This window comes from Cylas formicarius, unplaced genomic scaffold, assembly GCF_029955315.1.
Source record: "Cylas formicarius isolate icCylForm1 unplaced genomic scaffold, icCylForm1.1 PGA_scaffold_8__14_contigs__length_24414737, whole genome shotgun sequence".
Classification (NCBI taxonomy): domain Eukaryota; kingdom Metazoa; phylum Arthropoda; class Insecta; order Coleoptera; family Brentidae; genus Cylas; species Cylas formicarius.
The window spans coordinates 14555068-14672321 of NW_026844361.1; the positions used below are offsets into that span (position 1 = coordinate 14555068).

At 33.6% G+C, this 117254-nt stretch overlaps 8 protein-coding genes across 11 annotated transcripts; 6 read left to right on the forward strand and 2 right to left on the reverse strand.

Moving 5' to 3' along the window:
• The first annotated feature begins 6689 nt into the window (after nucleotides 1–6689).
• LOC132706168 (liver carboxylesterase-like) lies at nucleotides 6690–19749 on the forward strand. The gene is made up of 9 exons (XM_060677338.1): nucleotides 6690–6735; nucleotides 7970–8104; nucleotides 9481–9624; nucleotides 9697–10236; nucleotides 12051–12198; nucleotides 13016–13191; nucleotides 15583–15712; nucleotides 15767–15893; nucleotides 19540–19749. The coding sequence occupies exons 1-9, from the start codon at nucleotides 6697–6699 to the stop codon at nucleotides 19724–19726; spliced, it is 1626 nt and encodes a 541-aa protein (XP_060533321.1). The 5' UTR covers nucleotides 6690–6696; the 3' UTR covers nucleotides 19727–19749.
• Nucleotides 19750–21540: 1791 nt separating this feature from the next.
• Nucleotides 21541–31913, forward strand: LOC132706702 (acylcarnitine hydrolase-like). Its single transcript, XM_060678183.1, has 9 exons — nucleotides 21541–21700; nucleotides 22981–23115; nucleotides 25620–25766; nucleotides 25845–26384; nucleotides 28850–28997; nucleotides 30127–30302; nucleotides 30979–31108; nucleotides 31157–31283; nucleotides 31700–31913. Exons 1-9 carry the CDS (start codon nucleotides 21662–21664, stop codon nucleotides 31884–31886), a joined length of 1629 nt encoding a protein of 542 aa, XP_060534166.1. The 5' UTR covers nucleotides 21541–21661; the 3' UTR covers nucleotides 31887–31913.
• Nucleotides 31914–33563: 1650 nt separating this feature from the next.
• LOC132706231 (pyrethroid hydrolase Ces2e-like) lies at nucleotides 33564–37288 on the reverse strand. 2 transcript variants are annotated; one of them, XM_060677442.1, is made up of 5 exons: nucleotides 37198–37288; nucleotides 36315–36490; nucleotides 35077–35206; nucleotides 34902–35028; nucleotides 33564–33807 (listed from the first exon to the last, which is right to left on the reverse strand). In XM_060677442.1, the coding sequence occupies exons 3-5, from the start codon at nucleotides 35189–35191 to the stop codon at nucleotides 33621–33623; spliced, it is 429 nt and encodes a 142-aa protein (XP_060533425.1). In that variant the 5' UTR covers nucleotides 35192–35206; nucleotides 36315–36490; nucleotides 37198–37288; the 3' UTR covers nucleotides 33564–33620. The 2 variants fall into 2 exon arrangements, with proteins under 2 accessions (XP_060533425.1, XP_060533424.1); XM_060677441.1 differs by lacking the exon at nucleotides 37198–37288 and having other exon boundaries at nucleotides 36315–36707.
• Nucleotides 37289–46675: 9387 nt separating this feature from the next.
• On the forward strand, nucleotides 46676–50867 carry LOC132706230 (carboxylesterase 4A-like). The gene is made up of 3 exons (XM_060677439.1): nucleotides 46676–46834; nucleotides 46889–47015; nucleotides 50663–50867. The coding sequence occupies exons 1-3, from the start codon at nucleotides 46720–46722 to the stop codon at nucleotides 50847–50849; spliced, it is 429 nt and encodes a 142-aa protein (XP_060533422.1). The 5' UTR covers nucleotides 46676–46719; the 3' UTR covers nucleotides 50850–50867.
• Nucleotides 50868–52429: 1562 nt separating this feature from the next.
• LOC132706116 (pyrethroid hydrolase Ces2e-like) lies at nucleotides 52430–62774 on the forward strand. 2 transcript variants are annotated; one of them, XM_060677235.1, is made up of 9 exons: nucleotides 52430–52613; nucleotides 53894–54028; nucleotides 56529–56675; nucleotides 56754–57293; nucleotides 59753–59900; nucleotides 61030–61205; nucleotides 61882–62011; nucleotides 62060–62186; nucleotides 62561–62774. In XM_060677235.1, the coding sequence occupies exons 4-9, from the start codon at nucleotides 56775–56777 to the stop codon at nucleotides 62745–62747; spliced, it is 1287 nt and encodes a 428-aa protein (XP_060533218.1). In that variant the 5' UTR covers nucleotides 52430–52613; nucleotides 53894–54028; nucleotides 56529–56675; nucleotides 56754–56774; the 3' UTR covers nucleotides 62748–62774. The 2 variants fall into 2 exon arrangements, with proteins under 2 accessions (XP_060533218.1, XP_060533219.1); XM_060677236.1 differs by lacking the exon at nucleotides 52430–52613 and adding an exon at nucleotides 53746–53840.
• Nucleotides 62775–64434: 1660 nt separating this feature from the next.
• Nucleotides 64435–69288, reverse strand: LOC132706229 (cocaine esterase-like). Of its 2 annotated transcripts, XM_060677438.1 has the most exons (6): nucleotides 69212–69288; nucleotides 68038–68620; nucleotides 66959–67134; nucleotides 65685–65814; nucleotides 65510–65636; nucleotides 64435–64669 (listed from the first exon to the last, which is right to left on the reverse strand). In XM_060677438.1, the coding sequence occupies exons 2-6, from the start codon at nucleotides 68060–68062 to the stop codon at nucleotides 64483–64485; spliced, it is 645 nt and encodes a 214-aa protein (XP_060533421.1). In that variant the 5' UTR covers nucleotides 68063–68620; nucleotides 69212–69288; the 3' UTR covers nucleotides 64435–64482. The 2 variants fall into 2 exon arrangements, with proteins under 2 accessions (XP_060533421.1, XP_060533420.1); XM_060677437.1 differs by lacking the exons at nucleotides 68038–68620; nucleotides 69212–69288 and adding an exon at nucleotides 67842–67981.
• A 6359-nt stretch (nucleotides 69289–75647) lies between these two features.
• LOC132706295 (uncharacterized) lies at nucleotides 75648–86888 on the forward strand. The gene is made up of 5 exons (XM_060677552.1): nucleotides 75648–75837; nucleotides 78732–78824; nucleotides 78881–79031; nucleotides 81663–81802; nucleotides 86556–86888. Exons 1-5 carry the CDS (start codon nucleotides 75774–75776, stop codon nucleotides 86855–86857), a joined length of 750 nt encoding a protein of 249 aa, XP_060533535.1. The 5' UTR covers nucleotides 75648–75773; the 3' UTR covers nucleotides 86858–86888.
• Nucleotides 86889–90840: 3952 nt separating this feature from the next.
• LOC132706688 (pyrethroid hydrolase Ces2e-like) lies at nucleotides 90841–110330 on the forward strand. The gene is made up of 9 exons (XM_060678167.1): nucleotides 90841–90946; nucleotides 91543–91677; nucleotides 92344–92490; nucleotides 98620–99159; nucleotides 101452–101599; nucleotides 103677–103852; nucleotides 107803–107932; nucleotides 107989–108115; nucleotides 110126–110330. The coding sequence occupies exons 1-9, from the start codon at nucleotides 90908–90910 to the stop codon at nucleotides 110310–110312; spliced, it is 1629 nt and encodes a 542-aa protein (XP_060534150.1). The 5' UTR covers nucleotides 90841–90907; the 3' UTR covers nucleotides 110313–110330.
• The last annotated feature ends 6924 nt before the right edge of the window (nucleotides 110331–117254 follow it).

Here is a 117254-nt window from a genome sequence, read left to right on the forward strand (position 1 = left end):
TAGTTGTCAATCAGCTGTTGAATCAACGAGGTTTGCTTTTTTAGTTGGATGTTAGATGAATGTTTACTACGCACAAGTTCTGTGATAATTTTATCGTATTTTTGTCCATCCTCTGAATCGAGAGTGCCAAAAAGCCATTTCGATAATTTACCTACAACATTTATTAAACCTCTTTTTGTACGGTTATTAGGTTTTATGTTACCAAGTTTAAATTTTACTTGAGTAATTAAATATCGAACATTATTAAGTAAATTATTTCCATTAATATAGTGTACATTCTGATAATTATGTTTATTTGTATAGTTTAATGATTTTGAGATTACAGCGTAAGCGTATTCTAAATTACGTAATTGATTAAAAAGTTGAGATGTTTCTACAAAATGCAAAAATGTATGTTGATGTTGAATTATTCGAGCATTTCCTAAGCGGAAGGGGAGAAGTGGTGTTTTAATTGGGATAACTTCAATATCATTATTCGCTATCACTAATAACAGCCTAGCTGCAAGAAGGAACAGCGTTGTCCGGTTCATTAACCTGCGAAGAAGAAAAAGCTTTAGGTTTTTGGATCTGAGATTTATGAATTATTTTTTTATTTTTTGTAATAATTTTATTCCCAATATCTTGATCTATAATAACAGGTTTTCTTCGGGGTTTGTCCTTACTACGTTTTGCTGTTTTGTCAGTAACGTAAACCTTTGTATTTTGTTTCATTTCAGGTGGATTTTCTCGTTTTTCGTTTTGTTTTTCATTTAAACGTATTTTTGTTTCTAACGATGTTTCGTAAATTTGTTGATAGATAGTTTTTAGTCTTTCACGTCTATCTGTGATATAATTATTTACAATGATTTCATCCGTTAAATCAAAGGGATCTAAACCGTTTACTTTTCCATTAATAACGTCAAAAGGTTTTTGTTTTGTTACGCTATGCATTGATGAATTGTAACCTATAATTGCGTATTTTATTAAATTTTTAGGGGCTTCTTTAGGTTCTTTAAATTTTAGTACCCTATATAATTCAACAAGAGTAGAGTGAAATCTCTCTATTGGACTATTACTATTAGAATTGCCGGGAGTTGTAAAATGAATTGCAATTTTATGCAATTTACAGAAATCTAAAAGCAAAGACGTTTTAAATTCCGTACCATTATCACACGTTATTTGTTGAGGTAGGCCGTGATGACTTATAAAGGTCGCTAAACCGTCTAAGATAGCAATTGCTGTGCAAGCGGGTTCTAACGGATAAGCTTGGGCGTACCGTGAAAATACGTCTATAATTGTAAGAAATTTTACGTTACATATTTGAAAAGTATCCATATGGATGGATTCTAATGGTTCAGAAGGGGTCGGTGTCAACATAAACTTTAATTTTGGTGGATGTCGATCATATTTTGTTTGTTAGCACATGTCACAATTATTAATATATTCAGTTAGATCAGTTTTCATATTTGGCCAATAATAGAGCCTTTTTAATGCTATTAGGCTTTCATTAATTCCTCGATGACAGGTTTTTTCATGATGATATGCAATTAGGTCTTTTTGTTTTGTCCTGTCAGTGACGTCAGTTAAAAGAGTTTTCGATATTACCAATTTGTAAGCACGGTTTTTAAATGTATTTGGTAACAAAACAGATAGTTCTCGATTTAAATCTATTTCGGTGTTTTGTACATAAAGGCAGTACATTTTTGTTGGATCCAAATAATCTAAAAAGAATTTAATTATTTCATTTTGATAGTTTTGACTTAAATAAACAGAAAATCTAGATTTATTTTGGAATGGGTAACTCCTAATCACATGATAACGACCGTTTGTTTTTTGGTTAAATATTATTTGATTAGAGTAAGTATTTAAAATATTTTCGGTAATTGGTATATTTAATATTGGATCTTCAGCTGCTGAGTGTACTGTCTTACCAGTATTAGGAATATTTGGCGGTTTAATTTGAATGTCCGAGATGATATTAATTTTTGGAGTGTTTACATTTTCTAGAGGGTTAAACACGTCTTCAATTTGTTCCAATTGTTCAAGGCTTATATTTTGATCTTCTTCATGTATGTATTTATCGATATCTTCATTAATATCTCCAGGATTTCCGAAAAGTGACTCTTTATCTATCATATTTAGTTCGATGCGTGATAGGGCATCAGCGTTAGTGTTCAGTTTGCCCTTCCTATAATGAACTGTGTAATCATACTCTTCCAGTTTTAGTCGCCATCTTAGCAATCTGGAATTTGGTTCTTTCATATTAAACAGGTATTGTAGAGGTTTGTGATCGGTAACTATCACAAATTTTCGGCCAAATAAATATGGTCGGAAATATTTTGTTGACCACACGATTGCTAATAATTCTTTCTCTATGGTTGAGTAATTGCTTTCAGCCGGGTTCAATGTCCTAGAGGCAAAGGCTATGGGAAGATCACTACCAATTTTTCCTTGGCTGAGAACCGCTCCTATAGAAACATTAGAGGCGTCCGTTGTCAATATAAAAGGTTTTTCGAAATCTGGATATTGTAGTATTGGATCATTGCACAAGATATTTTTACAAAGATCGAATGCTTCTAGAAATTCTGGCGTGTGTTTGATGGTCGCTCCTTTCTTTAGGCAATTTGTGAATGGCTTGGTGAGTTTTGCAAATCCGTTAATAAATCTTCTATGGTATCCTAGAAGGCCTAGAAAAGATTTTATGTCTTTTGCTGTTTTCGGTACAGGAAATTTCTGGATTGCAATAATTTTCTTGGGATTCGGTTTAATTCCGTTTTTTGTTATTATGTGACCCAAAAATTCTACTTCGGTTCGTAGGAATTCCGTTTTATCTAGTTGAATTTTTAGTCTAGCTTGTCGCAGTTTTTGGAAAACAAGTTTAAGATGTTTGATGTGTTCTTCTAGGGATGACGAAAATACTATGATATCGTCCATGTATACTAGACAAACCTTTCCCTGTACATCACGCAAAACATTATCCATGACGCGCTGGAATGTCGCGGGGGCGTTTTTCAATCCAAAAGGCATTCTAACAAACTCAAAATGACCATTCTCGACACTAAAAGCTGTTTTTTCAATTGATTCCGGATCCATTTGATGATGAAAACCAGATGAAAGATCGATAGTTGAAAAATAATTACACCTTCCCAATTTATCGAGTATATCATTTATATTAGGCAATGGATAGCGGTCGTCTATCGTTTTCTCATTTACCTTACGAAAGTCACAAACAATCCTCCATTTTTGCTTGCCGCTGGCGTCAGGTTTCTTCGAGACTACCCAAATGGGGCTGCTCCAAGGGCTTTGGCTATGTCTAATGATGCCGTCGTCTAACATTTTATTAATTTGCCGTTGAACTTCCTCTTTATGGATAAAGGGGTATCTATATGATTTAGTGTATACAGGCAATTCATCCGTTGTTCTTATACAATGTTTGATTTTATTGGTGAATGTTAACTTTTTGTTTTCATGATGGAAAATATCGTTATATTCTTTACAAAGCCTTATTATAGCAGATTTTTCTTCTAAATTTAAATGTTCGCAACGAATTATTTTGGAAATGTCGCATTTACTAAATTGTTCTTTATGTTTTGGTAAGATGTGTTCTAAATTAAAAAGTTCAAAATTTTCTTTATGAAAGTCCGGAAAAGATAAAACTTTTAGAGGTTGTGGGAAATTTAACGTTATATTTTTCTCAGTGTAATTAAAAACTTCTGTTTGCGCAAAACCTTTTTTGCAGTAGTAAGTGTTTCTGGAAAATAGAGACCTTCAATGACTTGCTCGGGAATAATAACATCATTGTTTTGTGTTACTGGAATTCTTACGTTAACAATTTCGTGTGCATTCACAGTAATACAATATACTTCGTTTTGTGGTTGTCTAAATAAAATTGGTATATTAGTTGTATTATTCCTTAATTGTTTATTAACAAGATCGATAGAAAAATTAAAACGTTTTAGGTCGTTTAATCCTATTATACCGTCAAAGAATTTATGAAAGTCAAAAAGGATAAAAGATAGGTTGGTATTAGCCTTTAATTCTGGGAAAGCCGGAATATCTGCTTTAAACAGAGTTTCCTTTTCACCAGTTCCTGTTTTAATAATAGTTGGGGAATGATATATTTTTTCATAATAAAATTTTTCTGCAATGGAAGGTCGAAGAATCGAGTGAAAACAACCAGTATCAATTAAAAGTTTAATTGCGGGTTCTTTAATCTGGATGTACGGTAAACTATTATTAATTTCGGTATACATTTCTAATGTCATTTCGTTGAGTCGCATTGGCTCGTTATTGTAAAATTTTGAGAGATTTGATTTTCAATTTCAGGGTGTTCGTCAAAATTTTGAGTGTCATTAAAGTATTCAGTTTGATTTGAAAATTCAATTTCAGAGTATTCGTCTTGGTGAATATTTTCATTTTGAAATACCGCAGATGTTTCATCTGTTTGTACCGCGTTACTTTCGTCGATTTGGTATAATTCTTGCGAAATAAAATTTCTAGGGCCAGTAGGTTTGAAATGGTTAATTTGATTATTTTGACGTGGTATAGTATAGTTTGTTCTTGTTGACATAGGTTCGGGTTTATTGTTAGGTATCTGACCTGTCGGTTTAAATACGTTTTTAGGTGGGCCAAAAACTTGCCTATTTGTAGGAAAATTTCTTGGAACTTCGCGTGGTTGAGGCATATTAATTGGACCTCTGGGAAAACTATTAGTCTGGGGAGTAAACTGATTTTGATCATGCCTAATTCTAAAATTTTGATTATGGTGATTATTGTTTTGAAAATAATTTGTAGGGCGAATCGGTTGTACATAATTAAAATTTTGGTTACTAAAATAATTTGGATTTTGTGAAAATTGTTTAACGGGTTCGATAGAAGTATTAGGTAAAACTTTTGATTGAATTGGAGTTCTGAAGATATTTTGTGTATATTGAAAATTTTCCTCTTCAATAATTTGGGTCATAGCTAATTCTATACAGCTCGGATTTTTAAGTCTTATAATACTTTGTAATTGTCCTGGTAATCCTCTAATAAACGTCCTTAAACAAATTTGATCGTATTGACGTAAATGAATTACTTTGCTTGCATTATCCATAGTATCGGCAGGAAATGCATTAATTTTTTGAGCAAGGATACTTCTTAAAACTTGTAATCTTTTCCCAAAATCTAAAGGATGTTCATTTTTAAAGGGGGTGGCCATAAACAAATCCTGTTCTAAACATTCTAAGTTTCGTCTATCGCCAAAACAATTTAACAAAGCTACTTTAATATTGTCCCACGTTACTAACTCCATTCTACAGCCTACTAGAATTTGTGCGCGATCAACAAGTTTCATTCTTATAGTTCTTAACAAATATTGTTTTAAAATTTCGTCGTTTCCTTGACCATATGTATCAAAAAGGAAATCTCCAGCTGATAGAAAACTATTTAAAGTGTTGGAATCACCATTATATGGCAGAATACTATCTATAAACATTTTTAACAAAGTGTAATTTACACCTGAATTCGACGATTGATTAGAATTCATTTTCAAATTGATTTGACTATTCTCTACTTTCTTTTCCACTAAATTTAACGAAGTAAAAAACGCACTTAAATTGTCGACGTCTTTATCTTCATTCATAAATTTAATTGATTTTGAAATTTCTTAAAATTGAACTTAAAACTAAGAATCCTTAAAATTATTTCCACCGTCCTAACCAGGGAAGATGAAAGGAGAACAATAGGAATTTTGGGCACTAACCTTGATTTCTCTTAGTCGTCAGCCTATTCTTCCTATTGGAATTTTCCTTGCGTAGCACTGCTTGCGGGGGTGATTTCTTGCCTTCCTTGCCCTCAGTCGAACTCAATCACGTTGGGTTTGTCAGACAGTCTATCACAGGTTCGTTTTGGAGTTTAAGGGTTGAAACCCACGTTTCGCAATCAAATCGTCCCGATGACGTGGCTTTGACCGAAAACTACCCCAAATCCGTCACGACTGCGCCAGTTAAGGTTTTCTAACGAAGGATCTCGTTTTTAAAAAACACTTTTTTATTTTGCAAACAGAACTACGAGGTTTTCTTTAACCCGCTACAAGGAGAACTGAACGCAAAGCACAGAGTTTTTATATATATAAAGTTTTTATGCAAGCGTCGCGTCGCAGATACCGGATATACTGAAGCTAGCATTTCATCAGCATTTTCTATCACATAATTTGTTGCATACTACACTTTTTCTACGTCCGTTAGTTTTTGGGTACATTTTCGCAAAACAACAAGAAACATTCACTGACATGACCGTCAGAATTGACAAATGTCAAAATTCAAGTCGTGCAGTAAAATCTCCGAAAACATTCGATTGCTCCCAAACCCGTGCGGTAATATCCGGGAATTTTTCGAAGAGGTTGGGATCCGTGATCACGTGACGCTTCTCGCATGCTAGATCGGTATATTATTAGATATTTTAGAGAAGGGAATAGGAAAAACTTTTATTGGGATTTGTTTTTTGTTTCATAGTATTGGTTGAACAGTTACAGCGCAATTAATTTCCCAAATTTTAATATAACGCTAATGAGTATTCGCAGATCCGGAAAAGTAGAAAAATTATATATATTTGGCTAACGCGATACGAAAGACGAAAATGTTTACTGATAAACCGAAATATGTCATCTAATCAGTGTCCTTATAAAATATATAAAATCGGAAACTGCTTTTACTATCCGCAATAGCGAGAACAATTATGCATCGACTTCTCAGCTTGATATTTGTTTCTGCCGCGGTAAGTCACATAATAGAATGCATTTTAAGCTTAACAGTTAAGCTTAATATACATAATATAAAAATAAATAAAACTGGTATTCGCTAAAGATTCAAACATGGGACTGACTTGATTTTGGGGTAATTAGGAATGTTAGTTACTGTAAATCTGAATCTCGCGATACGTGGAATTTCTTATAATATAACTTAGAATACGTAGAAATAGAAAAATATAAGACGATGGATGATATATTCAAAAATTTTATTAAAAAAAATGTAATGTAATTTATTTTGGCATTCGGTTCTGCTTTTGATACTTATAGGGCTACAATACTTGTTTATTTTTTAGGTCTATATATTTAAAACTAACAATTGGTATTGATATAAAATAGCTTTGGTTAGTTTGGGATTACCATTAAGTTTTGGCTGATGGGCAGTATTGTTATGTTAATTTGTGCTTTGCTTATCCTGATTATGTATATTATAATTATGTAAGTGTTATTGCAAAAAATGATCGGAATTTTGATTGCCCTTATATTTAATGACTATATGAAAGTTGGGTTAATAAATAATTACAAACCTGTAGTTATTTATTTAAAAAAACAAGCTCATTGCAGTGGTAGTTAATGGAAATTGGTCGTAATTTAACTAGTATTTAGTTGTAATTTCTACAAATCCTAATTTAGTGTACGCAGTAATATTTTGACGATAGAATTTACTTTTTGAGAACGTTTTAATTACTTAAAATGTTGCCCTATTGAAAACCATGGATTTTAACACAAAATCTATGGGTTTTTCTTACCATGTTGCTGTTTTAACTGGCAATCTACCTAAAGAAAATTTAATTACTTTATTTTTTTAAAAATCATTAAAAAAAATTCAATCAATCAAATCATCATCAAAAATTTACTTTCGTTAGTTAGTGCAAATGATGATATGCGTGGAATTGTAGCCTAAACTAGCTTCTTAATATCCCTATGTTTGTTTGGATTTTTTCAAATTGAACCGCGTTAGATATAATTTAAAATTAAAAATGTTTTCGCTTTCACTAATGTGAAATTATCCCACCTTTATGGAAGGCAATGTATATAGTTGCTTCCATTGACAGATACGTTTTTGTTTTATATTATACGTTCGATGAAAACGTGTCTTTTTTGACAAGCCAATGTTATCTGCGTTGGTAGTTTTGTTGTTGCTTTCACCGTAAAAACGCATACTAGGATGTTAATTTTTTTAAAACTAATTTTCGTTTTAAGTTGGGGGCCGATTTAATCGTCGACCTTCCCGATGGTACAATCAGGGGATCCGAAATCACCTACGATAACAAGAGTTACTACGCTTACCGAGGAATTCCCTTCGCTGCCCCTCCGCTGGGAAAATTAAGATTCCAGGTAAAATAGATATCTATAATCTACTAATATAATTATTATTATTACGAAATATCTGACCGGAACAATGTAAACGGGGCTACTAATTAAAATCACACCTGCTTAATGGGACTACTATGTTTATAGAATCAACAACGTATACGAGGTGTGTTCAAAAAGTAAGGCGATTTTTAAGTTTTATCAAAACCCCCTTCAAAGCAATCCCTCAGATATACCACACTTGTGCCAACGTTTTTTCCAATACTTTATCTCCTCAGTCGTCCAAACCAAAGTCGCAGAGCGCCATATCCGGTGCATATGGTGGTTTTGTTTTTGGCCAAAAAGTTAGACACAAGCAATCAAGATTGAGCAGGTGTAATGTCGTGATATGAAACACTTTTCGAAACATGTGTACCAACAGAACAAAAAAAAATATCGAAGAGACGAATGTAGCTTGTCCAAATACAAAAAGTTACCTTACTTTTGAACACACCTCATATATATGCTATAAGACAAAAAAGAATGGTAAGTCTAAAATCTAACACTAAAAGTAATCAATAAGAATGTCGCGCGATTAAAATAAAAGTAAAATGGGTATATGAAACATGAACAAACAAAATTATGTAAATAAACCAAGTCATAACCAAAGCAAATCAATTCAAAAATCAGAAAACAAAGTATTCCAAAATAACTTTGACCAAAAGGAAGTGTATAAAATAACGTGAACAAGCACACAAAAACTATTAATAAGACAAAGTAGAGAAACATTAAAATCGAACAAAAAAGATTGACAGGTATAAAACTGCAGAATTAAAACCATTTAAAATTAAAACATGAATTACTTCGTATTTATCAATGTTCATAAAAACTTTAACGTCTTTGAGTGTGTAGAATGTATCACTAAAAAGTAAAAGGTTAAATAAGTATCTACCCAAATTCTTGTATGATGCTTATTTAGTAGTATGTTGTGGTAGTGAAACTAATTTAATTTTATTTTTAAAAGACATAATTTTAATATAAAACTGAAGCATACATTAAAAATCACTGTGTCTTTAAAAATTCCCCTAGATGATTGTCTGTAAGGGATAATACAAAGCAATCTTAGTATTCGCTTCTGAAACCCAAAAACTCTCCTCCTCCTCCAGAAGATTAGCAAAATCCGACGTTTCAAGAGAATGTCCCTCAAAATCAAACAAAACAGTTGGGACTCCTGTACCTATTACATACCTCAACTACCTCAGTGATTCAACATTCATTTATAAGCTATATAATATGTTCATTCAAACACTGTAATACATTAATTTTGCCGGTTCTGATAGTACTGTGGTATTATCGCAATAAACCGGACGTTGTTAACTCACTCAAAGTGATCGTTAGTAAGCGCAATTTTGCGTTCGCAGGCTCCAGTATCTCCTCAGCCGTGGGATGGTATCTTAGAGGCCAACCAAACAAGCAGTTGTTGCATATCCATGTCTCCGAGCATAGAGGAAGACCGGCAGGATGAAGATTGTTTGTACCTCAACGTGTACACACCTCCCAGAAAGGCGAGTATTAGTGATTCTAATCAATTAAACCCTATGCTGACTTTCTACATAGTTTTTTCAACCCCTTTTTAGATCACAGAGAAGTTGCCGGTAATGGTAATGATATACGGAGGTGGTTGCAGCACCGGATGCACCTCCGATGTTTCCTCTGGGCCTTACTACTTAATAGACCAAGACCTAATCATCGTATATTTCAACTACAGGGTGGGATTGTACGGGTTCCTGTCCACCCAAGACGACGTTGTTTTGGGCAACGCTGGCCTGAAAGACCAGCTGCTGGCCATGAAATGGACCAAGAATAATATCGCCCTTTTCGGAGGAGACCCGGAACAAATAACCCTTTTTGGGCTAAGTGCAGGTGCCATTTCGGTGGGCGCGCATATCGTCAACACAAAATCGGCTGGGCTGTACAGGGCCGCCATTTGCCAGAGCGGCTGTTCCCTGACTTACATAGACATCACTAATCAGAACGACTCTAAGAAAGCTGCTTACGACTACGCGAAATACGTCGATCCGACGATTTCCGAGAAAAATACGACTAAGGAAATTCGCGACTTTCTGCAAAGTGTGCCAGCTGACGTGTTGACTCCTGCGTTTAACGCAAATAAGGAGGTAAGTAGAGAAAAGTAAGCCGCCTTTAAGCAAGCGTAGTGGTCAGCTTTTTAAATAATTTTAATCAGTGGAGTCTAAGCTAGAATAAAAAAGGAAATTTTGCAATAGAAAATGGCGGCTAGTAATGGCGTATGGCCTTTGTTAAATTACTTTATTTTTCGATTCTTATGCATAGGATAGTCACTGAAACACAACATTTTTTCTCTTTTTTTTATTTTTCCTGGTAACTCTATCCAGCTAAACTGTCCAAATAGTTCCCATCGTTTTTCTCTGCATTGACGCAAATATTTGTTCTCCGAGTGTAGTTTTCAGATGAAGTAACAAAAAGAAGAAGAAGAAATATTCACACATCAATCGCTTCTTCTGGCGTGAAAAATCGTTGCTCAGAAAAGAAATCATTAGGTGTTAAATCAGGACTGGTGGATGGCTCATCAAATCAACGTTTTTAATGCTCAAAAAATTCTTTGTTTGCACTGGTCGGTGGGAGCTAGCATTGTCGTTTTGGAGAGTAATTCGTCTTGGGCAGTTGGTTTCTCTAATTTCTTCGAAGACTTTCGGCAAACAAATGGTTGTGCACCATTCAGAATTGACGGCTCTACCTTTCACCAAAGAAACAGTTGCAATGTGGCCAGTTTGCCTGAAAAAACAGGCTGCCATTTTGCACACGAACAACTTTTGTGGGCTTTGTCTCATTCTGAAAGACTCACACAGTTGACTGGTGCTTACTTACAGGTTCACCTGTCACGATATCATAGACGTGCTTGGAAGCGTTTCCTTTGACCAATCAACACCAGCCTTTTTTTGAGCTGATGTCAAATTGTCTGGAATCCAATACGAACAAATTTGTATGTATGCGGGTCCCACCAGTACCCATAGATACCTCAATCTCATGGATCCTGCAAAATCAGTTTCCGCACTGAATCAATGATTTCTTGGACTACCACCGATTTTCGGCAACCTTCGCGAAATTCATCCCCAAGGAAACTACGACCACGACTGAAGTCAAAAAACCAGCCTAAACAGTAGTCCTAGATGGTGCTTTAACTCCAAAAGTCGAATTAAGTTCATCGATGCATTGTGCTTGACTAACTCAACGTCCACTTTTAACCGTCACATTTTTTTTAATTTATCACAAAAAACACACGTAGTCTTTCGCCAAAAACTGAGTCAACCTAACCTCAAAACGTAAAACTTCCCGATAAAAACGTTAGTCGCCAGATGGCAGCACCATGGAAAAGTAAATTTTATAATGAAAAAAGGCGACTATTAATAGGGTCCGGTCTTTGTTCAATTACTTTATTTATCGATCCATACGAGGGCCACTTGAAAAGTTTTCGACCCAAGTCTCTTCCTGGAAAACCACGGAATATGGCGTGAACTTTTATTCCTGCAGCAAGAAATAGAAGGTCTTTTTGTGATACCTATTTCCAGGATTACTGGCACACATAAAATAAATTGAAATACTCCGATGGGGCTGCGTCACCTTGAAGATCATGCTCGGGTCTATATACTTCAAGAAATTCGGTCGTATTTGCGCTACTATCGTACTGTGTGTGTGTGTCCGACATTTTCAAATCAAAATTATTATCAATCGCTAGAGCAGCGCGCACTAGGAGGGTTAAACATAACAACTAACATAATCTGTGTTTCAATTGGATTATAGAAATATACGAATACATCGCCACTGCTTTTGCCGAAATCATTTTCATTTTAAATCAATTTCCTAAAAAATAGATCTCCATTTTACTCGAAACTTTAATTACCTTGCCGCTTGCGTTTCTTCGTAACTATTTAATAATAAGTTAAACATTTAGACAGGTCTTGTCATTGAGGTCGAACACGAAGATGCTTACGTCACAAACCGCAGTTTTCCGTTATTAGAGTCTGGAAATTTCGTTCAGGTGCCTCTAATACTTGGAACTGCGTCAGCGGAAGCGCTCACGTTCTTTGCATTTACGGGTGGTAAGTTATTAATCTGGATTGATTATTAAAATACAATAGCATTTTCAATAAACATCTAACGAAAAACTGGAAATCAAAATTGTAATATCACTTTTCAAATGAATCTGAAATTTTAAGAAAAATCTGTAACAATCTTTATTATCAATTTTAATTTGATACCTTTTGTTCACATAATTGTTTAGATTTTATTTCACTAACAAAATATCTTCTTGCTTTTTTTAAAAACATCCAGTTATATAGTTTTTAGCAGCATCCCAGTGGAATCAAACAAAATTCCAAGTTCAAAAAAAGCAACCAATTAGTGTTTAATTAAAAATTAAATCTGATTAAATTAAATTAAAATTATTTTTAAATATATCCAACCCGTTATTTTCACTTCTCCACTGTGCACTGTGGCCTTTCCTTTTAGAGTTTTCACAGAGACGTTTAATTTATAAGAGTTTCTCTTCTTTCTCTACTTTGGTGACCGGATTGCTGCATTTATTCTCGTGTACAAGTCGGTATACTATATTTTCGCAACTCTGGTGAAGAAGAACACATTTAGGATAAAAATATTCTCATTTTTTAAATGCGCAGATTGACAAATTTTGAAATTCAAGTTTTAAACAGTGAGGCACAGATCTGAGACACACCTGTTGGTCTACCTGCCACTCTAGGGACTTGTGACAATCGTCATAGGTACAATCTAACACAGCAAGGATCACTAATATTTACAGTTTATTCAATGATGATTTATAACTCTTTCGCATTAGTGTATTGACTGAGAGAAAGCAAATATACTGGGAAAAACGAATAAATGCTTTTTTTTATATTATAGGAATTCCGATAATCGTTGCCAGAGGATTAAACTTCGATCTGAATCCGAGCAGCCTCTTGCCTTGGGATCTAGAGCTGTTGCCTGGTGTCGACGTTAACGAAGTGGCATCGATAATCAAAGAGGCATACGTCGTTCCGAATGGCTCTTTCGTTGGAAATTTGGCTGCCGTTGTAGAAGTGAGTTCGTTAAAACGCGAAGTGTCTATTATTATTTATGTAGTTTTTAGGTATTTAATTAAAAATGAGACTAGCAAAGCATTAAATATCACTATAAGTTTTTTCTTGGGATCTTGGGATGCAGGTCTGGTTATTTGACTGGCAAAGACCAAATAATATATTTATTGACATTCCTTATAATAAAACATTCTATAAATTACATTCAATAATGACCAATACAATATAATGTTAGATACATTATACATCAGTTTGAAAAAAATTGTTGGAAGTCCCGTTTTTATCAGTTTTTTTTTATTAAGAAAACTCTTATCATGAAGTAGCTCGCAGTATATACGTGGTGTGTTCAAAAAGTAAGGTAACTGTTGGTTCACGTGTCCCAAACGTATGTCCACAGTTTCAGTCAGTTTGCAAGTCTGCTTTTTTTTGTGAGACGGAAAAGTTAGATCTGTTTTGTGTCGTCTGCGATTTTCTGCTGTCACAAAAATGGAACACACGATTTGGAATTTTTTTTTTGTTAAAAATGACACTTGAAATGTTGACAACGGCATATGGTGAATCAACTTTGAGCAAAGTCGTACGGTCAATAAAGAGTATTATCCAAAAATATTGTGCATTTATTGCTTTTACGTTTTAAGTATTTTACAATACCTTAACCACAGACCTGCGCATGACCGTGGCAAAAGCCATCCCAACTGATTTATTCTGTATTAAGTCTTCCCTGAGATGCACCGTAATGAATATTTGTAGAACCTTGTAATTTTCATTTGAAACGTAAATGGAGCGTATAAAATTTGATTAAACATTGCCGCTGCAGGATATTCCCGAATAAGTAGAAGCGTTTATTTTAATATCAGGTGGTCCATCTGTGAAAAACGAGTAATGCAAGAGAACAATTAGTGACGGAGGTGATCATTGAACTAGGTGAAGATAGTAGCGATAGTGACGATTTTTTAAGTGATTTGTTGAGTGAGTGAGTGATTATTATTATTGTATTTAATATTTTATATATTAATAATGATACCATGTAGAAATGTAATGAAATAGAACGTAATAAATAGATAAAAAATAAATATATTCCTAGGACGGTCCTGGAATGGTTGCGGTCAAGGGTCTGCTCTTCAGGGTATTCTATAAGGGGCTGCTGTTTTGGAGTAATAAACAGTAGCCAAAGTTAATCACGAGGTCGGTTCTAAAAACACAATATTTCTGGTCATGATATACCTTGAAGTTATGAGCCATTTGCGAGAAGCGATACGAAGAAAACACAACAGAAGTGCTCCGAGGATTGGAAAAAACGTTGGAATTTGAATGGCACAGCATTAATTTCGATAATTTGATAAAACTTAAAAGTCACCTTACTTTTTGAACACACCACGTATACATATGTAAGACGATTCACACGCATAGAAGCAGGGTTTAACAAAACATGAAAGAAGGGCGGAAACACATTGAATTAAAATAACTAAGCACTAAACGATACGAAATGGTGTGATACGTCAAAATATTTGGTTGTACTGGATATTAATACTTTTAATTTATAACGTTTTTCTTTTTTTGAATTTCTTGGATTTCCCGTATCTTGCATTGTTTTCGGATTTTAAAATTTAATCAAAAATCAAAGGAAGGAGTGTTTCGTTACAGCACAATGGCTTTTCGAGAGAGTTTTTCTTTTTTCTTTTCATATTTGTGACTATTTGATCCATTCTGTAGTGACTTGTCTGACTATTGCACAGTCAATGATAAAGAGTAAAGGTCATTGGTTATGAGAAAATAGTAACTACAAACGTTTTCAAGATTTTTAGGATGCACCAATTTTTAAGTACACAGGCTCAAAAAAGCGTGACAAATAAAACGTATATTGTTGTAAAAGAAAATTTGTTTTGAATTCGTTTTGAAATTCTTCAACATATTTTTTGTGAATAATACTTGAACCTAATAGTTAAAAATATCACCTCTCTTGAAATAATTTTAAATTGCGTATCCCAACAATTTTTAAAACTTTTGTATTATTTTGAGATAATGAACTTTACTCTACCTTTGACTCACCCTGTACTGTGGTTAATATTTCGGCCAGTAGAGTTATGTTTTATGTAGTCCTGAATAATAATTCGCTGGTACTTTATTCTTGAAGAAATGCCTAATAGACATTCTGGATATTTGGTATTAACAAACAATCTCAGTTGGCCATTAGTTCAGATTGAATCAATAAGTAAAATAAAGTGCATTTTTAAGGGATCTATCCAACAAATCAAAATCTAACCACAAACAAAAATTTTACAAGCTTACCCAGTTCATAAGTGGGACACACTGTATATAATTTTCCTCTTTTAATTATTGGGTACTAAATTTGACAGCAGTCAATGCATTTAATATTTCAACGTGTATTTTCAGTTAGTCAGCGACCAAATGTTCGTGAAATCAACTTTGAAGCAGGCCGAACTCCAATCGAACTTTACCCCCGTATATCTCTATCAATTTTCCTTCGAAGGTTACTTAACGTCGTTTCTTCCCTATATCGAAGGTAACTAACAGGTTGGACTTTTGGAGAATTAGTGATTCTAAAAAATTGCTTTAGGAACGGGAAGGGCTGGTCACGGAGAAGAAGATCCGTACATTTTTGCATCGATGCCGCTGCTGACGGATCGAGAAGTGTTGGTCAGCCAGCAGATGGTCAAACTATGGGCCAACTTCGCGAAAACCTTGTAAGTGTAATTTCCACAACTATCAACTGAAACAAACATTACAGTTGAAAAGGATAAGCAGACAATATTCTATTATAATAACAAAACGAAATTCTGTTCTTAAAATCGTTGGTGCTTCACATGTTTATGCGCGACTACCATTGGAATTTTCAATTGCCTTTTAAACCGATACCTTTTACTAGCTTTATATTTTAAGAAATACAAAAATGCACAAGCCATATCAAAATAGTGCCAATGGCTTTATCCGGCACCATGCATGAATAGTAAGGTTTCTTTGAAACTCCGGGATACCATGGATATGCCACCAGTAATACACGAAAGATTATTGACATTTTTGTTTGTTTTTAAACGATTTATTTCTTATAAATAATATCACAGAGCTATTAGCTACTACTAACCTACACTTTGCACTATTTTCCCTCTAAACAAAGATTTTCACAAACGATTTCATCGATTTTTCGAAAGTATACGCACTCCTCACTAAACTCGAGATTTCGGTAACGGTAGGTCCTACGGGGCCCCCATTGGTACGCAAATGATCAGCGTCGAAAAAAAATTATTTTGTCTGTCCGTTCTCCGTTTTCCATTCTCCGTTCGCTGTTCCAGAGTTTTTCGACGATAAGATCCGAACGGTTTGAGCTACATGCTTCAAATTTTGCTCATTTTTTACTCTCCACGGGATGCATAATATATGTAAAAATTGCTGCGTTCAAACTTCAGCGTCCATCTTTTTTTTGTCGATTTTCGACTGTTTTTTGGACGTTGCTATGAAACATGATAAGTGTCCGAAAATTGAAGCTCTCAACTTCAAGTTTGGCAGGCGAATTACGCTTGGTCCCCTAACGGAACCTATTGAAATGGGGGTGGGGGGCGAAAGTATTAAAAAAAAAATAAAAATCGCGTTTGTAACGGTCTAACAAAAAAATCATTTCCCGAAAACTGTTTATGCAACAGAAAAAATCTTGAACGAGAAGACGCACAAGATTTGGCTCCGAAAAATTTTATTCCAAAACTGTACAGGGTGGGCCGCATTTTCAAAACAACTAAAAAATGTGAAAATAGTGAAAATTGGCTATGACTAAAAGACAGTATTTTAGATATTAGTTTCTTTTACATGACAGATAAAACTTTTTTGTTTAAGGTTTTGTTCTATTGTAAAGGGTGTTCCCGATATTCCGTGTTATATAAGAAATGTCCTAAATTTGCAGATGTCGACTTTAAATTTAGCAAAGAAGTAAAAGTCCATGCCCACATTTAAACAGTGGAAATTTTGCGCAATCAAACTTCACCAAGTATTTTTTAAAAATTTATGTTTTTTTTTTGGTTATTTTGGGTTCCAGAAGAACATGCTCTTCTGCATAACCATTGACCGGATCGTCAAAATTCTTTAACCAGCAGACGTGGAAAATCCAGTGTTATAACATTTATTTTATGCATTTTTTCTATTATATGCAAGGTTTTCCAATTATAGACAAAAATCTAAAAGACCCAGAAAATTGTTCTTTTCCAGAATAAATTATTAATGGGAATCAAAAATCGTAAAAAATATAGCCAATCGGTTCAAACAGTGTCAAAGGCCACATCAAGGGCTACATTTTTTGTATTGACATTTTTCGTCACGCTGCTCTAGATACTTGAAAAAATCCGTACGAAAATCACTACACCTCGGGTTCAGTCAAGACGCGATGACGTCATTGATTATTACGGCGCACTGCATGGTTTCAGAAAAAAACAGGAAATGTGGGAGATCCAGGGCTATAACCTATATATCCAAAACTTTTTCAATTATGTACAGGGTGTGTCGATTATGGGCAAAAATTCAAAATGTCTCCGATATATAATTGCCGTTTTCGTTGGTTGAATTATTAGCCACAAATGAAAAACTATTAAACATAAGATAATTTGGTTGAAGCAGTATCGTGAATTATGTCGACAGAGAGTGTCGGGTCTCGTCTATTCTACAGGGTACGCGAGATACTTGAAAAAATATCATTGGAAATCATTTGAACAAATTTTTATATTTATCATAGTTTGCCGTGTATTTGAAGTTTAGCGATAAGTGAAATACTCTTTGCACTGGGTGTATGCACAATTTAATTATATCAATTTTGCGAAAGTTCTATTGTGGTCCGCAGGAGCGGGTTCTTTTTGAAATCTACTTCGCGCTACGAATTTGGCCCGCCCAGCGACGATTTTTCGAAAGCAATCTTGTTTTTCTAGGTTGGTGGTTAAATTCCGCAAAGTCATTGGTTATAAACGAGACTTTAAATCCCTCGCATGCCAAGCTGAGCACAGTTGCTTCATAAGTTCTTTTATTATCGGCATAGGCATGGTCAGTATACAGAGTCATTAAATTGAACGCCACTGATTTCTTTTAAAATAAAAATTGTACTTACAATCTCCAATAATTTCTAAAGAAATTTAATTTCTTGATTTTTTTCACTTAAAATTAAAAAAAATTCTCTGTATGGTTCTGTAGCTGCAGAATTTAATAAATTATTTGATTGGATCCTTTTTACTGAAAGAAAGGCTTAAACGTCATAAAAAACCTAGATATATTATGGCGACCTAATTAACCAAAATATTATTTCTCCATAGACAATTAGTGGCACGCCACTGATTTCCGTTAATAAAATAATGACACGCATTCATTTATGAGCAAATTTTTTTTTAGCCTGTGGCACGATTTCCTTTTTTAAAAAAATGCCAAAACCGTACATCGTATTGAAAAAATCAAGAAATAAAATTTCTGGTGCCACTGGTGCATTAAAAAAAAAGTGGTACACTAAGTAATGCCCCTTGATATATAATACATGTGCGCCAAGCTTCATTAAAATATCTAAAGTGGTTTTACAGATGTTAAAAAAATATATTCTATTTTTGAAAAAATTATCACCCTGTATATCGAAAGTTGAAAGGTTTGGGACATATTTTCATTTGAAGTTTTTTTTTAAACGGACACAAACATTATTGACATTTAATTTAATACATTTTTCCTCTGTCCAAATTTAAAAACACTTTAATCAACCTAACCTTATTTAGGTATGTGTTTTTTACGTAATAAAAAAAGTTTTTCGTTTTATGCCTAGGATTTCCTCTTACATTTAGCTGCTTTGGCAAACGAGTGATTGATATTTTATTATTGGAAAATAAATGCTTTCTCCTTCTAGTTGACATTTAGCTAATACCTAATTATAATTAGAACTATTAGATACAAACCTCTTGACCAGAGACTGCATGGCAATAAAAGCTTTCCTTGCATACCTAGTAATGCTAAAATATTCAATAATTTTGTCTATAAATACTCTAGATAACTATAATTAACCTGAAATGTTCTATACTTAGTTTACAGGATATATATGGGTGCTAAAAAAATATTAATGGCGACTTTTGACAATCCAAATGTGTCTTCGAAAATTACAATAGTGCCAACTGTCAATCGCGAAAATACCAACGTTATTTTAAAGGCAAAATATAGAGAAAAATACCGTTTATGGAAAATTCCATACGTCTCCGACAAACTCCATTCTTCTTTACCAGATCAAAATAATTTATTTTATACTAGCATAATATATTTTATTTTAATGGTCCTTATGGAGCAACTTAATTTTGATACTTTTCGAAATACGCGCATTGGTATTTTCAGGAATCCCACTCCTGATGCATCGGACCCGCTGTTCAACCTCACGTGGCCGCAAGTGACCCCCACCAACATTCAATATTTGGACTTTGACGATCAGATCGCGTTGAAACCCAACAGAAAGGAAAAAGAAATGGCAATGTGGAATTACGTCTATTACACTTACGGTCAGCAGCCTTTCAAGGGATTTTAAGTTGTGCTGAAAGTAAATTACAAATTAGCTATTACATGTGTTTTATTCTTCTTCGAATGCCATTCATCATTCTTCAATGATGAATGGCATTTGCAATAATCTCAGCGAACCTCTATCCTGGGCAGTTCGAATTTACTACAAAAATGGCGGGAAATTCAAATCTTGTGTTAATTTTGGCTTACAATGGTAGCAGTAATCAACCATTATCATCATCTTTGCATATATAATTTGCCAGACGGTGATTCATGTAAAGAAAATAATACCCACAAAATAAATTCAAGAGTGCAGAATTACGATCCTTTTTTGAATAAATATAATCAATAAAAAATAACAAAAACACCATCTTGTGTTTGGTGATGGCTACTGCATCGACTGTTTCGTGGTTATTATCACATCCTGTATCATTCCAACACAAAAACTCCCTGGTTCCATATTCAGCAATTCCTTTACCATTCATTCTTGTTTTTCAAAACGCCTCTTCAGTTTTCTCTAACATGTTAAAATATTCATTTTTTTACTATTCTGTTCCGAGAATTTGTACAGCTTGTACTGTTCCTATTCCAAAAATGACATTTTTTTCTCGTCTTTATCGGTCCTTTCCTAAAATTCTCCGTCTTTTCAAATTTGTTACCAAGTGTTTTTGCAAATGAACTCCACAATGAAAGCAAATATTATTGGGAATGCATGGTGGCCTTTCTGATTGACGTACCATTTTTAAAGTTTAGTTCTCGTTATCAGTAAAGATCCATCAATACTGAGTGCCTGATAAATAGCCGAGCACGCCTTTGTCACTGATACTTCAAACTGATGATTCATTAGTTGTTTTGTGAAATATTAAGCGTTATATTTGAATATTGCATAACCCAATTCTTATTATCGAAGTAGAGGTGACCCTGTATATTTTTTAATGTTCTTTGAGCCTAGTTGACATTTTTGGACAGGCAATAAATCTGGTTTTGATATTATATTTCTTGCGTTCTCATTGTATTTGGAAAGTTGTGCTGAAGGTATTTTATGAATGTGGAAATGATTAGAGAGAAGAGCAGATGTAAAGTGTTTTAGTTCTTGTGGCAGTGATTCGAGTTGAGGTAGTTTTAGGGATCTGTAAGCCCGAGAGTTGATAACGGATGATTTTTGAGCCTCATGGTGATGCCTGTGTGCGTAGGTTTTCTCTAAACAAAAATTTTCCTATTGATAATTCTAATTCAATGAGAAAACTTTTGTTAGGGTGCATAGAATTTAAATCTTGGAAAAATTCTTACCGTGAGGCTAAATAATAAAAGTATCATCAAGGTAGCTTGTCCATAATTTTGATTTTAGATGGGGTCTACGTCGAAACTGGCAAAAGTATCGTTTGGATTTAAATTAGTGGCTTTTAGTTGTTCCATGAAATAATGAAACGAATTGAATTAAGTACGAATGAATGAAATGAATCAGTTGGAATATATTCGAGAACCAGTGATGTTGGCAGTAGGTCGAAGGGTAATCCTGATTTGTGAATCTTCACTAGTCCATAGAGAGAGGAATTTGAGAGTCATGAGGGGTGACAGACATTTTCACGGATTCTAATAGATAAGAAGCCTTAATAACAGATTTAGGGTTGCGATCCAAAGATGACGTAGGATCTTTTTTAATTAAGATCCGCCTGAAAGAATATCTTTACTTTTTTCCTGATATTCACTTGGGTTCATGACCACCGTATCTAGTTAAAGAATTCCGATGTCGGTATTTATTTTAGAGATTTTAAAGCAATTCGTTAGGCTTTTTGATATTAGACTTGGGAATTTACGATTTTATCAAACGATTGTGAACGGTTATGATGATACGAAATGCAAAAATGTTCGCTGATAAAGAGAAAGATGACATCTAATCAGTGTCCTTATAAATAATATAAAATCAGAAACTGTCAGTACCATCCCACTAGTGAAAACGAAAATGCGTCGACTTCTGAGTTTGATATTTGTTTCAGTCGCGGTAAGTCATATAAAACAATGGCATTTTATGCTTAAAATTCATCTCAATATATTTTGTTTTAATTATATAAGTTTGTACCTATCCCGGAAATTTAAAATAGCTTAGACTCAATATACATAATGTAAAATACGTGGTATTAAAAAATCCAAAAGGAAATTAATAATGAAATGTGATTTTGAAATACAGCAATTTTGCGAAATATTTATATTGCTTGTTGGTATGTTTGGTATTTAAATTAGATCTCTAAAACTGTTGTTTCAATATATCCTGATAATGTTCCAGAATTGACAACATTTTCTATTTTTTTTAAAAGTCATATTGCAAAAAAGGAATGGTTGGAGTTTTGATTGCCGTTCGAGTTGGTGGTGACATTTCAAAGTTCTCCACTTACACAATTTCAATTAAACTTTATTTTAACGTTTGTTTTTAAAATTTGGATTTTCCTATTATCAGATTTTTGAAATATTTTTGTTTTGGATCTGACTCAGAGAGCGATACTCATGTTTTTGGGCACGCTCGCCTAGCATCTCCTCAGCAGAATAAACATTGCATGGTGCTGAATTAAAACTAAAGTTACCTCATATTGAGTGAACAGAAAAAGAAAATTCGCGTGCCTTTATATATTGAGTGTGCTTAAAGTATGATGATTTTAAATTAAATAGAATTTCTAAAATGTTTTTACTAACAATTTTTATAACTTATGTATTTAACATTTTCCCATAACTTTTGAAATCAATATATAATATATACTTTTCAAAAAAGTTCAGTTTTAATTAATTAAAATTTTCCCTTATTGAACAATGGGGTTTAATACAAAAGGTTGCAAATTTTTGCTTACACTTTTCCCTTTTACACGTATGTCTTAGGCTCAAAGCAATTTATTTTGTTAATTAATAGAATTGTGTCGTATAGCAACGTATTAATATTTGTAACCATATAATATTTGAGGCATTAGATAAAATTTAATTCGTTCAACTGGCATTCAGTGTAGTTGGTATTTAATTCGGATCCAAATTTAAAATATTTTCGGTTTCAATAATTGTTTACCTTTTTGTTGTTAGTTGGCCTTCACTTTAATATTAAATTATCTCACCTTTCCGGATGGCTATGACATCATTACCTCCAATGGCAGACGCGCTTTTGTTCTATATTAACCGTTCGATGAAAATGTGTTTTTTTAAACAAGCCATAGTTATCTACGTCGGAAGTTTTGTTGTTGCTTTAACAGTAAAAACGCACATTAGGATGTTGATCTATTAAAAACTAATTTTCGTTTCAAGTTGGCAGCCGATTTAATCGTCGACCTCCCCGATGGTACAATCAGGGGATCCGAAATCACCTACGATAACAAGAGTTACTACGCTTACCGAGGAATTCCCTTCGCTGCCCCTCCGCTGGGAAAACTAAGATTTCAGGTAAAATATATCTAATATACTAATACTTTTATAATTCTGGATACTTGATTCGTAGTTTTACAACATGTTTGAGTCATTTTTTAAATAAACTTGACTTGGTTTTCTATTTAATTTGGAATAATTTCCCAACTCACCATTTATTAAACTGAGGCGAATTTTACTTGGTCAATTATTATTTAAAAGGCTTCTAGATTCCTTCTGCTAGAGAAATTACCGTAATTAAAATGAGTAATGGAGCTTACTGGCATTTCGGAAAAAAATTACTAAGAAAATATAAGTATGCATAGCTTCCCAAAGAACCGCTAGAAAATGAACTACACATCAAATCTAATAAAGAGACTCTACATATAACTGTAAAGATACATTGCTTTATTTTACTTGTAGTACAGATTCTTACAAATCTATATAGTAATTGTGTCCTCAACACAGTCTTGATTGTTTTAAACTACACAGTCGTTCACAAAATAATACTGACAACAGCTACAAACGTAGTAAATACCTTGATGGGATGATAACCTTAACCTTAACAAGTACGTTATAACAAATGTGTCATTTGAAGTAATCGAATTAAGTTTTATTACCGCTTTATTAATAAAATAAAAACATTAGATGTTCGATTGTGCTGCCACCATATGGAAAATTTGAATCTTAACGTGTCCTGGAGATGCGGCGTTGCCGAGGTTTACTAATTTCTGGTGGATTGATTGTAGCAGTGAGAGGACGGCACAATATCGATGCTGCTGATGATGATAACTTAGTTAACATTATACGAAGTTTAAGTGGGGTGTAAAACTACTAAGTTTTACGGTTTTAGCAAATTACATCCACCGTGAATGCGTAAAGCGAAGTCTGTGGATATCGGTAAAAAAAAAACAGCATATCCAAAATAACAAAACATCGATGAATAACTTTGATTTAAGTCGCCCAGTCATAGAACTAAATTTGGGATAATAGCTGACAATAAGTAACAATAATTACGATTATAAACTCTATAGAGTACATCATAGTCAAAATTTCTCAAAACAAAAAGCAATAATTTCCATGCAAAATATAATTTGTGATTCTAGATCATTAAAAAGTATTTGACGTTTCGACGACATTGTAGCTGCTGAAATGGTTGTGTAAATAGAGAAACAAATTTGTTCTCGCGACGAATTTTATATAGCTATTATATAGTTATATAATATTATATTTTTTTATATAACTAATTTCAAACGCAGTTTAATTTTGTCGGTATGTCGTAAGGAACAAAACTGATTAATTCAAATCGCCATGTTTTTTATTGTTGATATGGAAATGAACCATCTTATCATAAATAGGCAAAATCACATTAATATCGATGAAGTTTCAATTGTACCTTCGGATTTGGAATTCAGAATGTAACAGAACGATACACTGTTTTTTTAATTTTATTAGGAACAAAAAATGTTTAAACGTAATTTCCGTTTGTTTTTAAATTTTGGTAAGGGTATTTTTTTTAGTCATAAAATTGTATATAAAGTGATTAGATACCTATTCAATTTAAGTGAAAAATTTGTGAATTTCATTAAGGCACTAGCAACCAAATAATCTTGGAAAGCATCATAAGAGCATTTAACAAATCATTTTTGTCGGTATTGGTATCCTATAAAAATAAAAATATTTTTTTTCGTGATTCTTAAAAAAATGAAAATTTTATATTGATATTTTATAAGTATTCTGTAGTGGTGGTGTACCGCTAATTATCTTTTGAAACGATCCTTATAAAATAATTTTATGGTGTTGTCAAAGAACACAGAAATGTTATTTAAAATAATCGATGGCACCTCACTTTCAGCTCTATTTAAGATTTAAACCAGACAATCTTAATTTTAACATTAAGTTATTAAAAATTAAATTAATGTATCTGTAAGCCTCCAAGCAAAAAATTATAAATGCAACAAGAACAAAAAAAATATGAAAAAAAAAATATACAAGAATAAATGACAAAAGACGGGAAAATGTCTAAAATAAAAAGACTAAGGATTACATGTTAGATTTGCTCGTTTTCAATATCAAATTTAAAGTATCATTTGTGTTTAAAATTTTTGTATTATGTATTAAACATTTGTTAACATCAATATGCAGCAGTGTAAATTTATGATATGTGATCCCGCACAACTTAAGGGTTTCAGGGAGCATTTTCATTTGTTTATTTAATTTATATTTGTCGTTGTCGTAGAATATTATTATTATTATTATTTTTATTAATTTTACTATTGTTATTATTATATTATTATAATAAGGTATACTACAATTTTTAGGGCGTTTGTGCAACTTGGGTAAAAAACAAAATAATTCTTAAAAGCTAACTTATCTCACTGACAATTTTAATGAAACAAAATTGCAAGCAATTCTAAAGCAATTACAAAACAGAATAACACGGATAGTTTAAAATTATAAAAAGTGTTTCCTAGTTAGATTGCTAACTGATTTTTCCAAATTAGCATAAGTGTTGGATAATAAACGCAGTTTTCGGTTCCTAGGCTCCAGTACCTCCTCAACCATGGGATGGTGTGCTAGATACCAACGCAACAAGAAGCTGTTGTATATCCATGACGCCGAGCATAGAAGAAGCCGGCCTGGAAGATGAAGATTGCTTGTATCTTAACGTATACACACCTCCACGAAAGGCGAGTATGATTTTAAACAGCAAATTTATAGCACCACAAGAAAATCGAGAGAAAATGGTTATTTTTCACTACTTCTAGATTACCGAGAAGTTGCCGGTAATGGTCTGGATATACGGAGGTGGTTTCAGCACCGGATGCATCTCCGATGTTACTTCTGGCCCCTTTTTCCTATTAGACCAAGACCTGGTCATCGTTTATATCAACTATAGGGTGGGATTGTACGGGTTCCTGTCCACCCAAGACGACGTCGTTTTGGGCAACGCTGGCCTGAAGGACCAGCTGCTGGCGATGAAATGGACCAAGAATAATATCGCCCTTTTCGGGGGAGACCCGGAAAAAATAACCCTTTTTGGGGGAAGCGCTGGTGGCATTTCGGTGGGAGCTCATGTCGTCAACAAGAAATCGGCAGGGTTATACAGGGCCGCCATTTGCCAGAGCGGCTGCTCGCTGACTTACATGGATATCACCAATCCGAAAGACCCTAAGCAAGCGGCTTACGACTACGCGAAATATATCGATCCCACGATTTCCGAGAAAAATACGACCACGGAAATTCGCGACTTTCTGCAAAGTGTGCCAGCTGACGTGCTGACACCTGCTTATAACGTAAATAGTCAAGTAAGTACTAAAAGAAAAACCTTTAGACGCACGTAGCTGGGATGGAAAAATGAGACGAATATTGCGATTGAACAAGTCCGCCAGTAATACTCTTTCTTTTGCTCATATACCGAGTGACAACCAAGCTACTATTCAAGATGGCTTGCGATAGGGTTGAAGCTTCTGAACATTTGTACAGGGTGTTCGGAAATTGATTTCGGAAACTTGAAGGAAAAAATCAACGTGGTAAATTGATGGTAGTGCCATGTGACGAAAATTCGAAATCGGAATATTTTCCGAGTTATAGCTCGCCAAAAATCATTTTTTAAAATTTTATTTTTAACGCAGTGGGATTAGTTTTCTTAAGCTGGTATTTTACACACAGTCCTGATTTAGCAAAAGTCATCGTTACAAAATTAAATTGTTTCAGAAATCTGCCACCATGAAAAAATTAATAAATTTAACAAAAAAAGACTACTATGAGAGAAAAAATTTAGAGTCAGATAATCAAAATAAAACTGCTTAATCGGCCAAAGAATTTTGAGATTAAGAATAATGTTAATATGTAGCATTAGCCAATTTTATGAGCAACTTTTTTATAGAAGCTCCTAATAAAATAGTAGACAAAATTAAGGAGTCATCAAAAATGCACAAAAATTGGAAGCTTCCCTGAAAGTAGAAAGAAGAAATATCGAACTTAATAAAAAATAAAATAAAAAACAAAAATTCTTATGGCCCTGATAGTGTGCCGTTTGTAACATTCAAAAAGTGTGCCGGCTACCTGAGTCCATTGACTTCCCTGATCAATCTACATATTGGGCTTGCGATTTTTTAATTTGACACAAGTTGCTCCTCTCCTGCCTTATTTCAACATACTGCCTACGACTTGTTAAGAACGATCTGAACCAGTTCAGAGCTATTCAACGAATTCCGTATTGTTCCATCCTCTTCAAAAGAATTTCGCGGTTCATACAGTCAAACCGTCCTGCTAAGATCAGAAAATATCCCAACAGCGTGCTCTCCAGACTCAATGTAGTTGATAACATGCTTCAAAAATTAATGGATCGCTGTTTTTTTTTTGTTTTTACTTAAATAATCGATCAAGCCGTCAAGCATGGCGTATTCAAATATTTTAGCAAAACATGATGTGGTTGCTATTGGACTATAATTTTCTGCAGAATGCCTGGCGCCCTTTTTAAAGATGGGGGCCACACGCGGAACTTTCAGGGCTGTAGGAAAAACTACATCTTTTAATGATGCATTTAACAGGGAAGTCAATAGACTCAGGATATAGTCGACACACTTTTTGAATATTACAAAAGGCCCATAAGAATTTTTGTTTTTTTATTAAGTTCGTTATTACCTCTTGAGGGAAAGTTCTAATGTACATACTTTCAGGAAAGTTTCCAATTACATCTAGAAATGAATTTTTGTGCATGTTAGATGACTTCTTAATGTTGTCAACTATTTTATTGGGAGCTTCTATAAAAAAGTTGTTCATATTAACATTAATCTTAATCTCAAAATTCTTTGGCCGTTTATTCCTTCCACTTATGTCAGACACAATAGACCAACAGTTTGATTTTGATTATCTGACTTTAAAATTGTTCGTGCCTTTTTGTGTTAAATAGATTAATTTTTGATGCAGATTTATAAAAGACTTTTATTTTGCAACTATGACTTTTACTAAATCAAATATTTCGATTTCGAATTTTTCTTGCATGACTTCCTACCATTATTTTACCAATTTGAATGTTTCCTCAAAAGTTTCCCAACTCAATTTCCGAATACACAGTAGAAGAAAAACGATTGAATTGCGTTTCCTTCAACTTTGTGATTTCAAATCCAATACTAATTTTTTTATGCAAAAACGAAGTGTGCCAGATTACGAAATTTTACGGTTACTTACTTCTCATTCAAAGCACAATGGAGTAAAACATTAAAAACAAAATTTGTACCCATTAAAAAAAAAACACAGTTATCACGAAAACTTTGATTGTATGAAATCGATTTAACTTTTTTATTCTACATACAGTTAAATTCCATAAGCATTTGCAAAATTAATAATAAGACAATGTTATTTCAACAAGTTTTGAAATAACTGAAAGAAAAAACAAGATTGCTTTCGAATGATGAGTGCGTCGCTTTAACAGCTATGATTTTTTTTTTCAATAGAGTAAATGGTTTTCGAGAAAATACTTGTTTTCTGAAACCATGCAGTTTTTGGCTGAAGATAGGTATAGGAAAGTATTATTTAAAAACAATCATAAAGTATTAGCGGACCTGAAAGTATACGTGGTGTAGCATTAAGAATTGCAACATTCATGTTACTTTTTCGAAGAAGCGGCAACGTCGCACCGCTCTTTATGGAACTAACAAAACTCTGACCAATATAGCGATATAGGCCGCGAAGCGTTTGCCGAAATAAAAATTTAAATTTCTGTTTAAATTGTAATTTCAAGTGTTTCAATAAAATTAACGTTTAGACAGGTATAGTCATAGAAACTGAACACGAAGATGCTTACGTCACAAACCGCAGTTTTCCCTTACTGGAGTCTGGAAATTTCATTCAAGTTCCACTAATACTGGGCACATCTTCGGCGGAGGCGCTCACATTTTTCGCTTTTATGGGCGGTAAGTTACAAATATTCATTAATTACAAAAATTCAATAGCAGTTTCTCGACGACATTGCAACATCGCGTTTCCATTGACTCTGAAATTAAAAAAAGTGCTGTAAAATGTTGCAATACCGATTTTAATTTGAGTACTTCTGTTTGGGCGATTGAGCTTAACTCAAACTGACTCGCATACTACTCGGTACCAGCTTATATATTGTTTGAGGGGGGCGGAGCATCAACATGTCTTCCCATGGTGATAGGATGGTTTGGTGATGGATTGATGGATGTATGGAATAAGATTTGATTTCCGGTTTCCTGATGGTGGTCGGCAACTGCTGATGAGTTGATTTATCATAGTCTTCAGGTTCTTTCATGTTCTGTGAGCCTAGATGATATTTTTGTCCTGGCTCTTTACTCTAATGTATTCTTTTCCACATATACATGGAAAGCTCCAAACTGCTGGTATCTCAAACAGAATTCCTTTCATTTCATTAAACAACTAAAGTACCTGTTCTTGAAACTCTCAACATTATTTCAAATATTTTAAAATCTGAGTATCTGCAACCAAGCCACCTCATCATTATTGAAAAATGTTTGTCATTTTTCCTGTAACTGTCAAACTCATGAATAGACGTCGGGAACAGCTATGGGTTCTGCATTATCACCAGCTATCGTGAATATATTTATGGAAGTGTATGCAACCTAACATAAGAAACTAATAATAATCTAATATTCTTAGATATCCTTATCAATAGAAAATAGGACCTAACCTGGCATTGTCACATCACCAGCAATCCTAAAAATTATCGGTTTGTCACTGAACTCACAAAATACAATTCATCACAATCTTCCAAAGAAGATGAGTCCGATAGCAACCCGGACTTGTCACATTTGTCCTTCCTTACATTCAAAACATCACTGACCACATATCAAAAGTTCTTAAGAAATATAACGTCAAAACCAGATTCGTCAAAGACAAAATTCCATTTGAGATACCAAGAGCTATGTCACGCCCCACCTTTAGCTCCGCCCCCTCCTGTAACCATAGATTTGTGTTAGCTACTTTAGGTCTTACGTGTAGGGGGCGCTACCTAGATGTCATGTACTATATTTTTTGTTTTAATTGTGCTTTGGAATTGTTTAGGAGTACCTCTAATCACCGCCATAGGATTAACTTATGATCTAAATCCGAGTGGTCTCTTGCCTTGGGATCTAGAGCTCTTGCCCGGTGCCAACGTTACCGAGGTGGGATCTATAATTAAAGAGGCATACGTTGGTCCTAACGGCTCGTTCACTGAAAACTTGGCTGCCGTTGTAGAAGTAAGTCCGTTAAAACGCTAAGTGTATAATTGTTTTTTTAATTTTTAAGTATTTAATTAAAGAAACTGCGATATCCTAATTGGTAGCGTAATTGAAGAAAATACTAGGCAAATCAATTCAAAAAACATTTTTTTTTATCTAGTTATTTTTCTCGCACCTGAAGCAATAGATTAGATTAAATTTTTAAAACGTAATAATACCAAATATTCTCAAAACTAATTACCCACAAGTATTTTGTTATTACAACAAAGGTCATTAATACCAGTTGCTTGAAATTGAGGTACAAAAAAGTTACTTACCTGAATAAGACCTAACACATACGCTCTTTGATAAAGTTTCAATAAATATTCTTCACAAATTCTTTGAAAGAAACTCTGGAAGATTAGGAATATTCGATGTTGGTCTCTAAAAGATAAAAGTAAAAGTCATAACAAATTATCTATCCAATTTTATTTTGGTATTAAAGCAGTTGAACAATTCCATTTGTATAACAAAATTATTACCTGCAGGTGATTTCTGCAACACCCTGTATACATAAAAATATATCTTGCAAATAGCTTACAATTTTTTGAATAAATTTTGCATTTGACGTTTTTTTTCCCAAACTGTAAATAAGAAAGTTAAAGGTAGGGACATTATAAATGATCATGCAATCTGAATCGAAATGCATTTTCAGTTAGTCAGCGACCAAATGTTCCTGAAATCAACTTTGAAGCAGGCCGAAATACAATCAAACTTTACCCCCGTATATCTCTATCAATTTTCTTTCGAGGGTTTCTTAACCCTGTTTCTTCCCAACATCGAAGGTAAGGCTGAAATTTCGGAAAATTAGCGTCTCTAAATAATTGCTTTAGGCACGGGCAGGGCCGGCCACGGAGAGGAATCCCCTTATCTTTTTGCCACGATGCCGTTGCTCACCGATCGAGAAGTATTGATCAGTAAGCAGATGGTCAAACTCTGGGCCAACTTCGCCAAAACCTTGTAAGTGAAGTTTTCTCAATTATAAGGAATTTAAATAACTTATAGTCTCGCTAAGTGAAGTCTTTATATATATATATATATATATATATATATATATATATATATATATATATATATATATATATATATATATATATATATATATATATATATATATATATATATATATATATATATATATATATATATATATATATATATATATATATTTGCACGTTATTCATTGGAAAAGCAAATAAGGTTTTTTAAATATTTGAAAAAAAAATAAAATCATCAATATCCAAAAGGCGCCAAAAAATACAGCTTGTACATGGACATTTAAATTGTCTTATAAACCGTTTATCTTTATTTTTAATATTTTGGCCCCAATCTTCTCCGAAATCTGCGAATTAAAAATATAGAGTTGCTATTTTCAGGAATCCCACTCCTGATGCATCGGACCCGCTGTTCAACCTCACGTGGCCGCAAGTTACCCCCACCAACATTCAGTATTTGGACTTCGACGATCAGATCGCGGTGAAACCCAACAGAAAGGCAAAGGAAATGGCAATGTGGAATTACGTTTATTACACTTATGGTCAGCAGCCCTTCAAAGGATTCTAAATACGTTGAAATATATATTAATTTGTATATTATGTAGTTTTTATTTTTGTGGGAGAAGGAAATGATTTTTAATTAACGGTGCTCACAAATGCCCCGTTAAATAAAAATTGTGTTTTTGGGACTTGATATAGTTAGTTTGCATAAAATGTTGCAAAACCAACGCTAGATATATCACTGTCTTGTGCTTTAAAGAAAATAGCGGTGATCTGATAAAAGAGGCCTGGCTGGACAACTCGTATGATCAAGATAAGCGTCAATATATAATTGAGAGCTGTGCAAAAATTGCAAAGCAGGATGTAATAAGCTCTGCAGCTACAAGAAGTCTAACATACCGTGCTCCAGTCTTTGTGCCAACTGCAATGGTATATCATGTACCAACTCAGGAATTGATTCGGGCGACCCGGATTTAAATTAATTCATTCATGTTTTTTTTCTATGGAAATAGGGGCTTGTTATTTTAGTTTAAGTATTTTCCAAAGATTTTTGACATGTCAGTTATAATATTTCTCATTTGTGTATGGTATTTTGTATTTATTGATAGATGTTGTAGTTTTCTGATATCACAACACAACTGTTGCAAATTTTTACAATTAAAAAAAAATTGTAGCTATTATATCTTCAATACGATTATATTAGTAAAATGCTGGAAATACATATTTCCTAAGTATTTTTTTATACTCTCTTGAAATATTTTTTCATATATGTAATAGATATAACAAAATTTTGTCCGATTTTTAGGGTGGCGGACCTTTTTTGAGGCCCTTTTAGTATGTTAAAAAGGGAGTAGAGTAACACCTCTTCTAGGCAGTCCCAGCTGTATAGAAATTTGTTCCACCTAAACATTTATTTGTATTTTACTATTCGGGAAAATCGAACAAATAAAATAAATTCAATATGTGCGTCACGCCAGGCACTCGGCAACTCGTGATACACGGACAATGAGGTTATGTCTTAAGTAATTCTTTATACCAGAAAGCCTTTTATTTGTTCATTTGTTATTTCTCTTTGATAAAGGCCGACGATGTGAGTGAGTGAGTGAGAATTCTCATTGCACAAAAAGACACTCCTGACTGGCTGACTGACTTGCTTTGTAATGTATGGAAAGTTTTAAAAGACCAATCGCCAATCTTTGCTGCTCTTGCAGAGCAGTTAGAATTATAAAATTGGAGAAAACCTAATAATTTTATCTAGCAATACAATTTACGTTATGTCATTAAATTTTAAAGAAAAAGAAAATGCAAAATCATGATTCAAATAGAAAGCCTAAAAAAACTGTTCAAAATTGTCACCATTAGGTTTGTCACTCATAACTGTTTGTGCGACTTTTATCTGAAAAGAAAAAAAAAAGGAACATAAAACTTATTTTATTAACAAATTGTACGATTTACTGGGTTCTCTAAGTGTATGGTAAGAGTTTCGGCTTCTTCTTCGTATTAAATACAGTTTTCGCTTAAATACCTTTATTTATCGATTAACATATATATTTCTTTTTGAATTTGCAAGAAAATATTATTTGAGAAATTTACTTTTTATATAAAGTCCTGTCTCAGCTTAAAGGAAACCCGCATTGCATGATTACCATTCTTGTGTTCTTTTTTAACACTTATTCCATTTTTTTGTATTTTTCGGAACTTTATAAATATCTATTACCAATAAATACGAAAGGCTTTTGTTTTTTGCAATTGCCGTTGAATAAAACACATCTTTAATTTGTAACTAAACGTTTAATACATCTTAAAATCCATTAAATGGCTGTTGACTGTAAGTGTAATAAACGCGATTCCACATTGCGATTTCTTTTTCCTTTCTGTTGGGTTTCACCGCGATCTGATCGTCGAAGTCCAAATACTGAATGTTGGTGGGGGTAACTTGCGGCCACGTGAGGTTGAACAGCGGGTCCGATGCATCAGGAGTGGGTTTCCTGAAAATAGCAACTCTATATTTTTAATTCGCAGATTTCGGAGAAGATTGGGGCCAAAATATTAAAAATGAAAAAAAAATCATTTTGATTTGCATTGCCTAAAGATAAACGGTTTATAAGACAATTTAAATGTCCATGTACAAGCTGTATTTTTTGGCGCCTTTTGGATATTGATGATTTTATTTTTTTTTTCAAATATTTAAAAAACCTTATTTGCTTTTCCATTGAATAACGTGCATATATATATATATATATATATATATATATATATATATATATATATATATATATATATATTCGGAAAATTAGCGTCTCTAAATAATTGCTTTAGGCACGGGCAGGGCCGGCCACGGAGAGGAATCCCCTTATCTTTTTGCCACGATGCCGTTGCTCACCGATCGAGAAGTATTGATCAGTAAGCAGATGGTCAAACTCTGGGCCAACTTCGCCAAAACCTTGTAAGTGAAGTTTCCTCAATTATAAGGAATTTAAATAACTTATAGTCTCGCTAAGTGAAGTCTTATATATATATATATATATATATATATATATATATATATATATATATATATATATATATATATATATATATATATATATATATGACGACACTATATTCCGGGATATCATCCGTTCGCTCGTTGAACTCCGACTGGAATCCTGCAGACGTTTCGCCAAAATCTCACTTGGCATCTTCAATGCTCGCGCTCCGAAAACACTTCGAACACTATATATATATATATATATATATATATATATATATATATATATATATATATATATATATATATATATATATATATATATATATATATATATATATATATATATATATATATATAGACTGACAAATACTGAATGTTGGTGGGGGTAACTTGCGGCCACGTTAAGTTGAAAAGAGGGTCTGAAGCGTCAGGAGTGGGATTCCTGGAAATACCGACTTGGTGTATTTATTCGGAGGTTGAGGAGCAAAGGCTAACAAAATGAGGAAAATATTAAAACTAAGTTGCTTCTAACTAAGCCAAGCCATTTTAGTACAAAATCAAATATAAGCTATAAGTTATTTAGATTCCTTATCAGGAGTTTGTACTTACAAGGTTTTCGCGAAGTTGGCCCAGAGTTTGACCATCTGCTTGCTGATCAATACTTCTCGATCGGTGAGCAACGGCATCGTCGCAAAAAGATAAGGGGATTCCTCTCCGTGGCCCGCCCTGCCCGTGCCTAAAGCAATTATTTAGAGACGCTAATTTTCAGAAATTACAACTTTACCTTCGATGTTGGGAAGAAACGAGGTTAAGAAACCCTCGAAAGAAAATTGATAGAGATATGCGGGGGTAAAGTTCGATTGTATTTCGGCCTGCTTCAAAGTTGATCTCACGAACATTTGGTCGCTGACTAACTGAAAATACATTTCGATTCAGATTACATGCACCGGCTGATCATTTATAATGTCCCCACCTTTAACTTTTTTATTTACAGTTTGGGAAAAAAACGTGTAATGCAAAACTTGATCAAAAAACAGAAAGCTATTTGCAAAAAATATATTTTTATGTATACAGGTTGCCGCAGAAATCACCCACAGATTAAAATTATATATTTTTTAATAGAGCATCCTGTATATTATATGCTTAATAACATTCCCTAAAAATTGTGCCGATTTCTTGTAAAATATGTCACAAATGAAATAGTTCCTGAAATATATGCGCTTTTAACTTAAAATTAGCAAAAATTAAAAATTATTCTAGAATTAGTAATTAATATGTTAGGTGGCTGTGAAGTAGGTCGTCACCAAACAAAATGCTTGTTTACAACTGAGGGTGACAGTTACCGTTCGTATATTAAGCAAAACTCATGTTATCTTCATTATGAAAGAGAAAAACTATTAAGTGTGAATTGCTGAGTTGCCAATTGTCAATAACCGTATTTGTTTTTAGTATTAAAAAAAAGTTAATCTGACTGGTGCAGTTATTTTACTATGCTTAACCTAAAAAGCATATTAAATTGTCTTTCAATCAGCATTAGTAGTATCTAAAAAAAAATTAAATTGAAGTCAAACGTTCACAATGGGCCGATTTCTAAGCACGCAAGTTTATTTGTTAGCATAGAACCTATAACTTAGGTACGTATAAAATAATACGTATGTAATTAATGGTACAAATGGAATTTGTAAATCTGGTGTAGGTTTTCTAACTAAAAGTTATCAAACGGAAAAATCGGTTTTCATTTACTGCACCTAATTTTGTTTTAATTTTAACTTTCATTTTTTCTTTCTTTTAAATTAATAGAAATAAACTAGCACAGAATTTGTGAGAAATATTTATTAAAACTTATTATTATTATAGATAAAAAAGTGGCGAAAACATGGGCGTTCGACATTTGCTTCAATTACACTACTAATTAGGTCATCACAGTTTCTTTTATGGCGATAATGCTTTGTGGTATTATTTTTAATTAAATACTTAAAAACTATAAAAACAGTTAGACACTTAGCGTTTTAACAAGCTTACTTCTACTACGGCAGCCAAATTTTCAGCGAATGACGCATTGGGACCAACGTATGCCTCTTTGACTATAGATTCCACCTCGGTAACGTTGGTGTCTGGCAAGACCTCTAGATCCCAAGGCGAGAGACCGCTAGGATTCAGATCAAACAATGATCCTATGGCGGTGATTAGAGGTACTCCTAAACAATTCCAAAGCAAAATTACAGTATAGTGTAGATTCTTTTTTCAAGTGAACATATTCTCCATTAAATCACTGTTTTCTACAATTGGTTATGGGGGTTTCACGCCAGAAACCCCAAAATTCAACCAGCTAACAAGTCAGCGAGAGTCAGTCGTTTGTAAATCAAACTGCTTGGCTAAACTGAAAGCACCTGCTTATATATTGTTCAGAATGGAATTTTAGGTTGAGTTCTGAAAGAGAAAGAATGATATTGACAAGACGTCAGCAAGTTTGTTCACTGTCACTGTCACTAGTCATCGAGAATATATTTATGGAAGCCTTTGAGAAGAAAGCTCTCTACACCTTTTAACTAAAACCAAAATTATGGAAACGCTACGTCGATAATGCATTTGTTATTTCGCTTCATGCTCAGGAATCCCTGGTATATTTTCTTAGTCATTTAAACTATATACACCCTGACATACGTTCTACCATTAAAATGAAAACAAGCAACAACCTTCCATTCTTAGATATTCTTATCAATAGAAAATCAGTCCTAACATTTTGTCATTGTGTTTACAGAAAACCTACGCACACAGACCGATACCTTAACGCCTTGTCACATCACCATCCGTCCCAAAAATCATCGGTTATCAACTCTCTTGTTTACAGAACCGTGAAACTATCTCAGCCAGAGTCATTGAACTCAAAATTGGAACACCTTACCTCTGCTCTTCTCTCTAATGATTTCCGTTAAAGATATTTAGCGTTTTATCACAAAATACACTTCACCATAACCTTCCAATATCAATGAAACCGAAAGCAATCCCACACTTGCCACTGTTGTCATTCCTTATATTCAAAACATCAGTGACCACATATCGAAAGTTCTAAAGAAATAAAACCTCAAAACCAGCACTCCATGTGGAGGAGAAAGGTGTCCTTGCTCCACCACCATTTAACGGGTTGATTTGTTAGGGGTGTGGACCGTATTCTTGCGGGGCCGGTTTATTTTAAATGATAGCCGTTTAACACAACACAAACTATATTCAGTCACAACGCGACGACGATACAAAGCTAAGGCGTTTAACAAATCACTTTATTCGAGTTAATCACAAACACACAATTTTTGTTAAAATAGAGATTAAATTTCCTCGAAAGAAATCGTTTGAGAGGCTAGTCCAAAGAGGACACCGACTTATAAAGAAATATAGTAATAGCGAAAACGGCTTAAAGGGGGGTTTAGCGATAGGGCGATTTTCACATGCTTATTGTCAAGGGCGGCCGCGGTCAACTAGCTGCTTCGCGCAACGCATGTCTGGAAAACAGGCGCCGTCGCACTGTGGGCCCCATGCATAAACAAGGTTGCAATAAATCATTATTAAAAATGCAAAATTTGTCAATGTTTTTAAATTAAGAACATACTGAGGAATGAAAAAACAGTATTGCTTTCTAAAAATACTTTACCAAGAATTTTTTATGAAGGCACAATATCAGATGTTTAAAAGAAAGTCTATTGTTATTGCAATCGCTTCAATAAAAATAACGAAGTTTTCGTACTTTTTAAATGGCTTAGTAGGCCTTGAAAACAAATGCCGCTTTAAGTATTTATATTAGTTTAGACCTGTACATGCAATGTAGAATGTTTGTGTTTTTTCTGCGATTTGACAAAAAGTGACTGGATAAGTACCATTGATATTTAATTTTTCAAATTCTATAGAGTAAAAAAATATGAAGGCCAACGAGTGCCAAGCAAAAATATACATTTTTTATTAGGCAAGGGTGTAAACTACTAATAACTGTTAGCCAAAAATGTCGCAAATGGTCGCAAAGCTTATGCCAGTTAAAAATGTCAACCTCTGAGTGATAAAAATATTAACAATTAATATGCTCTTAAAGTTGTTTATCGCATGTACTGCTTGCGCAATGAGCAAATTATAATGCATTATTTTTATACATATTGTTTTCATTTTATACACACGTTTAAACTCAAAATTGCAAGACTACTTTTGTTTTTTCGATTTTAGAAATGTACGAGATATCGAAAAAAACGTTGTATCAATTTTGGAGTGTCTCTATTAAGAAAAACCGTTGTAGAAGAAATATTTAAAATATTTAAGTCTTTACTCATGGTATTATATGCCCATAACCGTCCAGAAACTGCTATAACATTCCACAGATATTATTAAACATTGTGTTGTGCCTATTGGGCAGCTCTCTGAGGAGGCCCAAGAGGCACGTCACAAAGATTGTCGGCGATATCGGGAGCATCATTCCCAAAAAAAATCGCGCATTGCCACGAATAAAGACTTGATGCAAATGTTATGTGTGTCCTTTGACCCCATTATAGCCAGTTACCAACAAAAAACTGTAAGACCAAAAAACCACTATCACCTGATATATTGGCTCTACTTAGCCCAGAGCATCTATACCTTACAAAAAATGACTATTTTTCTGAGACCTCCGAATATGACTGTGAGTGTATGGGTAGTGAGTCTGACATGTCATGACAGCGAGAATGACTAAAATTATAATTTACCTAGTGGGTTTCAGGGTTAAAAAAAGGATGTTAAGTAGAAAACATCTCTGCAAAAAGGTTATTTATAAGCCAATTCTGAGGCTTTTTCTTATCCTTTAAGTTTTTTGTGTTTTGTATGATCTCTTGCTTGCTGTGATGTTTTAATAAAATAGTTATATTTTCAATAAGTTAATTTAATTTAGGTAAATAGTTCATATATTTGGCATTTGTTAACCAGTGTGTTGTCTGTTTCCTTAAATACAGTTAAATTATTTTACATGACTGCAGAAGCTTTTTGAATAAAACTGTGCAGTAATTGCAAAATGTTTCCAATTTTTTTTATTCTAGTTTTGATATATCTTTCAAATATACTCCGAAAAATACTGATGTGGCAACGCTGGAAAATTGAAAAAAAAGTATTATTATTTACCGGTAATGTATAATAATAATATATAATAAACAATTTTAAGGTCCTTAAGTAACTAGAAAATAATCGAATTAATGCAACCTAGTTTGGGCAATGGACCCGCAGTGCGTCAGTGACGTCTATGCAGCGTGATCAAAGCAGGCGAGAGACGTTACCACGTCTAACGCAATATCAACGTTTCGAGGGCATTGGGTTGTTTTATCAACACCAGACCTGACGAACAATTTCAAATAGGCTCAAAGAATATAAAAGAGACTTAAGAATAAGAAAAATAAACTCATCAGCAGTTGCCGAACACAATCACGAAACAGGTCATAAAATTTTATTAGATAAAACTAAAATTCTTGCATGTTATCGGTTCTTCTACCCAAAAAAATCCGAGAGTCTATAGAACTCTATGAACAACTTAACAATCTTAACCGCTACTCAGGTCAAAATAAATAAGAACTAAAAATTCGGATTTTCAAAAAATTAAGTACAACAGGATGATTGGCGAAGTGTTAGCTACTTCAACTCAACAAAAACCATTAGGAATCCAGAATTTTCATAAAAAGCATTACAGTAGCTTGTACAAGTTTATAGTAGCATCATTTAATTTGTAAAATCATAAAAAAATATTTTGAAGTAGTAATCTTCAATGCAAATTAAAACACCCAAACAAAAGTGGTCAGATTAAAATTGATTGTACCCACGACATTTCACAGAACTTTTTTTATTTCAGAGTCAATTGAAACGCTTTTCCTATCAACTTACCACCCATGAAAGCAAGAAAGGTGAGCGCCTCCGCCGAAGATGTGCCCAGTATTAGAGGAACTTGAACGAAATTTCCAGACTCCAATAAGGGAAAACTGCGGTTTGTGACGTTAGCATCGTCGTGTTCAATTTCAATGACTATACCTGTCTAAACGTTAATTTTATTGGTAGCGAGATACAAAGAAACGCAAGCAGCGAGATACATAAATTTAATTTTTGAAAATTTATTTTAAAAAGAAAATGATTTATGATTTCTGAACAAACAGAAATGTCGCCCTCAAAGAGGCGGCCTAGATTGTTATTGTACGACCAAAAATATAGTGCATTTATTACTTTGGAGTTTTAAGTATTTTACAGTACCTTAACCTTGCCTGAGATGAACCGTAACGAATATTTGTAGAAACTTGAAATTTTTATTTGAAACGTAAATGGGCCGTTTTAAATTTGATTAAGCATTGATGCTGCGGAGTATTTTCGAATAAGTAGAAGCGTATTTTTTTAACATCAGGTGATAGGTATCGTTCTTAAGAGTTTAATCTAAATTGCAATATGTTAGTATGAGGGCTGCCTTTTATATTCCTAAACTAGTCGTGCCATCTGGCGACTAACGCTTTTATAGGGAAGTTTGACATTTTGAGGTTAGGTTTACTCAGTAAGGTTTTGGCGAAAGAGTATTGTTTGTGCTTTTTGTGATAAATTGTGACTGTTAAAAATGGAACTCAATGAGGAGCATTTTCGTGAAATAATTTTTTACAACTTTAGACGTGGAGTAACTCAACAACAATGCATCGATTAACTTAGTTCGACTTTTGGAGTTAAAGCACCATCTAGAACTACTGTTTGTAGCTATTTTTTCGACTTTAGTCTTGGTCGCACTTTTCTTAGGGATGAATTTCGTGAAGGTCCTCCAAAATCGGCGGTTCTCCAAGAAAACATTGATCCAGTGCGGAAACTAATTTTGCAGGATCGTCATGTGACTTACCATTAGATTGAAGTATTTTTGGGCATTAGTGGGACCAGCATATATACGATTTTGCATAAAAATTTGACATCAGCTCGAAAAGAGACTCGTGTTGATTGGTCGAAGGAGATGCTAAAAAAATACGATTGCGGTGAAGGCACGTGAACCTGAAAAGAAGCAGCAGCCGACTGTGTGAGTCTATCAGAATGAGATTCAGAATGAGATCGTGGAATAAAGCAGATATTCACCTGTTATTAGAAAACATGCAAACTAATGCAGAATTTGAAGACATAATAACATTTGTCTTCAGATGCTAAACAAATTGTTTTGAATGTTTACAATTTTATAAGAAATTCAAAAGGGAAAGTAGGATTAGCAATAAAAACAAGTGACATGACCAAAGTTCCAAAGTCAACTGCAAGAAAAATTGTTGCAAATGGGTTAGGCAAGAAAAAATAGAGAGAAGATACTGGTACTTCGCGCGAAATACTTGAGGACTGGTTGGAAAGACTGGTGCCAGAACTATCGCAAAATACCGTTATTATGTTGGATAATACCTCGTATCATTCAGCTCAAATTAAAAAAAAATCCAAATACTTCTTCAAATAATGAAGAAAATAAAGAATTTGATATTTTGAAGAGAGCTACACGAAAAACGACTTCTTTAATTATTCAAATTAAAACATTTTAATAAGGACTATTCAAGCGATAATTAGAAGACATTATCGATAGTGACGATTTTTTAAATGACTGATATTTTATTAATATTATATTTAATATTTTGTATATTAATAAAACATATTTATATCCTGCTTGTTAGTGTACGTAGATAAATTCCTAGGACGGTCCTGGCATGGTTACGGGTAAGGGTCTGTTCAATAGGGTGTCCTATAAGGGGCTGCGGTTTTGGAGTAATAAACAGTAGGCAAAGTTAATCACGGGGTCGGTTGTAAAAGCACTATAATTCTGGTCGAAGTATACTTTCGACATCATGAACCGCCATGTCAGTAGTAGTAGTTCCATAAGCAGTGCCGCTCTATGGATATAAAATATTGTTAACGCTGCGACATTGCCATCTTCCGGTCCGTTAATAATAATGGTAATAACGTTTATTATTATGCATAAGTGTAAGTAAACTAGGAAAACATGCAGCAAAAGGCTTCAAATAAATCGTAGCCACTCAGGCAAATCCCAGATACTCTTAAAGCCTCATTTAAAAAGAAAAATCATTGTTTCAGGTGACAACAATAGGCCTTATATATAAATGGAAATCGTTATGATTTGCACAAATTTTTGTATTTACCAGGCAGAAGTGAAAGTCACCTTATACAGGGTGAAATGCACAATAAAATTACGACGATTTTGCGAAAGGTGAAATACAAATATTATTTCTTCTTTCAATTATTTCAAAACTTGTTACAATAAAAAAATATTTACTGCCGATTATCCTCGCCAAGAATTTTTTTAAACATAACTGCTTTTTTTCACTATTATATTTCAGCACCATATGTTTGACTTCTTAAACGCTTTTATCATTTGCTTGTACACTTATTAATATTTTTTTTGCTCAAAGTATTTTTTTATGCAAATTTTTTGTTTCATTTTTTTTTGACGGCAGAAAATCGCCGATCACATGAAACACGTCTCACAAAAAAAAGCAAACTGGCTGACACTGTACACGTTAGGGACAAGTGTACCAACATAACAAATAAAATATCGAAGATCGAATGTACGTCGGCCGTCCAAGTACAAAAGTCACCTTACTTTTTGAACACACCTCGTAAACATTTACAATGGGAGAAGTAGCGTTTACCGAGTTTTAAACACCGCGAGAGTTTTCTATCAATATAGCCAATCGTTAGCCAAAGGTTAAAGCGTCCGGATTCGAAGAAAACACTATTTATTATGTTTTGTCTTTATTTGATTCTAGGTGCTTGAAGTTTTTGATACTACAAACTAAAGAGGTATTACATGCATAAGAATGACTGTAATAAATACAATACTGCATATCATGCAATATTTGGTAATTTTCTATCGTTGTGCTTATTAACCTAATCTAATTAAGCAATTATAAACAATGTAAAAATGCTCTAATTCAACAACTGACGCAAATTGTAATAAGTGACGAATGAGGCTATCAATCGATCAAGTATCATATCATATAAACATCATATGAGGCAGTATGGGGACATTATATGATAATTCTGGGAGTATGGTATTGGTGTGCCATATAAGTGGAATTTTGCTACGAACCTAAGAATTTTCTAGCTTAAGATTGCCACATAAGTGGAATTTTGTTACGAACTCAGGTTTCTAGGCCAATATCCAACTCTTGGTCAGTAGAGTTTTCCATTTAACCTAAGAGTTTTCTAGCTTAAGATTGCCAGATAAGTTTATTTTTGTTACAAACTCAGGTTCCTAGGCCATTATCCAACTTATCGTCAGTAGAGTTTTCCATTCAACCTAGGAATTTTCTAGCTTAAGATTGCCACATAAGTGGAATTTTGTTACGAACTCAGGTTCCTAGGCGAATATCCAACTCTTGGTCAGTAGAGTTTTCCATTTAACCTAAGAATTTTCTAGCTTAAGATTGCCACATAAGTTTAATTTTGTTACAAACTCAGGTTCCTAGGCCAATATCCAACTTTTGGTCAGTAGAGTTTTCCATTCAACCTAGGAATTTTCTAGCCAAAAAATTAAAACAAGTGTAGCAATCCCAAGGGGAAAATAAGGTTAATTTTTAAGCCACATATGTGGAATTTTGCTACGAACTCAGGTTCCTAGGCCTTGGTCAGTAGAGTTTTCCATTCAACCTAGGAATTTTCTATCTTAAGATTGCCACATAAGTGGAATTTTGCAAAGAACTCTGGTGCCTAGGCCTTGGTCAGTAGCGTTTTCTATTCAACCTAGGAATTTTCTAGCTTAAGATTGCCACATAAATGGAATTTTTCTACGAACTCAGGTTCCTAGGCGAATATCCAACTCTTGGTCAATTTTCCATTGGTTAGTTGGTTGGTTCCATTTAACCTAAGAATTTTCTAGCTTAAGATTGCCACATAAGTTTAATTTTGTTACAAACTCAGGTTCCTAGGCCAATATTCAACTCTTGGTCAGTAGGGTTTTCCAATTAACTTAGGAATGTTCTAGCTCAAGCTTGAGTGGAATTTTGCTACGTACTTACGTTCCTAGGCCAATATCCAATTCTTGGTCAGTAAAGTTTTTCAATTAACCTAGGAATTTTCTAGCTTAAGATTGCCACATAAGTGGAATTTTGCTACGAACCCAAGTTCCTAGGCCAATATCCAACTCTTGAGCAGTAGAGTTTTCCATTCAACATAGGAATTTTCTAGCTTTCAAAAATATGCGGTTGTATAAATTTATTTCAAAAACTTATTAAAGACAAGAATTAAATTCAACATCAGAAATGGTAGGAATCAAATACTGAACGAGGTTAATAAATATACTAAAGTTGTTACTTAATGTATGCGATAGACGTGCAAGGTTATAAATAATTTTACTGTGTGTGCAATTCACGTCGGAGAAATTTATCGTTTTCCAGAAGAAATCCAAGAGAGTTTTGATTTTGAATCGGTATATTTATTGATATATAAATTAAAAACATAAATTAAATAATTAAACTAAAACGAGAGAAAATGAAAAAATTCTTACTAGCAACAAATCAATCTATGTAATTACAGGGATTATTAAAAATGGTGGACAACCTATACCGTAAAGTGCACATAAATATAATCAATATTACATATTATTTATTCAGATGAAATATAGATATAGAGGCAAGGATAGTATGAAAAAAGACAAATTGTGATAAAAGTTATTGTACAACTTCTATTATATTAGTCACTTTTCGATAAGTCAGACTAGAAAAATAATAGGAGGCTCTACAGTGTTTTCTAGATGTTATCAGCTTCCCACATTCTTGCTTCTACTCTTTTTCTTCAATCACATGTTCAACACATTTCGTTTTTCACAATTCACTGTTTTTATTTCGCCTTACAAGATGGTTGCGGCGTTTTTCATTTCAAAAATAGAGTTATGTCTTAATTTTTCAAAGACACTTCCACAGGCTACTGTAATACTTTTTACAAAACTTCTGGATTCCTCCGGCGTCGGTTTTTGCTTGGTCGAAGTTGCTGACGTTTCGCCAATCATCCTATTGGCTTCTTCAGTTTCAGTTTCAGTCAAGCTCTTATATTTCTTAAAGGGATTGAGTTCTTAATTAAGAGATGTAATAAGTGTATACTTTGTTTCTTTAATATTCAGGTCGGGAAATTTTGGCACTGCCCTTGTATATTATCGGATTTTTTTATGATTCATCATACGACTTGGTCCTTAGAACTGAAACTAGTTGTTTTTTTGTATTTTCAAAATAAAGATCATGTTGACTAAGGAACTCTTGCAATACCGCTTTTTTGCGTTATTATTGCGCTATGATAGCACTATCACAAACTATTACGCGGAATATTTGGAAGAAAAGAATTTTTTCCCCAATTTACTAAAAGTGTGCTTGTCACGTGGTGAAGGTAGTTTGGCCACCCAATTTCGAGCCACAGTGAAAAATAGATTTTCCTTTTTCCTGTAGATGCAGGTACCTCCAAAATGCAGTTAGATAAAGACTTCTGCAACCCTTTTCTTTCAGACAAATTTCCTCAGAAATTCTGCAGACATCTTTACATGTTACACATAGCTGTAATTCCAAATCAGTATGACCTCGGAATTATATCTTAGGACATTAACAAACATTTACACATTCAAATGTACATAGTTATACTAACCATACGTACATTACATTACCTACATAAATTTTTCATGTTTTGTCTCTACAATATTTTAATATATTTTTTAAAATCTGTGATTATTACCGCCTTTTGATATGTTATGAATGAACGAGTTGAATTTTTTAATACTTTTATTCATAGAATTATTCAGTCCTACATTATCTGTGATTCTGTTTGTTATTTAAAATTTCATAAATAAGTTTACTCTGTTCTTGTTTGTGGTTGTGTGTTTTCATATACTAAACCCGCTGGTGTTTTATAATCGAGAAAAAATAAAATTTTTACCAGTTACGTATTTTTTGTGAATAATACTTGAACATAATAGTTAAAAATATCACCTCCCTTGAAATAATTTTAAATTGCTTATCCCAACAATTTTTAAAACTTTTGTATTTATTTTGAGATAATGAACTTTACTCTACCTTTGACTCACCCTGTACTGTGGTTAATATTTCGGCCAGTAGAGTTATGTTTTATGTAGTCCTGAATAATAATTCGCTGATACTTTATTCTTGAAGAAATGCCTAATAGACATTCTGGATATTTGGTATTAACAAACAATCTCAGTTGGCCATTAGTTCAGATTGAATCAATAAGTAAAATAAAGTGCATTTTTAAGGGATCTATCCAACAAATCAAAATCTAACCACAAACAAAAATTTTACAAGCTTACCCAGTTCATAAGTGGGACACACTGTATATAATTTTCCTCTTTTAATTATTGGGTACTAAATTTGACAGCAGTCAATGCATTTAATATTTCAACGTGTATTTTCAGTTAGTCAGCGACCAAATGTTCGTGAAATCAACTTTGAAGCAGGCCGAACTCCAATCGAACTTTACCCCCGTATATCTCTATCAATTTTCCTTCGAAGGTTACTTAACGTCGTTTCTTCCCTATATCGAAGGTAACTAACAGGTTGGACTTTTGGAGAATTAGTGATTCTAAAAAATTGCTTTAGGAACGGGAAGGGCTGGTCACGGAGAAGAAGATCCGTACATTTTTGCATCGATGCCGCTGCTGACGGATCGAGAAGTGTTGGTCAGCCAGCAGATGGTCAAACTATGGGCCAACTTCGCGAAAACCTTGTAAGTGTAATTTCCACAACTATCAACTGAAACAAACATTACAGTTGAAAAGGATAAGCAGACAATATTCTATTATAATAACAAAACGAAATTCTGTTCTTAAAATCGTTGGTGCTTCACATGTTTATGCGCGACTACCATTGGAATTTTCAATTGCCTTTTAAACCGATACCTTTTACTAGCTTTATATTTTAAGAAATACAAAAATGCACAAGCCATATCAAAATAGTGCCAATGGCTTTATCCGGCACCATGCATGAATAGTAAGGTTTCTTTGAAACTCCGGGATACCATGGATATGCCACCAGTAATACACGAAAGATTATTGACATTTTTGTTTGTTTTTAAACGATTTATTTCTTATAAATAATATCACAGAGCTATTAGCTACTACTAACCTACACTTTGCACTATTTTCCCTCTAAACAAAGATTTTCACAAACGATTTCATCGATTTTTCGAAAGTATACGCACTCCTCACTAAACTCGAGATTTCGGTAACGGTAGGTCCTACGGGGCCCCCATTGGTACGCAAATGATCAGCGTCGAAAAAAAATTATTTTGTCTGTCCGTTCTCCGTTCTCCATTCTCCGTTCGCTGTTCCAGAGTTTTTCGACGATAAGATCCGAACGGTTTGAGCTACATGCTTCAAATTTTGCTCATTTTTTACTCTCCACGGGATGCATAATATATGTAAAAATTGCTGCGTTCAAACTTCAGCGTCCATCTTTTTTTTGTCGATTTTCGACTGTTTTTTGGACGTTGCTATGAAACATGATAAGTGTCCGAAAATTGAAGCTTCTTAACTTCAAGTTTGGCAGGCGAATTACGCTTGGTCCCCTAACGGAACCTATTGAAATGGGGGTGGGGGGCGAAAGTATTAAAAAAAAAATAAAAATCGCGTTTGTAACGGTCTAACAAAAAAATCATTTCCCGAAAACTGTTTATGCAACAGAAAAAATCTTGAACGAGAAGACGCACAAGATTTGGCTCCGAAAAATTTTATTCCAAAACTGTACAGGGTGGGCCGCATTTTCAAAACAACTAAAAAATGTGAAAATAGTGAAAATTGGCTATGACTAAAAGACAGTATTTTAGATATTAGTTTCTTTTACATGACAGATAAAACTTTTTTGTTTAAGGTTTTGTTCTATTGTAAAGGGTGTTCCCGATATTCCGTGTTATATAAGAAATGTCCTAAATTTGCAGATGTCGACTTTAAATTTAGCAAAGAAGTAAAAGTCCATGCCCACATTTAAACAGTGGAAATTTTGCGCAATCAAACTTCACCAAGTATTTTTTAAAAATTTATGTTTTTTTTTTGGTTATTTTGGGTTCCAGAAGAACATGCTCTTCTGCATAACCATTGACCGGATCGTCAAAATTCTTTAACCAGCAGACGTGGAAAATCCAGTGTTATAACATTTATTTTATGCATTTTTTCTATTATATGCAAGGTTTTCCAATTATAGACAAAAATCTAAAAGACCCAGAAAATTGTTCTTTTCCAGAATAAATTATTAATGGGAATCAAAAATCGTAAAAAATATAGCCAATCGGTTCAAACAGTGTCAAAGGCCACATCAAGGGCTACATTTTTTGTATTGACATTTTTCGTCACGCTGCTCTAGATACTTGAAAAAATCCGTATGAAAATCACTACACCTCGGGTTCAGTCAAGACGCGATGACGTCATTGATTATTACGGCGCACTGCATGGTTTCAGAAAAAAACAGGAAATGTGGGAGATCCAGGGCTATAACCTATATATCCAAAACTTTTTCAATTATGTACAGGGTGTGTCGATTATGGGCAAAAATTCAAAATGTCTCGGATATATAATTGCCGTTTTCGTTGGTTGAATTATTAGCCACAAATGAAAAACTATTAAACATAAGATAATTTGGTTGAAGCAGTATCGTGAATTATGTCGACAGAGAGTGTCGGGTCTCGTCTATTCTACAGGGTACGCGAGATACTTGAAAAAATATCATTGGAAATCATTTGAACAAATTTTTATATTTATCATAGTTTGCAGTGTATTTGAAGTTTAGCGATAAGTGAAATACTCTTTGTACTGGGTGTATGCACAATTTAATTATATCAATTTTGCGAAAGTTCTATTGTGGTCCGCAGGAGCGGGTTCTTTTTGAAATCTACTTCGCGCTACGAATTTGGCCCGCCCAGCGACGATTTTTCGAAAGCAATCTTGTTTTTCTAGGTTGGTGGTTAAATTCCGCAAAGTCATTGGTTATAAACGAGACTTTAAATCCCTCGCATGCCAAGCTGAGCACAGTTGCTTCATAAGTTCTTTTATTATCGGCATAGGCATGGTCAGTATACAGAGTCATCAAATTGAACGCCACTGATTTCTTTTAAAATAAAAATTGTACTTACAATCTCCAATAATTTCTAAAGAAATTTAATTTCTTGATTTTTTTCACTTAAAATTAAAAAAAATTCTCTGTATGGTTCTGTAGCTGCAGAATTTAATAAATTATTTGATTGGATCCTTTTTAATGAAAGAAAGGCTTAAACGTCATAAAAAACCTAGATATATTATGGCGACCTAATTAACCAAAATATTATTTCTCCATAGACAATTAGTGGCACGCCACTGATTTCCGTTAATAAAATAATGACACGCATTCATTTATGAGCAAATTTTTTTTTAGCCTGTGGCACGATTTCCTTTTTTAAAAAAATGCCAAAACCGTACATCGTATTGAAAAAATCAAGAAATAAAATTTCTGGTGCCACTGGTGCATTAAAAAAAAAGTGGTACACTAAGTAATGCCCCTTGATATATAATACATGTGCGCCAAGCTTCATTAAAATATCTAAAGTGGTTTTACAGATGTTAAAAAAATATATTCTATTTTTGAAAAAATTATCACCCTGTATATCGAAAGTTGAAAGGTTTGGGACATATTTTCATTTGAAGTTTTTTTTTAAACGGACACAAACATTATTGACATTTAATTTAATACATTTTTCCTCTGTCCAAATTTAAAAACACTTTAATCAACCTAACCTTATTTAGGTATGTGTTTTTTACGTAATAAAAAAAGTTTTTCGTTTTATGCCTAGGATTTCCTCTTACATTTAGCTGCTTTGGCAAACGAGTGATTGATATTTTATTATTGGAAAATAAATGCCTTCTCCTTCTAGTTGACATTTAGCTAATACCTAATTATAATTAGAACTATTAGATACAAACCTCTTGACCAGAGACTGCATGGCAATAAAAGCTTTCCTTGCATACCTAGTAATGCTAAAATATTCAATAATTTTGTCTATAAATAATCTAGATAACTATAATTAACCTGAAATGTTCTATACTTAGTTTACAGGATATATATTGGTGCTAAAAAAATATTAATGGCGACTTTTGACAATCCAAATGTGTCTTCGAAAATTACAATAGTGCCAACTGTCAATCGCGAAAATACCAACGTTATTTTAAAGGTAAAATATAGAGAAAAATACCGTTTATGGAAAATTCCATACGTCTCCGACAAACTCCATTCTTCTTTACCAGATCAAAATAATTTATTTTATACTAGCATAATATATTTTATTTTAATGGTCCTTATGGAGCAACTTAATTTTGATACTTTTCGAAATACGCGCATTGGTATTTTCAGGAATCCCACTCCTGATGCATCGGACCCGCTGTTCAACCTCACGTGGCCGCAAGTGACCCCCACCAACATTCAATATTTGGACTTTGACGATCAGATCGCGTTGAAACCCAACAGAAAGGAAAAAGAAATGGCAATGTGGAATTACGTCTATTACACTTACGGTCAGCAGCCTTTCAAGGGATTTTAAGTTGTGCTGAAAGTAAATTACAAATTATGTGTTTTATTCTTCTTCGAATGCCATTCATCATTCTTCAATGATGAATGGCATTTGCAATAATCTCAGCGAACCTCTATCCTGGGCAGTTCGAATTTACTACAAAAATGGCGGGAAATTCAAATCTTGTGTTAATTTGGCTTACAATGGTAGCAGTAATCAACCATTATCATCATCTTTGCATATATAATTTGCGAGACGGTGATTCATGTAAAGAAAATAATACCCACAAAATAAATTCAAGAGTGCAGAATTACGATCCTTTTTTGAATAAATATAATCAATAAAAAATAACAAAAACACCATCTTGTGTTTGGTGATGGCTTTTCAACTACTGCATCGACTGTTTCGTTTTTATTATCACATCCTGTATCATTCCAACACAAAAACTCCCTGGTTCCATATTCAGCAATTCCTTTACCATTCATTCTTGTTTTTCAAAACGCCTCTTCAGTTTTCTCTAACATGTTAAAATATTCATTTTTTTACTATTCTGTTCCGAGAATTTGTACAGCTTGTACTGTTCCTATTCCAAAAATGACATTTTTTTCTCGTCTTTATCGGTCCTTTCCTAAAATTCTCCGTCTTTTCAAATTTGTTACCAAGTGTTTTTGCAAATGAACTCCACAATGAAAGCAAATATTATTGGGAATGCATGGTGGCCTTTCTGATTGACGTACCATTTTTAAATTTTAGTTCTCGTTATCAGTAAAGATCCATCAATACTGAGTGCCTGATAAATAGCCGAGCACGCCTTTGTCACTGATACTTCAAACTGATGATGTGGAAATGATTAGAGAGAAGAGCAGATGTAAAGTGTTTTAGTTCTTGTGGCAGTTATTCGAGTTGAGGTAGTTTTAGGGATCTGTAAGCCCGAGAGTTGATAACGGATGATTTTTGAGCCTCATGGTGATGCCTGTGTGCGTAGGTTTTCTCTAAACAAAAATTTTCCTATTGATAATTCTAATTCAATGAGAAAACTTTTGTTAGGGTGCATAGAATTTAAATCTTGGAAAAATTCTTACCGTGAGGCTAAATAATAAAAGTATCATCAAGGTAGCTTGTCCATAATTTTGGTTTTAGATGGGGTCTACGTCGAAACTGGCAAAAGTATCGTTTGGATTTAAATTAGTGGCTTTTAGTTGTTCCATGAAATAATGAAACGAATTGAATTAAGTACGAATGAATGAAATGAATCAGTTGGAATATATTCGAGAACCAGTGATGTTGGCAGTAGGTCGAAGGGTAATCCTGATTTGTGAATCTTCACTAGTCCATAGAGAGAGGAATTTGAGAGTCATGAGGGGTGACAGACATTTTCACGGATTCTAATAGATAAGAAGCCTTAATAACAGATTTAGGGTTGCGATCCAAAGATGACGTAGGATCTTTTTTAATTAAGATCCGCCTGAAAGAATATCTTTACTTTTTTCCTGATATTCACTTGGGTTCATGACCACCGTATCTAGTTAAAGAATTCCGATGTCGGTATTTATTTTAGAGATTTTAAAGCAATTCGTTAGGCTTTTTGATATTAGACTTGGGAATTTACGATTTTATCAAACGATTGTGAACGGTTATGATGATACGAAATGCAAAAATGTTCGCTGATAAAGAGAAAGATGACATCTAATCAGTGTCCTTATAAATAATATAAAATCAGAAACTGTCAGTACCATCCCACTAGTGAAAACGAAAATGCGTCGACTTCTGAGTTTGATATTTGTTTCAGTCGCGGTAAGTCATATAAAACAATGGCATTTTATGCTTAAAATTCATCTCAATATATTTTGTTTTAATTATATAAGTTTGTACCTATCCCGGAAATTTAAAATAGCTTAGACTCAATATACATAATGTAAAATACGTGGTATTAAAAAATCCAAAAGGAAATTAATAATGAAATGTGATTTTGAAATACAGCAATTTTGCGAAATATTTATATTGCTTGTTGGTATGTTTGGTATTTAAATTAGATCTCTAAAACTGTTGTTTCAATATATCCTGATAATGTTCCAGAATTGACAACATTTTCTATTTTTTTTAAAAGTCATATTGCAAAAAAGGAATGGTTGGAGTTTTGATTGCCGTTCGAGTTGGTGGTGACATTTCAAAGTTCTCCACTTACACAATTTCAATTAAACTTTATTTTAACGTTTGTTTTTAAAATTTGGATTTTCCTATTATCAGATTTTTGAAATATTTTTGTTTTGGATCTGACTCAGAGAGCGATACTCATTTTTTTGGGCACGCTCGCCTAGCATCTCCTCAGCAGAATAAACATTGCATGGTGCTGAATTAAAACTAAAGTTACCTCATATTGAGTGAACAGAAAAAGAAAATTCGCGTGCCTTTATATATTGAGTGTGCTTAAAGTATGATGATTTTAAATTAAATAGAATTTCTAAAATGTTTTTACTAACAATTTTTATAACTTATGTATTTAACATTTTCCCATAACTTTTGAAATCAATATATAATATATACTTTTCAAAAAAGTTCAGTTTTAATTAATTAAAATTTTCCCTTATTGAACAATGGGGTTTAATACAAAAGGTTGCAAATTTTTGCTTACACTTTTCCCTTTTACACGTATGTCTTAGGCTCAAAGCAATTTATTTTGTTAATTAATAGAATTGTGTCGTATAGCAACGTATTAATATTTGTAACCATATAATATTTGAGGCATTAGATAAAATTTAATTCGTTCAACTGGCATTCAGTGTAGTTGGTATTTAATTCGGATCCAAATTTAAAATATTTTCGGTTTCAATAATTGTTTACCTTTTTGTTGTTAGTTGGCCTTCACTTTAATATTAAATTATCTCACCTTTCCGGATGGCTATGACATCATTACCTCCAATGGCAGACGCGCTTTTGTTCTATATTAACCGTTCGATGAAAATGTGTTTTTTTAAACAAGCCATAGTTATCTACGTCGGAAGTTTTGTTGTTGCTTTAACAGTAAAAACGCACATTAGGATGTTGATCTATTAAAAACTAATTTTCGTTTCAAGTTGGCAGCCGATTTAATCGTCGACCTCCCCGATGGTACAATCAGGGGATCCGAAATCACCTACGATAACAAGAGTTACTACGCTTACCGAGGAATTCCCTTCGCTGCCCCTCCGCTGGGAAAACTAAGATTTCAGGTAAAATATATCTAATATACTAATACTTTTATAATTCTGGATACTTGATTCGTAGTTTTACAACATGTTTGAGTCATTTTTTAAATAAACTTGACTTGGTTTTCTATTTAATTTGGAATAATTTCCCAACTCACCATTTATTAAACTGAGGTGAATTTTACTTGGTCAATTATTATTTAAAAGGCTTCTAGATTCCTTCTGCTAGAGAAATTACCGTAATTAAAATGAGTAATGGAGCTTACTGGCATTTCGGAAAAAAATTACTAAGAAAATATAAGTATGCATAGCTTCCCAAAGAACCGCTAGAAAATGAACTACACATCAAATCTAATAAAGAGACTCTACATATAACTGTAAAGATACATTGCTTTATTTTACTTGTAGTACAGATTCTTACAAATCTATATAGTAATTGTGTCCTCAACACAGTCTTGATTGTTTTAAACTACACAGTCGTTCACAAAATAATACTGACAACAGCTACAAACGTAGTAAATACCTTGATGGGATGATAACCTTAACCTTAACAAGTACGTTATAACAAATGTGTCATTTGAAGTAATCGAATTAAGTTTTATTACCGCTTTATTAATAAAATAAAAACATTAGATGTTCGATTGTGCTGCCACCATATGGAAAATTTGAATCTTAACGTGTCCTGGAGATGCGGCGTTGCCGAGGTTTACTAATTTCTGGTGGATTGATTGTAGCAGTGAGAGGACGGCACAATATCGATGCTGCTGATGATGATAACTTAGTTAACATTATACGAAGTTTAAGTGGGGTGTAAAACTACTAAGTTTTACGGTTTTAGCAAATTACATCCACCGTGAATGCGTAAAGCGAAGTCTGTGGATATCGGTAAAAAAAAACAGCATATCCAAAATAACAAAACATCGATGAATAACTTTGATTTAAGTCGCCCAGTCATAGAACTAAATTTGGGATAATAGCTGACAATAAGTAACAATAATTACGATTATAAACTCTATAGAGTACATCATAGTCAAAATTTCTCAAAACAAAAAGCAATAATTTCCATGCAAAATATAATTTGTGATTCTAGATCATTAAAAAGTATTTGACGTTTCGACGACATTGTAGCTGCTGAAATGGTTGTGTAAATAGAGAAACAAATTTGTTCTCGCGACGAATTTTATATAGCTATTATAGAGTTATATAATATTATATTTTTTTATATAACTAATTTCAAACGCAGTTTAATTTTGTCGGTATGTCGTAAGGAACAAAACTGATTAATTCAAATCGCCATGTTTTTTATTGTTGATATGGAAATGAACCATCTTATCATAAATAGGCAAAATCACATTAATATCGATGAAGTTTCAATTGTACCTTCGGATTTGGAATTCAGAATGTAACAGAACGATACACTGTTTTTTTAATTTTATTAGGAACAAAAAATGTTTAAACGTAATTTCCGTTTGTTTTTAAATTTTGGTAAGGGTATTTTTTTTAGTCATAAAATTGTATATAAAGTGATTAGATACCTATTCAATTTAAGTGAAAAATTTGTGAATTTCATTAAGGCACTAGCAACCAAATAATCTTGGAAAGCATCATAAGAGCATTTAACAAATCATTTTTGTCGGTATTGGTATCCTATAAAAATAAAAATATTTTTTTTCGTGATTCTTAAAAAAATGAAAATTTTATATTGATATTTTATAAGTATTCTGTAGTGGTGGTGTACCGCTAATTATCTTTTGAAACGATCCTTATAAAATAATTTTATGGTGTTGTCAAAGAACACAGAAATGTTATTTAAAATAATCGATGGCACCTCACTTTCAGCTCTATTTAAGATTTAAATCTTAATTTTAACATTAAGTTATTAAAAATTAAATTAATGTATCTGTAAGCCTCCAAGCAAAAAATTATAAATGCAACAAGAACAAAAAAAATATGAAAAAAAAAAAAAATACAAGAATAAATGACAAAAGACGGGAAAATGTCTAAAATAAAAAGACTAAGGATTACATGTTAGATTTGCTCGTTTTCAATATCAAATTTAAAGTATCATTTGTGTTTAAAATTTTTGTATTATGTATTAAACATTTGTTAACATCAATATGCAGCAGTGTAAATTTATGATATGTGATCCCGCACAACTTAAGGGTTTCAGGGAGCATTTTCATTTGTTTATTTAATTTATATTTGTCGTTGTCGTAGAATGTTATTATTATTATTATTATTTTTATTATTATTACTATTGTTATTATTATATTAATATAATAAGGTATACTACAATTTTTAGGGCGTTTGTGCAACTTGGGTAAAAAACAAAATAATTCTCAAAAGCTAACTTATCTCACTGACAATTTTAATGAAACAAAATTGCAAGCAATTCTAAAGAAATTACAAAACAGAATAACATGGATAGTTTAAAATTATAAAAAGTGTTTCCTAGTTAGATTGCTAACTGATTTTTCCAAATTACCATAAGTGTTGGATAATAAACGCAGTTTTCGGTTCCTAGGCTCCAGTACCTCCTCAACCATGGGATGGTGTGCTAGATACCAACGCAACAAGAAGCTGTTGTATATCCATGACGCCGAGCATAGAATAAGCCGGCCTGGAAGATGAAGATTGCTTGTATCTTAACGTATACACACCTCCACGAAAGGCGAGTATGATTTTAAACAGCAAATTTATAGCACCACAAGAAAATCGAGAGAAAATGGTTATTTTTCACTACTTCTAGATTACCGAGAAGTTGCCGGTAATGGTCTGGATATACGGAGGTGGTTTCAGCACCGGATGCATCTCCGATGTTACTTCTGGCCCCTTTTTCCTATTAGACCAAGACCTGGTCATCGTTTATATCAACTATAGGGTGGGATTGTACGGGTTCCTGTCCACCCAAGACGACGTCGTTTTGGGCAACGCTGGCCTGAAGGACCAGCTGCTGGCGATGAAATGGACCAAGAATAATATCGCCCTTTTCGGGGGAGACCCGGAAAAAATAACCCTTTTTGGGGAAAGCGCTGGTGGCATTTCGGTGGGAGCTCATGTCGTCAACAAGAAATCGGCAGGGTTATACAGGGCCGCCATTTGCCAGAGCGGCTGCTCGCTGACTTACATGGATATCACCAATCCGAAAGACCCTAAGCAAGCGGCTTACGACTACGCGAAATATATCGATCCCACGATTTCCGAGAAAAATACGACCACGGAAATTCGCGACTTTCTGCAAAGTGTGCCAGCTGACGTGCTGACACCTGCTTATAACGTAAATAGTCAAGTAAGTACTAAAAGAAAAACCTTTAGACGCGCGTAGCTGGGATGGAAAAATGAGACGAATATTGCGATTGAACAAGTCCGCCAGTAATACTCTTTCTTTTGCTCATATACCGAGTGACAACCAAGCTACTATTCAAGATAGCTTGCGATAGGGTTGAAGCTTCTGAACATTTGTACAGGGTGTTCGGAAATTGATTTCGGAAACTTGAAGGAAAAAATCAACGTGGTAAATTGATGGTAGTGCCATGTGACGAAAATTCGAAATCGGAATATTTTCCGAGTTATAGCTCGCCAAAAATCATTTTTTAAAATTTTATTTTTAACGCAGTGGGATTAGTTTTCTTAAGCTGGTATTTTACACACAGTCCTGATTTAGCAAAAGTCATCGTTACAAAATTAAATTGTTTCAGAAATCTGCCACCATGAAAAAATTAATAAATTTAACAAAAAAAGACTACTATGAGAGAAAAAATTTAGAGTCAGATAATCAAAATAAAACTGCTTAATCGGCCAAAGAATTTTGAGATTAAGAATAATGTTAATATGTAGCATTAGCCAATTTTATGAGCAACTTTTTTATAGAAGCTCCTAATAAAATAGTAGACAAAATTAAGGAGTCATCAAACATGCACAAAAATTGGAAGCTTCCCTGAAAGTAGAAAGAAGAAATATCGAACTTAATAAAAAATAAAATAAAAAACAAAAATTCTTATGGCCCTGATAGTGTGCCGTTTGTAACATTCAAAAAGTGTGCCGGCTACCTGAGTCCATTGACTTCCCTGATCAATCTACATATTGGGCTTGCGATTTTTTAATTTGACACAAGTTGCTCCTCTCCTGCCTTATTTCAACATACTGCCTACGACTTGTTAAGAACGATCTGAACCAGTTCAGAGCTATTCAACGAATTCCGTATTGTTCCATCCTCTTCAAAAGAATTTCGCGGTTCATACAGTCAAACCGTCCTGCTAAGATCAGAAAATATCCCAACAGCGTGCTCTCCAGACTCAATGTAGTTGATAACATGCTTCAAAAATGAATGGATCGCTGTTTTTTTTTTTGTTTTTACTTAAATAATCGATCAAGCCGTCAAGCATGGCGTATTCAAATATTTTAGCAAAACATGATGTGGTTGCTATTGGACTATAATTTTCTGCAGAATGCCTGGCGCCCTTTTTAAAGATGGGGGCCACACGCGGAACTTTCAGGGCTGTAGGAAAAACTACATCTTTTAATGATGCATTTATCAGGGAAGTCAATAGACTCAGGATATAGTCGACACACTTTTTGAATATTACAAAAGGCCCATAAGAATTATTGTTTTTTTATTAAGTTCGTTATTACCTCTTGAGGGAAAGTTCTAATGTACATACTTTCAGGAAAGCTTCCAATTACATCTAGAAATGAATTTTTGTGCATGTTAGATGACTTCTTAATGTTGTCAACTATTTTATTGGGAGCTTCTATAAAAAAGTTGTTCATATTAACATTAATCTTAATCTCAAAATTCTTTGGCCGTTTATTCCTTCCACTTATGTCAGACACAATAGACCAACAGTTTGATTTTGATTATCTGACTTTAAAATTGTTCGTGCCTTTTTGTGTTAAATAGATTAATTTTTGATGCAGATTTATAAAAGACTTTTATTTTGCAACTATGACTTTTACTAAATCAAATATTTCGATTTCGAATTTTTCTTGCATGACTTCCTACCATTATTTTACCAATTTGAATGTTTCCTCAAAAGTTTCCCAACTCAATTTCCGAATACACAGTAGAAGAAAAACGATTGAATTGCGTTTCCTTCAACTTTGTGATTTCAAATCCAATACTAATTTTTTTATGCAAAAACGAAGTGTGCCAGATTACGAAATTTTACGGTTACTTACTTCTCATTCAAAGCAAAGTAAAACATTAAAAACAAAATTTGTACCCATTAAAAAAAAACACAGTTATCACGAAAACTTTGATTGTATGAAAACGATTTAACTTTTTTATTCTACATACAGTTAAATTCCATAAGCATTTGCAAAATTAATAATAAGACAATGTTATTTCAACAAGTTTTGAAATAACTGAAAGAAAAAACAAGATTGCTTTCGAATGATGAGTGCGTCGCTTTAACAGCTATGATTTTTTTTTCAATAGAGTAAATGGTTTTCGAGAAAATACTTGTTTTCTGAAACCATGCAGTTTTTGGCTGAAGATAGGTATAGGAAAGTATTATTTAAAAACAATCATAAAGTATTAGCGGACCTGAAAGTATACGTGGTGTAGCATTAAGAATTGCAACATTCATGTTACTTTTTCGAAGAAGCGGCAACGTCGCACCGCTCTTTATGGAACTAACAAAACTCTGACCAATATAGCGATATAGGCCGCGAAGCGTTTGCCGAAATAAAAATTTAAATTTCTGTTTAAATTGTAATTTCAAGTGTTTCAATAAAATTAACGTTTAGACAGGTATAGTCATAGAAACTGAACACGAAGATGCTTACGTCACAAACCGCAGTTTTCCCTTACTGGAGTCTGGAAATTTCATTCAAGTTCCACTAATACTGGGCACATCTTCGGCGGAGGCGCTCACATTTTTCGCTTTTATGGGCGGTAAGTTACAAATATTCATTAATTACAAAAATTCAATAGCAGTTTCTCGACGACATTGCAACATCGCGTTTCCATTGACTCTGAAATTAAAAAAAGTGCTGTAAAATGTTGCAATACCGATTTTAATTTGAGGACTTCTGTTTGGGCGATTGAGCTTAACTCAAACTGACTCGCATACTACTCGGTACCAGCTTATATATTGTTTGAGGGGGGCGGAGCATCAACATGTCTTCCCATGGTGATAGGATGGTTTGGTGATGGATTGATGGATGTATGGAATAAGATTTGATTTCCGGTTTCCTGATGGTGGTCGGCAACTGCTGATGAGTTGATTTATCATAGTCTTCAGGTTCTTTCATGTTCTGTGAGCCTAGATGATATTTTTGTCCTGGCTCTTTACTCTAATGTATTCTTTTCCACATATACATGGAAAGCTCCAAACTGCTGGTATCTCAAACAGAATTCCTTTCATTTCATTAAACAACTAAAGTACCTGTTCTTGAAACTCTCAACATTATTTCAAATATTTTAAAATCTGAGTATCTGCAACCAAGCCACCTCATCATTATTGAAAAATGTTTGTCATTTTTCCTGTAACTGTCAAACTCATGAATAGACGTCGGGAACAGCTATGGGTTCTGCATTATCACCAGCTATCGTGAATATATTTATGGAAGTGTATGCAACCTAACATAAGAAACTAATAATAATCTAATATTCTTAGATATCCTAATCAATAGAAAATAGGACCTAACCTGGCATTGTCACATCACCAGCAATCCTAAAAATTATCGGTTTGTCACTGAACTCACAAAATACAATTCATCACAATCTTCCAAAGAAGATGAGTCCGATAGCAACCCGGACTTGTCACATTTGTCCTTCCTTACATTCAAAACATCACTGACCACATATCAAAAGTTCTTAAGAAATATAACGTCAAAACCAGATTCGTCAAAGACAAAATTCCATTTGAGATACCAAGAGCTATGTCACGCCCCACCTTTAGCTCCGCCCCCTCCTGTAACCATAGATTTGTGTTAGCTACTTTAGGTCTTACGTGTAGGGGGCGCTACCTAGATGTCATGTACTATATTTTTTGTTTTAATTGTGCTTTGGAATTGTTTAGGAGTACCTCTAATCACCGCCATAGGATTAACTTATGATCTAAATCCGAGTGGTCTCTTGCCTTGGGATCTAGAGCTCTTGCCCGGTGCCAACGTTACCGAGGTGGGATCTATAATTAAAGAGGCATACGTTGGTCCTAACGGCTCGTTCACTGAAAACTTGGCTGCCGTTGTAGAAGTAAGTCCGTTAAAACGCTAAGTGTATAATTGTTTTTTTAATTTTTAAGTATTTAATTAAAGAAACTGCGATATCCTAATTGGTAGCGTAATTGAAGAAAATACTAGGCAAATCAATTCAAAAAACATTTTTTTTTATCTAGTTATTTTTCTCGCACCTGAAGCAATAGATTAGATTAAATTTTTAAAACGTAATAATACCAAATATTCTCAAAACTAATTACCCACAAGTATTTTGTTATTACAACAAAGGTCATTAATACCAGTTGCTTGAAATTGAGGTACAAAAAAGTTACTTACCTGAATAAAACCTAACACATACGCTCTTTGATAAAGTTTCAATAAATATTCTTCACAAATTCTTTGAAAGAAACTCTGGAAGATTAGGAATATTCGATGTTGGTCTCTAAAAGATAAAAGTAAAAGTCATAACAAATTATCTATCCAATTTTATTTTGGTATTAAAGCAGTTGAACAATTCCATTTGTATAACAAAATTATTACCTGCAGGTGATTTCTGCAACACCCTGTATACATAAAAATATATCTTGCAAATAGCTTACAATTTTTTGAATAAATTTTGCATTTGACGTTTTTTTTCCCAAACTGTAAATAAGAAAGTTAAAGGTAGGGACATTATAAATGATCATGCAATCTGAATCGAAATGTATTTTCAGTTAGTCAGCGACCAAATGTTCCTGAAATCAACTTTGAAGCAGGCCGAAATACAATCAAACTTTACCCCCGTATATCTCTATCAATTTTCTTTCGAGGGTTTCTTAACCCTGTTTCTTCCCAACATCGAAGGTAAGGCTGAAATTTCGGAAAATTAGCGTCTCTAAATAATTGCTTTAGGCACGGGCAGGGCCGGCCACGGAGAGGAAATGCCTTATCTTTTTGCCACGATGCCGTTGCTCACCGATCGAGAAGTATTGATCAGTAAGCAGATGGTCAAACTCTGGGCCAACTTCGCCAAAACCTTGTAAGTGAAGTTTCCTCAATTATAAGGAATTTAAATAACTTATAGTCTCGCTAAGTGAAGTCTTTATATATATATATATATATATATATATATATATATATATATATATATATATATATATATATATATATATATTTGCACGTTATTCAATGGAAAAGAAAATAAGGTTTTTTAAATATTTGAAAAAAAAAATAAAATCATCAATATCCAAAAGGCGCCAAAAAATACAGCTTGTACATGGACATTTAAATTGTCTTATAAACCGTTTATCTTTAGGCAATGCAAATCAAAATGATTTTTTTTTAATTTTTAATATTTTGGCCCCAATCTTCTCCGAAATCTGCGAATTAAAAATATAGAGTTGCTATTTTCAGGAATCCCACTCCTGATGCATCGGACCCGCTGTTCAACCTCACGTGGCCGCAAGTTACCCCCACCAACATTCAGTATTTGGACTTCGACGATCAGATCGCGGTGAAACCCAACAGAAAGGCAAAGGAAATGGCAATGTGGAATTACGTTTATTACACTTATGGTCAGCAGCCCTTCAAAGGATTCTAAATACGTTGAAATATATATTAATTTGTATATTATGTAGTTTTTATTTTTGTGGGAGAAGGAAATGATTTTTAATTAACGGTGCTCACAAATGCCCCGTTAGATAAAAATTGTGTTTTTGGGACTTGATATAGTTAGTTTGCATAAAATGTTGCAAAACCAACGCTAGATATATCACTGTCTTGTGCTTTAAAGAAAATAGCGGTGATCTGATAAAAGAGGCCTGGCTGGACAACTCGTATGATCAAGATAAGCGTCAATATATAATTGAGAGCTGTGCAAAAATTGCAAAGCAGGATGTAATAAGCTCTGCAGCTACAAGAAGTCTAACATACCGTGCTCCAGTCTTTGTGCCAACTGCAATGGTATATCATGTACCAACTCAGGAATTGATTCGGGCGACCCGGATTTAAATTAATTCATTCATGTTTTTTTTCTATGGAAATAGGGGCTTGTTATTTTAGTTTAAGTATTTTCCAAAGATTTTTGACATGTCAGTTATAATATTTCTCATTTGTGTATGGTATTTTGTATTTATTGATAGATGTTGTAGTTTTCTGATATCACAACACAACTGTTGCAAATTTTTACAATTAAAAAAAAATTCTAGCTATTATATCTTCAATACGATTATATTAGTAAAATGCTGGAAATACATATTTCCTAAGTATTTTTTTATACTCTCTTGAAATATTTTTTCATATATGTAATAGATATAACAAAATTTTGTCCGATTTTTAGGGTGGCGGACCTTTTTTGAGGCCCTTTTAGTATGTTAAAAAGGGAGTAGAGTAACACCTCTTCTAGGCAGTCCCAGCTGTATAGAAATTTGTTCCACCTAAACATTTATTTGTATTTTACTATTCGGGAAAATCGAACAAATAAAATAAATTCAATATGTGCGTCACGCCAGGCACTCGGCAACTCGTGATACACGGACAATGAGGTTATGTCTTAAGTAATTCTTTATACCAGAAAGCCTTTTATTTGTTCATTTGTTATTTCTCTTTGATAAAGGCCGACGATGTGAGTGAGTGAGTGAGAGTTCTCATTGCACAAAAAGACACTCCTGACTGGCTGACTGACTTGCTTTGTAATGTATGGAAAGTTTTAAAAGACCAATCGCCAATCTTTGCTGCTCTTGCAGAGCAGTTAGAATTATAAAATTGGAGAAAACCTAATAATTTTATCTAGCAATACAATTTACGTTATGTCATTAAATTTTAAAGAAAAAGAAAATGCAAAATCATGATTCAAATAGAAAGCCTAAAAAAACTGTTCAAAATTGTCACCATTAGGTTTGTCACTCATAACTGTTTGTGCGACTTTTATCTGAAAAGAAAAAAAAAAAGGAACATAAAACTTATTTTATTAACAAATTGTACGATTTACTGGGTTCTCTAAGTGTATGGTAAGAGTTTCGGCTTCTTCTTCGTATTAAATACAGTTTTCGCTTAAATACCTTTATTTATCGATTAACATATATATTTCTTTTTGAATTTGCAAGAAAATATTATTTGAGAAATTTACTTTTTATATAAAGTCCTGTCTCAGCTTAAAGGAAACCCGCATTGCATGATTACCATTCTTGTGTTCTTTTTTAACACTTATTCCATTTTTTTGTATTTTTCGGAACTTTATAAATATCTATTACCAATAAATACGAAAGGCTTTTGTTTTTTGCAATTGCCGTTGAATAAAACACATCTTTAATTTGTAACTAAACGTTTAATACATCTTAAAATCCATTAAATGGCTGTTGACTGTAAGTGTAATAAACGCGATTCCACATTGCGATTTCTTTTTCCTTTCTGTTGGGTTTCACCGCGATCTGATCGTCGAAGTCCAAATACTGAATGTTGGTGGGGGTAACTTGCGGCCACGTGAGGTTGAACAGCGGGTCCGATGCATCAGGAGTGGGTTTCCTGAAAATAGCAACTCTATATTTTTAATTCGCAGATTTCGGAGAAGATTGGGGCCAAAATATTAAAAATGAAAAAAAAATCATTTTGATTTGCATTGCCTAAAGATAAACGGTTTATAAGACAATTTAAATGTCCATGTACAAGCTGTATTTTTTGGCGCCTTTTGGATATTGATGATTTTATTTTTTTTTTCAAATATTTAAAAAACCTTATTTGCTTTTCCATTGAATAACGTGCAAATATATATATATATATATATATATATATATATATATATATATATATATATATATATATATATATATATATATTCGGAAAATTAGCGTCTCTAAATAATTGCTTTAGGCACGGGCAGGGCCGGCCACGGAGAGGAATCCCCTTATCTTTTTGCCACGATGCCGTTGCTCACCGATCGAGAAGTATTGATCAGTAAGCAGATGGTCAAACTCTGGGCCAACTTCGCCAAAACCTTGTTCGCTCGTTGAACTCCGACTGGAATCCTGCAGACGTTTCGCCAAAATCTCACTTGGCATCTTCAATGCTCGCGCTCCGAAAACACTTCGAACACTATATATATATATATATATATATATATATATATATATATATATATATATATATATATATATATATATATATATATATATATATATATATATATATATATATATATATATATATATATATATATATATATATATATATATATATAACTAACAAACTAACAAAATGAGGAAAATATTAAAACTAAGTTGCTTTTAACTAAGCCAAGCGAATCTAGTACAAAATCAAATATAAGCTATAAGTTATTTAGATTCCTTATGAGGAGTTTACACTTACAAGCTTTTCGCGAAGTTAGCCCAGAGTTTGACCATCTGCTTGCTGATCAATACTTCTCGATCGGTGAGCAACGGCATCGTCGCAAAAAGATAAGGGGATTCCTCTCCGTGGCCGGCCCTGCCCGTGCCTAAAGCAATTATTTAGAGACGCTAATTTTCAGAAATTACAGCCTTACCTTCGATGTTGGGAAGAAACGAGGTTAAGAAACCCTCGAAAGAAAATTGATAGAGATATGCGGGGGTAAAGTTCGATTGTATTTCGGCCTGCTTCAAAGTTGATCTCACGAACATTTGGTCGCTGACTAACTGAAAATACATTTCGATTCAGATTACAAGCACCGGCTGATCATTTATAATGTCCCCACCTTTAACTTTTTTATTTACAGTTTGGGAAAAAAACGTCTAATGCAAAACTTGATCAAAAAACAGTAAGCTATTTGCAAGATATATTTTTATGTATACAGGGTGCCGCAGAAATCACCCACAGATTAAAATTATATATTTTTTAATAGAGCATCCTGTATATTATATGCTTAATAACATTCCCTAAAAATTCTGCCGATTTCTTGTATAATATGTCCTATGCACAAATGAAATGGTTCCTGCGCTTTTAATTTAAAATCAGCAAAAATTAAAAAATATTCTAGAATTAGTAATTTATATGTTAGGTGGCTGTGAAGTAGGTCGTCACCAACACACCAAAATGCTTGTTTACAACTGAGGGTGACAGTTACCGGTCGTATATTAAGCAAAACTCATGTTATCTTCATTATGAAAGAGAAAACTATTAAGTGTGAATTGCTGAGTTGCCAATTGTCAATAACCGTATTTGTTTTTAGTATTAAAAAAAGTTAATTTGACTGGTGCAGTTATTTTACTATGCTTAACCTAAAAAGCATATTAAATTGTCTTTCAATCAGCATCAGTATCTAAAAAAAATTAAATTGAAGTCAAACGTTCACAATGGGCCGATTTTTAAGCACGCAAGTTTATTTGTTAGCTTAAACGCAACATTACAAAATATTCTAGAACCTATAACTTAGGTACGTATAAAATAATACGTAGGTAATTAGTGGTACAAATGGAATTTGTAAATCTGGTGTAGGTTTTCTAACTAAAAGTTATCAAACGGAAAAATCGGTTTTCATTTACTGCACCTAATTTTGTTTTAATTTTAACTTTCATTTTTTCTTTCTTTTAAATTAATAGAAATAAACTAGCACAGAATTTGTGAGAAATATTTATTAAAACTTACTATTCAATTAAGTAACTATTATATTATAGATAAAAAAAGTGGCGAAAACATGGGCGTTCGACATTTCCTTCAATTACACTACTAATTAGGTCATCACAGTTTCTTTTATGGCGATAATGCTTTGTGGTATTATTTTTAATTAAATACTTAAAAACTATAAAAACAGTTAGACACTTAGCGTTTTAACAAGCTTACTTCTACTACGGCAGCCAAATTTTCAGCGAATGACCCATTGGGACCAACGTATGCCTCTTTGACTATAGATCCCACCTCGGTAACGTTGGTGTCTGACAAGAGCTCTAGATCCCAAGGCGAGAGGCCGCTAGGATTCAGATCAAACAATGATCCTATGGCGGTGATTAGAGGTACTCCTAAACAATTCCAAAGCAAAATTACAGTATAGTATAGTTTCTTTTTTCAAGTGAACATATTCTCCATTAAATCACTGTTTTCTACAATTGGTTATGGGGGTTTCACGCCAGAAACCCCAAAATTCAACCAGCTAACAAGTCAGCGAGAGTCAGTCGTTTGTAAATCAAACTGCCTGGCTAAACTGAAAGCACCTGCTTATATATTGTTCAGAATGGAATTTTAGGTTAAGTTCTGAAAGAGAAAGAATGATATTGGCAAGACGTCAGCAAGTTTGTTCACTGTCACTGTCACTAGTCATCGAGAATATATTTATGGAAGCCTTTGAGAAGAAAGCTCTCTACACCTTTTAACTAAAACCAAAATTATGGAAACGCTACGTCGATAATGCATTTGTTATTTCGCTTCATGCTCAGGAATCCCTGGTATATTTTCTTAGTCATTTAAACTATATACACCCTGACATACGTTCTACCATTAAAATGAAAACAAGCAACAACCTTCCATTCTTAGATATTCTTATCAATAGAAAATCAGTCCTAACATTGGGTCATTGTGTTTACAGAAAACCTACGCACACAGACCGATACCTTAATGCCTTGTCACATCACCATCCGTCCCAAAAATCATCGGTTATCAACTCTCTTGTTTACAGAACCGTGAAACTATCTCAGCCAGAGTCATTGAACTCAAAATTGGAACACCTTACCTGTGCTCTTCTCTCTAATGATATCCGTTAAAGATATTAAGCGTTTTATCACAAAATACACTTCACCATAACCTTCCAATATCAATGAAACCGAAAGCAATCCCACACTTGCCACTGTTGTCATTCCTTATATTCAAAACATCACTGACCACATATCAAAAGTTCTAAAGAAATATAACCTCAAAACCAGATTTACCATTTGTCCGAAAATTTCTCAACATCTTCGGTCCGTCAAAAACAAAATTCCATTTGAGATGCCAGGAGTTTACAGCACTCCATGTGGGTTAGAAACGTATCCTTGCTTCACCACCATCTAACGGGTTGATTTGTTGGGGGTGTGGACTGTATTCTTGCGGGGCTGGTTTATTTTAAATGATAGCCGTTTAACGCAACACAAACTATACATAGTTAAGGCGTTTAACAAATCACTTTATTCAAAATAATCACAAACATACAAATTGCGTTAAAACAGAGATTAAATTTCCTCTAAAGAAATCGTTTGAGAGGCTAGTCCAAAGAGGACACCGACTTATAAAGAACTATAGTAATAGTGAAAGGGGTTTAAAGGGGGGTTTAGCGATAGGGCGATTTTCACATGCCTATTATCAAGGGCGGTCGCCGCCAACTAGCTGCTTAGTGCAACGCATGTTTGGAAAACAGGCGCCGTCGGGGCGGTCAGTGACGTCTATGCAGCGTGATCAAAGAAGGCGATAGACGTTGCCACGTCTAACGCAATATCAACGTTTCGAGGGCATTGGGTTGTTTTATCAACACCAGACCTGACGAAAAATTTCAAATAGGCTCAAAGAATATAAAAGAGACTTAAGAATAAGAAAAATAAACTCATCAGCAGTTGCCGAACACAATCACGAAACAGGTCATAAAATTTTATTAGATAAAACTAAAATTCTTGCATGTTATCGGTTCTTCTACCCACGAAAAATCCGAGAGTCTATAGAAATCTATGAACAGCTTAACAATCTTAACCGCTACTCAGGTCAAAACAAATAAGAACTAAAAGTTCGGATTTTCAAAAAATTACGTACAACAGGATGATTGGCGAAGCGTTAGCTAGTTCAACTCAACAAAAACCGACCCATTAGGAATCCAGAATTTTCATAAAAAGTATTACAGTAGCTTGTGCAAGTTTAAAGTAGCATCATTTAATTTGTAAAATCATAAAAAAATATTTTGAAGTAGTAATCTTCAATGCAAATTAAAACACCCAAACAAAAGTGGTCAGATTAAAATTGATTGTACCCACGACATTTCACAGAACTTTTTTTATTTCAGAGTCAATTGAAACGCAATGTTACAATTATGATTTCCAATTTTTTGTTCGTGTTATTCAACTTTTCCTATCAACTTACCGCCCATGAAAGCAAGAAAGGTGAGCGCCTCCGCCGAAGATGTGCCCAGTATTAGAGGAACTTGAACGAAATTTTCAGACTCCAATAAGGGAAAACTGCGGTTTGTGACGTAAGCATCTTCGTGTTCAATTTCAATGACTATACCTGTCTAAACGTTAATTTTATTGGTAGCGAGATACGAAGAAACGCAAGCAGCGAGATACATTAATTTAATTTTTGAAAATTTATTTTAAAAAGAAAATGATTTATGATTTCTGAACAAACAGAAATGTCGCCCTCAAAGAGGCGGCCTAGATTGTTATTGTACGACCAAAAATATAGTGCATTTATTACTTTGGAGTTTTAAGTATTTTACAGTACCTTAACCGCAGATCTTCGCAGGACCTTGCTAAAACCCATCCCAACGGATGTTTATTCTGCATTAACTAGGTCTTGCCTGAGATGGACCGTAACGAATATTTGTAGAAACTTGACATTTTTATTTGAAACGTAAATGGGCCGTTTTAAATTGGATTAAGCATTGATGCTGCGGCGTATTTTCGAATAAGTAGAAGCGTATTTTTTTAACATCAGGTGATACGTATCGTTCGTATGAGGACTGCCTTTTATATTCCTAAACTAGTCGTGCCATCTGGCGACTAACGCTTTTATAGGGAAGTTTGACATTTTGAGGTTAGGTTTACTCAGTAAGGTTTTGGCGAAAGACTATTGTTTGTGCTTTTTGTGATAAATTGTGACTGTTAAAAATGGAACTCAATGAGGAGCATTTTCGTGAAATAATTTTTTACAACTTTAGACGTGGAGTAACTCAACAACAATGCATCGATGAACTTAGTTCGACTTTTGGAGTTAAAGCACCATCTAGGACTACTGTTTGTAGCTATTTTTTCGACTTTAGTCTTGGTCGCACTTTTCTTAGGGATGAATTTCGTGAAGGTCGTCCAAAATCGGCGGTTGTCCAAGAAAACATTGATCCAGTGCGGAAACTAATTTTGCAGGACCGTTATGTGACTTACCATTTGACATCAGCTCAAAAAGAGACTCGTGTTGATTGGTCGAAGAAGATGCTAAACAAATGCGGTGAAGGCATGTGAACCTGAAAAGAAGCAGCAGCCGACTGTGAGAGTCTATCAGAATGAGATTCAGAATGAGATCGTGGAATAAAGCAGATATCCACATGTTAGAAGAAAACATGCAAACTAACGCAGAATTTGAAGACATAATGACATTTGTCTTCAGATGCTAAACAAATTGTTTTGAATGTTTACAATTTTATAAGAAATTCAAAAGGGAAAGTAGGATTAGCAATAAAAACAAGTGACATGACCAAAGTTTCAAAGTCAACGCAAGAAAAATTGTTGCAAATGGGTTAGCCAAGAGAAAATAGAGACAAGATACTGGTACTTCGCGCGAAATATTCGAGGACTGGTTGGAAAGACTGCTGCCAAAACTATCGCCAAATACCGTTATTATGTTTTATAATGCCTCGTATCATTCAGCTCAAATTTAAAAAAAATCCAAATACTTCTTCAAATAATGAAGAAAATAAACAATTTGATATTTTGAAGAGAGCTACACGAAAAACGACTTCTTTAATTATTCAAACTAAAACATTTTAATAAAGACTATTCAAGCGATTATTAGAAGACATTATCGATAGTGACGATTTTTTAAATGACTGATATTTTATTATTATTATATTTAATATTTTCTATATTAATAAAACATATTTATATCCTACTTGATAGTGTACGTAGATAAATTCCTAGGACGGTCCTGGCATGGTTACGGGTAAGGGTCTGTTCAATAGGGTGTCCTACAAGGGGCTGCGGTTTTGGAGTAATAAAGAGTAGGCAAAGTTAATCACGGGGTCGGTTGTAAAAGCACTATAATTCTGGTCGAAGTATATTTTCGACATCATGAACCGCCATGTCAGTAGTAGTAGTTCCATAAGCAGTGCCGCTCTATGGATATAAAATATTGTTAACGCTGCGACATTGCCATCTTCCGGTCCGTTAATAATAATAGTAATAACGTTTATTATTATGCATAAGTGTACGTAAACTAGGAAAACATGCAGCAAAAGGCTTGAAATAAATCGTAGCCACTCAGGCAAATCCCAGATACTCTTAAAGCCTCATTTAAAAAGAAAAATCATTGTTTCAGGTGACAAATAATAGGCCTTATATATAATTGGAAATCGTTATGATTTGCACAAATTTTTGAATTTACCAGGCAGAAGTGAAAGTCACCTTATACAGGGTGAAATGCACAATAAAATTACGACGATTTTGCGAAAGGTGAAATACAAATATTATTTCTTCTTTCAATTATTTCAAAACTTGTTACAATAAAAAAATATTTACTGCCGATTATCCTCGCCAAGAAATTTTTTAAACACATAAGTGGAATTTTGCTACGAACCTAAGAATTTTCTAGCTTAAGATTGCCACATAAGTGGAATTTTGTTACGAACTCAGGTTTCTAGGCCAATATCCAACTCTTGGTCAGTAGAGTTTTCCATTTAACCTAAGAGTTTTCTGGCTTAAGATTGCCAGATAAGTTTAATTTTGTTACAAACTCAGGTTCCTAGGCCAATATTCAACTCTTGGTCAGTAGGGTTTTCCAATTAACTTAGGAATGTTCTAGCTCAAGCTTGAGTGGAATTTTGCTACGTACTTACGTTCCTAGGCCATTATCCAACTCTTGGTCAATAGAGTTTTCCATTTAACCTAAGAATTTTCTAGCTTAAGATTGCCACATAAGTGGAATTTTGCTACGAACCCAAGTTCCTAGGCCAATATCCAACTCTTGAGCAGTAGAGTTTTCCATTCAACATAGGAATTTTCTAGCTTTCAAAAATATGCGGTTGTATAAATTTATTTCAAAAACTTATTAAAGACAAGAATTAAAATCAACATCAGAAATGGTAGGAATCTAATACTGAACGAGGTTAATAAATAGACTAAAGTTGTTACTTAATGTATGCGATAGACATGCAAGGTTATAAATAATTTTACTGTGTGTGTAATTCACGTCGGAGAAATTTATCGTTTTCCAAAAGAAATCCAACAGAGTTTTGATTTTGAATCTTTATATTTATTGATATATAAATTAAAAACATAAATTAAATCATTAAACTAAAACGAGAGAAAATGAAAAATTTCTTACTAGCAACAAATCAATCTATGTAATTACAGGGATTATTAAAAATGGTGGACAACCTATACCGTAAAGTGCACATAAATATAATCAATATTACATATTATTTATTCAGATGAAATATAGATATAGAGGTAAGGATATTATGAAAAAAGACAAATTGTAATAAAAATTATTGTACAACTTCTATTATACTAGTCACTTTTCGGTAAGTCAGACTAGAGAAATAATAGGAGGCTCTACAGTGTTTTCTAGATGTTATCAGCTTCCCACATTCTTGCTTCTACTCTTTTTCTTCAATCACATATTCAACACATTTCGTTTTTCACTTTTCACTGTTTTTATTTCGCCTTACAAGATGGTTGCGGCGTTTTTCATTTCAAAAGTAGAGTTATGTCTTAATTTTTCAAAGAAACTTCCCCAGGCTACTGTAATACTTTTTACAAAACTTCTGGATTCCTCCGGCGTCGGTTTTTGCTTGGTCTAAGTTGCTGACGTTTCGCCAATCATCCTGTTGGCTTCTTCAGTTTCAGTTTCAGTCAAGCTCTGAAAAAGCCAACAGGATGATTGGCGAAACGTCAGCAATTTCGACTAAGCAAAAACCGACGCAGGAGGAATCCAGAACTTTTGTAAAAAGCAGAGTTATGTCTTGCTTTCACATGCACCTATACCATTTTTTCAGCATCTCTCAGGTATGTGGACTGCTGAACACTTTTAAAGGAAAACTCTCCTATCTGCAAGACAGAGAATACTGACTCACGATATCATAATCTTGAATTAAATCTGTATAAATGGAAAACCATTGCCGAGGTTAATTGGACCATAAAATATGTATATCTTAACAACATCAGCAATATCAGGTTTTTGTGCAAAAATTAATTTTAAACTTGGTTTCACTTTTTATTTTTATAATTTGCCCCATATTTTACCATAAGCTGTGCTATCAAATTTGTTTAGTTCTATATCGACTTCAATATCACCATCGGTATCTTTATTTTTGTTTTCTTACTCTAGTTTCCTTCTTCCGAGCTGTTTCTTGACTCAGAACGCATCAGAACGAGCATCAGAAGTTCTCAATATTCAAAATAAAAAATTCTGGTCAGTATTTGGAAACAAAATTGATTCTCACCCGTTTTTGATGAATACTTGGTTGGTTGTAAATTTTTAGATGGCCAAACATTGACTCCCCTGTACATTTCATTGCGAAGTTATAATATAGCTTTTTGAATAAAATTTAATAAGTCCATAATAATATGGTCTTATGCAGATCTAGAGCAGTATCTGAAATGTTTTCAGTTTATTTTCCCCCTAAAACTATACTTTGGATTTTAATAATTAAAAGTATTATTACCCAATTCGAGTCCAAAGGCAATGTAATGAATAACTGCTAATGTTTAACTGAAAATGTCGATAACACACCAGAAGAAAGAGACAATAGAGATTTAAACATTTTACTGCATGTGGAGGAAAACAAAATGATTAGTAACAGGATTCTTGCGATAAATGCGATGAAGAACGTAGAGTAGCATTTTGTTTTGCAAAAAAAATTAAGGAAGTCCGACTAGAGAAACAGCTGGAATTTGGTTAGTTTAGTTTGAAAGAGTCTTTATAGCTTCCACTGGCATGTCAATATCACGATATTAATTTTTTTTACGAGTCGGTAGGAGGCACTTCATGTCAAAAACTGCTATTTGCATGGGTTTTTCGAAAATTTCAAATAACATTTTTAGCTAAGATATCATTTATCCCCTCTGAGATATAAATAAAAATTAATTTAAGAATACTTTTTTGGGTAGGTATAATAGAAGCAGAATTAGCCGTTACCATGGCAACCGCTAAGCCTACTTTGTTACTTTACCCTTTTCTTTTTATATTGACGATTTTTAACTATAATTTTTTAACTATAATTTTTGGCGATTATTATGGACAAATTAGGACAAAATCTAATTTAACTCTAGTAGAAAATATAAGCATTGCACGTTACGTCTTTCGTATCTGGTACTATTACTATGCCACTGTTGGAAAATATGTTTAATAAATACATTTTTATTTATATCTCAAAGGGAAAAAAAGATATTTCCATGCCGTTCCCACTTGTCAATGTATGCTCGCAGGGAGTATAAACAATGACGTAGAAATTCTTTAATAGTATGTTTAAATTTTCTATTGCTCATCTTTTTCACGGTACCTGGCAAAACATTATACAATTTCAGGTTCAATGAGTTGTTCTCAGACTTCCTCAGTTTAAACCTAGGCCGTCTAAGGAGATCCCCCGAACGAGTTGAATAGGCATGGCAATAGGAATTAGCGCTAAAGTTTCCTTTCGTTCTCTGTATCTCTAATAACTGGTAGTAGATATAGATGCAAGGAAGGGGCATCACTTTGAATTTTTTAAAATAAGGTTGACAATGGTCCCTATATCCTATATTAGCAACGACTCGAATGGCCCTTTTCTGCATTCCAAAAATCTCCACAGCAGCTGAGGAATCACCCCACAGTACCGTGCCATAGCATAAGTGTGAATGCAACAAAGAAAAATAAACCATAAGCAGAGTCCTTGTTCACCATTATATTTGAAATTTTCGAAATAATCATAAAAATAGCTGTTTTTGACATGAAGCGCCTCCTATCGATTCGTAAAAGAATTAATATCGTGTTATTGAATGCCAGTCGAATCTTCTACAAATACTCTTTAAAACTAAACTAAGTTCTTCGAAATCGGATTAGTCAAAAAAAGTTATTCAAGTTTTTCTAAACCAATATTTGACGCTTCCCCCACCCTTACACTGACGAGATAGAAAAAAGTAGTTAAAACAAAAAAGTTTCCTTATCTAGAGAATATTACGCTGAAACCAATTTTGATATAGGTTAATTTGGAATATTTATGAGAAAACCTTTTTTTTCTATTTTACAATAGATGTTACGTTCCCTAGCGGCCATATTATGTAGCATGTAGTCCAATTTAATTACAATGTTTTTTTCTAAGTTATAGTACTAATGGTATAATGGCATGAGAAATATTAAAACTTTTTGCAAAAATAGGGTTTTAAAAATTAAGATGGCAAATTTCGCTTCCTCATAGCCATTTTAGAACCCCGTAGAAAGGACCTTTAAGGTTTAATCTCCACCATTTTAAATACATGCCTTCACAGCTGCCTCAAGACGCACCTTGTATATGCAGTAAACAACTTTGTGATTCATTATGCGATATATGATCAAAGTCTTTTGGTCGATGTTCAAATGATAATTAAAAACCTGTACATAAAACCGTGGATTGTTAAAGTGCGTTTTCGCATACATCTAGCACCGAACAACCTTGTTCTTTTCGACCCGTGCATAGCCAAATAAGCAACTTGTTTTTTCAAAGGCACATAACTGCCATCGTCGCGAAAAACGTAACATGTTCACCGAAATTTTCTTTTTAGTTTTCTTCACTTGTTGTGAATCCTTCGCCGCTAATCTGCGTAAGTCTTTAGTAAAATAGAATTATCATTTCGAGGTGCTAATTGTGTTAATTACTGTCTCAAAAGCCGCCTCCAAAAACATTGAAAATCAAAATTATTAATAAATTAATTGTTATTCTTAGCATAGCTCCACATTGAACTGCCATGAACGTCAAATTCTGAGAAAATGTCATTGTTGTCGCAAGTTTTTCATTTGGCCAATGAAAGTTTATTCGGAATTGAATAATTTTAACAATAAATTTTTTAAGCTCATTTGTAAATTCATATTTTTTAGAAAAAAATTGAATAAACACTTGAGTACACAGGAGTCCTGGATATTCATCTTAAAAAATTCGAAATTACTCAAAAATAATTTCAAGAAATCATTTCCCAAAAAAATTCAAAATTTAAATCTTTCTTATAATAGATGAAATACATAAAAGACAAATAAGTGTAAAAACCAAACGGGCCAGAGATCTCACACATTTTTGCAGTACTTTTCGTAGATGAGGATTTAGACCAAGCATTGACAATGTTAATTAACATCATTATGTGCTTTTAAAAATCGTTTCAAACAATTTATTCTATCTCTGAGCCTCGAAGCAATAAATAACTTAACAAATACGAATGCATAACGAACAAGAATTGCAGGAAATTTTCAAAAAAATATGTATTTACAAGAAAAAATAACAAAAAAATCGTGGAGAAGATCAAGAATGAAGAGACCAAGATCTAATTTTAAGATTTGTTTGCTTTCAATATCAAATTTACAGCAATATTTATTTCTTTTAAAATGTTTATATTATGTAGGTTAGATTGTGTATTTTATAAGAATTATTTAGAAACTAATGCAAAATAATGATAAAACTAGAGAAGAATGAACCTTGCTTAAAATTGATACTTATAACAGACAACATTTTGATTAAGATCTATTTAATATGAGTTAAATGTTTGAAACATGTTAGACAATAGAGAATGTTTCACTTCTTACAAGAGATAATTATAGAGACTCGTGTACTTTTACTTTGTTCTTTGACGTTTGAATGTGATTTCTTTCGAAAGATCTTTCTCAATAGTAACACAGATATTAAAAATCAAAATTATTTAAAGTTTATTATGCTAGTATTTTAAATATGGATTTATATTTAAAATACACTTGGAAGGAAGTAAGTGCTTATTGAAAAAACTAGCAAAAACTTGAGCCAAGTTTTTCATTTGTTAAATAATTAATTCTATATGGGATTTAATCATTTTAACACTAAACTTTTTCCGAATGTCTGAAGACTATGTGACATGTGGTTGGATAACAATAGAGACTGATTTAAACCACTTATTATTATTATTATCTTTATCTGAAACAATACATGCGAAAAGTTTTAAACTTAATGAAGTTCATTTAATTAAATGGATCGTTTTAACGTAGAGAAGAATCAACCTTGCTTAAACTTGCAATTTAAATTATATAGACTCCCTCAGTGTGATAATTTTAGTGCGCACACACAACAAAAAAAATCATTCCTATCTCCAAGTAGTTATTCTCAAAATTAAAAAAAAATGTATGTTTTTTTAAATTATTTTCAAAATTTATAAAATTTGGTGTAGTTGATCTTAATACTTTTTCAGTTTGTGACCCAATAATGTAGTAGATAATTATAGGTAATTATTATAATTATAGGATATCTCCCTTTCTGCGAACGACCTTGTTTAATTAATTAATTTATAAGTTTATACTACTGTTTATTTGCCTTTGAGATGTTGTAATTAGGAGATGCTTTTTGGTACCATGTAGTGTTTGCACCTAAATTCAAGATAAATAAGCACAAGAATAATAAATAAAAAATAATTATAAATAGTAATAGTATAATAGTAAATATTAAATAGTATAAATATATGTAAATATGTATAACAACATTATTATAAAAACCTTGATAAATGTGTTTAATGGTAAAAAGGTATCGAATTAATAAAAAAAAAACTGCAAAAGTGTATATTGCTTCCATATCAAAAAGTTTCGACTATCATGATAACATGAACCTGCGACATGAAAAAGGGCTATGAGAAAAACTGATGCCATTATTGTATTAGACGACGCAGCTTTCCATTCAAGAGTTTTAAATAAACAACCCACCACACCTACTGTAATATAAATTTCCTAAAAATATTATGTAGCTAAACCAACAATTGGGGTTTATTAGTCAGTGACCTTTGGACCCGCACGACAAGACTGGATTTGCGGGTTGGAAAGAATTTTTTTTTCTATATCACATCTGCACAGTTTTCTTCATTGAGATCAATCATCAGTCTAAGGCAGCACGTTTAATTTTATCTTTAATTATCAGATTCCGCGTAGTCAGTTTGTAAATTACCCAAAGTAGTATTGATTTTACATAATGTTCGGTAAATTTCTCAGTTTGCAGAAAACTTCCACATTTCTCATGTTAAAGGCAACACCTTGGTATGCTAATAAAAACTAAAAATGAACAGGAATGTAAGTTGTGAGTTTAAAAGAAATGACATTTACTCTTTGCTCATTGTCGTGTAAATATGATTTCTTCTGAGAGGCCATACGCAACCAGTTCATCTATAAATGTCAAGCGGTTTAAATTTGCAGTGAAATGAGGAGTAGTCAAGGTCTAACGAAGCACTCTGTGTAACTCTACGCGGTGTGTTCAAAAAGCCAGGAAGATTTTAAGTTTTATCAAAAAGTATATATTTATTTATTAAGATTAACGTTGTCCCCTTCAAAGTTATCTTCTCCAGATATAATACATTTGTGCCAGCGTACACTTCTAGGCACATGTGTACCAGCATAGCAAAAAAAATATCGAAAATCGAATGTAGGTAGCCTGCCCAATTACAAAAGTCACCTTACCTCTTGAACTAACCTCGTATACTGCTATGGTTCCGTCTTCCAGCGCCCGAGATTCAGAAGTGCAAATTGGGTACTCCCGACTTCGAAGAATGCATGAAGAAAAGTATAGACTTCGCGGGACACTTTTTCAAGAATGGTATCGTATGGTAATCGTTGCTCGGATATCGAGGACTAACAGCCAATCCATTGCAGGTAGCGCAGAATTCGGATTACCCAGGATCGATCCTTTTTTTGTGGACAAAATGGAAATTCAAGGGGATCCGTCGAAATCGGTGCGCTTGAATCAGAAATTCGAGAATGTCGCGCTGACCGGTCTGCTGGATTCAAAAATCAAATATTTCAAGTAAGAAAATTGGGACAAGGGTGGGCCAAATTGAACACTTTTTAAAATATTTTTTTTACGACATAATTAAGGAGAGCACTAAATGTAATGTTGAAAATGCACTCCGAAATAATTGATTTCTTAAGTACGCGTGAAACCCGCCAATGGTATCGTTTCAGGGTTATAAGAAGTATTTTGAAAATTAAGGTCTTCGTCTCTTCCTACTGCCGCGAGGAGTCCATCTTAGAATTTGTTTCGATAGACTTTCATTACCCATTCTTTGTACATGGAAGTACCATTTGTGTTGTTTCGTTTTTATATCATCTATGATGTTGTGTGTGACTCCCATAATTTCCCGTATTCTTTCATTTCTAATTTATTCTTCAGAAGTTCATCTCTGTCACCTTTAGCATTCCGTCCTAATTCCTTTCTCTTAGCGACCAAGCTTCACTACCATATGCTCTTGACAATCGAGTTGTAAATTTTTTGTTTATTCTGTTTTTGCGATACTCTGATCCCATCATATGCTGTTTAATAATGACATAGCTCTCCTACCTTGGATACATCTTTCCGCGGTTGGTTCATCCACGTTTCCTTCTTCTGATTTAGTCTGTATAATACGCTGTTCTGTTCCAAGAATTAGGTTTTATTGTGTCTATGCATATGTATTCTGTTTTATTGATGTTCACTTGCAGCCCCATTATATTCTCAATTACCTTTCGTGGAATGTCCTCTATGTCATCAAAGTCTGGAACCAATTTTACTTGATCTTCCGCAAAACACAGTATGAAAAGATGATCCTCACCTTTTCAGGGATTGTTGCAAATATATTTTAAATAATGTTGGATAAATACTACACCCTTACCTCAGTCCTTTATTTACAGGAAATGCTGTAGAAGTGTTTCTCCCTACTTCCACTAATGCTTCGTTGTTGTTGTTGTTGTTTTCTAATGGCCGATTGATTGAGTGATTTTGATGTTTGAAAACTGCTTGTTAATTTGTATATTTTTGGGGGGCCCTTTTTTCAAAGAACTCATGTCTACATGAACTACATGTCAGGCACGATTTTAAAATGAAATGATTTGGCAACATTGGATAATATTAAATTTCTCTGCAAAGCATCAGAGTTTGCGCAGAATCGTCAATCAAGCGTTGTAAACTGCTTATGCGCAGTTTGGTTGTCTTGGGCGTCGTGCTACTGTGTTCGTGTTGCGTATTTCTAGTGTTCTAGAACGTATAAATATGGAAGGAAGACACTATGCGAACAATCCAAATAACTTTTGTCATATGTGTGGTAGTTATGTCGTAGTAAAGCAAAGACAAACTACAATTTATTTTGTGAAAAATGTATACTACGCTTGTTTTGGTGTAAAAATTGCTGATAAGTCCTAGGCTCCTCATACTGCCCGGTCCGTTTGCAATGAGGCCTTGAAAAACTGGCAAAAAGGAATTAAGAAATGTTTAAACTTTGGTGTACCAACTATGGCCAGAGCCTACGATTCACAGCGATTGTTATTTTTGTTCTTGCAATATTCAAGGATTCAACAGAAAAAATAAGAAACAAATTGTGTATCCCAATCTTGACTGTGCTATTCGACCGGTTTCGGGATCGCGAAAAAGAGGTATGTCTATATTTTACACTATTCAGAACCTGGTTTCAAAATTAGGATATGTGGCCGTATATAAAATAAAAATGGCGAATGTTTAGTACCTCAACTAAGAGTAGTTTAAAAGGCGTTTTACTGCACAATGGTAACGAACTGGCCTGGGTTCCCATGGTATATTCGATACATTTAAAAGGAACGTATAAAAGTTTGGGACTTCTTTTAATGAAAATAAACTACCATGAACATCAGTGGATGCTTTGTGGTGACCTGTGCAGGCTCCTAAGACAAATAAAAAAGATTTGCCTATTCATATCAAACTTGGCTTGATGAAGCAGTTTGTTAAAGCCCTATACAAAAATGGACAGTGTTTGAAATATTTGTGCCAGATTTTTCCAGCCATATCTGATGGAAAGACAAGAATTTTCAAAACACAATGGCCAAGGTCGAGAAAAACGCCTAGGTTTCATTTAAAGAAGCAATTGATAAGTTTCTTGGGAACTCTAATGGCAAAAACCAATAAAGTATTATTCAACACTTTCATCGTCTAGACTTCAATATGAGTTTGAAAGTGCAGTTCCATTTTTCACACTTGAACTATTTTCCTGAAAATCTTGGAGAACAGGGAGAGAGGTTTCACCAGGACGTTAAGGAAGTGGAACGGCGATACCAAGGCAGATAAAAAGATAATAAAAGATAATATAACAACCTAATGTCCGGACAATGCAGCTTTTTGGCAAAAAGACGAAGATTTCACTCAAAAAAGTCTGAATAAAGTTTTCTTCCCCTTTTTTTTTAACTAGGATTCCACTTTTTCATTGAATAAAACAAAATGAGTATCGTTTTTTTTTTCCTTTAATATCTGCGAAAAACCTTAGGTACGTGATACAAATAAATCAATAGAATTTTTGAAATCAGCCCACCAAAATTATATGAAATCAGTCGTCAAAATAAAAAAAGTTTGATTTTATAGACTTGTGCAATTAATGGAACTTTTTGTATTCCGATCGGTGTTGATTATTCGGATTTGCGTTCTTTAAAATTTCAGATATATTCCCGACGAGGGCAAATGCGTGTGGGAATTGGACGTATTCACTCCGGCGACCCACATGATAGCCGATTTCGAAATGACAGGCCAAATTCTCCTTTTTCCAATCAACGGGCACGGCAAGTGCACCGTGGATTTGTGTAAGTTTTCCTTCTAGCTAACGGTAGTTGGGTAGACTTTTTTCCAAATTTTTTTACCGGAGATCTCGGCAAAGGAGGCAAGGGGGCAAGGAGGCCCTCCTCAAAAATTCACCCAATTTTTTTTATTATAATTATAAATGATGGTTATTCGTACATTTTTAGAACTTTGCGTAATAGCAGGGGTCAAATGGAGCGCATAAAAATTAAAAAAAAAGCGTTTGCATATTATTATAACCGAATTATAATTAATTTATTGAAAGAGCTTTCGAAAATCTTACAAATACCAATAACAAATTTTTTAATAGATAGAAAAATAGTTACTAATCAGTTGCGTTATTTTTTTTTATTAAATACTTTTTAAAAAATAATTATAATTTTATTATATATTATATTATATAATTATATAAAATTTGGGTAAATTTACTTAAAAAGTTATTCAAAAATAAATAGACTGGATTGTTAAGTCACAAAAAATAATAAAAAGTTTAAGTGGTCCGCCTTTGTTTAGTTATAGCTATCTGGATAGTTGACTAACATTTTTTAATTAGAAAGTGAAATCAGTAGTTATTCTTTTATGATTACTAATAGTATTAGTATAAACGATAAAATGTACTTTAGAAAGTTTCGTTATACAATATACGATTCCTATGTTAATGAGTGAGAACTAGAATTTTGCATTAAGAGAGAAGGCGTAGTAAACGCGAATGGCTGCCTCGTCTGAATTTTTTCCTTTTGCAATATCCTTGGCTAACGATTTTAGCTCACGTTGATTGCAGATGTTCAAGTTTGATAAATTTTTAATTTAGGATTACGTATTTTTGCCAAAATACGTATTAAATGAAATGAGTCCAAGCATATAGTTGTTTTACGTTATCTCAAGTTTTTTTATATTTACTTTCTCTTTTAAGTACATGATTAGCACATCCTCTTCAACTGCTATCTGATATTAGTCACATTGTCAACAATTATACAGCTCACATAACTTAGCCTGGCTTTGTTTATCTAATCATTTTTATAAGATTTAAATCGCATAGAGGTACGAGGTTAACGCCAAAATATCCCTGCGTGACATAGGTGCAGCTCTAGTATCACGATAAAACTTATATGTATATATATATATATATATATATATATATATATATATATATATATATATATATATATATATATATATATATATATATATATATATATATCTTAGTAGGCTGCAAAAAAAAAATTGAAGTCTTGCGTCAAACAGTTTTTTATTGACAGCATTTTAAACAAGACGTGTCCGAAAAAATGTCGCAAATAATGCAAATTGAATATAGAGCAGTCATCAAGTTTTTGACAAAAGAAGGGTTAGCACCTAAAATTATTAAAGAAAGGCTGGATGGTGTGTACGGCCAAAGTTCTCCTTAGTATTCCTTGAATGGGACAGGAGTCCCTTGAAGATGATTCAAGAACTCGTCGACGAGTGGAGGTCATAGCGGAACATATTGTTGCGATTGTGGAAGAGGTGGTATTGAGCGATCGTTTAAAGGTCAAGGAAATCTCAGAAAGTACTAAGCTTTCTGATAAAAGTATTCGTCGAATCCAGCCTGATTATTTAGATATGCATAAGTTTAGTGCAAGATGGGTTCCTAAAAACCTTTCGGCTATTCAAAAACAACGCCGTGACGAGTGTGCGCGGTCTGTTTTGGAACTCTGTGGGTCGGAACCGAAGCCTGTGATAGAAACTATTGTGACGGGAGATGAAACCATGGTTCTCTATTATGACCCTCTATCGAAAAAAGAATCAATGGAGTGGCTTCGTAAGAGTGAAGCACCTCCACGACAATTCAGAGTCTGCCAGTCAACAAAAAAGGTGATGGCCACGATCTTTTTTGATTGTGAAGGAATTCTTTTGATAGATTTTAAAGAAACTAATACCACTGTCAATGGTAAATATTAAGCAACATTATTACATAAATTGCGAGACTACATACGTGTAAAACGTCTAGGAAAACTGACCAGAGGCGTCCGTCTTTTGCACAATAATACATCTGTCCATACTGCTGGTGTTGCACAAGCTGCCATTTTAGAGTGTGGGTTCCAACAGATAAATCATCCTCCCTATAGTCCAGATATGGTCCCCAGCGACTAATATTTGTTTGGATATTTAAAAAAGGACCTACGTTTACGGCGGTTTAACGACGAAGTTGAGTTAAAAGAGGCTGTTTTAGCTCATTTTGCAGACAAACCAAAATAATATTTCTTAAAGGGATTGAGTTCTTAATTAAGAGATGTAATAAGTGTATACTTTGTTTCTTTAATATTCAGGTCGGGAAATTTTGGCACTGCCCTTGTATATTATCGGATTTTTTTATGATTCATCATACGACTTGGTCCTTAGAACTGAAACTAGTTGTTTTTTTGTATTTTCAAAATAAAGATCATGTTGACTAAGGAACTCTTGCAATACCTCTTTTTTGCGTTATTATTGCGCTATGATAGCACTATCACAAACTATTACGCGGAATATTTGGAAGAAAAGAATTTTTTCCCCAATTTACTAAAAGTGTGCTTGTCACGTGGTGAAGGTAGTTTGGCCACCCAATTTCGAGCCACAGTGAAAAATAGATTTTCCTTTTTCCTGTAGATGCAGGTACCTCCAAAATGCAGTTAGATAAAGACTTCTGCAACCCTTTTCTTTCAGACAAATTTCCTCAGAAATTCTGCAGACATCTTTACATGTTACACATAGCTGTAATTCCAAATCAGTATGACCTCGGAATTATATCTTAGGACATTAACAAACATTTACACATTCAAATGTACATAGTTATACTAACCATACGTACATTACATTACCTACATAAATTTTTCATGTTTTGTCTCTACAATATTTTAATATATTTTTTAAAATCTGTGATTATTACCGCCTTTTGATATGTTATGAATGAACGAGTTGAATTTTTTAATACTTTTATTCATAGAATTATTCAGTCCTACATTATCTGTGATTCTGTTTGTTATTTAAAATTTCATAAATAAGTTTACTCTGTTATTGTTTGTGGTTGTGTGTTTTCATATACTAAACCCGCTGGTGTTTTATAATCGAGAAAAAATAAAATTTTTACCAGTTTATTTTGCAATTTTTACATTTTACCAAACAAGGTTATTCCATAGGCACCCAATGCGCGAAAGAATATGAGTTACGTATTTGATGCAATGAAGATTTATTTAAAAATTGTGTACATCTGAACAAGGCATGGGTACAATTTTATTTTTTACATGTTCAAATATGTCATAATTTAGTTTTTCGTCTAAGATGAGGCCTAGATATTTGGTATTCTGTATTCTTGATTAGAATATTTTTACATTGCTTTGCGAGTAGAATATAATGCAAATAGTTTTTATTGAAATACTTCAACGTAGGATCAATATTAACGAAGTACGCTATTGCATTATCATCAGCAAATACATGACAATACATTAGAATTCTATATTTCTTACATTCAAAGAACAGAGAGGACAAAGTATCGAGCGCTGAGGTCTCCACTTTTCTTTAGAGCTAGTAAAAGTGTAAAAGATTTTAGAAACATATGAGTATTACCCCTAATGGCCATTTTTTCGATTTTGCTCAAAAGTACCTGGTGGTCTACAACATCAAATGTTTTGCCAAAATCCATTCTCATCTAAATAATACACATTTCTTTTTTATAGTAGAAATTGATGAATTTCAAGGCAATATTTTTGTCTCCGTTCCACCAATCTTTGGGTCTCTTTAATGCGACTGGCACTAAATCGATTATTTTCTTTTAATTTCTGTTGCAATGATTGAAGTAATGGAATCCGATTGCTCTCATACTTTCACTCTTTCTATTTGCTATGTTAAAGCTTCAAGAATCTTCACTGATGCCTTCTCAAACAGTTTTTTAAAATTGAAATATACGGGCTATTCTGAGCCAAACTTATTTGAAATTTTAATTTTTAAGAGGAACCCATGTATTTAAATTTTATTGTCTTTTTAGTTATTTATATTTAACTTTACTGGATTAGTCGTTCAAAATGTCCACCCAGTTACTGTATACATAGTCTAGTTCTTCTCAGAGTTGAAGTGGTAGCTCTGCTAACGGTCTCTAAAAAGTAATCTAACTGATTAAGATCAGGTGAACCTGACGGTCAAGGAACTGGTGAAATTCTGTTAACTGTCGACTAAAGTGAGAATGTGAGGCCATATGTTGAATCCACATTAAGAACATCATTTAGCAATATCAATTATAATTGTACCAATGAGGCGGTCATCACTAATGCCAAATCGAATATTCACCGAAAATTTATCTTGAAAATGGGATTCCAGAGTTTGTCGTTGATTTTCAAGTGTCCCACAAAGTAAATTCCTGGTGTTATTGATAGCGTTACTCTTCTGTGGTCTACATTTTCTTCAACTCACGGTCTAAAGATAAACAATGAATCACTGAAACACCACTAATACCTTCCTGTACTTGTAAATCGATTTTTATTGAATTATTGAGTGTATTGGACATTGAGTTTATGATTGGCCAGTTGAGTTATGACCATTTATCGCGTGCCGAACTATACTAGCCCCATTTTTCTATATGTTGCTTCGGGGGCAGCGAGAAGGTTCCTTTATTACTTCTTTTTTATCCGCTCACGATTATTATTCTTTCGGAAAAGGGACAAATCTCCATCAATATCCATGTTTTTCTTTTTCCCGACTATTTGACTCCATAAAACGCGCTTAATTAGTGTCGATATGTGTTTCCAGTTAACGTCACCAACGAGCATCGGGCCCAGTGCGAGCACTATTCGAAGAAAGGCAAGACATTTCTGCGCCTAAAAAATTACTCGATGAAGATGCACGTCGGTAACTGTCGTTTCGTTTTCCCGAACCTGATGCCCGGAAACGAGCAGATATCCAAGGAAATCCAAAAAGTGATCGACGAAAATTCGTTGGAAATCTTTAACGACGTCAAGAGTGGCTTCGAGAAGCTACTGTCTTCGCTTCACGAGCGAGCGTCGAACGGCATGTTCTCGAGGGTTCCCGAAGACGAATTGTTCTTAATGTAGATTCATGTAAATAAAATGTGTTGACGTTGGAGGTGTTGTTCTATTTACTTTAATGTCTAAATTTGTTAGGATCAAGAGGAGTGAGAACATTATCATTTGAGCGACAACAAAAATCATTGTATGCTCCAAATAACCAAAATTCCCATATAATTCCAACTAGTTACAGTGCTGTTCCGATGCCCACATAAATTCTAACATTTCCCCACAATGCCCCCCAATTATTTTTCTAAACATATTAAAGTTGGCGAAATGGCAAAATTCAATAACAATTAAAATACAATACAATAAAATAATAATAAAATTCAAATAAAGAATGTTGTTGGTTGGTGCCGTTTTTACGCCCCTCATTTAGCTCTATTTTTGGAATCCATCTTGCAATGATAACATTATCGTCGAGAGAGTTTTAACTGGAACTATCACGATAAGATAACATGCACAATAGGTATGCTCTTGAAAACAAACAATGAACCGATAAACGCGTAGGAATCTATAGAGAGGATACTTATATAAATTATGAATCACTGATTTGGTACAAGCACTTGAATCAAATCTCGAAGCTACGCATCGATCAAAACAGGTGTATATTTATAAAAATGGTTCTTTCTGTCTCCTATGACAGCATACAGAATTTGTTTCAAATTCAAGTGAAGAAGTTGCAACGCATAACAGATTCATATAAAGTTTTTTCTTATAAACCTCTATATATTTGTTTATATACGAATTCTGTCCTTAATGGATATTTTGATATTTGCATTTCGCAAAATTGTATGAGTTATTGCAACTGCACTTATTGGGATGTCAAATGTTTGCATTGCATTCAGTTCTTTTCACGGAAGTTGCATGTATTTTTTTGCAACTCTGCTATATAGATCTCACTCACTCTAAATGAAAAATGTGACACACAACGTCTTTTACATACTTACTCTTTTCTTTCAATCTCACATACAACGTAATGAAAACAATGAAATTTAAATTCCAACCACATTATAACAAGGAATTTGGACAAAATGGCGACTATGTTTTCCGTTAAAAACACTTTTTTTGGTGAGACCTCGTATATGCCCACTTCTTTTTACATTTGCTCGAATAAATAACCGACGGCGAGAAACTTCGTTGCTAAATCTTTTGGAATGTTTTTGCTGTATGAAACAAGACGTAATATTTTCGTTGTTCTTTATTCATCACGAGAGGGATGAAAAATTTATCTCTGGTTAGTTAATTTGTCATTTATTTAAGTCACTTTGCACTGTAAGGAGTCAATTCTGTTAATGACTGCACGTAAAATGTTTTGTTGATATTTGAGCTTTGATGACGCAACTAAACATTTCCGAAAGCTCGGAGTAGTAGAAAATAGTTGTTTCTTTCACTCTAGCCCCTCACAGAAATGACGCAATAAGTTAAGACAGTTTCAATCAAGCTCTGAAGCCAACAGGATGATTGGCGAAACGTTAGCAAGTTCGAGTCAACAAAAAAAGTATTACAGTAGCCCGTGGAAGTTTCTTTGAAAAAAAAATTAGTCATTTTCTGCCCCATTAAATGGAAAGAGTTACAACCTGCAATGCTGAATCGATAAACTGCTAGTACCACTGCAGGTGCAAACCTTCTATTTTACAGAAAGAAAGTCCTTCAGTAAAAAGGCAAACATTGATTCTACAGGAAACAACAGAAAATGTTCAGACTCCGTCCGTTTATTTAGACAAAATATTTTTTACTAGTCCCCAGGAAGCCTTTGAAAACAAAAATAGTTTAAATATAGAAAATTGTAACAGATACAGCAAAACATCAATCTAAAATGGTCCGCTTTTCAGACGGCTTTAAATAAAGCCGCATTTCTGTCAAATATTTAACGCATTCTCGTCTTGTATCCCAGGATTGTTAACTTTCAGTCAATCAGCTAGGAACAGAAATGACCAAAATTACATGTTCCCATAAAACAGTTAAAAATTTTCCAATAACAACAATAATTACTGAAAAAGTATAGACTATTTCAAATCATCCTATTATTTTTTATAGAACCTCTGATCTCTTTTGATCACATACACGCGCAGATGAAGAACCTCTGTCTGAATTTTAACAATTAAAACTTATATTTTTATCCTCTTTCACCTATATCTGGTATCATGAACCAGGTTCAAGATGCAATATTCTGGTTATGCAAAAACCTTTGATGGATATTAGAGAGGACGAAAAACAAGATCTGCTGATTCCCAATTAATTTTTATAAGGTTGTTTAAAATAAGTCGGTAGTTCATTCAAAACTTATGGCACGTTACACCATACGCAATCTAACAGCGGTTGTTTATCCACTAATAATAAAACACAATGCTATTGTATTATTTATTAGATACTGATTTTGCTAGTTAGAGCTATGGACATTTATGTCGTAAATCGTGGGGTCATTAATTTTGGTTATTGAGAATCCATGAAAATTTGACTGATCTACGTTCAGTGTTACAACTTTTTTTGTTTCACCTCAGACCACTAATGACTATGACAGTGTCATCCGCAAAACAGACCATGTCTCCCAGTTCCTTGGATATTAAGCTAAATAGCTTAGATACTGAAGAGCACCGGGTCAAGCACTGAGCACTGAAGGCATTATTTATGTTGACTTTTAGTTCTATTTTTGATATGTAAGATTGGAAAAGCTAATTTGAACTTTTAGTTTTTCTATTTATATTAGCAAATTTATTAATTACTTTTTATAAAACTTCTGCTTTTTGACTCGAACTAGCTAACGTTTCGCCAATGATCCTGTTGACTTCTTCAGAGCTTGACTGAAACTGGCTCGTATTTTACTCTCTACCTGCTTTTATATTGTTTGCGGGCATAAACACCGTCTCGGATGACTGATTCCCATATTGGTGACAGGTAAAGACCTGAGTCGCGGTTAAGATTGTTAGGTTGCTTCTAGATTTCTATATACTCTCGGATTTTTCGTTAGTAGAAGAATTGATTACATGCAAGAATTTTAGTTTTATCGAATAACATACGTTTTACCATTAAAACCTATATAAAATCAGACCTAACATTGGGTCATTGTGTTTACAAAAAAACCTACGTACACATACCGATACCTTAATGCATCGTCACATCACCATCCGGTCCAAAAATCATCGGTTATCGACTCTCTTGTTTACAAAGCAGTAAAACTATCTCAGCTCGAGTCATTGGACCCAGAATTAATATACCTTACCTCGCTGACAATTTCCACATCAAAGATATTAAGCGTTCCATCACAAAATACACTTCACCACAACCTTCCGATAGCAATGAAGCCGAAAGTAATCCCACACTTGAAACTGTTGTCCTTGTTGAACTGAGGTGGCTTTTACTTGATGAAAATCCATTTATCAAAATAAATAAGAACTAAAAGTTCAGATTTTCACGAAATTATATATTATGACATGACAATTGTTTCCACAACACCGTGTCTTTATCAGATTTGATTACATTAAAAACATCACTGACCACATATCAAAAGTTCTAAAGCAATATAACAAGAAAACAAGATTTGCCACTCGTCGAAAAATCTTTCAACATCTTCGATCAGTCAAAGACAAAATTCCATTTGAGCAGTTTACAGCATTCCATGAGTACGCGGCAAAAACAACATTCTAAAGACCGAACAAAAGCTATCAATCAATCCTTCTACCAACGATAAATCCGAGAGTCTATAGAAAGTATTTATGCCCTTCATTTAGCTCCCCCCCTCAAATAATATATAAGCAGGTACAGAGTAAAATGCGAGCCAGTTTCAGTCAAGCTCTGAAGAAGCCAACAGAATGATTGGCGAAACGTCAGCAAGTGCGTCTCAGCAAAAACCGACGCAGGAGGAATCCAGAAGTTTTATAAAAGTTTTTGGTGATCCACTGTGTCAATGCTGCCAAGTCACTGGTCAGAAATATAAGGTTTTGCATGATAATTGCTTTTTTTGAAATATAAAATAAAAACAAAAAGATTAATATAAAATAAAAATATAACTGGCAACGTACTCGCTGATAAGATATATAAAATCAAAAGGTACTGTCGACAGCTGCAAAATCAATCATGCGTAGATTCCTGAGTGTACTATTTGTTTCAGCCACGGTGAGTCATACAATTTAGTGATTTCTAGGCAAGACCAAAAAACAAATCAAAATTCAGGAAATTCATTGATAGTTTCTCTGTTCCATTTATTATTTTTTAAGTTTTGGGATTGAAATACTTTATCTGACACACCAATCTTGCCGACTTTTTCTTCTGTGTTCTACGTTCATTAGAGTTGATTAGGTAGTGCCCTTATAAACATATTGCGAAGTATAGTCTTCTACAAGTTATATTTAAGGCCCTAGATCGGAAAATTGTGTTATTTGACTGTATCTAGTAGCAGTATTCGCTCTTTGCATGCTCTGTGCATGATATTTTTTGTCCACACCTTTCACTGTTCGTACGGAGAGAATGACGGGAATCTCTTGAAGCAGGATGTATGTATTGAAATTTCTGAAAGTGGTGCGAGCAATTGATATCCGAGATTTAATTCCTCATTCAGTAACTAGATGTAATAATTGTTACGCAATTATTTCGGTACCTAAACAATTATTTCTCCAAAATTTTTTCTGAAGAAAACCTGTACCTGTACTGCACTGTACTGTATCTATCTTTGGTTTGGCAGTTATATTTTAACGCACACTTTTTGTTTTCAGCTGGCGGCCGATCTAATCGTCGATCTTCCGGATGGCAGAATTCAAGGTACCATCATCACCAACCAAAACAAAAGTTACTACGCTTACAGAGGAATTCCATTTGCAACTCCGCCACTTGGCAAGCTGAGGTTCCAGGTAAACGTCTCTTTTAAAATAAACGATATTATTCAATCAATCAGTAAGACACGGAAACATTCATAGCATATTAAAGATAAATCCTTATTTACCTTTATTGATATACATGCAGATAGAAAGACATAGTAATTCCAGTATATACAGTGCGCCCTAAGTACCGGTTGGAGGTACAGCTTAGGTTAAATATGAAAAAAGTTGTATTCCCTGCAGCTTATGCCGTTTGGAAACTTGAAAAATGTTCAGATCACGCTAAGATATTTGGGAAAAACGGCAATAGCAATATCAACTTCAACAGCAACGAATTAAAAATTTTGAAATTATTCTTTGTGAAGATTTTTTGTCAAATCTGGGGGGATATCACTAACTGTTATAGATTTTTACTAGAAGTCTTTGGTGCTCCAATGAAGCATGGCAGAGTAACCAAATCTAATTTGCCTTGACTAACAGATAACCTTAAACCCACCCTGCAAACCCCTGAACTTGTCCTCAAAACGTTTCAAAGCACTAAATCGATTAATGAGTAGTATTGGTACCAGGAGCTTGGCAACCACATGGTATCTTAACATGCGCAATGCACAGACGTTTTGCTCAATTCACTTTATTTCTGTTTAAGATTGCAATAACGTTTTGCACAGCATGAAAAGCAAAGCTATATTTTTCTTTCAGGCTCCTGCACCTCCTCAACCGTGGGACGGTATCTTGGAAACAAAGGAATCGAAGGACTGCTGCATTTCCATGACCGACAATATCCTACAGAATGGCGCACAAAGTGAAGATTGTTTATACCTTAATGTTTATACTCCTGCAGAAGAGGTGAGTGATTTTCAAGAGTAAACTTTTAAGCATCACGGCCCAAGTTCTTATTATTATTATACAGCATTTATTGTAATGAAAAAAAGAGAGTTGGAGTTACAGTTTTCTTTCCACAAGAGTAACCTCGCAGGAATATTTCCCCAGAACCAAAAAAAAACTTGGAAAAGAAAAAACACTACTAATTATGGATTATTATTACGGAATAAATAAATACCTCTTTGATTACTAATTCATAAATAAATAAATAAACTAAAAAATAAAATAGAATGCCAGAAAAACGCCGAAGATCGGTTGACTATTTTACAAGTGAAACGGACCCTCTTAATAGGAGAAATTATAAAACTGTATATTCAAATTCTAATATCATAAATAACTAATAGAATATATAAGTAGAAAAATGCAACAATACTAATTACGAGGGCAGCGCCAAAATTTCCCTGCCTGAATATCAGTATTCGTAGTTAAACCGCCGTCCACGTAAGTCTTTTTTCAAATATCCAAACAAATAATAGTCGCTGGGGGCCATATCTGGACTATAGGGAGAATGATCTATCTCTTGGAACCCGCACTCTAAAATGGCAGCTTGTGCAACACCAGCAATATGGACAGGTGCATTATCGTGCAAAAGACGCACACCTCTGGTCAGTTTTCCTTGACGTTTTACACGTATGCAGTCTCGCAATTTATGTAATAATGTTGCGTAATATTTACCATTGACAGTAGTATTAGTTTCTTTAAAATCTATCACAAGAATTCCTTCACAATCCCAAAAGATCGTGGCCATTACCTTTTTTGTTGAATGGCAGACTCTGAATTTTCTTGGAGGTGCTTCACCATTACGACGCCACTCCATTGATTCTTTTTTCGATAGAGGGTCATAATAGAGAACCATAGTTTCATCTCCCGTCACAATAGTTTCAATCACAGGCTTCGGTTCAGACCCACAGGGTTCCAAAAAAGACCGCGCACACTTGACACGGCGTTGTTTTTAAATAAGGTTTTAAGGAAACCATCTTGCACTAACCTTATGCATACATAAATAATCAGGCAGGATTCGACGAATACTTTTATCAGAAAGCTTACTACTTTCTGAGATTTCCTTGACCTTTAAACGTCGATCACTCAATACCACCTCTTCCACAATCGCAACAATATGTTCCGTTATGACCTTCACTGGTTGACCAGTTCTTGAATCATCTTCAAGGGACTCCTGCAACATTCGAAAACGTTTTGCCCATTCTTTCACTACAGAATACTAAGGAGAACTTTGGCCGTACATACCATCCAGCCTTTCTTTAATAATTTTAGGTGCTAACCCTTCTTTTGTCAAAAACTTGATGACTGATCTATACTCAATTTGCGTTATTTGCTACATTTTTTCGGACACGTCTCGTTTAAAATGCTGTCAATAAAAAACTATTCGACGCAATACTTCGATTTTTTTTTTCGCAGCCTACTAAGATATATATTTAAAAAAAGACAAAGTTGTATCGCGATACTGGAGCTGCATCTATGTCAGCTCGGGAAATTTTGGCGCTAACCTGTACTGTTCTGATAAGGAGAATATTTCAAGGTTCTCTTGAACTGACCAAGTTTTCTGCTTGCGTGAATCACAATAGTTATTAATGTGAAACGAAAATGATCTTTTAAAAAAAATTGTTTATTGTTTTGGAATTCTGAACCTAATTTGCGGTTATTACTAGCCAAATCTTACTTCACAGATAGGTTGGCTTTTTGTTTAATGCGATTTTGTGAAACATACACGCTGAATGGAGGACCCTTCTCCTTTTCATATTCAACTACCTGATTTTACTATAAAAAAATTTATGAGAAATATGTCGTAATAACAAAAGACAGTTAGTTACGGTTAGTTTGCATTCCACAAGAGTTACCTCGCAGGTGGAAAAAAGACCATACATACTGAATACTTCACCAGAAAACTATGAGCTAAACTATAAACTACTTGGACAATTTAAAACTATATCAAATTCTAGCCTCGAAGTAATTTTTTTAAACCTTGGTAGAAACAAAAAAAAACTTTGAGAAGAAAAAACATTAATAATTATGGGTTTTGTCAATAATAAATAAATACCTCTTTGATTCGTTAATATTAGGATAAAGAGGTCTTTATTTTTCAGCACAATTCAACAAAATAAAAAAAATATATATATTGTTTTTACTAACTAAACTAAAAAATAAAATAGAATGCCAGAAAAACGCCGAAGATCAGTCGACTATTTTATGAGTGAAACAGGCCCTGTTTTTCAACTCAAGTGCAGAAAATATAAACTCTGTATTCAAGTTCTAAATATCTTAATTAACTAATAGAATGTATAAATATAATAATTATGAATTAAACAAATAAGTTTTATTTTTATTATAATTTATTTATTTTTTTAATTCTAATTAATGCTGTGATAAGTAGAGTATTTTAAGGTTCTTTAGAACTGTGACACTAGATGGCCGAATTCTGGACAACAATCAATAGCCAACGGCACCATTTATTACTCAGGAAGTGATGACACCCACCATAGATATGGAGTTGCGATGGTGGCATCCAGAGAAATCAATAAATCAGTAATAAACTTTACCCCTATATCAGACCGAGCCATGTTACTCCAACTTCAAACGTATCATTGTAAATTAAACATAATTCAAACATACTCCCCGACAGCAGATAAATCTGACGAAGACATTGAGGAATTCTACAACGAGATTAATAACATCATACAATCTCTAAAATCAAGGGACATAACACTAGTATTAGGAGACTTCAATGACAAGATTGGTAGAGGTAGATTTGACAAATATGTGGGAGAATATGGACTTGGTAGGAGAAACGAAAGAGGTGATAGACTGCTGCAATTTTGCCAAGAAAACGATTTTATTATATCGAATACGATCTTCAAACTTCCAAACCGCCGTTTGTACACCTGGAAATCTCCGCAAGACAACAAACAAAATATAGTCAGGAACCAAATTGACTACATCTTGATAGACCACAGATATGGGAATGTAATCAAATCAGTTAAAACCTACCCAGGGGCAGATGTCTCATCGGACCATAATCCACTAATAGCCCGTTTTTTAATAACACATAAAAAATAACGAGTAATACCAACAACAAATTGTATAGACGTATCGGGTCTAAAAATCCAAGAAACAAGACAAAGGCTACAAAATAAGATCAATGACAACCTCAGAACCCTCAAAAACAAACAAATAACAGCGGAAGAAGACACGGACAAACAATGGAAAGATTTAAAAAATGCATTAATTGAGCCGAGCAAGACCATTCTGACAAAACAGAAAATAGGGAAAAAACACGAACGACGTAGTGTAAAAGACAACAACGAAGCATATAAGAATATTCAGAAAGAAATACGATCACAGATAAGAGAAGCAAAAGAGATATTCTACAAAAGAAAATGCGACGAAATAGAAGCCCTTCAAGAAAAGCACGACAGCTTCAATGTCCACAAGAAAGTAAAAGAACTGGCAGGGGTACAGAAGAAAAGACAACCGTCAATACTCACTGACCAGAATGGCAAAATTATTATGGAAATGGAAGAAAAACTAAGAACATGGAAGAACTACATAACAGAATTATTCGCTGATGAGAGAGATATAAACAGAATAGTAACAGAACAAGAAAACAGTGGACCGGAAATAACTAAAGAAGAGGTCATCCATGCTATAAAAATCACAAAAGATGGAAAAGCTGCAGGGCCTGATGCGTTACCCCCTGCAATTCTTAAATTGATAGAAGAGGAAAACATACACAGTCTAACAGATCTGTTCAACGCCATATACAAAACAGGTATTATACCCAGGGAATGGTTGCTATCAGCGTTCGTCACTATCCCAAAAAAACATAATGCAAGGCAATGCACAGACTTTCGAACAATCAGTCAAATGAGTCCTACGCTAAAAATATTTCTGAAAGTGATACATCACAGGATATACAAAACATTAGAACAAGATATCAGCGAGACTCAATTCGGTTTCCGAGGTGGCTTAGGCACAAGAGAAGCAATATTTTCCTTGAACGTTCTCGCCCAACGATGTATGGATATGAATCAGGATCTTTATATATGTTTCATTGATTAGAACAAAGCCTTCGATAGGGTCCGACACGAACAACTTATCCAGCTTCTGAAAGAGAAGAACTTAGACGCCAGAGATATAAAAATTATTACGAATCTTTATTTTAATCAAAAAGCAGTGGTAAAAATAGAAGGGAATAACTCCGAAGAAATAGAAATCCGTCGAGGCGTTAGGCAGGGGTGCGTGCTATCACCGATGTTATTTAACCTTTACTCAGAGGAAATAATGAAACGAGCATTGGACGATGAAACGAAAGGACTAAAAATTAACGGAGTGCCTATCAACAATATAAGATATGCGGATGATACGATCCTGATAGCTACCAACCTAAACGAATTACAGATTACAGTAGACAAAGTTAATACATCGAGTGAAGAGTTCGGACTGTCACTAAACGTAAACAAGACAAAATTTATGATAATATCAAAAACAGCACAAAACAATTCACAAATTCATATAAATAAACACTCCATAGAAAAAGTTGACAGTTATAAATACTTAGGTACAATTGTAAATAAAAATAACGACTGCTCTGAAGAAATCAAAACTAGAATAGAACAGGCGAGAACAACATTTGTGAAAATGAAAAGAGTGCTCTGTGGCAGCGATCTCAGCTTGGATTTAAAAATCAGAATGGTGCGATACTTTGTTTTGTCGGTACTGTACTATGGTGTAGAGGCTTGGACTCTGAAGAAACTGGACATAAGGAAACTGGAGGCGTTCGAAATGTGGTTGTACCGTAGAATACTTAAGGTAAAATGGACCGATAAAGTGACCAACATGGAAATCCTGAAAAGAATAAAAAAGGAAGAAGAAATTATCATTACGGTAAAAAAGCTTAAACTTCAGTACCTTGGACACATCATGATAGGAGAAAAGTACCAACTACTCCAACTGATATTACAAGGAAAAATTCAAGGAAAGAGAAGTGTAGGAAGAAGGCGTCACTCATGGATGAAAAACTTACGTGACTGGTTTGGGTGCACCAAAAACCAACTATTTCGGTCGGCTGTGTCACGAATACGAATAGCACTGATGATTGCCAACCTTCGCAACGAAGACGGCACTTAAAGAAGAAGAAGAACTGTGACAAAGTTTTCTGCTTGGGTGAATCACAGTAGTTGCTAATTTAGAAGGAAAAATATCTTTAAAAATTACGTTTTCCGTTTAGGAATTCTGAACCCAATTGGCGGGTACTATTAGGCAAAATCTTGTTACACAGATAAGTTGGCGTTTCGCTTAATAATATTGTGTGAAACAAACATGAAAGAAAAGCTTGATTTTACTATAAGATAATTTATGAGAAACATGTTGTAATTAAAAAAGGAAGTTAGAGTTACAGTTTTCATTCCGGAGTAAGAGTAACTTCGAAGGTTGAAAAAGATGGTGAATGCTTCCCCAGAATACCATGAGCTAAACTGTAAACCACTCGGACCACTTAAAATTATAGCAAATTCGAGCCCTGAAGATATTTTTTTGTAAACCCTGGTGGAGCCAAAAAAAAACTTTTCAAAGTAAAAAAGTCAATAATTATGGATTTTGTCAATAATAAATTAATAATACCTCTTTGATTAGATTACAAATTTATAAATGAAAAAATAAATAACTTTAATAACAAAACTAAAAAATATAATAGAATGCCAGAAAAACGCCGAAGATCAGTTGACACTATTTATTCAAATTTTAATATCTTAAACTAATTAATTAACTAATAGAACATGTAAATAGAAAAATATAATAATTATGAATTAAGCAAATAAGTTTGCTTTTAAGTTTTATTTTTATTTAGTAATTTTTTTTAATACTAATTACTGGAGGAGAACCCTTCTCGTTGCGTAGTTTTTTATCGTTCTTTGCTCCAAAGATCATTAACTAGTTGTTTTCACATTTATCTTGACTAATTAACCTCGAAAGCACGCAGAGTAAATATAAATGCAAATACTAGGAAAGATTCATAATCAAATAATGAATAAGTGGTTCAAATTAATAATTAGGATTTTTAAGGGACATTTCTTGCTTTAGGTCACCGAGAAGTTGCCTGTAATGCTATGGATATATGGAGGTGGGTTCCTTAGTGGGTGTGCAGAAGACGACACAGCTGGACCCTACCGTTTAATAGATGAAGGCGTGATAGTCGTCTTAGCCAACTATAGACTGGGATTGTACGGCTTCTTGTCCACCGAAGACGACGTCGTTTTGGGCAATGCAGGGCTGAAGGATCAGCTCCTGGTCATGAAATGGATCAAAAACAATATCGGTTTGCTGGGCGGAGATCCCGACAAACTGACCATATTCGGAGGAAGTGCAGGTGGGATTTCGGTAGGGGCTCACATCGTCAACGCGAAAGCTGCGGGCCTATTCCGAGCGGCGATTTGCGAGAGTGGCTGTTCATTGTTTTATGAAGGAAGTATAAATCAAGCCAACGCGAGACAAGCCGCTTACGACTACGCGAAGTACGTAGATCCCACGATTTCGGAGAAAAATACCTCCAGGGAGCTTCTGGAATTTCTACAAAGCGTGCCTGCGGAATTGTTGACTCCCGCTTTTAACGTAAACAAACAAGTAAGTGCAGAAATGCGAAAATAAAAACCTGTGATTTAGTTGAAATTCTAACCAAGTCCTACGAAACCTTTCCTTAAAATTATACTAGGGTAAACTTTTAACTCTACATTGAATGTTAAAGGTATTCCTAATACTATATAATTTATTACAAAATTCCAACCTAATTTTGATTAGAAAATTTTTGGTAATAAATAAAATAACTTTTACAAGTGGATTTAAATATTTGATGAAAGCGGTTTGAGGCGTCATGGCTATTGTAGCTCAAATGAGCTTTTGTAACTATAGCCCGTCGGCATATAAATCAAAACATTCTAGCGTAGAAGCAACGAATTAAATTACAACAAAAAATGTTCAGATTTTCGCAGTTCATTCTTGCTATATACCGCTTGATCAAAAAGTTCCAGGAATTTATTCAGAAAATTAAAAATACAAGTTTATTCATCTAAATCTATATTACTTATGTCAGTGTATGATCCAAGCATCAAAACATTTTTTATATTCGGTTTTCGGTATATCCGTCAGTGTCGTGTTCCCCCTGGTGTCAGAAGTCACAGGGAGCCAAATTAGGTGAATTGGATAGTATTTGTTGCATTTTTTAAACAAGGGGGTATATAAACAGGTACTAAAAGATTCCTAATTGCCTTTGTAGGGTTATAAATTTAAATTTCACAACGGCGGTTGGCCTATTTAAATCCAATTGAACATTAAGTATTAAGTATATAAATACAGCTTTTTGTTTTTGATTGTTTACGTAAAATATCCAAACGATCTTGAATATTTCTGAATTTAAATGAATTACATAGTTAGAAAACGAACTTTTAGTTTTATTCGCTCTTGTATTAATGCGTTTTTTAAATGTTCTATCTGTTTGTTCGATATAATATTTGGGATAAGACCTACACATCAACTCCTGATTTTTGAGATTTTAGTGATTTAGTTTTATTGTTTTTTAAAAATATTTCCAAGGGGTGTTCAGTTTCAATAAAATCTTGAGAAAAAATTTAGATTGATGTTTCGAAACTTTCTTGCTAGGTTCTCCAAAGTATTTTATTGTTTTATCAATTTTGGGTTCGTTGTTTTATATGGGACTTCAGCTGAAAGCGGTTTCTAGTTATAATCTCATTTATCACAAAGGAGGTTGTAACCATTACAAGAATAGCATTAACAAACATAAAAGCGACTATGAAAATAAAATTTGGGATTCCAACTACGCCATTCATTTAAATTCAGAAATGCACGATAATTTTGATATTTTACATATTGAATTCCTAGTTTAATAGTATTGAAGCAATTCACACAAAACCTATTAATACATTCTGATATTTTGCATATGGCATAATTGTAACTATATAGAACATAAATATGTATTAAATAAAATTAGACGTCTAATTATGTGCTATCACTCTTATCCAATGATATATTTAGTGATTTTACGTTGTCCCAAGTTTTTATAATTATTTTCTCTTTTAAATACATGATTAACACATTTTCTCCAACTGCTCTGGGGTATTCACAATGAATTTTAATTACACTAGCATTACTACGAGGGCTACTTTTATATTTAGAACACTGGGCACGCGGACTCTGTTTATATCCTTTATGTCACGATGTGTTTGGAAGCACCGCGATCGTTTTTTTGTTAGCATTTCCTTCGACCAATCAATAGGAGCCGTTTTTTGAGCTGATGTCAAGTTGTATGGAATCAAACGCGAACAATTTTTTTAGAGGCCAAATGTTCATGCAAAATTGTATATATGCTAGTCCCACTAATTCCCAAAGATACCTCAATCTCATGGTAAGTCACATGACGATCCTGCAAAATCAGTTTCCGCACTGCATCAATGTTTTCTTGGACACCCACGAAATTTATCCTTACTACTTTATCCCAATGGTAATGTCATTAACAATTTTCAATGTTTCTTACTATAAGTAGGAAAGCGTTTGGTACAAAACGCAAAATTGATGAATTTGAATTAATTGTTTTTGTTTCTATTCCACCAATTATAATATTATAAAATCTAAATGCGATGTTGACATGACAATGACATAAATCGACGATTTTCTTTTAATTTCTGTTGCCATTATCGAGGAATCGACACAAGGTTGGCCTTGGAATGCCAGTTAATTCCATTGTTATCAGAAGACCTGCAGCCAAGTTGAAAAAAATTAATATTAGCCGATTTTTTAATTTTCTATTTCATGTGCATTTGTCTGATGATAAAAATAAAAGAATGATTTTTTTAAAGAATTTCATTTAGAAAAATAACAGTATAACAATATTGCTTCTTATAGACAGGTCTCGTCGTCGAGGTCGAACACGAAGATGCCTACATCACAAATCTTAGTTTTCCTCTACTCGAGTCTGGGAATTTCAATCGGGTTCCATTAATACTTGGCACCGCGTCAGCTGAAGCGCTAACTTTCTTCGCTTTTCTGGGTGGTAAGTTACTAAATTTCATATGTCGCAAACAATATCCCGCAATTTGTTTGCAATTCCCCAACAGAAACAAAGTTATAGTCTATTTCAGAAAGATGCAGAGTAGTAAAACCTCATATGGGGCCACCTAACGAATACTTAAGTAACTTTTGCTGCTTGGTATTGATTTTGTTGCACAATTTTTGGATTTTGCCTAAAAGTCATCTCGATAGGATATTAGTAAAAAGGGAAGAATATGATTTAATAAAAATTAGGTATTCTATTCTCTTTTTATGTTTATGATCTCTTTGGAGCCTTTCTCTATCAGATAACACACGAAATAGTTCTTCAAGAGTCCCACCACTCTCTGGTATATTGCCAGGACAACTTTTTCTGCCCGATCCAACTTTCCACATCTTAATTATATGTCCAAAGCATCCTCTTTATAGCAAATGCCGTTCGGCGTCTATTATTATTATGGGTATTGAAGTGTGCTGGAGCCACTCTATTTTTAGAATCCCGCAATAGCATCACATTTTAATTGCGACCTGCAGAGTCAACGTTTCGCAACCATACAGCAGGACAAACGACACACATCAGAACTGCTTTTATGGAGAAGCATTGAGAAATTTTTATTCTATGGAACTACTTTCCATGTTAATTTTTCAAAGAAACTTCCACAGGCTACTGTAATACTGCAACTAGCTAGTTCGAGTCAACAAAAACCGACACAGGAGAAATACAGAAGTTTTGTAAAAAGTACTTTCCATGTTGTAAAAGAATTGCGAGTTATTTCGAACGGTGTTGTTATCTTTCAACCACTTACTTGTTTGGAGGTATTTCTCCGCGGATTATCATTTTGTCATTGTCAGTGTCATCCAATTCTTCCCTGAATTTTTCTTCTGAGTATATATTGAAGTGATGAGACACAGTCTTGTCAAATTTCACGTGTAGGTATTTTAATAGCGTCATAATTATCTAGCCCTGCTGTGTCCACCTATTTAAAGCGTTGTTCTGTTGTTCTCGATCAAAAGCTTTTTCGTAGTCAATGACACAAATGAAGATGTTCTTTCGAAAGTCACAACCTCACTTCACAAGTCACTTCTAAATACAAATTGTTTGTTACTCATTACTGATTTTGTAAATTTATCATTCTCTACATTGTTACTCTTCCTTTTTATGATTTTATTGGTATCACCGTATTTGACACTGTCTCAAGTTTGGTTGTGGGCTATCGGAGTTCAGCTTGAATATATCTTTAAGACTTTCTAAAAAAGAAAAGTGCGTTTCTCTAAACCAAGTACAACACAACCCAAATAATAAGTCCTTCTATAAAACATGTTCAACCACTGAAGTTCTTTAATTTTAGGTGTTATATGACTCGATTTTCTTGGCTTAAGTATCAAACGGCAGCAACAATTAAAATAAGAGAATACTAATGCCTCGCACAACGTAACTTTAATTTTGGTTTTTGGAAAATAAAGATTGGAGTAAAAATATTTAAGCGTTCTTCCAAGGTTATGTCCGGTCTCCTTAAATGTTAAATTGTGGTCTTCAATACTGATGCCCAAATTTGACATTTCTGTCTTCTTACCAAATAGTCGTAATTTGGGTTTGGGGTCCTTTACTTTTAGCAAGTGTTGCTCATAAAGATCCTTTAGTAAATTTAAATCAGAACATGCTGGCTATAATGCGCAGATCGTTTAGGGTTGTTGGTGTTTTGGTTTTGGATTGTGCAATACAGCTGTTTATGATAATAATGAGGTAGGAGTCAATGAATGGGCCGCCGTATTTGAACCCCATCTATACCACAGGTATTGGTCTGACTCACTCCTATTTTAAAAGAGCTTCGAAAATTATTTGGAGAACTAACACGACCGATGTTGTCATTAATGTTTCATTGGGTAGTCGCTTTTAAAAGTGCACGAGAATGTGAAAATGTGCATTATAAAAAAATCGCTGTTACTTTTCTGACATGGACAGTTTTGAGTACTTATAAAACAATGTTCTAAGCTCCTTTTTAGGTAGCAGAACTTTATAACATTCTATAGTTCGGACCTATGACATCGACTATGAAGAAGTCAATATTGTGTTTTTTTAGGCGAACTTATGATCAGGTTAATGGCCGAAGCATACGACTCCAATTCTGCTGGTATCTTACCCGGCGATCTGGTACTTCTGCCCGGTACTAACGTGACGGAGGTCGTTTTGATGGTCAAGGAAGCTTACGTAGGGCCGAATGGGAAATTTAGTGAAAATTTGGCTGCAGTGGTAGACGTAAGTGAGATAAAAGTGGTGATTTCGAATTCGAACCTAAACAACACATCCTACATGTGAATGTTTGCTATTATTAAAGCAATCCAAATAATAATAATAATAATGTCTTTATTTGGGAACATAAATTTTACAATTTTGAATAGCGAGAAGTAACTAAACAAATTTTCAAAAAATGGCGAAGTTCAGATGAGAAACTCACAGGAGTAACTCGCTGATCCACTTAACCAAATAAGAAATTGAAGTGTACCTATAATATATAAAAAAAAGCTGAAAGTGATATAAGCAAGTAAATTAGAAAAACTTATGTAAATGAATAAATAAATAAAAAGCTCTATATATTACAGAAAACAAACTAGAAGCTACTCTCAAACATTGCCATCCTATGAAATGGTGAAGTGATCTTTCCCCTAAACCTGATATTTAAGTTGTGCGCATGTGTTCTGAATACAATGCGACTGTATAAGTACGTAGGGCATTTGAAGTTTGTTATTTTATACAAAAAAGCAAGCCGAAAGTAATTCTCTTCTCCTCTCCATGCTAAGTCACCCTGTTTCAAAAGAGTTTGTGTGAAATTCAATAAGAACAGTATGAGGAAGTCGCAAAGTAAAGGCTTTACCTTTTTTGATATAAAGTGACGATTACTATATACATGTTTTATTCTGACATAAGCTTTTCGACAGCAACTGTTTATATGAAATATTACGCCGAGATTACGCATAGTCTCCTTTATGGACATCTCAGTATCCCCGATTTCAACCCTTATATTGTCCTTTGCAATATCTAATTTACGTCCTAATAATAATAAGCAGCATTTTTGGGGATTAAGAAGGAGAAAGTGCTTTAAAAACAATTCTTTCAGTGCATTCAGCTGCCTACTCAATATTCTACAGCACAGCAACACTTTTTTAGTGCCTTTGGAAGACCCGATGTATAGGCAGCATAGAGCAGCTGGGAAATAATTGATCCTTGCGGAACACCCCGAAGGAGGTCCAGTGAGTCTGATAATACAGATACTATTCTGGGATCTACTTGATAAAAAGTTAAAAAAAAATTATCGATGTGTTACTAAGGCATAGTGCAGAATTGTCAGAAGCAATTTATGGTCTATCATATCGAATGCTTTCGAGAAATCCAACAAAGCCAGCATCGTAAGATTACCCTCGTCTGCTGCCCTCTATATATCGTCTGTTACATTAGCCAGTGCTGTAGCGCAACTATGAGATTTTCTGAAGCCTGATTGAGTTTTAGAAGGAATGTTGTTATTTTCAATCTGATCGAATAATTGCATGTTATGCATTTCTCCAGTATCTTTGACAAGCACGGTAAAACACTAATTGGACGTAAATCTTTGTAACTTTTGGGGTTGGCAATTTTTGGCAATGGCGATACTAGACCTCTTTTCCAGAATTCCGAAAGGACTGAGTTTACAATATAAAAATTAATAATATGAGTGAGGAAAGGTAGAATGAATGGACAGCAATGCTGTAAAGCCATTATTCCAGCACCGTCAGCACCCTCCGCTCTGGACTTCATTGCTGTAATAATATTGAGTATCTGAGTTTCATTAATTTCCTTGAACGTTAAAATAGATGGTAGGGCTTCAGAAATGTTTTGACTATAGAAGTTCGGAAGTTCATCACTAATGGGTAATTGAACATCCACACTATTTACAAAAAAGTTATTGATCTCATTCGGGTTGCTGAGACTTCTAGGAAGTTCGACCTTTGGTTTAAAGTTACAGATTTAAAACTCCCACATATATCGGCCAATATCGAAAGTTATTTGAGCTTGTTTCAATTGACCGAGATGGCAAGTGGTCTTGAATTGTTTCATTCGACTCTTGTTTAGAACAAAAGGTAAACCAGACCATCCGTTCCGTTTTAAGTTAGTGGATCCTTTCACGTATACTACCGAGTTTATTTCGCTTCACTTTATTTAACTACTAAAGGAACTAACTGACACTCACCAGAAACTGATTTTTCGATAATTGAATTGCTTTTTTTCAACGATATTTGGAAATAAAGTTTCTGTTATCGATTTAGAGTAAAAGGTTGTGTACAGAGTGTTTTTTAGGTATTTAGATATGTTAATGACATCTCTCACGTTTGTATTATGAATTATGTATTTTATGTTATTTTTTGGCAGATACATTAAAATAGAAATTATTCTTATAATCTACAATCATTTCTAAAGAAATTTAATTTCTGGATTTTTTTTAATTCCATTTACGGTTTTCGCTTAAATATAAATATCGTTAATGTAGAGAATTATCATCATTATTATTTCTTACTTAAATAACTGATACTCTGAGAAACATTTTTAAAATCTTCATAAGAATTATTAATTCTGTTGCTAGGGAGATTGTTTCATTGTTGTTTGATATCAGTTTTTAAATTCAGTTCCTCGCGTCCTATTAATTTGGTTTTTAAAATATTCTAGCACTGTTGTTTTGAAAAAGAATGGTTGAGTTTACTAATGAGGAGTTGCTAGATATAACTGCAAGAACTCTAGAAATTAAAGAAGCAGTTTTAAGTTCTATTGCGAAAAATCTTGAACTTAGTACTGAAAAAATTGGAAATAACCTGAATACCTCTCACGTCTTGGTTTGGAAATTTTTGCCCGAATTTCTATTGCACCCAGATCATATTCCACCAGAAATTCAATCAGAAATTTCCATAATAACCAAATCTGGGCTGATGAAAACTCCCATGCAGTTTTAGAACTTAAATATGAAGAAAAATTTTCGATAACAAGTTCAAAGCTTGTGTTAGGATGTTATGTTAACATCCTCTGATTTTTTTTCCGAATCACAGACAAGATTACTAAAAACTAGATATTTTGTCTTATATTGATAGTTCACTTTTTAAAAAAAAGTTGTCTATATCACCGTGGCGACCTATCTAACCAAAATATTAATTTTTCAATAACAGTAATAATATTTGCAATTTTTATAAGCTATTTTCTCTGCATACAGTCATATTGATGATATGATCATGCAGAGAATTTTTTTTTATTTTTTTAAGCAAAAAAAAATTACAAAAATAATTTCTTCAGAAAGGATTGGAGAAGAGTTTTCATTTTAAGAGAAATCAGTGGGTTACCATCAATGTCTGCAAAATAGACAGGTGAAATTCTACCACTGGTGTATTTAAAAAAAAAAAGGTACATTGCCAAATTTTATTAAAATATCTAAATATAACAAGTATTGAAAAATATTTTTTATTTTTGAAAACTTTTCCAAAATTAAGACGTTTAGGACATATGTTTATATAAAATTTTAAAATGGCCCCTTAAGTATTAAGATTCGATTAGAAAACAGTCTGTATAGTAACACAAGTAAAACAGTTTATTATGGATCCCCGAAAATATGACCATGTCTGCGTATAAAAGGAGCTCTAAATAGAATTGCCATCCATACTGCAAACGTAAGGTACAGACACAAACTAACGTTGCCACAGAGTGCTTTGTTTCAGAGATGCGATAGATCCAATGCGATTCTACGATTCTATATCATAGGGATTCGTTAACTGAAATTTAAATGCATTTTGAAAAATATACAAAGATCGTCTGGTAGAAATACAATTTTCATAAAATATGTTTCTTTTCTCTTCCGATTTTATACGTATTTTTCATTGTTCCAGTAATACACTAATATAAACTTTAATGTTAATGGTTAATACTGTAAAAAAAAATGTTGTTTCGTTTTTTTAATAAAAGCTATTTATTATTTGTTGCCAAAGTCAAATAATGAATGAAAGAATTATGAATAATTTATATTTAACCATTATTCATTCATTTGAAGAATACACATTTTAATTTTTTAATTTTTAACCTGATGTCAATTAGTGAGGTTAATTAAGCATTATCTAAGTGATCTAAGTGACATCTTTTCCTTTCTATCTACATATCGTACTTCCCGGGCAACGGAATATATGGAAATGCGTTTTCAGATAAACACCGACATCTTGTTCTTGAAATCAACGTTGAAGCAGGCGGAAATTCAGTCCAAATTTAGTCCCGTGTACCACTATATATTTTCTTTCGAGGGATATGAAAGTCCATTATTTCCAAAGATCGAAGGTAAGCTTATAGATCCGATATCTGAATATTTCTGTGATTGAAATTGTACGTTTCAGGGGCGGGAAAAGCGGGTCACGGAGAAGAAGGGCCGTACCTTTTTAGCCCAGACCCATTCGTCGAGGACAGAGATATTTTGATGAGCAAACAGATTGTCAGGCTTTGGGCTAATTTTGCAAAAACATTGTAAGTACCAATTCTTAAACCACATCTGTGCAATTCGAAGGCGCTGAGTCCTTATACAAGGTGTTGTATAAGGCATTAGTACAAATGTGACCCATATGTAAATTTTTTTTACCAAAAATTGCTTTCTGGGAAAAAGCCTTTTAAAAATATTAGCCTCAAATTATTAGAATTAGAATATTTATACTAATTAAACTAATTAGAATAATAGAATATTTAGCATAATTAGAAAATAATTAATGACAATGTCAATATTATGTTTTAAAACAGTGTCCCGTGGGGGCACATCAGGGCTTTTTCCTATAATATTCATTGGCCAACTTTTTCTCTAAATACGAAAAAAATTCAAAGGGAAAATTGTCATTTGCATTTAATCTTTGGAATACATGCATCTAAATGAACAAAAAATGCAAATAGGCATTTTGTTATATAAAACATTTTGAACATTAATTTTATTTTAAATATTATAATATATAATATTAATTATTTTAAATGAACAAATCTGGTTACACTTAAGTTGTTATTTTTCCAATTGTTTGGATGCAATGGGTTAGGATCTACAATAATCATAGGATCCATTGGTTTCCACTAAGACATCAATCAATCTATGCGCAATATATCTCCCAGTTGTTTCATCGTCCACAAGATAAAAATAATTTTCACCCACTTTTTTTTTTAATATTATTAACAGTTGGCTTGTAAATGACATCAACACAACCTTCACGTACAGCTGGCATGTCTGATCTTAAACTGAGGTTGTCCAGTTTTTGGAAGTGTTAAATTAGCTCCGATGAATGCTTTACATAAGTCCTCACAAACAGGCTTGTGTTGAAGATGTTTGAATATTTAATATGTCATGACATCTTCGCTTCAATATTTTCAACCCCTGACATATAATTTTGTTGCAATTTTCACATACTTGTATGCGTTGAACGTAATTTGTTTAACTATCTAGAGAAATAACGATTTGATTTGGTTAATACTGGCGTTTGGAGCTCTATGGTCTAGAAACGTTTTTAACAGGAGGTTTCGGCTAGTTAAAAATCTTACTTTCTATTTCATTACCGCTAGTGATATTTTACCAACGATTTTATAGTTTGTTACGCAACAAGTGCGATAAACGGCATTTGACTCACGAGTTCATTTGTCACGAGCGGAGCGAGTGTTTAATAGCTTGGGAAATATCTCCGAAAACATCCGATTACTCCCCAAACCAGCCCGGAAACACCTTGTTTTGTGTTATATGTGTCATCGCACCAACTCAGTTCTTGCCGCTAATGAAATTCGACTTGAAGCATCAAAAATCCTTAAAAAATCAGAACTTTTGAACCCTGAAATCTAAAATCACAAAAATCTATTTCCGACATCGTAATTCTAAAAGCAGCTCTCTCTAATCCACATTAGAGATATTAAGCTTTTCATCACAACATCACTTCACCACATATTTACTGAAGGGTACCCCAGACACTTGCTACTGTTATTCTTCCTTACATTTAAAACATCACTGACCACATACCAAAAGTTCTCAGGAAGTATACTCTTCAAAACCAGATTTGCCACTTGTGCAGAAATTCCTCGACATCTTCGATCTATCAAATTCAAAATTCCGTTTGAGATACCAGATACGGCAAAGAACACATTGGATGAAAAATATCGACTATCAACAAAGAAGATGAAACAAGACAAATAAACTCAATATAAACGCAAATTTTAACCAGACAATAATGCACGACCAGCTTTCAATATAGTTCGGAAAAGATATCCGCTACTAGATGATAGTCCATTATACGTCCAGAAAGTGTTTTGGACTGCATGGCTAATATATGGACCAATTTGAAATCTGAAATAAAAATATAAAATTTCACCATAAACGCTAAACTCTGCTGTGCAAATATATTAAAACTAGATTCATTTAGGTTTTTATTTCATCAAATGACACAGTCGCTTGCGCGTTTTTTTTTCAGCATCCTGTTTGTCTTTTTGTCTTTTCGTAAATCAGGTTAATATTTTCAGAAACCCCACCCCTGACCCAACGGATCCGCTGTTCAACCTCACGTGGCCGCAAGTTACGCCGACAAATATTCAGTATTTCGATTTCGACGATCAAATCGCAGTGAGGCCGAACAAAAAGGAAAAGGAAATGGCTATGTGGAACAAAGTTTATTATACGTATGGTCAGCAACCGTTTATCGGGTTCTGATTTTCAATATAAAAAATATACGAATTGAAGTAAACATTCTCTTATTGCTTCCCGAATCACGTAAATCAGATAGGAGTAAGAACGTAAAAAATAATTGTTTTATTAAAAGTATGCCTTGTTCATTTTGGTAAACAGGGAGCATATAATCCAAAAGGAAAAAGAAACATTGAGTAAACAAGCAGGTTATTTATTTGCTTGCCTTTTTCTTACTTATTATGAGTCTTTTAGCTGAATAGTCTCGTAAGAGTATCTAACCCCACTTACTTAGCACTAAGTCCTTTGCGGCTTACCCTTACGAGTTAGAGAAAAACTAATAAGCACTTTTTGAAATAATTGAAAATAATCCGCCTTATAACAGATTATTATTTTTTTATTAGTATTCTTGGGTCCTACAATAGCAACAATTGACAGAATGAAGGAAGTCTTTGCTGGGATTGTTGAGCGGTGAAAAGTGACGATGGTTCTCAATTCTTTGAGGAATTTGAAGAATTTGCTAATAAATGCAATTTTAATCCAACGGAAAAGTCGAGTCTACAATCAAAATTTCAAAAAATATTGTTAAAAAAAACTTTTTTTTAGAAATAAAGGTAAGTAAATATGTGAACTCATTGCTGGTCATGGTGTCTCTAATGCGGACCTAAAAATCTAAGATAAAATCCTTAAAAAAGATAAGCCCACAAATCGATGACATCTTGACGTCAAAGTTTGTGTTTCATCGCAGCTCAAAAATGAAGCCATTATTGTCTAAGGTTGATGTCTTATTTAATTAATGGAGTTGAAAAGGGTGCAAAGTAAATTTTCAATCCACTTGTAGCAAGAGGTCACGACATTCAAAATGAAAGTTACTGTTATTGAAAATCTGACACCAGAAACACACAGAAAAGCAGGTCACCATGTCATTAAAGAAACGGATTTTTTCTTTTTCAGTGTCAGTGGATGGATATAATAAAATCTTGAAATTGATCTAAACCCATGTGGTGTGACCTGAATCCAATAAAAAGGAAAATAACTGCAATTAGGTGTTCGTTGGATCACTTTGTAGTCCGTTTGGATACCTTCTTCTTCTTCTTCTTCCAGTGTCATTGACAACTGCCACGTTCACGATATCTCTATATCTTTCCCGATCTTGCACTATATGGAGTAACTCATCTTGTTGTTTTTGGTTTGTTTGTTGCTAATTCTTTTTTGCAGAATGTGTAGAAGTAGTTTAATCATGTGACTCATTAAACTGAGAAGCCTATGAACATTTTTTTTGGGTACTGGGATGAATACAGATTTTAGTCAGTCTGGTGGGATAATATCAGCATCGTATATCTGGTTTCCATCGATACGTGATTTCCGCAATTCACTATGTATTTGATCTGTTCCACTCGCCTCATTGTCTTTGGGTTGATTTATAGCTTTTCCCACTTCAGATTTTAGAATAGATGGCTCTGTTTTGCCTTCAAGTTAGTCATGGCTGCTCTGTCATCTTCAAATAGGTATTTGATGTACTTTTCCCATCCTCTACTTCTGATACTGATAGCGCATGTCGTTCGTTATCACAAGAGTGCCGTTTTTATTTTCACTTTAATTGGCTTCCTTGATTTTTCGATATATTTGTTGTTGGATCATTTTATATTCAGTTTTACTCTTGTTTTCTTCTTTGTTCCATTAATTCAATTATTTCATCCGTCATCAATTGTTGTTTCTTGTTATTACTGTAGGTAAGAATTTGCGTCATTGTGTTAGTGACACCATTCTCACTGTTGTTCACACATTAGATGTTTGTGTGATGTTCTCTCGTATTTTGTGGTTCATCATTTGTGTGAGTTTGTTTCCTACATTTTATCTGCTTGACATTAAATAATTTTCTGATGACTTTTTTGTACGTTTTAATTTAAGTTGTATTTTAGAAGCAATCAGATTATGGTCGGTGGCTGTATCATCACTCGGATAAAGTTTTGTACCTCTACATGAATTTCGTAACCTATATGATGATGATATAGTCCGTTCCCTATCGTTTCAACCTAACCGTCACGTTGTGACAGAATTCAAACAATCTCATTCGTCTCTCTGAACCCAAATCTTCTAGTTACTGATATTTTCTCTCCTACTTTGACGTTAAAATCTTGCATTAAGATATTAAGCTAGTTTTTTTGTATTTTTCATTATTTCATAATCATAATTCGATTTGAGAAGGGAATAAATTTATCGATTTAATTATCTAGATGCACGTCTTTGAGTATTCCAGATTTATTATAATTTACTTTACACATGGGGATTTTTCGCAACCCTGTCCGATTCAAATGACGCCAGGAACTCGATGCTGTAGTTTCTATTATGTCTAGCACGGAGTTTTTCTTGGGAAATATAGTGCAGTAATTTCCATTTCCATCAGCAGATCTCTGGATCGGGCCCAATCACGTGACGTGGACGCTGGGAGTTAACTATGTGGGTTCAGAGACTCCGGGCCCCTTGATACCACTAGCAAAGGCTTATACACCTTTCTGAAATAGGCTATAAAAACCTTATAAATCCGGTTGTTACAATGTTACACCTACAGAGCATTCTCAAAGGTTGATTTTCCTTTCCTTAAACTGCGGCGTAGACAACTTTTACGAGGATTACAATGATAGTTAATATACTAAGAAATATTTTTTATTGAATTTATGAGTAATATGCCTTAATAATATAATATACGTTAACAAGGTATAAAATCCACCATAAAATAACACTCGTGTTCCATATGCTCTTCAAAACAAACAATAAACTGATATTGGAATCTATAGAGAAGATAAAAATTAACTAACGATCGTTTTTGTGTTATCGAGAGATGTTTTTATGGGAAGATCTTGCAGAAAAATAAAATCCAGGAATATCGGCAAATTAAAATGTGAGTTTCACTGTCTGCAAGATCCTATCACGCATTAGAACGTGTTTCTATAGGCAACGCTGTCGGTTATCTTATCTAAATTATCGAGAACTCATCAAATTGATACAAGCACTTCAATGAAATGATTCATGCTACTTGCGAATTTCGAAGCTAATCATCGATCAAAACAAAAGTGGATATTTACAAAAATGAGTCTTTTCTGTCTCCTTTGATTGCGTCGTGCATCGAAAAGGGCATTGCATACGGCTGTCAAAACAACAACTAATACTTTTAACTTTAGCTGGCATTCATTGTAAACGAAGTTTCTAAATGTAAATTTGACGTAAAAATTTAAACAACTTCCCCTAATTGTTCTCGCATCTTGTTAGAAAAAAAAGTTTTTTTTTAAACTATAAGTTGAAATATTTTGGCGTAAAAATGAAATATTTAATTTCACAAAGCATACTTAAAAGTTATCCACGAAATATTGACAATATTATATACAGGGGAAAAAGTGTACTTTTAAAAGAAATATAGTAATAAAGGTTTCCATAAATATATTCGCGATTACTGGCGATAATGGAGAAGCCATAACTGTTCCCGACGCTTGTTTGGCCGTTATAGAAATGGAAACAAATAGAACTTTATTTACTAGGAACTTTTAATATTAATGTGTTAATAAATTGTGAATATCACAGGCTGTATATTATTTTCAAGACAGAGACACAACAAGATGAATGTAAAACAATTTACTAGAAACACATACACGTATAAATACAGAATACAGGAAAACGTTAATACGCCTTCATCATTTTTGTAGAAAACAAAATTTCTCTCTAGGTATTCCTGAAGCAAATAGAAGCAATGAGTAAGCAGATATTTTTTCATTGCTCTCGACAATGTGTGACCTTAGCAAGGCCTTCGACTGTATCTCGCACGATCTTCTCAAACAGAAGCTGTTTAGGTGTGGATTTCGCGGCGGAACCCTTAAGCTAACAGAATCTTATTTACTAGACAGGGAACAGTTTGTGGGCGATGACAGACGTAAAGCCTCTTTGGTGAAGGTCTCCAGTGGCGTCCCCCAAGGGTCCGTACTCGGCGCTGTATTTATTATACTGTATTTTGCTGATCTATGCCGTTTTTTGGGGTCTGTCAAATGTGCTTTATTTGCGGACGATGCCAGTTTTACCTTATATGGTCCGAATTGGAATGACCTGCACAACATTATTGGGGAACTGGAGAGCAATGCTCACAATTGGTTTAAAAACAATTATTTCAAACTGAATACGGACAAAACTAAAAAAATATTCTTTTCGCTAGATAAATACAACAACGGCGAACAGCAGTCGGCTAAATTACTTGGCTTTATACTTTATAGTAGACTTGACTAGAGAGATCATATTTTATCTCTTAAGCGAAAACTATCTTCCAGCTTATTCGTCCTTAGAAAAATTAATGAGAGCCTAGACCAAAATGCCCTAATGACAGTGTATTATACTTTATTTCATTCCCACATATCATATGGCACAATATTATGGGGAAACTCTGTCAATGCTGTTCAAATATTCAGGATGCACAAAAAGGGCTATAAGGATTCTTGCTGGGGCTAAGCACAATGAACACTGTACTCCATATTTTAAAAAATATGAGATAATGACACTGCCCTGTATCTATATCCTCCACACTCTTTTAGAACTTAACAAACATACTAATATATTTGAAGGTGCGTCTCATAGTTATCCAACACGTGCAAAAAATCTTATAAGAGTTCCAGACGTCAGATAAAAATTCTTTAAACATTAACTTGTACAATATGCTGCCAGATAAGTACAGACATAAGGCTTTTGAGGTGTTCAACACTAACATTGAAGTGTTGCTTATTGAAAATTGTTTCGATAGTGTGTACGAGGACTCCATCAAATTAAGAAAACTAAATTAAAATCCTTGGCTTACTGAAATGTGTAAAGATCATAGCATACTATCTTTTTTTTATATTCCGTGTTAGTGTTGTTGATCTTTACATTTGTTATTGTCCACTACTGTGTTATTTATAAAATACGTTTTTTTTTACATTTTTATACTTTTTAAATTTTGTTTTTGTATTTTACCTTATATTGACAGGCTGTAATTGTACTATTATTGTAAAATATGTGGTTAATAAAATTCTTCTTCTTTTACATTTTTTTTAGAGAGGATTTTAACAGATGTCGGCTGTTTATTGTATAGTAATTAAATCATTCCTAAAATTCTAAGAGTGATTTTCACTTGGACATCGAAAATAACACGTGCTAAGGGTGTCGAATTTATAAAGACTCGATAAAACTTTAGAGACTTCATCTGTATGGTGTAACCACGATGATTTTTCGTCTATAATGGATAGATGGGATAGAGTTAAATCACACAAAGTTCCTATGTTGCCATATAATTATTCAAAAACATTCACATACACGATAAACAATAGCGGACCCAAAATTGAGCCTTGCAGTACTCTAAATTTTAGTTCGTTTTTAGGCGTTTGAAAGTTCGTCGTCGAAGAAAACCAGTTGAGATCTATTTTTCAGATTCCATGGTGTTCTAATTATTTTAACAAAATATGGGACACGTAATCAAAGGCCTTGGACAAATCGCATAGTACTGCGAAGCCCTCGCCCTCACACTCTAAGATCCTCAATAGGGCAAATAAAGGAACTAATAGAACGGCAATTGTCAGCATTGTTGGGATCTCCTTTCCCCAAAACGGTAACACTCTGCTAGTTTTAAATTTAGAAGGAAAAAGTGAAAAAGCTCTAATTATTCAATGAAATTAACGGAGTGATCAACAGGTCAATATACTTGCTAAGATTTTGAAATTCATATCAGAAATACCAATCGATGGTGAATTATTAAAAGAGAAAAACCAGAGAAAATTGGAGATGATATCGCTGAAAGGGAAGTGTCCCTAAATGCAATTTCATAATCGCTTCCTCGGCAACGTTTACAAAAAACAAATTAAGATGCTCTGCAGAGACAACAGATTCATTATCATATTTTTATTTATTAGTCTTCACATTACCTTGGCTTTACTTTTTGCCTCCAGTAAATGGGCATTCCATGCTAGTTTTTTGATTCTAGTTTATTTTGTATAATGTTTAGATAGCAGTTTAATGAACTCTTTATACCGGAGCATTCAATGCTTTTATTAAAAAGTTAAATCGTTTCCTTACCAAAACCTTTTTTTTAGTCGGTTATCTACGATTCTAAATTATATAAACAGGTCAAAATATTGTCAATAAAATATTTTTTCTTGTTTGTATGAAAAGGGTTTGTTTAATTTCAAAAGAGCCTATTATGTTTGTTTATAAGTTTTTTATGGTGGATTGAAATGAAAATTAAAGTCACCCAAAATGATTACATTTTTTGTCTTAAATCTGTTATAACAGGAGTTAAGAAGAGCTTCCAAACACTATGCGATTGGTCCAAGGCGTTACGTGTCCCATATTTTGTTAAAATAATTAGAACTCTGTGGAATAAGGGGCATGCCTTTGAAACTTATCGAAAGTAATCTGAAAAATAGATCTCAACTGGTTTTCTTCAACAACTAACTTTCAAACGCCTAGGAATTAAAAGATGGGGTACCGCAAGGCGCAATTTTGGGTCCGCTATTGTTCATCGTATATGTGAATGTTTTTGAGTAATTATAGGGCAGCATTGAAACTTTGCCTGCTTTAGATCTACCCGAAAGATTGTTCGCTGCCAATAATCTGCTCCAATTTTAAATGAAAAATCATCGTGGTCACACCATACAGAAGAAGACTGGCTTTCTCCATAAATTCGACACAGAACGGGTTACTTTCATTGTTCAAACACTCTTACATTTTTAGAGATGATTTAATCACTACACAATAGACTACCGACATCTGTTAAAATCCTCTCTAAAAAAAATGTAAAAGAGCAATGAAAAAATATCTGGTTGCTCATTTCTTCTATTCGGTTCAGGAATACCTTGAGAGTAATTTTATTTTCTGCAAAAATGATGAAGGCGTATTAACGTTTTTCTTTTTGATTGAAGTGTTTGTATCAATTTAATAAGTTCTCGATAATGTAACTAA

Coding starts and splice junctions, on each gene's coding strand:
- LOC132706231 (XM_060677442.1), bottom strand. CDS start 35,191: ATGTTCGTGAGATCAACTTTGAAGCAGGCCGAAATACAATCGAACTTT. Junction 35,029..35,076: donor GTTTCTTCCCAACATCGAAG/GTAAAGTTGTAA, acceptor TAATTGCTTTAG/GCACGGGCAGGGCGGGCCAC. Junction 33,808..34,901: donor GCCAACTTCGCGAAAACCTT/GTAAGTACAAAC, acceptor TGCTATTTTCAG/GAAACCCACTCCTGATGCAT.
- LOC132706295 (XM_060677552.1), top strand. CDS start 75,774: ATGTTCACCGAAATTTTCTTTTTAGTTTTCTTCACTTGTTGTGAATCC. Junction 75,838..78,731: donor ATCCTTCGCCGCTAATCTGC/GTAAGTCTTTAG, acceptor TCCGTCTTCCAG/CGCCCGAGATTCAGAAGTGC. Junction 81,803..86,555: donor CAAGTGCACCGTGGATTTGT/GTAAGTTTTCCT, acceptor ATGTGTTTCCAG/TTAACGTCACCAACGAGCAT.
- LOC132706229 (XM_060677437.1), bottom strand. CDS start 67,965: ATGACAACAGTGGCAAGTGTGGGATTGCTTTCGGTTTCATTGATATTG. Junction 65,815..66,958: donor ATTTGGCTGCCGTAGTAGAA/GTAAGCTTGTTA, acceptor ATGTATTTTCAG/TTAGTCAGCGACCAAATGTT. Junction 65,637..65,684: donor GTTTCTTCCCAACATCGAAG/GTAAGGCTGTAA, acceptor TAATTGCTTTAG/GCACGGGCAGGGCCGGCCAC.
- LOC132706688 (XM_060678167.1), top strand. CDS start 90,908: ATGCGTAGATTCCTGAGTGTACTATTTGTTTCAGCCACG. Junction 99,160..101,451: donor CTTTTAACGTAAACAAACAA/GTAAGTGCAGAA, acceptor TGCTTCTTATAG/ACAGGTCTCGTCGTCGAGGT. Junction 101,600..103,676: donor TTTCTTCGCTTTTCTGGGTG/GTAAGTTACTAA, acceptor GTGTTTTTTTAG/GCGAACTTATGATCAGGTTA.
- LOC132706168 (XM_060677338.1), top strand. CDS start 6,697: ATGCATCGACTTCTCAGCTTGATATTTGTTTCTGCCGCG. Junction 9,625..9,696: donor TGTACACACCTCCCAGAAAG/GCGAGTATTAGT, acceptor ACCCCTTTTTAG/ATCACAGAGAAGTTGCCGGT. Junction 13,192..15,582: donor ATTTGGCTGCCGTTGTAGAA/GTGAGTTCGTTA, acceptor GTGTATTTTCAG/TTAGTCAGCGACCAAATGTT.
- LOC132706230 (XM_060677439.1), top strand. CDS start 46,720: ATGTTCGTGAAATCAACTTTGAAGCAGGCCGAACTCCAATCGAACTTT. Junction 46,835..46,888: donor GTTTCTTCCCTATATCGAAG/GTAACTAACAGG, acceptor AAATTGCTTTAG/GAACGGGAAGGGCTGGTCAC. Junction 47,016..50,662: donor GCCAACTTCGCGAAAACCTT/GTAAGTGTAATT, acceptor TGGTATTTTCAG/GAATCCCACTCCTGATGCAT.
- LOC132706702 (XM_060678183.1), top strand. CDS start 21,662: ATGCGTCGACTTCTGAGTTTGATATTTGTTTCAGTCGCG. Junction 23,116..25,619: donor TGGGAAAACTAAGATTTCAG/GTAAAATATATC, acceptor TTCGGTTCCTAG/GCTCCAGTACCTCCTCAACC. Junction 25,767..25,844: donor TATACACACCTCCACGAAAG/GCGAGTATGATT, acceptor CACTACTTCTAG/ATTACCGAGAAGTTGCCGGT.
- LOC132706116 (XM_060677235.1), top strand. CDS start 56,775: ATGGTCTGGATATACGGAGGTGGTTTCAGCACCGGATGCATCTCCGAT. Junction 57,294..59,752: donor CTTATAACGTAAATAGTCAA/GTAAGTACTAAA, acceptor ATTAACGTTTAG/ACAGGTATAGTCATAGAAAC. Junction 59,901..61,029: donor ATTTTTCGCTTTTATGGGCG/GTAAGTTACAAA, acceptor GGAATTGTTTAG/GAGTACCTCTAATCACCGCC.